Raw genomic sequence first — 143,309 nt, forward strand, 5'->3', positions numbered from 1 at the left:
TCAGGTCAGTACCCTGACTTCTAACAGCAAAGATTGTTTCATTTTTCAGAAACTTGAAAAACAACTTTATTCTGATTCTAAACGAAGAGGAATGGGAATGACAGTAAACGACACAAGGTTTCACCCCTGAATATTGTGATGTGACTGCAGCAGTTTTATATTTGAAACTCAATGAGGAAAGAACTGTATTCCAAAATAGCTAAATATGCAGGTCCAAACAATGAAGGTTTTTTTCTGTTACTGCCACATTCACTCTGAAGCCCATTCATCTCCTTCAGAATCCCAAAAGTCAAGCACACTTCTGCTTCGCTATATAATAAACTGGCCAACCCGCTGCACCACTGACATCATCACAGGACAGTTGCCTGTAACACTAGACTTCTGCCGATGCTGGCCTCCAGCTCGCCTTTCTCCCAGGGCGTCATCCTCATCCGGGAAGCGGTGGTCTGGGCAAGCTCTAGAATCGAGATTGCGCTCCCACTGTGCTGCCAAGGCTGGGCCCTTGGCAACCTCTCTCTGGTGGTGCAAGAGCAGGCTAGGCGACACTCTAAGTTAGGGTCTTCGATTAGTTTTCTAGCAAGCCGGTGGAAGGGCTTTTCAGAGTTGGAGTTACTTTTGGCAGAAATATCATAGTACTGAAGATTATTCTGGTGGAAGGAGATTGATTTTGCCTTCATTGTCCTTAATGTCCACTTCGTTGCCACACAACACGAAGGAGATGCTTTCACGCACTCATACCAGGTCTCTATGGCATTTAGACACGTTTTTCTAAATAACTCTCGAGGTGACATCAAACATTATGATGGCGCTCTGGGCTTGCATGTAATAGCCATCGCTCAGTGGGCGGGACTTCTGGCCAGCTGTATTCCACACATTGAACTTCATAGGCACTCTGTTGGTGTGAAAGGGGAGGGGATGGACTTCAACAACCAAGGTGGCTACAAACTTCCCAAATTCACCACATTATGTTTCACAAATGTAGTTTTTCCAGGTTGATCAAGCTTGGGGTTCTCCCTGGGCAACGGTAGTGCCGTTAACTTCCAGAAGCATCTCAGGCCGGTCTCACTGAGAGCTGGAAAGATCAGAGATTAGTTTTCATTTTACAGACATGGAACCAGTCAGCATTTACTTTTTGGCGTCTGACCTCTTTTCTCAAGATTAAGATGGTAAGATTCATCCTATATATATAATTTAAAGATTTTATATATTTTATTTTTAGACAGAAGGGAAAGAGGGAGAGAAACATCAGTGTGGTGTCTGTCTCACTATATTTTGAAATTATCTTGAAACTTTTAAATAAAATGCTCCTAGATCCCCCACATGGTACAAGCTTTAAATTCTTGGACCTCAGTGGCTCTTCGTGGGTTCCGTGGGCTGCTACGTTGAAGCCACGCCCTCGCCGGCCTTTTCTCCGCCCCCGGGCGGGGGGGGGGGAGGGGGGGGAGCCAACAGCGGCTGCGCACAGACAGCCCGCCCGCAGGGGAAACGCGGTCACGTGACTGAAACCTGCCAGCCAAGATGGCTGCCGCTTATGTGGCAGTGCTGGCGTTGTCCATTTACTGTGCGCTGGTGCTACTGATCGCTTGGAAGCGCTGGCGGCGCGGGCATTCGCCCCGGCACGTGGTCGTCGTGGTGCTGGGCGATGTGGGGCGCAGTCCCCGAATGCAGTACCACGCACTGGCATTGGCTCAGCGTGGCTTCTCCGTGACCCTTCTTGGATTCTGCAGTGAGTGCCGGGGATCTGGGAAGAAGGCAGCTCTCTCAGCTTTGATCACCCCAGAGGAGCCCGGGGTGGGGTGAGGATGCCCCTTTTTTCTCTCCTCTCTCTGGCAGTTATTCGAGACTGGATAACTTGTCAGGTTTCTGCCCAGTGTCTGCAGGTGGGTGTCCAGGAACAGGCTAATGGAGCGTCTGCCTTATGCTAGGATAGTGTTGAGCTAAATGAACTCATTGCTTAGTTTCAGTCCTCCTAGTAAGTGGAAGGAAGGACCGGAACCTACGTGCGTGTGACTCCAGGGCGAGTACCGGTAACTGCACTTCTGAGGCTGCTCTTGTCAGGCCGTGTCTGAGGAGACAGGCAGGTTGTCTCCTCTGCATTACTCTTTATGCAGAGTGCTGCGGGCGGATGTTTTTCATTTGAGAAGCATGTCCAGCTTTTTCACTCCGTGCGCAGGTTCATGCATATCTATTCTTCCATCTTCCAGCTTGCTGACATCTTTAGATAAAGAGTGGCTCATTTTGCTACCAGGGAAAAGCAGTAATAACATTCTTTGCATTTGGTCTCTGTTTAGAGTCTGCTGTCCCAGGGTGAGGGGGGATGGAGTGGGACTGAATAGGGTTCTCCCTGTAGTGGGATAATTCCACCATTCAAGGAATCTAGATCAGTTTGTCAGCCTACTGTGTGCCAGGTATTGGGTTATGTAAAGGTGGTTAAGATTCGGGCCCTCCCTCTGTGGGCAGTTTGGTGGAATCTGGACGACAACTGGCCTCCTTCTCTGTTTTGGCTATCGAGGAACAGTGGGCTGTTTGGAAAAGTCCTATTTTCCAGAATACTCTCCACTATTTTGCCTGAGCTGGTGGATCATCTGACTTGAAATTAGATCACCCAGTCTGGTTCATTAAAGGGGACATTCTTTTCAGACTCCAAACCTCACCATGAGCTCTTGCAAAGTGACAGAATTCGGATTGTGCCTTTGACAGAACTTCAGAGACTTGCAGGTAGGACACAGCCAACTCTACATTCCTCTGAATTGGGGTGTGAGTGTGTTGGGCCGAGGGTCAGGAGGCAGCTGCAAATTGCCAAGAAGTCCTTTGGCAGTGACGTCTGTTTTCTGACTTGCAGTTGGGCCACACATTCTCCAGTACGGAATCAAAGTCGTATTTCAGGTGGTGCACTTGCTGTGGAAGTTGATGTGCAGGGAGCCAGCAACCTACATCTTTCTGCAGGTGTATGTCAGCCCTGCTTCTTTCTGTGAGAATCACTGTTAACAATTTTCCTTACATTTCAGTCTTTAAAAATGTACAAGTTGGTAAATAAATTGCATATATGTGTGTGTGTATAAACTTTTAAGAATAGAGTAGGAGTCTGTGGTGTGAATCCATTCTACTTATGGTGCCAATCTAGTATATTTTTCTATGTCGTTACAGATAAGTCTTACTATACTTATTGCATCTAAGTGTTTTATGTGTATTAACTCATTTAATCACTCACAACAATCCTAAGAAAAGTCTTACTATACTTATTGCATCTAAGTGTTTTATGTGTATTAACTCATTTAATCACTCACAACAATCCTAAGAAGTAGGTTCTTGTATTACTTACATTTTAGAAATTAGGTGACCTACAGCCAGAGAAATTCAGTAAGTAGCTCATTGTTACACAGCTAGGAAGGGCTAGAGGCAGGATTTGAACTAGGTAGTTAGTCTGGTTCTGGAGTTAAGCTCTTAACCTCTTCCCTTCCTTTTTTATCATATAGAAGCACCTTTTAATTGGCTGATGTACCCTAATGTATTTATTTAGTCTCATCTTAATAGACACTTAGGTTCTTCATTTTTATTTATTTATTTTTTACTTTTACAGATAATGTGGCAAAGAACCTCAGTAAACATATGTTTTTTTGTGTGGGTCCAGTCTTTTTTTGGGGATAAATTCATAGGGGTCAAACAAAACTCATGCACTTTATTTATTTATGTAAAATATTTTATTTATTTAGTTTTAGAGAGAGAGGAAGGAAAGGAGAGAAACATCAGTGTGTGGTTACCTCTTGGCGCCTCCTACTGGGGACCTTGGCCTGCAACCCAGGCATGTGCCCTGAGTGGGAATTGAATCAGTGACCCCATGGTTCACAGGCTGGCTGTCAATCCACTGAGCCACACCAGCCAGGGCAGAACTTGTGCACTTTAAAATATGGTGTGCTACTACTGGGTAGTCCTAGAGTAAGGTTGGGACAATTTATCTTCCACCCAAGGGGATGGGATGCCTCTTCCCACACACAGGTACCTGTTGTTAGGTATTTTAATTTCCACCTAACTCAATGTACCTCCTTGTTCCATTTTTTCTCTCCTTGGTTATTGATGATCTTGGACTTTTCAAGTTGTTTCTTTTATGTCAATGATGGTCTGGTTTCCTCCTCTTCATTCATCTCTCTTTTTCTCAGAACCCCCCGGGCCTGCCTGCTATTGCTGTCTGCTGGTTCGTGGGCTGCCTCTGTGGGAGCAAGCTCGTCATTGACTGGCACAACTATGGCTACTCCATTATGGGTCTGGTGCATGGCCCCAATCACTGCCTTGTTCTGCTGGCTAAGTGGTGAGGGTCTGGGAGGATGGTGCAGACACCTTCCCTAAACTGTGGTAGGAGGAAGGGCCTGTGGGAAGAGACTAGGTGAAGCTGGTTCCTTGGATAATCTGTGGGGTGAGGGCTGGGCTGGGGAACTGAGCTGATGCTGGTTAAAACCTATGTTGGAAACATAGGCCCAAGCAAAGGAGGGTATTTTTTTTTTTTAAGATTTTATTTTTTAGGGAGAGAGGAAGAGAGGGAGAGAAACTGATTGGTTGCCTCCTGCACACACCCTAATTTGGGGAGCAGCCCCACAGCCCAGGCATGTGCCCTGACTGGGAATTGAATCATTGACATTTTGGTCTGCAGGCCGACGCCCAACCCACTGAGCCGCATTAGTCAGGGCAGGAGGCTGTCTGTTGGCTCAGGAGACAGAAGGTCCAGAGAAATGTCTGACTTCGAGCTCAAAAAGGGGTGTTATCAGGACCTCTCTTATCTCTCTTCCCACACTCCCTTTCAGAGTTATTTCTTAGGTTCTGGGAGTTCCCCTTGCTTTTAGCTTCACCCTGTTGAGCTTGGTGGAGAGAGTGAGCCTCTGATTGGCGCCTGCTGACCTGCCATCCTATGACCTTCCCACTGACACTGGGAGCTGTATAGTACCCCATCGTCTCAGGCTTCTGACAAGTGCTGTGCTGCAAGAGCTGGGGTCCAGATGCACCCAGACCTGGTCCCCAAGTAAAAACTGGGGCTGCTGCAGGAGGATAGGGACACAGGCCTGCAGTGGATGAGACAGGGAGAGGGAAGGAAGGCCTGTGGTGGCAGGTTTGACCTGGAGCAGGAAGAGTTGGTCTGTTCTGAGCCCCATCCAATGTATAACACCTGCCTCGGTGGGGACTCGCAGCCTCAAGCCATCAGCAGTTACTGAGCACTTGCTGTTGCATGGCAGGCTCAGGCCAGGACCTTTATCTCATTTAGTCTACGTGCCTGCCTTTTACAAGCCAGGAAACTGAGGCTGTGAACCACTATGTCTCTTGCCCCACAGCTAATAAGTGTGAGGATCGAAATTCAGTCCCAGGCCATCTAGTTCTGGAGCTTCCTTTGCATCCTGAGTTAGGAACAAGCCGTGATACACCAGTGGTGTTAATCTGGAGTCACTCCTTCCCCCTTTCCAGTTTTCTTTCAGTTCTGCCCTCCCATCAGGTTGCAAGTCAGTTTGGAGCTAATCTGTTGTTAAAGCCTCTCTAACATTTACTAAACTCCCTTTAAACACATTGGAAGCATCCTCAGCCTTAGTCTTTTCGGGGAATAGCATGCAGTGTGGCTAAAATTTAATAATGGAGACTTCATTATATATCTTTTTTCTATGGCAAGAGATACTGAATTTTCCCTTCTGTAGTGATACATGGTTTCCTTTGAAAGTTTTTTTCTGTTTAAGCTAGAAAGTGATACAATGTAAAGAAAGGTGTGAAAGAAATAATAGCACAGGTCGAGCTCAGATAGCGCAAACCCTGGTAAGTGCCCTGATTTGGGAGAGCCCAGCTCTGCAGCTTCTGTATCCGAAGGTCTCGAGTCACGTGGTGGTTATGGTCATGGGGCCTAGCCCAGGGCTCCGGGCTGACCAATGATATGTCTTTTCAGGTATGAGAAGCTTTGTGGGCGCCTCTCCCACCTGAACCTGTGTGTGACCAATGAGATGCGGGAAGACCTGGCAGAGAATTGGGGCATCAAGTAGGGACCTTGGGCGGGGGGGGAGGGGTCACAGCACGGGTGGTCCCCACTGCCTTGCCTGCTGTGCCAGGTTGGGGAGGCATCTGGGAATACCCAGAGGCCCGGGAGGTGGGAAGCTGAGGAGGAGGAGGCTGGAGTTTCTTTCCCAGCCATCCTGATGACCCAGGCAGTTTTGATGTTAGACCTCTCTGTGCTTCACTAAGTCATTCATAGCTTCTTATTGTCATTGTCTGAAACCTGAATCCCCCAAGCGCCCTTCTTTTTTCTGGATCCTCTTAGGTCTTCTATTCCTCAGGCCATTTCCCACCCTGCCTAGATCCTTCTAATGATCTCTCCAATGATCTCATTGCAGAGCTGTGACCCTCTACGACAAGCCAGCGTCTTTCTTTAAAGAGACGCCCTTGGACCTGCAGCACCGGCTCTTTATGAAGCTGGGCCGCACCTACTCTGCATTCAGGGCCAGGTAGGTCTCCTGTCTTCTGTCTTCTCTTGTGTTTGCTGCTGTCCTGGCTTCTCCCCTGTCTCTTTGCTGCAGATCTGTGAATCCAGTAATCCACAGTTTGGCTGACTGTGGTTGCAGACCCACTGCCTGTTTATAAATAAAGTTTTATTGGGATGCAGCACAGGCATTCATTTATGCATTCTCCATGGCTGTTTTCACACTACAGCAGCAGAGCTGAGTTTTGCAAGAGATCGAATGGCCCCCAAAGCCTGAAGTATTTATTCTCTGGCCATTTAAGGAAATATTTGTCCTGTGCAAGGCTGTAGTCATCTTTACCCTCCTCCCTGTGGGTTCCTGACCCTGTGGTGGGGTCTGGGGACCTGTGTGCTTTGTGGGGCGTCTCACAGATCTAAGGCCCTTGGAGTAGCTCTTCACACGCCAGTTGTTTGCTCCTTTCAGTAACCTGGCAGCCAACTGGGAAGTCACAGCTTCCTCATCCTTAGTTGAGGGAATGATGAGAACAGGAAGCTGGTGAAGGCAGGGGCTGAGTCTGTCTTGTCTACTGTTGTGACCTCAGCATCTAGCAACAAATAGATATTGATAAGAAAACCACCTGGTACCCCTCTCTCCCTCTCTCCTTCCCTTCCCCTCTACAGATAAATAAATAAAATCTTTAAAAAAAATAATAAATAAATAAATAAAAATAATCTAAATATCTATTAAAAAAAAAAAAAAGAAAGCAAGGCTCATGTGTATGCCCAGGCCTAGGGTCGCAGGGGCAGCTCGGTGTTTCCGACAAGGCCATACCCTGACCTCGGGGAGCCCCTGGCTCTGGTGGGAGATAGTCAGCCTGGGGCCTGTGGGCCTGCTCTTTGGCATCTCACAGGCTCTGTCTCTGTTTATTCAGATCAGAACCCTTGGACCCGGCCACGGAGAGGTCAGCCTTTACGGAGCAGGATGCTGGAAGCGGGATGGTGACGCGTCTTCATGGGCGGCCAGCCCTGTTGGTCAGCAGCACTAGCTGGACAGGTCTCAGGACCCTTCTGGGCACTTGGGGCTTGTACGAGCACCAGTCTGAGCCTGCATTCTCATCCCTGCTAGGCCTGTGCTCCCCACATGTCTTTGGGGTGCCCTAAGGTCCTGATCAGAAAGGGGAGGGTGTTGAGCTGGGCAGGGAAGCATCTAGAAACCAGCCATGACACTTAGTTCTTTTTTCTTGTAGAGGATGAAGATTTCTCCATCTTGCTGGCAGCATTAGAAAGTAGGTGTGTGGCTGTGATCAGGAGCTGGTTTGTCAGGGGCTGTTGAGCTGTGAGGTGCTCACTGAGTTCTCTGCAGGGTGTTCCTGCCCCTAGGGCTGTAGGGTGGGCCAGCCTGAGCACTTGGGTGGTGGAGGGGGCGGCTCTGAGTTCCCATTTGGGTCATTGAGTGACCAGGCCTTAGATCTGAAGTGCCACCTCTAGGAGAGTGATCTGTGTCTGGAAGGTGTCCCCTCCCCTCACCCTTCCCCATTCCTTCCCTCACCTGAGATGATCCTGCTTATCACGTGTTTATTTTCCTAAACAGAGTTTGAACAGCTAATCCTGAATGGAGAAAGTTTTCCTTCTCTGGTCTGTGTGATAACAGGTACTGTCTGGGACCCTCCATGTTGCTCTGTGTAGGTGGGGGGCAGTGGAGAAGGGGGAAGGCAGCTGCCTTGGGGTCTTTCCTGCATCAGCCACGTAAAGCCCCTTCTCTCCTTAACCCTCATGGCAGCTCTCTGACATAAGATTTTCTATACCCATTTGACAAAGGGTGAAACCGAGGCTCAGAGGAACCTCATGGCAGAGCGTGGAGTCTAGATTTGAACGTCAGATAGTACACTCAGGGATCCTGAGCTTTTCACTTCTGCAGTGGTTTGCAGGCTTTTTATTTTTATTTTTTTTTAAATAAAGAGGCCACTCTCTGACATAAAACTGCTTCCAGAGTCGCCTACTGGGAAGAGAAGCAGGGAGCTATAGTCAGAGGAGAAGGGTCCTGGGCCCGCCGTCCCAGCTTGCACACTCCCCTTCTCCTGGCCCCTGGGCCACTAGGGTAGCAGGTGCCCGCTGCGTGTGCCTCACACCTTTGAGGGGCTTCTCCGGGTGGGGCCTTGGATGGAGTCGGAGATGGGCCCAGTGCAGTGACTCCCGATTTTCTCCGCAAGGCAAAGGGCCTCTGAAGGAGCACTACAGCCGCCTCATTGAGCAGAAGCATTTCCAGCACATCCAGGTCTGCACCCCGTGGCTGGAGGCTGAGGATTACCCCCTGCTTCTAGGTAAGAACACCTGGCAGGAGGCCTGCAGGGAGAGGGCTGAGATTTCAGAGGGAATACTTTAGGACCAGGGGACTGACTTTTTCCGAAAATGGCCAGATTGTAAATATTGTACTGGCCTCTGTTGCATAGCTTCTTTGTTTTTACAACCCTTTAAAAATTAAAAGCCATTCTCAGCTCAAGGGCCACACACAACAAAGGTTTCAGACTGGGTTGGGCCCTGCTTCAGAAGCCACCTGGGACGGGTAGATGCCACCTGCCAGGAACCTGTTGGAGGAGCTTTTGGCTGAACTCCAGGAAAAGAGGCTGTTTCCTAGTGTGCCAGCTCCCTCTTGCCGGGTGAGCTCGGGAGCTGTTGGCCAAGGGACTCTAAGAGGGTTATGTCCTCTTAGCCACCACGCCCTCCATTCAGTCCTGCTCTTCTGTTCAGGAGGAAGAACTCAGCTGGGCTTGGGTTGGGGCCCACTCTTCTCCAGATGTGGGGGGGGGGTAGTGCAGAGGTGACACGTAGAACTGTGCCGACTGTCCCAGTGGGGATGCCCTCCCCTCCTCCTCGTCCCATTGTCACTGCTCTGGGGAGGGAAGCCTTGGCTTGGTGCTGATACGTCCCTCAGGCCTCATCTTCCAGGAGCCAGGAAGCAGCCCTGGGCAGAGAGCCTTTGGTGGGCAGGCCTTTCCAGCTGGTATTTAGTGACATGAAGTTGTTTATTTGGCTTTATTTTCAGTGACAGCTGGTTTTCTCTTGAGTCTGCTGTGGGTTCTTTTTCTAATTATTGTGATAACAAAGGTTGCTATTTTAACAATTTTTCCATTTTTTTGGTGTAGATTCAACTCAGTGGCATGAACTACATTCACAGTGTTGTACAGTCACCATCACTGTCTGTTTCCCAAACAGTCTCAGCGCCCCAAGCGGAAACTCTGACCCCAGGAAGCATAATTGCTGTGGAGTCTTTTAAAATAAATTGTGGTTAAATAGAAAAAGGGAGTCAGTTTAAATAGAAATAGTAATAGGCAGGTAGTTTTCAGACAGGGCTGAGTGGCCAGGAGCGGACACTGCTGTGACCCCCTGCCCTGCACCAGGCTGCTTGGCCAACTCCAGCCAGTTGTATGTGGGGTGGGGAGTGTTTTCCACTCCCAGTTCCCCACCGGAGGCGCTGATCCACAGTCCTTGCTGCATGTGAGGTCAAAGGGAGCCCGGCCAGTGCTCTGACAGCCCCCACTCTCTGTAGGGTCAGCAGACCTGGGCGTCTGCCTGCACAAGTCCTCCAGTGGCCTGGACCTGCCCATGAAGGTGGTGGACATGTTTGGATGCTGCCTGCCCGTGTGTGCTGTGAACTTCCGGTGGTAGGAGCGGAAATGGAATCTTACTAGAATTAGGAGTTAGGTTCTCAAAGCAGCAGCTGGGGGGAACCAGTGTAGTCAGAGATGCCCCTCAGAAAGGCGCCACCTCCCGATCTGTGCAGCTCGGCCAGGTGGTCCTGGGGCGTAGGAGTCCTCTCAGATGGGCCAAGTCCTGCTGCAGGAGTTGGCTCCCACTTAGAGCTCATGTTGAACAAAAACTACATGACCTAAATAATCAACTTGGGGCTTGTGCTCAAAGGATAAAGTAGGGGCTGGAATTGCCCACACAATTTACATGATTTTATTTCTCTCTCGGTCTCTCTTGTCTGAGCTCATTTTCTTGGATTCAGATCAGTTAAAGGAGTATAATTCTCTGTCTCCACTCTTCCTGGAGATGAGTGTTTGGAGGGCAGTGTTAGAAGAGGCTCTGGAAACAGTCCCTTCCACGGGCTGAGAAGCCAGCCTCTGGACGGCAGTCAGGATGTTAGACTCTCACATGAGCTGAGCTCTGCATGCTGTGCTACCCAGAAAAGTCACCCTTAATGTGCTGAGCCTACTTCCAGTTGCCCTTTACCTTGTTTCTTTGCTGTGCGATTAAGAGAAAAATGCAGAACCCACTGAGCACATTCTCACTGGGAAGAGCATGGAGCAGAAGAGGTCAGATCCCCATTCACTGCCCCTCTGTCCCCACGTTGGTTTGGGGTTTTGATGTGTATCCTCCCAGGACTATTTTCTTTTCAGATGTCAAATCTAAGAACAGATTCATTGGAACCAGACTGACTGTTCCTAGCCCTGAGCTTAGCCTGCGGGTGGGGAGTGGTGGTGTGGGGGTCCAGGTGGGCACCATGGGGTTCTGGTTTCTTCTCCAGGCAGCTCTTAGGCCTCCCTCAATTGTCTCCGCAGCTTACACGAGCTTGTGAAACATGAGGAAAATGGCCTGATCTTCCAGGACTCAGAGGAACTGGCGGCTCAGCTGCAGGTAGCCACATCTGTTGCCACATCTGCCCCTGTGCCTGGGCTTGCAGGGTTTGGAGGCTGGCAGAGCCATGCTCCTGGATTCCTGGCTCCTGCAGCCCAGTGGGCCTGTGCTGGGTCTGGGTGAAAAGCAGTAGGGGGAGCACTGGTCCCCGAGGCTGGGCCTCAGTGGGCTCAGGGGAATTAAGGGCTATCCCACCCGCGGTCTGGTTTGTGGAGCTTCTACCATGCAGGTGCTGGTGCCCAGGTGGACTGTGTATGTCCCCTTAGGGAGTGACTGCATATCAGGAGGGAGAGTGAGGAGTGAAGGGAGCTTCCTAAACCAGTCTTGCAAGATGGGTGGGAATCTACAAAGGATACTTCTTTCTTATTACAAGAATATATCAATAATTTTGACAATTGAGATCACGGGTGGCAAACTTTCTGCAAAGGCCCAGCTAGAAAAATCTGTGGTGCGACTGTGTTTCAATAAAACTTTATTTACAAAGACAGGTGGAAGGCCAACTTTGGCCCACAGGATGTAGTTTCAGACACCTGACTTAGTTTAGCAAAACTGGAAGGAATGCAGACATTGCCTGGTTCCCAGCCCGTGGGCTGGATGGTGCTGGGCAGAGGCCGAGGGGTGGATGCTCTTGGTGGCAGGTACAGCACTGGTAGGCGGGGGCTACTGCAGGTGGGCGTGTGGACGGCTACCACTGCAGCGAGGCTGAGCTGTCGAGCCAGGCTGGGGCGTGAGGGCTCGAGAATGCCTGGTGCAGGAGGGGGCTGGCTGGGTCGAGGGTGTTGGGGTCGGAGATGTCAGGACCAGTTCAGCAGGCTGAGGGTGGAAGCTAGGCCGGCGGCACAGGGCGGCCCCGGGAGGCTCTTGGACCCTGTTGGCAGTAGTGCGGCCACAGAGGGAGGGTTTCAGAATCCCTGGCCTGGCAGCTGGTGTTTGGGGGGTGGCAGGGGTCCAGGCTGCTGGGAAGGAGGGGCAGGGGAAGCAGTGATGAGGGAAGTTTTGTCTTTTTTTCCTTCTAGATGCTTTTCTCAAAGTTTCCTGATCCTTCTGGCAAGCTGAACCAGTTCCGGAAGAACCTCCGCGAGTCTGAGCAGCTTCGTTGGGATGAGAACTGGAAGCAGAGAGTTCTCCCTTTGCTTATGGACACATGACTCTGTGGTCCAAAGACTGAACGCCCCTGAGCATGTCCTGGTGCCAAATGTCACGAAAGGGGAGACCCTGATGCTGCTGCCCACCCCACTCTGCTCTCCTATGTTTCTTACCAGAAACCTGACTCACTCCCCTCCCCAGACTCTCAGCTGCTGCCCAGTCCCTGGGCCGACTGTTCAGAGCAGCGCCTCCCAGTGGATGATAGTTGGAAGGACAGCAGCATGTGCCGCTGTGGAATGAAGTTATTTCCCCACTTTCCTTTAAACTTCCTTTAAGAGGCAAATTCTGAAAGTTTCACGACATTTTTGGTCAATAAAAAGTCCTACGGTCATTTCTAAGTTGCCTAGCACAGTCTCAATTCAGGACAGATCGGTGAGGGCAGCAGGAAAGTTTTCACGGAATTGGTGCTGGTGTAGACGGCTTCCCACCTCGGGAACATTTAGTCGCACGCACACCTGTGGGAGGCTTTTCTTGGGCTGGTGGCTCGCTCTGAGCCTCCAGTTTTGGGAGGTCCAGTCCACACAGCCTGTTGGAAGTCCCAGCACTCGCTGTAGTCAGCTTTCTTTTTTGAGAATGACTTAAACACCCGCAGCCAGCGGGTCTGAGGGCCTGTGTGCACTGTCAGTCAGCATTAACACGTCAGAAAGGGGGCAGTCTCACACCAAAGGGCCAGAAACAACTTGTAGTAAGATGGAGACGGCCGTCTACCAAGTGAGGTGCTCGTTCCCAGTGTAAACTGTCGAGGGAAATCTGCGAAAAACCATCACACCACTCTGCGCATCGTCAACGGTAAGAGTTGGGTGGTTGGGAGGGTGAAGGGGAGTTGGGTCAAGGACTTGGTCCCAGGGCACTGCAGTGTGAGACCCACACCTTCCAGGTCGGGAGAGGAGGTGTCTGCCTCACACCTCAGACCCCGTGAGGGGCGCCCACGGGGCCACACGTGGCAGTAACTCAGCCTCTGTGTGCAGGGGATGTGGTGGTCTGGCACATCAGACGGCTAGACAGGTTTACCAGAAGAGCTGAGGAAGTGTCAGTGTTGGGGTCTGAGTGAAGTTATTTTAATGACCAGGACTTTGCAGCCCAGGAAACTGGTTCAGTCTGGTTTCTTCCTTGGTGGCCCCGAGTCACTCCCCTCTTTCCTCATTTTTTGAGTCTTTTCTTTCCCTCCGTTTATTACTTTTCTGTTACTTGCCTGTGGCCTGTTCAGCATCATACTGTCCCTGTTTTTGTCTTCTGGTGTGTGCCTCTCAGCATCTGCTCTGTTGTGTCCTGAATATTGTCCAGGACGGAGGAAACATACTTGATATATGTGTTTTTACTTGCACAAATGGAAGCTTACCTCTGAGCCAAAACTTTCATTTGTTTATGGTGATTTGCTTATGAACCAGAACTGCTGACAGAAAGGGGCAACCACATGCCTCAACAGTTTATGTTTTATTAGAACGTAGTTTGTGGTTCCTGATTCAGAATTTAACATTCTTCAAACATTGAAGTCCAATGGCAGTTTTATCAGCTTTTCCCAGATAAAAACTTTTCCCTTGGTGATTTAATTTTCACAGCTATTTTCAAAAACGCTTGTTGTAAACCTACAACATTAGTTTCAGAATTGCCATCTCCGAGTGCTCTTCATAGGGAAATAGTTTCTGGCTGTGATGAGGCACCGCTTCCCATGAGATCCCAGCGCGGCCTGGAAACAGAGCATGTGTGTCTCAGGATGGGGTGGGGCTGTAGGACAGGCCTGGTGGGTTACAAACCAGAGTTTCAAGCCCCACCCAGACACCCAGGAGCGGCCACTAGAAGCAGGACCAGGAATCCTGTTCTTAAAGAGCTCGTGACAGCCAGCTTCGATGCCCCTGCCCGTCAGGCCATACCCGCCTGTGAAAGGTCACGGCCTGTCTTGGTTCCCTGTGGCGCTCTGCACCTGTCCTCTACCCTGTCACCAGGTGCAGCTCAAGTGGAGCCAAGATTTGAACCTGCCCGACCTGACTGCTCAGCCTGGAGCCTCCTCAAAATCTGGACACGCACCTGAAGGGGGTCCTGGCCTCTTCATAAGCACAGGTGTCTGAAGAGCTGTCGGCAAGGTTCATTTTATCATCAGTTTTTTTTATGAATGAAAAGTTATATTTAAAAGGAAATGTGAGACGTGAAAGTGTAGAAGCGTCTATAATCCTGCCATCCACGTATAGTAACTGTTAACTACTGTATATTCTTTGAGATTTCCTCCATATGAATTTTAAAATAAAGGTGATTATTTTTTAAAATAAGAATTGGGTTATACTATATTACCTTTTGGCACTTTGTTTTCTTCACTGAAAACATGTTGTAGACTTTGACGTCTGCCAGGTGGGAGGGGGTTGGGGGACATGGGTGAAAAAGGTGTAGAGACTGAGCAGCTGTGTGGTGGTTACAGAGCGGCCCGGGGACGTGAAGTGCACCACAGGGAATGTGGTCGATGATACTGTGATAACTCACGGTGCCAGATGGGTACAGAGTTATCGGGGCGATCACTGTTGTAAGTTATACAGACGTGAAACCATGGGTTGTACACCTGAAACTAACACAATCCTGTATGTCAACTGTAATTTGAAAATAAAAAATGTTTAAAAAAATAAAATATAGATATTTTTACCTATAAGTATCTGAAGGACTTCATTCTTTTTCGAGGCTGCACAGCACTCTGCCAGTGGGACGTTAGCACATGTGGGCAGGCGTTTGGGTGGTCTCTCTGTCTGTCTGTCTGTTTGTTAGCAGAGGCTGCTGCAGGTGGGGCTTTGTTTGTGGGCGGGGGTGGGTGTTGGGCAAACGGGTCCTCCTCTGCTGCCAGGTTTTGAGCCTGGCGGGCCTGGAAGGCCGGGTGGGACCTGGCGTGTGGTTGGGTCGTGGGGTGGGGGCGTCAGGGGCCGAGAGCAGGAGCTGGCTGCCCGGCTGCAGTCCTTGGAGCCGGGGTGGTTACTTAGCCTCCCTGCACCCTGGTGTTTCCAGGGGTGACATGGAAGACGACAGCACACCCCTTCCAGCTGCTAGACGGGCTGGCACACGTCTGGTCTGAGGGGACGGTGCCTGACCCACAGCAATGCCAGTTCAGGGCTGTAAATGGCAGGCTCCTCCCCCTTCTCTGAAGTTACCCGTTGTTCTTCCATTTCCTGGGTGCTGAACCCAGTAATAGCAGTGACTGTTTCCTGAGTGTTCCCCACGAGCCGGGCTCTGTCCCACCTCTCCGTGGATGCTGCTGCTGTACGATGACCCAGAGGCAGTGACAGCCCAGCCCTACCAGGGCGGGTGGTGGGTCCACCTCCAGAGCCTGTGCCCGACTGCTGTGTAGCCCGAACCACATCTACCACGACACCTATTGGCATCCGCCATCCCTTCCACTCTACAGGCAATGAAACAGGCCAAAAGGCCCTGGAAACCTGCTCTAAACACGGTAGGGCTGCTGGTCTCAGCCCTCCAGGATCACGGCGTGAGATGCTTCCATTCCCCCAGAGCCCATCCTCCAGCCCTGCCTGCCCTGCTGACCTTCCGGGCAGGAGTCGGCAGGGCTTCCTAGTTTGTTTTTAGGGCCCATTCTTTCACTGCTCTTATTTCTGCCTCGCTGGAGGCTGGCCCGGATGGCCTCTCCGAGACAGCGGCCTGTCCTGGGGTCCTGGGGCTCACCTAGCTCAGTGGTGAAGAGCCGGCACGTCTCTGGGTTGCGGATGGTGAAGGCGATGTAGGCGTCGAGAGACTGCTCGTCCTTCCGGCAAGCAGACAGCCTCTGCAGGACCCTGACCAGGGACAGGATGACTTCCGGGCAGTACAGCACATCTGCAACGAAAACCCCAGGTTACTGACGCGCACTCCCTCTAGGATTCAGGCCCCCAGAATCGAGGACGCTGGGTTGTGCCAGCCTCGGCAGTGGGGCAAGGGCCGGGAAAACAGCAGTTCTATTAGATGGAAAGAAAATTATTTGGTAGAAAAAGAAAATCCTTAGGAGAGAACAAAAACTGCTGAAAATACAACTGAAAAATATCCAAGACTCACTGTGTTCCTTAAAAAAAAAAAATCAATTGCCCATGGCCTATCCAGAAGATGCTTATAATAAAGCAAACTCTGAGTCGGCTTCTGACTTCTTGATTGCAGTGGCCTATCGCTCTGCCCTCTGCAGTGCGGGGGAACGAGCTTGTTCCTGCCCGACGGCCGGGCTTGCAGGGATGGGTGCCGCCCTGGCGTGTGCTGCTCGGGCTCTGCATTCTGGCCACCGTGTCTCTGTGGGTCTCAGGGCTGTGGCCCAGGACCGAGGCACAGTGTTGTCAGCCAGATGGGGGATGGGTCAGCTTGGCAGAGGATGAGGGGCTCGTTAGTTTTCCAGCCAAATACCTCTTCTCTTAAGGACCCTGTCCTTGACCTGGAAGTGACTAATCCCCTCCGTGGGGTATGCACCTGGGACAGAAACACGCAGGAACTCTTTCTTCTCAGGGACATGCAAACATGTGGTGATGACTCAGAGCAGACGGAAGCCACTGCTGCTGGCAGTGGGGACACTCAGCTCCTTCCCTGACTCAGACGCCAGCACAGTTGGACCCTCGGCCTGTGGGTGGGCACCCATGACACACAGCGGAATCAGACCCCGTCCTGGGAGGACTGTGGTCTTTGTGGACCTGCGAGGACAAGGCTGCCACAGCCGCTGCCCCCGTGCCCCACATGGAGACGCTCTAGCTGTTTGATTTAGGTTCTAGATGGGAACCGAGCGGCCTCCCTCAGGCTGCCAGAGGGGGACATAAAAGTCTGTCTGCTCCGCTGGGGTCTGGCTAATAGGTCAGACTGGCGTGGCACCCTGGGGCCTTTTCTGTCCATCCCAGGCCTTGCTGGGGACAGCCAGGGTCATTTATCTGATGGAACCACTTACAACGGGAGTGCATGTGGCTGTTTTCTTAAACAGGAGGACTGTGGCTTTAGGGCACCCACAGCCATGCCCTGTGCTTTGATGTCACCCTGGAGGTTCACAGTGACCTTTCCGGAAGTCTCATCATTACCCCCTCTGACTCTGCAGAGTCCATGGTCCCCTTCCCTGGACTGAGCTGGGTGCAGCCACAGGGAAGCCACGGGCTGAGCAGTACCTGCTGCGAGGAGGATGTCTGGCTGGAGGGCAGCGAGCTGAGGGGCTGTCACAGCGTCCCAGTCCAGCTGTTCCACTGTCACCACGGGGCTCTCTGAGTTGTGGGCGTTGTGTTCTGCGTGCTGTGCTGGGGCGGTGGCATCTGGCTCCAGCAAGAAGCCATTGAGAAGGATGTTCCCTCGGAGCTGCTCGAGGACATGGCTGTGACAGTCGCTGAAGATATACGCTCTAGGACGGCACGTTTTGCAGATGACCAGGCCGGTGAGGCCGGCTCCACTGCCGAGCTCTAAGACAGTCCTGAGTGGGAGGAGGGGACATGTGTCTGCAATTGTGTCCGGGCAAAACCAGCTTCAGGGCCCTGCCCTGTGCCCAGAGGTCACCTGTGAGTGAAAGCCGCTGTGTTCTCTAGGGCCCATTCTGCAAGGTAAAGCGCAGCACTCCACGTGACCAGGCCGGTGGTGCCGTGGGAAATGATGGCTGTGCTCTCAGAGAGTGTGACCGAGTCCCCGGAAGGCTGGACGGAGACAAGGAGAGAGAGTAATCCGGCTCCCAATCACAACGGGTGGGAGGGAATCAAGTTAAAATAAGGTCATTGGGGTGGGCCCTAACCCATTATCACTGAGTCCTCATAAACCGAGGAAGCCGGGACACTGAAACACTACAGAGGGGCAGTGATGTGGAGACAGAGGAGAAGACGGCTAAGCCGAGGGCAAGGCCTGGAACACGGCCTTCCCTTGTAACCCTGTGGACACCTTGACTTTGGAGTTGTAGCTTCCAAAACTATAAAGAGGATGCATTTCTTTTGTTTAAGCTACCCACTGTTAGGTACTAAAATGACACAAATGCTAAAAATTATAATTCGAGAAAGCATTCCTGAAAAAACCACAAAGATCTGAAGTAACACTGAGGGAGTGCACACACTGTGCCTGAGACCACTGGCCCAGAGCAACCCACCTCAGGACACGTTCCAGCAAAATCCCTGGACTTTGAGGAGAAAACCCTCTGACCATGTAAGAGAGAAGGGCACGCAGCACACGTCCACGGGAGACAAAGTCACATTCTCATTAGGCTTTGCTATAGCAATGCTTTATGCCAAAGAAAATGGACAAACATATTTAAGAGACACAAGAGAGAAAATGTGAGTCAGGATTCAAGTACGAATGGCTCAAACTGTTATCAACATGTAAGAACTCCAGGAAGGCCAATCCCAGTAGCTCTTCTTAAAGAATCTGCTAGAGAATGAACTTCAGAAAGCCAGAATGGCTAGAGAGATGTCAACACGTGGATTGAGGGGGAGCTCTAGAGATAGGTAGACTGGAAAGAGATTATGGAATACGTGCTAGGTCAATAATATCTAACCCCTAACCCTGACCCTGTGCCTGTGTCATGATACACGGCAAAGGGACCCTGAAGATGTGCTTAAGGTTACGCAACTTGAGATGGAGAAATTATCCTGAATTACCTGGGTGGGGTCAGTTTCATCACTGAGCCCTTAAAAGCAGAGCGTTTTTTCCTGGCTAAAGATGGAGAGATGCAGAGGAAAAAGAGGCAGGAGAGATTTAAATTGCAAGAGAAACTCGACCCACTGTTGCTGGCTTTGGCAATGAAGGGGCCATGAGCCAGGGAACAAGGGGTGGCCTTTGGAAGCTGAGAGCAACCCCTGGCCAAGAGCCAGCAAGGAAATGGAACTTGAGTCCTGCAGCCACAGGCAACGAAACTGTGCCAAAGACCTGCGTGAGGCCTGGAAACAGGTTCTGCTCGAGGGCCCAGCCCTGCCGACGCCTTGGTTTTAGGCCTGTGAGACTCGGAGAAGAGAAACCCGCAGAGCCCACCAGACTCGTGCCCTACAGAATTATAAGACAATACAATTTATGTTGCCTTAAACCGCTAAGTTTGTGATAATACCGTGTAATGCCCTTATCGTGACAGTGTACTTATGGCATGGCAACGAACGAACAAAGTGAGGGAGAATGGGGAGAGTACATATAAGAATTTTATACTGTTTTCAGTAACTATAATTGGTGTGCAGGATTAGCACTGTTGTTCTGAGATGCCACGTAAGTACTATGGGATAAAGCAAACAGGGAGTTGAGGGACATCTTAACATTTTCCCCTGTGTTCTTCAGAACCAGAATTCCAGTGTAGGAGGAAGGGGACATAGACACACAGTGAAAAGGTTGAGTGAAACCCTGCAGTTCTGATATTGAATCAGAAACATCAATATGGACTTATGGGGAAGTCTAGTATAAAAAGTAGGGATATAGGTACTTCCAGCCAAGCTGGAGGCGTAGGTGGAAACACTGTGCCTCTTCACACAACCAAGTATAAAGACAACAAAGTTTTAGTAACAAAAACGCAACCATAGCAGACAGAAAATTGAACTGTATGGAAGTCTGACAATGACGAACCCGTTCAGCCAGACCGGTAAGAGGGGCGGAGTCGGCGGCTGGTGGAGCGGGATTGCACATAAAAAAGTGTCCAGACAGACCCAGGTGCACAGGCAGCGTTTGGCAGATCCCAGGCGTGGGGTGGCCAGGGGCAGACCCAGTGAGGGTGCAAGGTGGCTGGCTGACCACGGACACACATTCTCATGCGCAGATAAACCAGGCAAAAAAACGAGCAGTGAGACAGATTGTGCAAACCAGGGCCCCAGTGCCTGGAATTAAAGCCTAAAAGCACCAACTGGAAAAACTTTCAGGGGTCAAGGTGCCGGGAGAGGCTCCCAGGCTCACAGAGAGTTTATTGGAGAGACCCACAGGGTCCTGGAGAATGCACAAGCCCACACATCCGGGAACCAGCACCAGAAGGACCCAATTTGCTTGCGGGAAGCAGCAGAGGGGACCGAAATCCAAGAGAGAGCAAAACGAGCGCCATTTTCCCCTCTCTGACTCTGCCCCCACATACAGTGTCACAACCCAGAGATGTGGGTTGCCATACCCTGGTGAACACCTAAGGCTTTGCCCCTTGTATGTAACAGGCCCGAACAGACTAAAACATTATGGCTCAAGAAGAAGAACAGCTCAAAGCCCCGAGCCAATAATTATAAGTGACAAAGAGATAGCCAACCTATCAGATGCACAGTTCAAAGCACTGGTGATCAGGATGCTCACAGAACTGGTTGACTTTAGTCACAAATTAGATGAACAAATGAAGGCTAAACTAAGTGAAATGAAGGGAAATGCACAGGAAACCAATAGTGATGGGAAGGAAACTGGGACTCAAATCAATGGAGTGGACCAGAAGGAAGAAAAAATGAGCAAACAGAAAAGAATGAAGAAACAAGAATTCAAAAAAAATGAAGAGAGGCTTAAGAACCTCCAGGACATGTTTAAATGTTACAACATCTGAGTTATAGGGGTACCAGAAGGGGGAGAGGAACAGCCAGGAGTGGAAAATTTATTTGAACAAATAATAAAGGAGAACTTCCCCAATCTGGCAAAGGCAATAGACTTCCAGGAAATCCAGGAAACTCAGAGAGTTCCAAAGAAGCTGGACCCAAAAAGGAACACACCAAGGCACATCATCATTATATTAGCCAAGATTAAAATGAAAAACAGAATCCTAGAAGCAGCAAGAGATAAAGAGACAATCACCTACAAAGGAGTTCCCATCAGACTGTCAGCAGATTTCTCAAAAGAGACCTTACAGGCAAGAAGGGGCTGGAAAGAAGTATTCCAAGTCATGAAAGGCAAGGACCTACATCCAAGACTGCTCTATCCAGCAAAGCTTTCATTTAGACTGGAAGGAAAGGTAAAGTGCTTCTCAGATAAGGTCAAGTTCAAGGAGTTCATCCTCACCAAGCCCTTATTATATGAAATGTTAAAAAGACTTATCTAAGAAAAAGAAGATAAAAAAGATGAACAGTGAAAGGACAGCAAACTCACAGTTATTAACAACCATTCCTTTAACAAAATCAAACTAAGAGGACAGCTAGATCACGAGTGAAACCATAGAAATGGCGATTATATGGAGGGTTAGCAACAGGGGAGTGGGAGGAGGAGAAGGGGGGAGAAGGTACAGTGAATAAGTAGCATAGATGGTAGGTAGAAAATAGACAGGGGGGAAGGGCAAGAATAGTATGGGAAATATAGAATCTAAAGAACTTGTGACATATGGACATGAACTAAAGGGGAGGAATGGTGGGGGAGGGGGTGTACAGGGTGGAGGGGAATGAAGGGGGGGAATAGAACAACTGTAATGGAATAATTAATAAAATATATTTTTTTAAAAAGTAGGGATATACATATCACCACTCATATCCCAGTCTGTCTGCTGGGAAGACCTACACTGTAGTGGTGAGCATCCTAATGCCCAGACTGTGCTCTCTAAACATCATTTCTTGTTAAAAGAAACTGGGGCTTGTTGGAGACATGGCTGATTCCAGGTCTGGGTAAGGAAATATACAAGGTGAATCTGGAGAAGCTGGACAAAAAAAATAAAGCAACGAAACTATTAGCGTAATGTCAAAAGGGCTCAGAAACCTACTTGAAGTGGCTCAAAGTAGGACATTTGGAGCTTTAAAAAAGACATAATTTGCACAGATTGAACCCCTTCTGGGGAGCATAGGCAACAAATTCACTGTCTTGAGAAGAAAAGATCAAACTTGGATCCTGCCTTTCCCTACAAGTTGTACCCATGAGTAAACAAATAGTGGACGGAGGGAGGAACCTCCTTACAAAATTTCTCTGGCTAATGAATGAAAACGAAATGATAGAATCAGGAAATCACCCTTTTGTATCCTCTGGTAAATAAACAAGTCTAACATTTGGGCATCCATAACCACTATCATTAAAAGAATGAAAAGCAGATATGATGTGCCTCCCAGAACTCCATGCTGTGTTCTTGGCAAAGCAATCAGACATAAACCTGTGTGTGTCTTTGAGTCCAGACACCAATTTTGGGGAAACTGAGGATGGAGGAACAAGCCGAATAGCACCACGTGTGAGCAACCGAAAGCCAGCCTGTGAAAAGCCGTCTTGCAAAACCACTGGGGCTGTGCAAAAGAGGCACCGCCAGGAAAGAAACAGCTGGGATGCAGGCAGGGCACCTGCGGGTGAAGGGAGGCTTTAGGCCACACCCAGTTAACAGCTAAGACAAAATGCTAGTGTCCAGGGGTGGACAGGGCAGTGATAAAACCTCAGGTTGATCAGTCTGAAAGACGGTGGTTACTTTCGCAGAGATGGGGGCTGGGATGGGGGCTGGTCAGACGGGGGCCTTGTGGGGTGGCTGTCAACGTTCTGTCCCTTGACTGGAGTGGCGGTTACCGTGGCGGCTGCCTTGCAGTGGCACAGTAAGCTGCATACTTCTTTTGTATGCTTTTCTGTATCTATGTTGTATTTTAGAGTAGAAAGTTAAAAACAGACAAACAAAAACATCCAAGATCCCTCTGGCTGTTGTGTGCAGAAAGAACTTTCGTGGGGCAAGAAGCTGAAGGCCAGTCAGAGGCCATGGCACTGGCCTAGGCTGGTGAGGCTGGTGGCAGGGAGAGTGGGAAGTGGCTGCTGCCCTATGACAGCCACCCATCAAGTATTTATTGGACACTGAGCACTAGGTCCCTGCTGTGCAAAGACTGTGCATTAGCTAATTTAATTCCCAGCCACCCCCATAAGATAGGTACTATTATTTGTCAAAGTGCTTGATTTACAGATAAAAAAACTAAGCTGCAGGGAGGTAAACTTGACTCCATCTAAGACCACAGAGCTGATGAGGATATAAACCCATGGGAGGCTGACTGGAGCCTGAATTTTAGCTCTGTGTGCAAAGGCGAGCGTCTGGCCTGTGTAGGGAGAAAGCGCATGGCTCCTACCAACAGATAAGTCCGGTGGCACGGAGTGGGCTCCTCGGCTGTCAGGACCTCCGCCAATGCCTCGTACAGCTCGTCGGAAGGCTCCTGGTGGACAGCTTCGTGCTGCGCGTGGGTGGAGTGAGAGCTTCAGCAAGAGCATTAACATGACCCTCGTGAATCAAACAAAGGCCCTATTTGTTTCTACTCTGACTTCTAAAAATGGCTGGAGGATTTTCACCAAATTTGAAGGGGCAGTTTGGGATGGATGAACATACTACGGGCCACCTGACAGATAAAAAAATTCCCTTGGTGGGGGAACCTGGGGTATCTCAAAGAGGTGTAGAGAGGGTGAGGGTGAGGGTAAGCTGTAGTCCAGGGCAGCGGAAATGGAATTGCAGGAGAGCTGCCGTGCGGCGGGGACAGAGACCTCTGCCCTTCGATCATGATGTCCTGGATGGAAAGCACAAACGGTGCTTTTAAGTGGGCCCAGGCAAAAGCCACAGGACAGGCACTCCACGTTTCAGGGCATGGCTTCATCGGTGGGCAACCCCCTGTCCTGTGCCCCAGGGGGGTGGGGCGGGGCAGCATCAGGTGGCCACACTTCTCCTGGTGGAAGGGGGAGACCTGCTGGTGACTCCAGCTGCACCATGCTGGTGAGAGATGGTGATGGCGGTAATGGAAAAGCCTGGATAATTCCACGTACCGAGCCTGGGCGAGGCGCAGCCCTTCTGTTCAGAGGCCGGACACATTGGGTCTGCTACTGACCACTGAGGAACTTACTGCCTTTCTGAAGTCCAGTCTAAGATGAAACTCAGTGAATTGGGGTTCATCCTTAAAATCCATCTGGTATCAGTCAGGAAAAGAGCCATTCCAGGTAGAGTCATTGGAGAGAAGGAATAAGGGGGGCTAGAGATAAAGGCACTGCAAGACCTAAAACCTCCATAGGGGACAATACAGCAGTCCAGAAACTGGCAGCAGCAGGAAACCAGCAACACCTCTCAGGTGGCAGAGCAGAGGGAGAAAGTGGGGATTCCAGTGCTCAGGGATGCCCAACGGGGATGAGAACTTGCATGGGGACCATAGAGGAGATGCAGCTGCTGCCAGAGATGGAGCAATACCCTGGCTTTTCCTTTCCTTCACCTCCCATGACCTTTCATTGGTGGAACCCAGCTGGCAGACTGTTGCCCAGGGAGCACCTGCCAAAAGGGGGTTTGCAGAGCAGGGGAAGGGCATAGGATGGATCTGAGCTACGACAGGCAAAGAGGGGCAGCGGGCCCACTTCTGAAGAGCCAGCCAAGTCCCAGATGCTGTGTGGCTCCCTGACAGACATGCCCACTGCTCACCTTTCTGATGAGCTCCGAGAGAAAGCACCGGGCATACTTCACCGATGGTGGATGCTTCACGCACAGAGGATGTTTCACAGTCTGTGACAAAGGACACATGTGAGTTGCTGGAGAGACCTGGTCTCATGTCTCCCATGAGCTTTAACTGAATACAGGACAAACCCCAGTTCCCCGATCCCTCTGCAAGGATATGCACAGACACAGGGGCTCTGGCTCCAGGTGATCCTCATGTATCTGAAAGAGTCTCGATAATAAGTCCTTTCCTAAAAAAAATTCTCTCCTACAGCAGCACAGCCTGTGGCAGTGTTTCTCATGCCCATTTGGGGCAGGACCATGGGGCATATGGATCCAAGCTAACACCCTGCTGTTGACTGGATGTCTATGTCTCCTCAAACACCTATGCTAAATCTAACACCCGATGCAATGGTATTATGAGGTGGGGCATTTAGGAGGTGATTAGGTCATGGAGGTGGAGCTCCCATGGATGTGTTTAGTGCTTCTGTAAGACAGACCACATAGAGGTCCTTTGTGCCTTCTACCATATGAAGACACAACGAAAAGATGGCCTTCTAAGAACCAGGTAGCAGACCCTCACTAGACACTGAACCTGCTGGCACCTTGATCTTGGACTTCCCAGTCTCCCAAACTGTGAGAAATAAATTCCTGTTATTTATAAGCCGCCTAGGCTATGGCATTCTGTCACAGCAGCTGGAATGGACTAAGACACAACCCTTCCCAGGGAAGCCAGCATGAATTAGAGTTTGCAGAAAGGATAAGTGTGGGATTGTCTGGCTCCGAGGAAGAGGCAAAAGCCCAAATGGTGGGAACACGGCAGACTTGGCACCCGTCCTCCTGGAGCTCACACCCTGGGCAAAGGAGATGAGCAGGAGCCAGACTGATGAGTGCTACGAAGGCCAAAGCAGAGGAAGATGGGGCTTCTGCCTGGGATGTGGAGGGGGAAGGGGCTCCCAGGCGCGATAATTCAGCAGAAACCTAGAGAATCAAAGAGCAGGGGAGTGAGATCCAGACAGAGGGAGAAGTTTATGCAGGCTCCAAGGTGGCTACAGCCTGGCATTTTGGAAAAGAGGGCAGGGTGACAGGAACAATGAGAGCAGAGGCTAGGTCACGGGGGGCCTCTTGGCTAGAGGGACATGATTTTACCCAAGGGCAATAAAATACCCACACTGCTTAAGGGGCTTTCTAGTTGGCTGGTGTTAGATGGGGTGAGAATCAAGAGTAGGCCACAAGATAATGAACGAGGAACTTGGACATCTCTGAGCTCAGAGTACTGAATACTAGATTGCCCTGGAAGTCCTCCCTAGCTACGGCTCCATCTTCTCCACCTGGTGGTCAGATGGGTACTCCTGGCTCACCCTTCACACAAGAACTCTTAATGTGGGATCCTTGGATGGGTTTAGTGGTAGGGGGAGAGTCTGTGACTTCCCTAAATTTATATGCAAAATGTATGTTCATGCATTTTTTTTCTAGGGGAGAGTCCATAACTATGGGTTTGAGCAGGGTCCATGACCCTTCAGAGGGTAGAGAGCCAGGTGCAGTGTGATCTGCACTTGATGCACATGGTCTGGCAGGCTGGGGCTGTGCCCGGCAGAGTGGTGGTTTCATATGTACCCTGACCTGCACGCTCCTGAGAACCCCAAACTCACCTCTGAAAAGCAGGAGCCCATCTATATCTAGGAGACACAAGTGGGCAAGACTCACATCCTTAGTTTTTTTCTTAAATATAAAGAAGTCACTAAAAAGTTAGCAAATGCTAGATGTTCCCATAGCTATCATCTGTTTTCTCTACAGACAGATAGATGATTTAAAAAATCATTTCCCAGATTCCCTCCTCTCAAGTGGATTTTTGTATATTCTGATATCTTCATCCAAGAAAACAAGAATCAGAGCTCTCTGAGGTGCTACCACCCAAATGCAGTGTCTTTCTTTTCAAAGGATACAAGCATACCCATTTCACTCCTGTCATGGGCAAGTGAGGAGGCTGGCAACATATCCCTTGATTCTGTGATTCTTACCTTCTGCAAAATATCCAGTAGTAGCTCAGAACCCGAGTGCCTCAATTTCTCTTCTAGGCTCTATTTGGAGACAGAGGGGAAGAGAGAGAACCCTCAAGGGTATTTTCACAGGAACATTAAACATGTAGCAGGACATGCTGGCAAAGTGCTAAGTGATCTCTCCCCAGGGACCTGGGGCCAATCTGAAGTGGAAGCCACGGGCACAGAAAGCCTGCCCTTGACAAGTCCCAGGTTACACCTGGATGAGCTGCAGAAAGAATGTCAGGAGACAGATTCTTCGTCTGCATTAGCTCTGACTGCTAAGCCTTGCATGGGTCACAGACAAGCTCCATGGCTGAACTGATCAGCCAGGAATTATAGTTAGACATCAGCACCTGATGGGCTTGCGTTGGACTTGACCCCCAAGTTAAAGTGGACATACAGAATGTGCAGGTGCCAGGGCCAGCTATATATACTGTCCTTTCCTACAGGGGACTCCAGCCCAGTAGTGAGTTCAGGCTCCAGAATCAGGCTGACTGCCTGGCTGGTGTGTGAGACTGGGCAAATAACTTCATTTCTCCAGGGCAACTTATCACACCCTAAAAGACCTGTAAGACCTGGCCCTGGCCCCTCTCTCTCATCTCATCTGCCACGACCTGTACCCCATCTCTGCTCATGCCACTGCAGTCACACTGGGCCTTCTTGTAGCAGCTTGCTCTCACTGGCAGAGAACCTCTGCACTCCCTGCTCCCTAAGACTTCCCACAGCCCGCTGCTTCACTGTTCAGGTTCTGGCTCAAATGTCCCCTCTGGGAGGCCTTCCTTGATTCTCCTACTTTGATGATACATTTCCTTGTTTTATTGACTTTATAGCCACTGCCATCCCCTGGGGTTTTTTTGCTTATTCATTTACATGTTTTCTCCTCTGGCTCTCCCATCTGAGCAGGTCTTCATCATTATGCTGCTGATCCTGGTGCCTGGCTCATGGAAGGCATTCAGTAAACACTTGGTGATGGAATAAAAATACTAGCCAACACTCACATCCACTTACCATGAGCCAGGCACTGCCTCAGGTACTTCATTCTCATGTACTCCTTACAACAACCCTATGCATTAAGTAGTATTACTAATGTTTTACTAATAAGAAAAAACCAACAAAAAACGAAGGCCCAGAGGTATGCAGTCGCTTGCCGAAGGTCACACATATTGTTTGGGATTGGGCCAGGATTCCAAGCAGGCAGGCTGTCTCTCAGGTCTGAGCTCTCCACAGCTGCACTCCACTTCTTTTCCAGTCAAACAGTCTGTGTGGTCGAACACAATGACAGTAACAGTGCCCACCACTTGGGTGCTGTGGTCCAGCCTAAGTATGCATTGAGTATGGTCCTGCTACAGAGTACACTCTCATCTCATGTGAACAATTCTGGTTATTGAATTGGGTCCCACATATGTGGCTAGAAAGGTTCAAATTCCGGGTTAAAAAATGTACATATTCCTGTCTGATCGGAAATGAGTTCTCAGAATGCTAAATGGTTTATATCAATAAAATACAAATGACAAACCCCCACTCTTTAAGATGCACAAGACCGGGAGTCACCCCAGTGAGCTAGCTCAGCGCACGGGATGTGTAAAGGAGGCAGTGTCATAAGCAGTTCCCCCTTGGCAAAGGAAGCTATTGCCTCCACACTGGCTTGTGCAGCAATGGCAGGTCCTCAGGGCGGGGATGGGAGGGTGGTGAGACCTCTTTCATATATCTTCTGGTTACCTTTGTACTTCCTGTCTCTTCCATTAGAGGCTTAAGCGCCTCAAGCTGCCTCTGAAATGATTTTGTCTAATGCTGATGATACAGATGAGAACGCTCAGGTGTGTGTGTGTGTGGGGGCGGGGTTGTCTGTGACCTGATCACTGCGCTCAATGAAACATATCTCCAGCTGTCCTGAGGACGTTGACTGTTTAAGTGGGCAATAAAAGCTGTTACTCTATGGCCAGGATGATAATTGGCTAAAAAAAAAATCATGAACATTTTTGGGAACTGCCCATGATCTTAAAATCCCGAGTGAAAAGGGAGTTGGTGGGAAACTATGCATTTCTTCAATTCGAGGGACCGTCAGCAAAGGCAGCCCAGGACGCGAAGAGCCTAAGGGAGGAGGAAGCTGATGGCTGGGTAGAGGGCGGGATTCCTAGGGACGCGCAGGTGCATCTCCTGCTCTCTGCCGCCAGACGCCAGACACCAGACTGCGCGGCCCTCCGCGGAGCCCGGGGACGAGGACCGGAGGTCCGATCCCAACACCCGAGGAAGCTGAGGACGTCACTTGGCGGGGAGGGCGAGGGTGGGAGCCCAAAGTGCCTCCTTCACCAGTCCTTCACCACCCACCGATCGCCCTCAGCACGCCCAGCTGCCCACCTGCCAGGGGAACGAGCGCAGCGCGCGCGCTGCCAGGAAGCGACGTTCGAAACTCTGCAGCAGGCTAGAGGTCTCCTCTCTTTCCTCCGGCGCCATGGCGGGGCGGAGCCGCAGCGTTGCTCGGGAGACTGGGCGGAAGCGGGGCGGCTCCCAAAGGAGGCGAGCACAGCCAGTAGCAGCTCGCGGGACCCGGGGCGGGGCTTGGGGCGGGACCCGGGGCGGGACCAGGCGCTGCTCGGCCCCTGGAGGGCTTGGGGTATCAAGGCGGGGCCAAGCGGAGCTCTGACCCCAAGGTGTAGTATAGAGGGGGCAGTCTTGGCGTCGCGGGATTGTGGGAGGTGGGATTTGGGGAAGGTTCGAGGCGGTTCCTGGAGGAGGGCTCTGAGCGTGGTTTGAGACCTGGAGGTGGGGCTAAGGTTGGAGGGGGGCGGGGCCAAGATATCGGGGCGTAGTCGGAGTGTGGCGCCAGATTAAAGCTTTTCAGAGAAGCAAGCACTGCTTAGTAGGGACTGATGAGGCTGAGATTCTGGTAATTATTCTTGCTGTTCCTGCACCTTTATTGAGGGTCTTTCTGGCAAGGGCTGCCCCTGCGACTTTATTCTAGCCCTGTGCCCTTCAGCGCCACCTGTCTGTGTGAATGGGCAGAAGGGACCCTAACAGCCCTCTTGCCCCTCGAGGGTGTAGGAGTGCCTACTAGGCTCAGGGCCCATGGGCTAAGGCCATGGTCACCCTGTCTCTCCTTGGAAAGGGGCATTTAGTTCAAGGTGCTGGTTTCCAAACTGGCTGGTACACGGAGTGCAAAGAGAAACGGAAGCGAGGCAGGCCACTCCAGACCGGTAGGTGGTTGGTTTAATAAGGGAGCTTACTTAAGAGTCTTGTCTTCTGTGTCTTCAACAGGAGCAGGTCTCTGCACTGCGCGCCAGAATTTTAAAATTTCTGTAGAGGCTTTCAGTCACATAACCAATCAAGATATCTTCAACACCACGGTTCTCTCAAGATGGTGCCCTAGAATCACCTCCCACTTTGGGAATGGCGGGCCGCGGAGGGAGAGGGTGAGGAGCCTACACCTGCCTGGAGCCACCTGCTGGTTAACCTGTGGTCATGTCCTCTGGATGACAATGTAGCAGGAGATAGCATAGGAAGAATCCTGAGATTTTGCTACTGTTGCTGGTCAGTGGCTAGTGTCCTGGTTGCCAGGCAACACCTTTTAACCCTTAGGTAGCTGCTAGGAATTGGTGGCCAGAAGGGAAATAAAGACAGGGCTTTCACCATTGCAATCTAACAAAGAACTTAATATAGAACTTAATATTTTCTTTTGCTAAAAGCAAAGAAAAGCATGCCTCACCCGTGACTTAGTAATTCTGAGCCTGGTCCGACGAGGCTGCCAGGCTTCCCAAACAACATAAACTATGATGGCGCGGGCGGGCGGGGGGGGGGGGGGGGGGGGAGCCCTTGAAAGTCTGTGTATCATCTCCGCTGGCTGGGAAAAGGAAAATACGCTGGCTGTGTATTCGTCCCAAGGCCTGGAAGGGGGAAGGGGAGAGGGTCTGTAGTGCCCAAAGAAAGGGCCATAAACAGCTTTGGTTAACTGCCTGCCTCCTGTCACCTACAAAATTAATAGAGTCTAGAGCAAGATAAGGATTCCAGCTAACAGACCCCCACATCCTGTTTAGGTAGTCATGTCTTCAGGGAAGGCTGGCACCACCTTTAACCACCAATCAAAATGTAACTTCTTCACCCCCACCCCACCAATTATAGAAGTCCTTAGAACAAGGGACTCTCTTAGCCTCTCCTCTAGCCTCGTGGCTCTCACACTAGGGTGGGGTTGGGGGTAGGAGGGCCCTGGACACTTGGCTTCTGGCAGGGGGGCCTCTGGCCACCAGGTCCCCGGCCACCCCCTTTTGGCCACCCAGCCTCTTACTACCTGGCCACCCAGGCCTTTAGCCACCCTTGCTTTTGCTCTCCTATTCACTAATAAACTTTGCTTACATGATAATAGACTGGCTGACTTGTAATTCTTCACTGCATCGGTGAGAAGAATCCGGGTTTCTCTGGTAACAACACAAGGCAGGAGCTCTTGCTCCCCCAGCTTTTGGGTCTAGCCCTAACTCATGGGGACTTTTGTTCATCAAATACTCATGAAGCACTTATTATATGCTTGGCACTGCCAAGCATCGGGGATGCAACAGTGAGAAAAACCAGGAGTGGCCCCTGCTGCCCAGGGGCTCAGGATCTCTTGCACTAATTATCACACAGATAAACGCGGAAGCATGATGAGCACATGGAGCTGAGTGGCAGTTCTCACTTCGGAGGAAAAAGGAATCTGAAAAAAGAGTAAGAGGGCTCTTGGGTGTTGTGGGGTGGTACAGAGGTGAGGTTGGGGAGGAAAAGAAAAAAAGTAATGATTTCTGTTCGATATTATGTCCTGAGTGAAAGTCGGGGCAGACAGTTCCCGAGTCACCAGTGCTGCCTCTGATCTCTGAACTGTGTTCAAAGCCTACATGGTTACCTTCCCAAATCTCTCACGAAACTCCACTTAGAAGCGTCTTGAGAGCTAATTTGTAAAACATACTTGCAGAAGGTAAATGAGAGGACAGAGTAAATCTCATTACCCCTTTTGGATGGGAAACACCAGAGGCCTGCTCAGCTAGGAGAACAAGGGAGGAGGATTAATTCTAATTGAATGTATTCTCTCATATCTGTTGTGCTTCTTCCACAACCAAGTGAACACAGGATCCGAAACAAAAATCGTTCATCTTTTGTTCCTGAAATACTGTTGATTTAAATGAAGAAGAAGCTGTGCTGTGGTTATTGCTGTGTTTTTACATAGAATTAATAGTTTCTGCCCTGGCTGGTGTAGCTCAGTGGATTGAGTGTGGGCCTGCGAACCACAAGATCGCGGTTCGATTCCCAGTCAGGGCACATGTCTGGGTTGCAGGCCGGTCCCCTGCAGGCCAGTTCCCAGCAGGGGACGAACGAAAGGCAACCAAACATCGATGTTTCTCTCCCTCTCTCCTTCCCTTCCCCTCTAAAGAAATAAAAAATAAAATCTTAAAAAAAAATAGTTTCTTGTTCTGAGATGTTGCATAAATCCTCTTTAGTCACAGTGTCCTGAGAAGGAGTCACCTGTGATCCAACTATGAATCTTAACTTTGAGTCTTGTTCCTAAAAGGATGTCCTTGGGAGCCGGGCCAGGTGTGGTGGTTTATTCTTGTTTCGACCAGCTCTCCGCCTGTAGGAGAAAACCAATGGGAATGGATCAGTTAAACTCATAAATATAGGGCTTATTTTATGAACACACATCATAGCTATTAATTACCTTTCCCCTGTGGAGCAAAAAGACCTGTATAGTCAATGTTACAATAATACTATAGGATGTTATATTAAGATATTAATCAACCTAGGCTGGCCCAACTTTTCCGAATGCCACAGATGGGAGGCAGATTGGGGAAGGACCCTGAGTGGGCAACAGCATTGATCTGCACCCAGAAGAAAACTATCTTTGCATGTGAGTTCTCAGGAGCAACAAAGGTAATACATTCCAGGTCTGAATCTGGAAGGATCAAGGCACCGAAGGTATGTTTAATGTTCTGTGGACCTCAAAGGTGTGGTATATTCAGGTGTAAGTGACAATTAGGACTGCTCTTTAACCCAAGTAAAAATTCTAGGTGGTGGTAATATGGAGAGAAGCATTAGGATACATCCCAGTGGTCCTTCCAGTGGCAAGAGGGAAGCTATGCTAAAGATTCAGCTTCTGGATGTGAGGATTTCAATAATAAAATGTCTGTATGGAATGGCTGCCTTTTATAAATTAAGCTGTGGGCATGGCAATTTAATCAGTACCTTGCAGTTTTTCCTGTACCTCTCCTATGGCTCATGGTTTCAGTGAAAAAAGACCAATTGATTTCTTTCTAAAATATTGCTTCAGGGTGTAGAGACCTTTATAGGTCATGTTTCAAGTTACAGGATTTTATAGTTTAAATATAAGTTATATTATATGTGGGCTTTGAAATGTAGTTAAGTTTAAGTAAAGTTCCAACTTTCCTTAGTTTATAGTGTTCCTCATGCTATGTTGAAGTAGCAGAATGGTCAGGATGGGGTGTAATAACACAGGAGGCTCAGTCTAATGATAAATGATTGAGATACAGAAAGCAGTGCACCCGGATCATATAATGTGCTTTGATGGGTGGCAGGACCAATATTATGGGTTGAATTATGTCCCCCCGAAAGATACCTGGGAACGTGACCTTATTTGTAAATAGGGTCTTTGCAGATATGATTAAGATGAGATCCTATTGGATTACAGGGAGCCCTAAATCCCATGACTGGTGCCCTTAGAAGACAGAGACACAGGGAGGAGGCGGCTGTGTGACAGTGGAGGCAGAGACTGGAGAAAGAACACCAAGGATTGCTGGCAACCACCAAGGCTAGAAGAGGCAAGGAAGGGTCCTTCCCCACAGGTTTCAGAGGGACCATGGCCCTACCAACACTTTGATTTTGGACTTCTAGCCTCCAGATCCGTGTGAAACAATACATTTCTGTGTTTTAAGCCACCTGGTTTTGGTGCTTTGTTATGGCAACCCTAGAATACTACAAACGGTGCATAATTTGGGGCAGGGGGTGGGGGAGGTAGTGCACAAAGAAAATGCAGGGTCCTTGTTGAAAATTAAGAATTTTGAGACTGTGACAGTAGATTATTAAACAGAGCTGGTGGCTCTTCTGAGTCCTGGGCCCAAGCTGGCTCTGGTTGCTGGGTTCTCAAAGTGCTGGGCGCCCTGTGGCAGGAAATGGTCGACACGGATTCTCACTTTGTGCACCAACCACAGGAAACCCAAAGGCTACTCACCTCTTGTTCCGACGAAGGGCTATGCATATCATGCTAGTGATAAACAGAACTTCAAGAACTCCTGTGACCACCCCAAGACCTATTGCCATGTCTCTGAGAGCAGAGGCCTTCTGCATCTCTCCTCCTGTTGAAAAAAAGTCAGATGGTTTTTACGTGTCCGATTATTAAGATGCCATTCCAGCTGCTCCTGGGTCCCTGGGAAGTTTCCCATCCAGGCAGTAGTGAATATTAATTATGGAAATGAAATGTACATTTAACCCAAGAAAGTGCTCACTGTAGAGAAATCTCACAGGGCAAGTTGTTGAAATCCGATTTACTAAATGGCCTATTTGCCAAATGACCCATTTGCCTAATGACTGCTTTGCCAAATGACCAATTTGCTAAAAGCCAATTCACGGAGAATCAGTTGTGGGATGTCCTGCCTATCGGTAACTGATGGTCAGACACACCTTATGCTGGCTGCCAATGTATTATGGGACAGAAGGAGGGTACAGATAGTTGAGCAAAACCCTAACGTTAAAAAAATCCTTAATAATTTTGTGAAGCGGTCATTTATTTAATTAGTTTTCTGCAAAATGGCCTGCTGTCTGTAAGTTCATAAGAAGATCATGAGCAGTGGCTTGGAAGAAGGGAAAAGGGCGCAGGAAGCTGTTCTTTATACTCTGTTCCAGTTGAGGGTGGTTGCTCCAAGCACTTGATAAATCATCAGGCAGTATCTAAGTCTCTCCAGGCAGAAGGAAAGCTGGCCAGTGTTTGCAAACAACTGAATCCCAGAGATGATTCATTTATTCCTTTCTATCACCCAGATTTGCAATTTTGAAGTCTTGAGAATTATCAACCTCATCATTTACAGGAACCCCTGCCCATTTTTTTTTCCAGCAAGGAGTGGAATGGGCAAGCAGCATTTTTCTAGGCACCAGCATGCACGGAATTGTAGAAGGAAGGCTAATTTTTGGTATTTATAAGGGGAATCTGGGGGGCAGACTGAACATAATTTCTGAGGATCGGAAGGATTACTCTCTAACTTCCTCTGTGGGGAGCCTTCCATTTGCCCCGGAGGCACTCTGTAAAATCTCACCAGTAGGTCCTCTGCTGTCTTTTTAGAGCTGCTGATATCTTGTTCTGGGGGTGCAGAAGCTGCTGGGAAACAGGACTATTGTGCTTGATCTCACCCCCTCCCCAGGAGACTCCATTATGAATCTATTCTTTCTCAGGACAGAACAGACTACACTGCCAGTTTTCTTGTGGTTGCTTTTGTATCCCACCTGGCTGCCGGTCATGAGAGTCCACAAGCATTTCCTGGGTAACTGCCAGGGAGCCGTTGTTGGGTTCGGGGGTAACCCCCAGGAGCTTACACATGAGTGGGTAGATATGTATGCTGTCAAAAGGGTCGGCCAGGTGATTCTTCTTGAAATTTGGCCCGAAAGCTCTGAATATGATCTTCATGTCCATGTGGACATTATCAAAGCCATGATCTCCTTTGTTGAAATATATTATAACTCGCTGAAAAATAACAACAAAAAAGCCATTTTAGATCCCTATTCATTGAAAGAAAACTGCCCCTTATGTAGTAGACCTCTCTGCCTAGTTTTAGGAATTGTATCTCTACCTCTTGTGGCTAAGGGCAAGAGATGACCTTTGGAATGCCAGCCGCAGGAGACAAAGCCAGTCTCTGGTAGCAAAGGCTGCCTCAGTTCCTCTCCCTGCCCCCAAAGCTTGGTCGGAAGTCAATGACGGCTAAGACCCCTCACAGCGGGGGGCAACCTAAGCCAGACTCGATCACTTGGGAGGCCATCATGGGAAGGACTCAGGGGACTGCAACAGAGAGCAATGGACTCTCACCCCCCAGCTTTGTCAAAGCCTGAGTCCCCATGTTCTCTGGGAGAAGCGCTTCCTGGCTCTAATCCCCTTAAGCCTGAATACCTGATGGGGAGAGGTGCTGCAGCTCCTTGCCTGGCCAGAGTGTGCCCTGGGAAAAATCTGGAATCACAAAGACTTGCTGATAAACCTGTGAAATCTGCTCTGCTAAGAGTGCTTTCATTCAGATGATAAGGGTCCGAGAGGAAATGGGCATGTCTCCCAAAGTTTCTGCAACTCTCTTCCTGCCAGACACTAAGCCCTCAGATATCTTTGTAATGTTATCTACTGTTTGATCCTTGTCACCCTGTATTCCTGTGTATTACAACCCAATAAAAGGCTATGGAGAAAGGCCCTCGGGGCCTTTTTCTCCCCAGAGAAACTGGCCACAGCCCATTCCTCCATCCCCAAACAGATCTCATCTTGTCTCGGCCATATTTATTCATTCACGCGTGTCCATGGCACTGGGGGGACCTCGCGAAAGTAGTCACCCCCTACACCCTTAGTTAATATGCTTGTCAGATCCACAAAATCTTTGGAAATTTAAATGACAGGGAAGGACACTGCTTTTAGCAGTGGCAGAGAGAAGAGCAAAAAATGACAGACAGATCTTCAAGAAAGCATGCCCATTAGAAACAGCAAGAAGATAATGATAACAATACTGACAATAACAATAAACTCAAGCATAGAGCTCTTACCATGTACAATGAATGGTTCTGAATGCTTTATACATATATGTTAACTTTTTTTACCCTCCCAGTGGCCCAGCAAGGGATGATATTTTCATCATCCCTATTTTGAAGATAATGAAAACCAAGGAGCTTGCTTGGAGTCATGTAGTAGCAAGATTTGGAGCGGATATCTGAATCCAGACTGCCTGGTTCTAGAGTCAAGTACCTGAACTTTGCCGCATAAAATGCACATTTTTTTTTTTGCCCAAAAGTTTTAGGGAAAAAGGAGGATACACATTATGCATGGGTGCAATGATTACATACTATGGGCCTAGTAATCCCATACATAATGCACACCAAAACATGGGTGTGCATTACACACGGCAAGATACGGTAATTTTTTTATGGCACAGAAGTGGGTATATATATTTTTTAGAATGGGGGAAGGTTCAGAAAGGACGGAATAAGGACTGTAGGTAATTGTTTAATGGACGACAGATAGGTTTTTGTCTGTGCCCCTTTTCAAATGACTAAGCGACATCAGTCACAACATTGCTTATATTTTGTTACGACCAACCAATATTCTAGCATGTAAGAAATGTGATGCTCTGTGCTTTGGAAAGTTGGTCTCATATTTGGCCTGCTTAACAGAGAAAGCTCCTGTCACTCAGCTCAGGCTCCCTTGCTCTTGCTGAAGAAACCAGTCCAAAGACCTTTGAGGCCATGGGGCAGCCCATCAAGAGCAAGTGCCTGAGTGATGGCCTCATGTGGTTTGTAGGCTCCTTAGTACCTGCAGAGAGAAGATAGCATCCACTCCACACCTCAAGGCAGGCAGGTTGATGGGATTAGAGAAAGTATACTCAGTGGGATGTACTGAGACCAAAGAACATTCTCTCTTAATGGTCAGTTTGCCAGAAGATTAAACTGATCACAGCATTCTATTCTCTCAAACTATCCAGTTGGTCATACTGGGAATGTGACTGTCCCACTGAAAAACTGTATATCACTTGCAACCTGTTACATCATGAACCAGGTTTACAAAGAGGCCATTGACTCTGGAATCTCTTCTTGGAAAGGCCTTAGCTTTGGACATACATCCTCAGTGTTTTGGGCTACTTGAGGGATTACAAAATACCAATAAGCTGTTGCATTTTATTGTGAGTACTTCTATCACCATTAGACAATAAACCAATGAGTTTTACAATACTTGTTATACTCAGGACTTGTAGCAAGCTGAGAGTATACAGTTTGTAGACATAATCATAATGTTTGGCTTCTGTCCACAGCGTCAAACAGGGATTCTTCAAGCTGTACCTGAGACGGCCTTTTGTTGTGGGTGTTTAAATATCACCTCAACTTTGTTCTGCCATGAATTATTGGTTGGTAGGTAGCAAAAACTGCACCATTTCACTTACATCTCACAGTTAGCATTGATTTTGGTATTTTCTTCTTTAGACCTGCTTATTTTTCTCATGACAGCTTTGTTGAGATACAAGTCATATACCATACAATTTACTCATGTAAAATATCCAATGGTTTTTACTGTGTTTACAGAGCTGTCCAACTAGCACCACAATCACGTTTAGAAGATTTCTATCACCCCCCCAAAAGAAACCCTGTGGCTTTTTTAGTCATTCCCTATTTGTCCCCAAGTCCTCCCTACCCCTGACCCTAGACAACCACCGATCTGTGTTCTGTCTGTAGATTTGTAGATTTGCCTCTTCCAGACATTGTATTTAAATGGAATCATACAATATGTGGTATTTTGTATCTAACTTCTTTTACTGGGCATAATTTCCTTAAGGTTCATTCAATGTTGTAGCACATACCAGGACTTTGTTCCCGTTAATGGCTATATAACATTCCACTGTATGAATGTACCATATTTGCTCATCCATTCATCAGTTGGTAGGCATTTGGGTTATTTTCACTGTTTGGTTATTGTGAGTGATGCTGCTGTGAGCATTTGTCTATAAATTTTTATGTGAACAGATTGCTTTTTAAAAAAATTATCTATTTTCAGAGAGGGAAGGAAGGGAGGAGAAGGAGAGAGGTGAAGGGAGAGGTGTGGTTGCCTCTAGCATGCACCTCACCCATCCCACAACCCAGGCATATGCCCTGACTGGGAATCGAACCAGCTACCCTTTGGTTCACAGGCCAGCACTCAAGCCACTGAACCACACCATCCAGGGCTGCTTTTTTAAAAAATTAAACAGCAAACAGGTGCAAAGGGGAACCAGGAGATTTTTGTGTGTATGTATGTGACTCTCCTGGTGATCTGTGCACAATAATCAAGCATTCAGGCTTGGGTTTAGACCTCAGGCTTAAACATATATTCCCAAATCACTTCTCTCTAGCTCTGGTTTCTTCCTCATGAAACTGAGGGAGATAAGAGCACCTGTCTTTAGGGTTGTTGGAAAGGAAATAGAAAACTCATATTAAGATTTTGGCACAGTGCTAGACACCAGTGACGTTTGTCATTATTACTGCATAATGCTAACATGGGCTGTGGGGTGGGGTGCTGGGGAACACATAGACAACAGTGGGTTACCACTCATTACGCATGCACTTATATTTTGATGTTTTCCAGAACCATCCCTCCCTAGTGGTTGTCTCCCAGATCCAAGACTACTTAATTCATTTTAGAATCAACTCACCCCATTAATGGAATAACCAGAGTCAGCAAACATTACAATTGGCAAGACCCGCTCATGCTTAGCAAAATGGAAGCATTCTGGAAAGTCCTTCTTCTTATAGACATTGAGATGAGGGTGTGCATTCTTCAGTGCTTGGTAAAGGGCAGGATCATCCCAAAGCCTCCATAGTCCACAATATCAAACTTGACCAAGTCCTTGAACCTGATGTAGTTGGTCAAGAGGATCTCAGTGACATTGGGCTGCTTTTTCACTGTGGTCATGCCGTGGTCTGATGTGATGATGACATTGAGGTGATCGGTCAAGCTGTGCCTCTCAATGGCTTCCAGTAGGTACCCGATGGTTCTGTCAATTTGCTGAATAATTACCCTTCGGTTTTCCGTCTCAGGCCCAAACCTGTGCCCCACGATATCTGGCTCTCCATAGTACAGAGTCACAAAGTCGAAGTCTTCCTTAGTGAACCAGTTCATTACAATGTCAATGTTCTCCCTCCACTCTGTCTCGTTGCTGTTCGGGTGAGAGTAAGACTCCACCAGGGACCTCTGGATGGTTTCCCCTTTGTATTTACCACCTCCCCCAGGATAGTGGAATGATGCTGTCTTCCTGCCCTGCAAGCACAAGAAGAAAATTCCATCAAGACCATTTCTCATAATAAGCAAAGCCCAAGTTGTTAACATCCCTGCCCTTGTCCAGAGGTTTTGAAAGCATGTGTGGTTTGGAGTCATGGGGTTTAGACGTGGGGTGAAGCCAAGGATTTAATTCTTGGCTTCACCAGGATTTCACTGAATCTAAACCCCCATTAGTTGAAAGACACACCACAATTTTAGACACTAGTAGGAAGAACAATGCTGCCAATGAAATCATGACACTCCAGTGATTGGAAGATGTATTCTAACTTCAGAGATGGAAAAATGAAAAAAAAAAAAGGTCCTTAGAATGGAGGAAAATGGCTTTCTAAGCTGGTGAGAGTGAGTTCTTTAATTTCTTATGATTCACTGTTTCTACATGTAAAAACGCCCAAAAGTTGATGGAATTTTTGTGAGGTTTGAGCTAGATAATTTGAAGACGAAGTATTGGGCACATAGTAGGCACTGTTTGCCTCTGGATATAACAAGCCACTGAAGACCTGGCTCAGTGTGTGTAGTGGACAGTTAATATGTTTGCCTGCCCAGCACCCACTCCCCTGTCTGCTGGTTAGTCCTGACTTTTCCTGGAGACTCTTCTCTCTGTCCTTGTCCCATGCCAGGCTCAGGATGTGTTGGTTCTACATCTGGCTCCTGATGTGGGATGAGGCTCTAGCTTGGCTACAGAGGACACTGCATCATCTGGCCACTGTAGCTGGTTCAGCCTTGGGACCATATTGCAATAAAGGTAACGAAATACAATCTTGGGACTTCCTCTGGAGCTGTTGGAGAGGAAAGAAGCTGCCCTACTGGTTCCCATATCTAATTCCTTTAAACTTTGTGGGTGTTTGCAAGAAGGGGGAGATTTGTATCTTGTTCTCTGTGCAGATGTTTGCTCAACCACTGGGCCTGATGAGCTGCCTAGAGGCAGAACAATATGGCAGTTAAAAGTGTGTTCTGATGCTGGATTGCCTGGTTATATCCTTTTCCACCACTTGGATGCATGCTACAGTCTCCACCTCAGTTTCCACATCTGTAAAACTGTGATGATTATGCCACTTCATGAACTGGCTATGAGGACTAAATGCATATAGAGCACATTAGTAACTATTTAATGAGCTTAGCTTTTATTTTGCCTGGAGACAAAGAGCATTGGGCAAGGAGGCATGGCCAGGTGAAGATGGGCCAATGATTGTTTTCTTTAGTTTCTATCACCTGTGGGGCACTGAAGGCGAGCCTAGAATATACCTGTGTACCCCAGGGCTCGGGACTACAGACAGGGAAGATGAGGTGGAGGCCTTCGGTAATGGCAGAAATGACTGCAGAATGGGACATCGGGCTCTTTACATAGGAGGAATGGGTGAGTTGGTCATGAAATGTGGCTGAGTTTTGCAAGGCCCCAGAGAAGCCTGGGTTTGCTGCTTGGCACTGAGACTCCTGTCAGTGGGGCCTGGTGACCTTTGTTGAGATCTGGGAAATTGAGAACATAGCCTGACCACAGCAAAACAGGCTGATTGTAATCTGTTTAGTTTTGAATTTTGAAACCCCACCCTGTTCCTGCGGGGTCTCTGTCAGCAAACAGCTAACTGCCACGTCTGCTTCTGTTTAACGCTTGCTTGCTCATCCCTATATAAGGACTTAGCTGTAAGCGCTCGGCGTGACTCTCATCTGCAGCCCTTTTGGGCACCGTGTCTCCGGACAGCCCGAGAGTTCGCCCCTGCGCAGGTTAAGCTTGGCCAATAAAATAAGATCAAAACCCTAAAAGGTCTTTGAAAATTATTCTCCCATCCGGTGGATATAACGCCTTCACCCCTCTATGTCAGGCCACGGGTATCTAGGCAGGGCAACAACTTACAGCCAACAGGAAAAGGCTCCTTACAATCTGTCACAGGAGTTGCTGATATCTCTTTCTTCTCCTGCTCTCTAGAGAGTAAACCAGGGACAGGTGTGTGTGTATCTAAAGGAGTAGAGAACATCGGCCATGCTCCTTCTACCCCAGGCTGCTGGGGCCACCAGGGGGTCTGTGGAGAGGCTAGGAGACATACGGGGAGGGGAACTTTGACTGGGTTTTGAGATGAAGTTTCTACCATGAGCAGAACTGGGTCTTCAGAAATGAGGCTGTTTTAACAACACAGCTGACTGCAAAGTCATGAAGACATTCTTAAGTGATCTACTCCCCAGCAGGAGGGTGAGTTTTGGATAAAGCGTGGTAAAATAGTTTGGAAAAAAAATTCTATTCTGTATGCTCACCAATGTGTTGACAATGAGATGGAGACATTACTAAGTAGGTTCTGTTTTTGCAAAGCAGCTCCTCAACCAGGAATGGGCGCGTAGCAGGTACTCAATAGAGTTTTGGTTTTAGTGAATGAATGGCCTGCTTATCTGGGGAGCATATACTTTCCTTTACCTCAGCTAAGCTATTTCCTTGAGGGTTTTTCTGTGACACACCCTGTATCATCCTAGATTTGGGTATTCTGAAAGAACACTCTACAGGATGGTGTTAGTGTGACTACGGTATGTTGATTTGGTATGGAGATAAATGACTAGGAAGAATAATGGCCCCTGGGTTATGGCTATTTTGTCAATAAATGAACAGGAAAATATAATCAAGAGTAATACCAAAACATCCCATGTATGTTTGGGAAGTAAGAAAGCAATTTGGAAATTGTAGGAGATGCTAAGTGTGCCCCACCCAGATCCCCTTACTGGGCCAATACACTCACACCCATTTCTGTGAGTGTGGCTGCTAATGACTTTCAGCTACCTCATTATTTGGAAAATTACCCCACTCAAGTAGCCAAGACCTGTCTCACCTGGGAAAGTGTCCCATTTGCTCCTTTAGCCACAGCTGCCTGTGGACAGTGATTGACTGAAAGTAGGGCAAAAGATCAACTCTCTGGCCTTAGGGTGAGATAACTTTGAGGTTCAGTTTATGCTCCAGAGCTCCCCATGGGGTCAGGCCAAAACTGGTCTCCAGCCAGGACCACGTGCCACTTAGTTCTTTCCCTTGCCCTGTCAGTTTTCCTTATTCCCATCTTCCGAGACCTCTCTCTCAATGCATTACATGAACTGAATCCCTGCCTCAGGTTCTGCTTTCAGAAAACTTGACCTAAGACACAGTCTTAGTATTAAATACTTTGCAAGGCTCCAGGAGTTGTGCTGTCCTTAGCTATAGGTGAAATATTATCCCCTCCACCCTCCAGCATTCATTTTCTATTATCCCATTTTCCCTATAGTGCTTTCTCCAATATGAAATCATCTTGATTTGTTTACTTATTTACTGTCTATTTCTCTCTTCTAGAGACATCAGGGGACATGTCTATCTTGTTGACCACACTTTTCCTGGGAATTAGAACAGGCTTGACTCAGAGTAAGCACTATTGATTAAATGCATGCTGAATGAGTGAATGAATCATATCTTCTTTTGTTGGTATAAAACCCATCCTGTTCTCACTCCTGATTAACTTATGCAAATAGTTACAGAAACTCTCTTTTGGGTTTGACCATCTTATTTGTAACCTCCACAGGTAACACATTTCTTTTTGGATAATAGAATTTCTATGGTTGGTTTAACTTGCAAATCCTCTAATATTTATTTATCACATTTCTGATTGGCAATCAACATAATTCTCAGTTTTTAGTGACGGTGCTTTGTTTAACTCACATATAAATTGACTTTGCTCTGAATTATGGACTTGACTGGAAGGATGACACTTCTAACATTTCGCAGAATGTAGTTTGACTGGCTATTTTATTACTTAGAATAGCTGACATGGGTATTCTGAAGGACTTAGGTGGCCCTGCATATCCGGTAGAATTCCTGATGTTTGCATGTTAAGTCTCAGATGTTCCTAACTTGGAATTGAATTGTTCTCTTGTGCTGTATCCACAACACACACCTTTAAAGATATTCCAAGCTGTAGTCCTAGGAAACTGATTTTTCTCACTTGGTCCCATTGGAATTTTAGGAGCTGTGCTGCTCTGTGAAATGAGCTCCAGAGAGAAATGTGTGTGAGTGCACACACACACACACACACACTTGACTCTGTTTATTTGGGACTCATGATAATCAAAAGTGCTATTTTCAACAAATACTTCTGAGAAATAATCTGAGCCCTTAATTGGATGCAAAAGAGTTGGTATTTACTATTCTACCCTTTAATTAGCATAATCAGTGTTTCCAGTAGCAATAGCAATTGGAAAATCGCTAATTTTATTAGGTTCATTATTTTCCCTTAGCGTAATGTTGCATCAATGTGGCTATTACTTTTAAGTTGCTTTTTAAAAACAGGAGCTGGTACTTCCTACCAGGAAGTACTGTTGGGTTTTAAACAGACTCACCAAACTCTTCAGAATCATTAATTAGTGGAAAAGTTTCAATTTGGTTTTGCATTTTGTCTGGTCTCTTCCTTTAGGTGACCAAATTAATGTCACAGTGCACACGTTTTGTGAATGCCCTTGTGCTTTGGTGGGGAGTATGTGTGGCCGAGGAAAAGGAGTTTACTACTCATTCCAGGGAATGGTTGAGTGGATAGAGATGGACTCCATGTGTTTGAAATTCAAGTCAAAATAGGTTCTGGGTGTTTTCATTGCTTTTCTGTGCTAAGGAGGAGTTACTGAACAGAAGGCAGCTAGACATTTAAGATTCTGTTTTCTTCCCCTCCTACCCTTTTTGGAGGAGGGCTTGTTATTCTTAGAGCCTTTATAATGCATAATAAAGACAGGGTTTGGGTCAGTATTTGAATGCATTATCTTGTTATTCTAGGCAGATCTTGCCCACAGCTCTTCCAAGTTTGGAAACTCTCATCTAGGAGACCTGGCTTACAATGAGAATCAAGAACTATAGCTGCCCTCCCACCCTCTCCTCAAGTCCCCTCCTGGTAGTCACCTAGACTGTAGTCCTGTTACAGACTCTTGGCACCAATGAAGATCTTACTCAGGTCATCCTCTGCCTTGTCACTGCTTAATACGCTCTACCTTCTCCACAGAGAGGCAAAGCATGCCCCAGGCTTTTATGGTTTTCCTAGGTTTTATAGTCATGGCTGCCTGCCTTTCTCTGAGAATTAGAATTTGTGAATGTGGTGACATACCTTGGCCATTGATCACATTCAGTTTTGGGGGGTGCTCATTGCAAATCTGCACAATGGAGCCTCTCAGTTTATACCCTGACTAGTAGTGAAGTGCTGTGGGAATGTGAGTATACTTATGGGCTGTGAACAATGGACGCAAATGTGGTCAGGAATCCTATCTTTTATGCATCATCCACCAAGGCGTCTCAATTCTTGTGTATCTTGATGGACTCCAGCAGCATTAGTGTCACTGATGGAAAACATTTTAGTCACATTAAAGGTTCATGTATTAATCTCCACAAAGCTCACCAGGAAGGGACTTGGGAGAAGGATGGATTTTCCTAATGATGGATGTGGGGCAGGCCCCCTTCCTCCAGCCCTGCCTGGCAATACAAATGTGCTCCTGAATGGCATTTGGAGCCAGCAGTCCTGCTGTTCCTGGGGCAGTGACCTGGGGCTGCTGGTTTAATCTGATTGAAGTAACTTTTCTGCCAGCCCCTCAGGAGCTTGCTAATGGCCCTGGCCAGTGGCAGGAGCTGCCAGTGGCAGAATGAGATATACGAACTTGACATTCACATGCCAAACGAGTGGTGCGCTGTCAATTGCCTGGACCTGCACCAGATCCTCTTTCTGCACAATGACTTATGAATTAAACAAAGAGGAAAGCAACTCTGATTATGAACTGAGCAGAAAGAAACAAAGTCCTGCAAATAAATGGCAATGAGACAAGAACCATGAGTAAAAAAAGGACAGGAAAAGAGAATGCTATAAGAGGCTGCATGTCAGTGAACAAATACTATAGCAAGAGACTAAAGAGGCCTTGGGTTTAGAATAGTGAATTAAAGAAGTCTGTCCAGACCTCTCTAGCAGCTAGGCAAATGTTGTAAACTGCACTGCCATGGTTTTAGGAATTGTATCTTGATCCCTTGTGGCTAAGGGCAAGAGGGACAACCTCTGGAATGCCAGCTGCAGGAGACAAAGCTTGTCTCTGGTAGCAAACGCTGCCTTAGTTCTCTCCCTGACCCCAAAGCTTGGTCGGAAGTCAGTGCCGAGTAAGATCCCTCACAGTGGGGGGGAACCTAAGCCATACTTGTTCACTTGGGAGGCTTTCATGGAAGGACTTGGGGGGCTGCAAAAAAGAGCAATGGACTCTTGCCCCCCTGCTTTGTCCCCATGTAGGAGAAGCGCTTCCTGGCTCTAATCCCCTTAAGCCTGAATACCTATTGGGGACAGGTGCAGCTCCTTGCCTTCCTAGAGCGTGTCCTGGGGAAAAATCTGGCATCACAAAGACTCAGTGTGCTTTCATTCATGTGATAAGGGTCTGAGAGGAAATGAGTATGTCTCCCAAAGTTTCTGCAACTCTCTTCCTGACAGACACTGATTCAGACTCTGAAGCCCTCAGATATCTTTGAAATGTTATCTACTGTTTGATCCTTGCTGCCCTATATTCCTGTGTATTACAACCTGATAAAAGGCTATGGAGCAGGGGGCTTGGGGCCTTTTTCTCCTTGGAGAAACTGGCCACTGCTAGCCTTTGTCTCCCCTGAGAAACCGGCCACAGCCCACTCCTCCTCACCAAGCAGATCTCAGTATGTCTTGGCTGTATTCATTCACTTATGTCCGTGACACTCGGGGGGACTCGTGGAGAAGTCACTCCCACAGGCAAATAGCAGATTTACTATGAAATTCATGGTTAAGTTGATTTGGCCACAGAAATAGTATTATGTTATGATTAAGTGTTAACAGTGGCTGAGCCCAGGCTGAGTTTATGTATGTATGTATGTATGTATGTGTTTATTATTTTCTTTTTAAATTATATTTTATTGTTTACACTATTACAGTTGTCCCAATTTTCTCCTTAGTCCCCCTCTACTCCGCAACCCCCACTCCCTCAGGCACTCCCCCCACCATTGTTCATGTCCATGGGTCATGAATGTAAGCTCTTTGGCTACTCCATTTCCTGTACTGTTCTTTACATCCTCATGGCTATTCCATAACTACCTATTTGTACTTCTTTTTTAAAAAATATATTTTATTATTATGCCATTACAGTTGTTCCATTTCTTCCCCTTTATTCCCCTCCACCTTGCACACCTCCTCCCCCACAATTCCCCCCTTTAGTTTATGTCCATGAGTCACAAGTTCTTTAGATTCTATATTTCCCATACTATTCTTGCCCTCCCCCCTGTCTCTTTTCTACCTACCGTCTATGCTACTTATTTTCTGTACTTTCTCCCTCCTTCTCCTCCTCCCACTCCCCTGTTGCTAACCCTCCATGAGATCTTCATTTCTATGGTTCCGCTCCTGATCTAGCTGTCCTCTTAGTTTGCTTTTGTTTTAGGTGTGGTTCTTATTAACTGTGAGTTTGCTGTCCTTTCACTGTTCATCTTTTTCATCTTCTTTTTCTTAGGTAAGTCCCTTTAACATTTCATATAATAAGGGCTTGGTGATGATGAACTCCTTGAATTTGACCTTATCTGAAAAGCACTTTATCTGCTCTTCCATTCTAAATTAAAGCTTTGCTGGAAAGAGCATTTTGGATGTAGGTCTTTGGATTTCATGATTTGGAATACTTCTTTCCAACCCCTTCTTGCCTGTAAGGTCTCTTTTGAGAAATCAGCTGACAGTCTGATGGGGACTCCTTTGTAGGTGACTGTCCCCTTAGCTCTTGCTGCTTCTAGGGTTCTCTCCTTCATTTTAATCTTGGCTAATATAATGATGATGTGCCTTGGTGTGTTCCTTCTTGGGTCCAACTTCTTTGGTACTCTCTGAGCTTCCTGGATTTCCTGGAAGTCTATTTCCTTTGCCAGATTGGGAGAGTTCTCCTTTATTATTTGTTCAAATAAGTTTTCCACTTGTTGCTCTTCTACTTTCCCTTCTGTTACCCCTATAATTCGGATGTTGGAATGTTTAAAGATGTCCTGGAGGTTCCTAAGCCTCTCCTCATTTTTTGAATTCTTGTTTCTTCATTCTTTTCTGTTTGCTCATTTTTTCTTCCTTCTGGTCCACTCCATTGATTAGGGTCCCAGTTTCCTTTCCATCACTATTGGTTTCCTGTGTATTTCCCTTCATTTCACTTAGTTTAGCCTTCATTTGTTCATCTAATTTGTGACTAAAATCAACCAGTTCTGTGAGCATCCTGATCACCAGTGTTTTGAACTGTGCATCTGATAGCTTGGCTATCTCTTTGTCGCTTAGAAGTATTGGCTTTGGGGCTTTGAGCTGTTCTTTTTTCTTGAGCCATAATGTTTTGGTTTGTTCAGGCCTGTTACATATGAGGGGCGAAGCCTTAGGTGTTCACCAGGGCATGGCAACCCACATCTCTGGGTTGTGATGCTGTATGTGGGCGCAGGGTCAGAGAGGGGCAATGGTACTTGTTCCACGCTCTCTCTTGGATTTTGGTCCCCTCTGCTGCTTCCCACAAGCAAACTGGGCCCCCCTGTTGCCATCTCCCAGATGTGTGGGCCTGTGCACCCTCCAGGACCCTGTGGGTCTCTCCAACAAACTCTCTGTGAGCCTGGGAGCTTCTCCCAGCATCTTGACCCTGAAAGGTTTTCCAATTGGTGCTTTTAGGCTTTAATTCCTGTTGCTGGGGCCCTAGCCTGTGTGGTCTGTCTCACTGCTAGCTCCTTCACCTGGTTTATCTGCATGTGAATGTGTGACCATGGTCAGCCAGCTGCCTTGCACCCCCACTGGGTCCACCTGTTGCCACCCCACATCTGGGATCTGCCAACAGCTGCCTGCACACATGGGTGGGTTTGGCCACTTTTTCTTGCCTGACTCTGCTCCACCAGCAGCTGACTCTGCCCCTCTTACTGGTGTGGCTGAATGGTTTGTTGTTGTTGGACTTCCGTACAGTTCAATTTTCTGTGTTTTGGTTGTGTTTTTGTTATTAAAACTTTATTGTCTTTAAACTTGGTTGTGTGAGGAGGCACAATGTTTCCAACCTACGCCTCCCTCTTGGCCGGAAGTGTCCTACTTGTACTTCTTAATCCCCTCACCTCTTCACCCATTCTCCCACACCCCTCCCATCTGACAACCATCAAAATGCTCTCTGTATCCATCATTCCATCTCTGTTCTTCTTGTTTGCTTAGTTTGTTTTTTTAGATTCAGTTGTTGATAGATATGTATTTTTTGCCATTTTATTGTTCATAGTTTTGATCTTTTTTTCCCTTAAATAAATCCCTTTAACATTTCGTATCATAATGGTTTGGTGATGATGAACTCCTCAAGTTTTTTCTTGTCTGGGAATCTCTTTATCTGCTCCTTGATTCTAAATGATAACTTTCCTGGGAAGAGCAATCTTGGCTGTAGATCCCTGCTTTTCATGACTTGGAATATTTTTTGCCAATCCCTTCTAGCTGCAAAGTTTCTTTTGAGAAATTAGCTGAGAGTCTAATGGGAACTCCCTTGTATGCAAGTCTCTGCTTTTCTCTTGCTGCTTTTAAGATTCTCTCTTTATCTTGAATGTTTGGCATTTTACTTATGATGTGTCTTGGAGTGGGCCTCTTTGCATCCACCTTGTTTGGGACTCTCTGTGCTTCCTGGACTTGCACATCTATTTCCTTCACCAAATTAGGGAATTTTTCTTTCATTATTTTTTTCAAGTAGATTTTTAATTTTTTGCTCTTTCTCTTCTCTTTCTGGTACCCCTATTATGCAAATGTTGGTTTGCTTGAAGTTGTCCCAGAGACTGCTTATACTGTCCTCATTTTTTGTATTCTTTTTTAATTTTATTGTTCTGATTGGTTGTTTTTTGCTTCCTTATGTTCCAAACCATTGATTTGATTTTTGGCTGCATCCACTCTACTGTTGGGTCCCTGTAAATTGCTCTTTATTTCAATTAGTGTACCCTTTATTTCTGACTGGATCTCTCTTTTATGCTGTTGAGGTCCTTACTAAGTTCCTCGAGCATCCTTACGAACAGTGTTTTGAACTCTGCATATGATACATTGCTGATCTCCTTTTCGTTTAGCTCTTTTTCTGGAGTTTTGATCTGTTCTTTCATTTGGGCCATGTTTGTCTCCTCATTTTGGCAGCCTCCCCATGTTTGTTTCTATGTGTTAGGTAGAGTTGCTTTGACTCTGTGTCTTGATAGTGTGGCCAAATATAGTAGATGTCCTGTAGGGTCCAGTGGCACAGCCTCCCTCATCACCCAAGCTGGGTACTTGAGGTACACCCTTTGCATGTGTACCTCATGCATGTGTACCTCAGGCTGAGTACACCCTCCTCTTGTAGTTGAGGTTTTGTTGCTGTTGGCAGATTAATGGGAGGGATTTACCCAGGCCAGTCAGCTATAAGGATTGGCTGTGACCACTGACCACACACCTCTACCCGCTGTGGAGGATCAGCTGTGCAGGGGCAGGGTGGTTGTGCTCCAATGTGTTCTGTAGCTATCTGCTGCGTGCACTGGCCCTGGGGTTTCCTGGGTGGTACAGACCAAGGTAGCCCCCACCTGGGTTTCTCCCAGGGCTGCCCTGCTTGAGCCATAAAGCAATCTGAGATGGCTGCTGCTTTTGCTGGGCTTAGAGATTCCCAGGCAAAACCAACCTGTGAATCTAGGTTGGCTACTGCTGGTGCTGGGCCTGGGGCTCACTGAGGCCTGCTGTTGCTTTTTTTATAGTATTTAGGAAGTTGTGAACTTGAGCCAAAATCAGCCATTCATGTGGAAAAGCAGCTTAGGTGGGCCTGTAAGTTTGGTGGGACAAGTCTCTGGGGGTCTCACAGGGGCGTCAAACAATTTAAGCCATATTGATGGAGTCTCAGATATGGCACAGCTTGCTGGCTCTGTGAGGGGAGGGTTTAGAAAAGGGAAAATGGTCTCTGCTCTCCTTGATGCCAGACACTTCAGTTCCTCCCTGTATGCTACTGGTTCCTTCAAGATGCTACTCTGGTGCCTGAACTCAGAGGGAGTGAGTCTGAGTAGGTGAGTCTGCGTGTGGGTCCTTTAAGAGGAACTGCTTAGGGCTCCAGAAATTTCTTCCACTGACTCAATCCCCGCTGGTTTTTGCAGCCAGAAGTTGTGGGGACTTATCTTCCTGGCCCTGGAACCCTGGTCTGGGTAGGCTGGTGTGGGGCTGAGACTTCTTACTCCTGAGATATCCTTTCTGAATTTTTATCCACCACATGTGAGTGAGAGACCAGCCCATACTGCATCTGCACCTCTTCTACCAGTCTGGGTGGATGTGGTTTCTTTAATTCTGTAGTTGTCAGACTTCCATTCAACTTGGTATGTGACAGTTCTAAGTGATTATTGTTCTATATTTTAGTTGTAATTTTGATGTGGTTGTGCAAAGAGGTGAGCCATGTCTACCTATGCTGTCATCTTGTCTGGCAGTCTCTGATTCTGGAAGCCAGCTAGGCAGTTTTGGAATCTGTTGGGAAGGTTGCCAGGCAGAGCAGTCTGGAAACCTCTGGAATGGACTGAAACTGCTGTTCCACAAGCAGAATTTCTTCTTCTGGGAAGGCTTAGCTGCCCAGGGTGAGTTTAAATTTCAGCTCTGCCTCTTATTACCTTTATGACTTTGAGAAGTTATGGCACTGCTCTGTGCTTCAATTTACTCATCTGTTAAATGGGTATAATCATACCTGAGTTGAATCATACCATGCCTCAGAGTTGTTGCACATTGATATATGTAAAGCACTTAAATAAATGCCTTGCTCATAGCATTATGAGCATAATTTTCTTGAGAAGACAGAATTTATTTGTGTAGTCTATGCCTCAAAGCTTAAAAGACATTACAGAATAGGAGGGAATTAAGGTGCAACAGTTATAGAAAAATATGAACATGAGGTAGGATAGGCTCTCTGACCACCCACTGTGATTCTTCTTGAGCTGCATTGTCCAATACGGTAGCCCCTAGCTACAATGGTATTTAGATTTAAATTGAAATTAATTAAACTTACATGCGATTAAAATTAAGTTCCTCAGCCTCACTAGTCATATTTCAAGGGCTCAATAACCACATGTGGCTAGTGACTGTCATGTTGGATGTGCACAAATAGAACATGCCCATCATCATGGAATGTTCCATGGAATAGTTGTGGCCTAGAGGTGACCAGCTGAAGAAGTACTGAAATGATTCAGCCTCCATTCAAAGGCATGACTGATAGTTTTTGAGTATTTAAATCTAAGTACTTACAGGCATTATTTTAGTTAATCCTTCCAAAGACTCTGTGAAGCAAGGACTCTGACAATCTTTATTGTACAGATAGGGCAACTCAAGCACAGAGAGGAGGTCATTGCCCAAAGTTGTATTATACCACTTTGCAATGTGACATGCTTAGTGTAGGCTTGGAGCACAGATATGAAACCCCAGAATCCTGGATAGTTTTGGAGCAAAGGTTGATGTCTTACAGAAGAAGAAAGAGGACCTATTCCAAAATGACAACAGGAAGCTCATTGAGAAAATGCAAAGCTGGCAATGGGTTTTGGGCTGGGAGTTGAACGCACAGCTCTGATTTCTGCCTTTTCAAAGCAATAATGAATGGCCACTGGAATCCTTTCAAGTGAATGTTTTCATCAGGGCTTTACATGGCCTGAAGATGAATTAAATGGTCAACTTCATTCTTAATGGCTTTTATGCTTTAGTCAGAGGAAGTGTATAAACAGATATTTATTAAAGAGCTGCTGGGTCCAGGCTCTATGGTGAGCCCTGGAGGTATAATCATACTTAAGCCAGTCTTTTTCCTGATTTGTCCATCCATAACAGCTAACACTTACTGAGCATTTCCTCTGTACCTATTGCTTTTCACACATATTTCATTTAATCCTTACACCAAATCTACTAAATAAACACATCATCATGATTCCTATTACACATTTAGGGGAAAAAAACTTAGAGAAGTGAAGTCACTTGCCCAAGGTCACAAATCTAATCTCCATCCCACATGCCGTAGAATGAGAGGCAAAATCCCTGGAAGCCAGCCTGGGGTTTCTGACTACCTGTCTCTGGGCTGTGATCCAGAGGGGGAGAACGCCATTGTCCCACCACTCATTCTTGTTCTGTGTGGCCTTGAAGGGGAACTTCCAGCCTGTCTCAGTGTTAAACATCATGTTGTGAATGACTCCGTGATCTTCAACCCAGCGTCCTTGGGGATAAAGGAGGGAAGGTATAAGTTCTATGAACAGGTTGCTAGGGGTATTAATGTGGCCATAAGACTACCCCTCCCCGCCTACAACCAACATCCTTTTGGTTGGTCTAGGTCTTCTGCTGGAGTATGACTCCAGATGGCCACCCAGAGATTTCTGACTTGTTTTTCTGGAGGTGCAAACATTGGTAGCCACACAGGAAGTGTAATCACATCTCACATTTGTCAGATTGGATCTGCTCCTGGAACAGACCTCACCACCCAGGGGGAAGCTGATATTGGCTGTGGAAATTGATGAGGGAGGAAGGAAGGCAGGACATATGGAGGCCAAGTTTCTTGGGTTATTCTGCATCCAGAAGCTAAGAGCCTGATATTTGGATACTTTCTGTGATATTATTTTTCTTATCTTTTGCTTGTGATAATCTGATTTAATATTTAACATCCAGTCAGCCTGATTCTCTCAGCTAACCTCCCAGGGTATCTCCTAGGACTCCCAGTGGGCTATGCTGTTTGAGGGTACCAACGGAATCAAGAAGGATTTCTAGACACAGATGAATGTAGACTTACTTCTATTTACTTGAGGGGAGAAGATAGATGCTGGGGAATGTGAGTAAGCTAGACTGTTCTGAAAAACACAAAAATCAAACCAAGTGTGAGAAATCCCCATGATCCTACACTGAGCCAAGGAAAGGGAGAATGCACATGGCAGGCAGTCTAAGGGGAGAACTGGGATCCTCCTGCCCCCACCTCCTGGAAGAGAAAGACTCTGGATGACCCTACTGACTGTAATAAGATAGTGATGACTTCTCATGTCCAAGGTAAACCGAAGCAGGGTATTCATGATCATGGAACAGGGAAGGGAAAAACTCTCTGCTGGGTCAGAGTCACCACCAGGCTGCTGGTGGGTAAAGTCCCCCAAGGGTGACCAAGGTTTTCAACTGGGATGATGCAAAAAGAGTTTTTGTAAAACTTCAAACAGTTGTTTTGCCTTGTAGGTAGGCCAGATAGCCAAGCACACGTGGGATTACCGGAAAGAATTTGTGCTGCTGCCAGGGTTTGGGGCCTTTCAGTGTCAAGATTCTTGGTGAAGGATCAAATCAGATTGTCAGCAGAGGAAGGCCAGTGACCTAGAGTCCACAAGAGCTGGGTGCCAACCCCAACATGACTTCTGAACTTGCCGTGTGAACTTTAGCAAGCACCTAACCTTCCTGGCTTTGGTTTGCCTGTGTAATGGGTAGGTTTATATAATGGAATCATGGCACGCATTTACCATGCCATGCTCCAACACCTCTCTCAAGTCTCCTCTAAGGACATTAATTCATGTAATTCTACCAATAGCCCTGTAGGGGGTATTACTATAGTCCCCTTTAGAGATTTCTCCCTTTATGGGACATTGAGGCATAATGTTTGCTTAAGGTCATGCAGCAGAGCTGGATTTTGAACCTGGGAAGTTTCTTTATAACCCATGCTTTTTTTGTTATTTTAGTCAGGTAAAAATTCACATAACTTAAAAATCAACCATTAACATTTTAAAGTGTATAATTTAGTGATATTTTGTGCACTCACAGTGATATGAAATAATCACCTCTCTAGTTCCAAGATATTTTCTTTTTAAAAAGATTTTATTTATTTATTTCCAGACAGAGGAGAAGGGAAGAAGAAAGAGAGAGAAAGAAACATCGGTGTGTGGTTGCCTCTCGCACACCCCCTACTAGGGGCCTGGACCACAACCCAGGCACGTGCCCTGACTGAGAACCTAACTGGTGACCATTTGGCTTGCAGGCCTGCGCTCAATCGACTGAGCCACACCTGCCAGGGCCCAAGATATCTTCATCACCCTCAAAGGAGACCCTGTATCCATTAGCAGTCACTGGTTCCCCCTCCTCCATTCCTCTATTCCCTCTCCCTGTTGGCCACTAATCTGCTTTCTATCTCTATGGATTTTTCTGTTCTGGACAGTTCATAGAAATTGAATCATACAATATTGACTTTTTGTGTTTGGTTTCTTTTACTGAATACAATGGTTTCCAGGTTCATCCATTCTGTAGAATGTATCTGTACTTCATTCCTTTTTCTGGCTGAGTAATATCCATGTGTGGGTAGGACAGAATTTTTTTATTCATTCATAAGTTGATGGACATTTGTGTTATTTCCATTTTTTGCCTATTGTGAATAATACTGTTATGAACATTCATGTACAGGTATCTGTTTGAGTCTCTGCTTTGCTTTTTTTTAAAGCTCTTATAATCTTTATTTCTCTCAGTATTTGTGGTTATCTGAGGTTTCAAATGTTATAAATCTATATTTCTCCAGGTTCTTTAAATGGTATTAATGCAATTGGATTTCTTCTTGACTGAACTGGATTTACCTGGAAAAGTTTTTTTTAAAATTTTTTTATTGATTGTGCTGTTACAGTTGTTCTATTCCCCCCTTCATTCCCCTCCACCTTACCCCCCTGTCCCCACCATTACCCCCCCTTTAGTTTATGACCATGTGTCTCAAGTTCTTTAGATTCTATATTTCCCATGCTATTCTTGCCCCCCTCATCTATTTTCTATCTACTGTCTATGCTACTTATTTTCTGTACCTTCTCCCCCCTTCTCCTCCTCCCACTCCCCTGTTGCTAACCCTCCTTGAGATCTTCATTTCTATGTTTCCACTCCTGATCTAGCTGTCCTTTTAGTTTGCTTTTGTTTTAGGTGTGGTTGTTAATAACTGTGAGTTTGTTGTCCTTTCACTGTTCATGTTTCTTTAACTTTTTTTCTTCGATAAGTCCCTTTAACATTTCATATAATAAGGGCTTGGTGATGATGAACTCCTTGAATTTGATCTTATCTGAGAAGCACCTTATCTGTCCTTCCATTCTAAATGAAAGTTTTGCTGGATAGAGCAATCTTGGTTGTAGGTCTTTGGATTTCATGACTTGGAATACCTCTTTCCAGCCCCTTCTTGCCTGTAAGGTCTCTTTTGAGAAATCCGCTGACAGTCTGATGGGGACTCCTTTGTAGGTGACTGTCCCCTTAGCTCTTGCTGCTTCTAGGATTCTCTCCTTCATTTTAATTTTGGCTAATGTAATGATGATGTGCCTTGGTGTGTTCCTTCTTGGGTCCAACTTCTTTGGTACTCTCTGAGCTTCCTGGATTTCCTGGAAGTCTATGTCCTTTGCCAAATTGGGGAAATTCTCCTTTATTATTTGTTCAAATAAGTTTTCCACTGGTGGCTGTTCCTTTCCCCCTTCTGGTACCCCTATAATTCGGATGTTGGAGCATTTAAAGATGTCCTGGAGGTTCCTAAGACTCTCCTCATTTCTTTGAATTCTTGCTTCTTGACTCTTTTCTGTTTGGCCATTATTTGCTTTCTTCTGGTCCACTCCATTGATTTGAGTCCCAGTTTCCTTTTCATTGCTATTGGTTTCCTGTGCAATTCCATTCATTTCAATTAGTTTCGCCTTCATATATTTGTCTAATCTGTGGCTATAATCAACCAGTTCTGTGAGGATCCTGATGACCAGTGTTTTAAACTGTGCGTCTGAGAGTTTTGCTATTTCTTCATCGCTTAGATTTATAGGCTCTGGGGCTTTCAGATCTTGTTGAGCCATTTTTGGTCTGTTCTGGCCCTTTAAGTGTGAGGAGCGGAGCCTTGGACTCCCAGGTCGCTGGGTTGTGACGCTGTATGTGGGGGCGTGGTCAGAGCAGGGAAATGGCGGTACCCTCTGCTGTTTTGCACTGCTGGGTAAGGAGCAGAGCCTTAGGTGGTTCACCAGGGCCGGGCCACTCAGAGTCGCTGGGTTATGACGCTGTATGTGGAGGTGGGGGTCAGAGCAGGGAAATGGCGGTGCCCTCCCTGCCGCTCGCCGCGGGGACCTGCTGGGTCCTGGTCCAATCGCCCACTCCTTCGCTTGTCTATCAGCGCACAAATGCGTGACCACAGTCAACCCGCAGCCCTGCTCCCTTGCTGTTTCCCCGGAGTAGCTTGGTCGCTCGCTGGGTTGCTCACTAGGTCCAACCCTGTGCCTGGATTCTGCGCGCCTGAGTCCGTCTGACCGAGTTTTCCTGTGCAACCCTACTCCACCAGCTGCTGGTTTCGCCCCTTACCGGTCAGACTGAAGAATTTGTTGTTAACAGACTTCCAAAAAGTTCAATTTTCTGTGTTCTGGCTGTGTTTTCTGTTGCTAATATTCAGTTGTCTCTAAACTTGGTTGTGTGAGAAGGCACGGATATCCACCTATGCCTCCATCTTGGCGGAAGTTGGAAAAACTGAGTCTCTGCTTTTCTTTTGGGAGCAGAATTGCTGGTTCGTATAGTAACTCTGTTCATGTTTTTGAGGAACTGCCAAACTATTTTCCCTAGTGGCATCACTATTTTACATTCCCACCAGCAATGTGCAAGGGTTCCAATTTCTCCACATTCTCACCAGCACTTGTTATTTTCATTAAAAAATACTTTATTGATTATGCTATTATAATACTCCCGCTTTTCCCCCTTTGTGCCCCTCTGCCCAGTAACCCCCTTCCCCCCAGCAATCCCACCCCTTAGTTCATGTCCATGGATTGTGCATATAAAATCTTTGGTTTCTCCATTTCCTATACTATTCTTAACATCCTTGTGTTTATTTTGTACCCACTAATTATGCTTCTTAATCCCTGTACCATTTTCCCCCCTTCCCCTACCCAGCTGATAACCCTCCAAATGATATGTATCTATGAGTCTGTTCCTGTTCTGGTTGTTTGCTTGGTTTGTTTTTTTTAGATTCAGTTGTTGAGAGCTGTGAAATTTTGCCATTTTACAGTTCATAGTTTTGATCTTCTTTTTCTTAAATAAGTCCCTTTAACATTTCATGTAATAATGGCTTTGTGATGATGAAATTCTTTAGCTTGATAGCTTTGCTGGATAGAGTACTCTAGGTTGTCCTTGCTTTTCATGACTTTGAATACTTCTTGTCAGTCCCTTCTTGCCTGCAAAGTTTCTTTTGAGAGATGAGCTGACAGCCTTATGGAAACTCCTTTGTAGGTGACTCTCTGCTTTTTTTTTGCTGCTTTTTAAGATTGTCTCTTTATCTTTAACTTTTGGCATTTTAATTATGATGTGTCTTGGTGTGGTCCTCTTTGGGTCCAACTTGTTTGTGACTCTCTGTGCTTCTGGGCTTGCACATCTATTTCCTTCACCAAATTAGGGAAGTCTTCTTTCATTATTTTTTCAAATGAGTTTTCAATTTCTTGCTCTTTCTCTTCTCCTCCTGGCATCCCTATGATTTGGATGTTGGTAAAAAGATGTCCCAGAGGTTCCTTACTCTATCCTCATTTTTTTGAATTATTTTTTCTTCTTGTTGTTCTGGTTGAATGCTTATTTCTTCCTTATATTCCAAATCATTGATTTGAATCCCAAACTCATCTCCCTCACTGTTGGTCCCCTGTAGATTTTTCTTTATTTTACTTAGTGTAAACTTCATTTCTTTCTGGTTCTTTTTTTATGTTGTTGCTGTACTCAGGGAGTTCTTGGAGCATCCTGATCATCGGTGTTTTGAACTCTGCATTTGATAGATTGGTTACCTCTGTTTCATTTAGTTCTTTTTCTGGGATTTTGTTCTATTTTTTCAAGTGGGCCCCATCTCTTTGTCTCCTCAATTGGGAGCCCTCCCTCTGTTTGTTTCTGTGTGTTAGATAGAGCTGCTTTGACTCCCTGTCTTAGTAGCATGGCCTACTGTAGAAAAGTCACCTGTAAAGTATGTGGGGCAGAGCCTCAAGTAATTGCCAGGGTGGGGCAACTTGCTTCACTGTTTTGTGGCTCTTTGTGGGGGGAGGGGTTGGAGAAGCGACAGTGTCACTGCCTAGCTTCTGGAGTTTTGTTTGGCAATCACCCTGTGTGACTTGTGCCCTTCCAGCTGTTGCCCTGGTGCTGAGTCCTAGAAGGGGTGGGTCTGCGTACATTTTAAGTCTGTGAGGGCCCTTTAAGTCAAATCTCCTGAAAATCCAGCAGTTTCTTTCACTGCTCCAACTCCCACTGGTTTTTACAGCCAGAAGTTATGCGGATTTACTTTTGTGGTGTGGGAAACCTGGGTTGTGTGGTCTGGCCTGGGGCTGCAATCACTTGCTCCCAAGGTATCCCTCATGATCTTTATCCACCACATGTGAACGTGGTGCTGCCTGTTCTGCAGCTGCTGCCTCACTGTGCCACACTTTGCCTCCACGCCTCTGCACCTGTCTCCACCCCTTCTACCCATCTGGATGAATGTGGCTTCTTTAAATCCTTGGTTGTCAGACTTCCATACAGCTTGAATTTATGACTGTTCAGGATGTTATTTTTTTTGACGTCTAGTTGTAATTCTTTCTGGGGTTGCATGAGGAGGCAAAGTTTGTTTACCTATGCTTCCATCTTGACTGGAAGTCCTTTTTTTTTTTTTTAAGGTTATGACCAAACTAGTGGATATGAAGTGCTATCTCATCGTGATTTTGTCTTGCATTTCTCAATGCCTGATGATGTTGAACATCTACAACTGGTGCTTTTAATCTCTCGCTATTATGTCTCTCAGGAGTGGGGGTTGAATACCTTGAGTGGGATACTTTATTACTGGTAGGTAGAGGCCATAATGGGCAAGAACTTTTCAAGCCTTGCAAATGAATCATGGAAGCCTTCCAAAATCTACAGTGAGCCCTCTTCCTGTTACAGTGCCTGAGCTTTCTTATGGCCAAGCCATGCCACATTCCAGCAGGTGAAATGGAAACACAGAGATAATTCACCCAGGGAGCAGCTCTATTTTGCCTTTTACTTTTTTAAACCTGCAACACCTGAGATTCTGTTCTATCTTCCTATCCAACAGAAAGCAAATTACCCTGGGATTATAAGCACCTGCCATTACACCTGTTGTAGCATTTCTCCATTGTATTTTCTACCACCATCATTAGATTCAATTGAGTTGCTTGCTAAAACACAGATTCCCTATACCCCCATTCTAGCCCTTGCTGAATCTTCACCTCTGGTGTGGGGTCTGGAGCCTGTGTTTTAACAGATTAGTGGTTTTAGTGCCTACTAACTTATCAGAAAACTGGTTCAGAACCTTTAGTCATTTGTACATGCATGTTAGTAATTAACATAGAATTAACACACATGCATTAATTCTAGCAGATTGCTCATAACAGAGGAACCAGAGGTAGGGCAGGCAAACCACCAAAACCTGGCTTACTTCAGTACCTGGGAAATCTTGGGACCCAGATTCACTGGGAGGGCTTGGAAGAAGGGGTGGGAGAAAACAAAGAATGCTATGGCCAGAGAACTTCCCCCTCCTGTACCTTAAGGATGCTGCTTGCATGCCCTGGGACCTAGAGGTCAATTATAATTTCAGTTAAGTAGACTAGCCTGGGAGCCAATCATAGAATCCATTTTTACCTCAAAATGATGTTACCCAAGTTTCAAATGACTAAGCTAAAATGAGCTCAGGGAGCATGACCCTTCCATTCTGCAGCATGGCTAGTCTCAGTAATTGCACAAAGGGAACCATCTCTGTGGTGTTTGGGTTATTTCCACCCTGACACTTAAAGGCATGTTATAAATCTAGCCAGTGACTGGGTACCACTAATGACCCAGTAGAAGTTTCCACTGCCACTTTGATATCTCCTTCCTGCTGCTCAAACCTCTTTATCCTGGTTAGAGGCCAGTGCTGGTATGTGGACAAAACATGACAGAAGAGAATAAAAGCAGAGAAGGGAACAGCTGTAGGGAGCAGCATTCACATTTTACTTAAATTGCATTTTCTACTCTGGAGACAACCAAGAAACTGGCTAGAAAAACTACGTGACGGGTATACTGTTGGTTATGCCTGGAGTTCCAGAAGCTGCAAAGGAGTGGGTTTCACTGGGACCAGGAGATGCTGCCCTCACTGTAATACAGTCCTGCGCAAGGAGGGCTGGACTGGAGGGGAGGGTTGGTCTTGGCTCTTCCATGCCCTTACTCTCTCTTTCTGGGCCTCAGTTTCCCTCTTTGTAAGCCAGGTTAATGATTTCCGAGGGCCTTTCTGGCTGTCATACTGAGTCTGTCATTTATGTCACTTCAATGTCTGGTGATATGGGTAATTATGCAAGTTAAACAGGAAGTAGGATGAGCTCTCCTTATGAATAAGATTTCTGCTGCTTGCTAATTATGCTTTAATCAGGGTACATTGCAGACTCCCACACCATATCAGTTCTGGCAAGGTGCAGATAAATTCACCCAGCCGAGCATTTCAGGTCTGGGAACAAACCCAGATAGATGCAACTCCTTTTCTTGGTTTTCAGAGGCCAACATTTATTTCTCATACTTGCAGAGTGAATTTAGGAAACCATGAAGTCCAGAGTTTGATCCAACTTTTTCTTTCTCCTTCCCTTTCTCAAATATTTTGTACCAAGTGCATCCTAGATTGTCTCATGATATTTACAACTAAGGTGCAGGAGAGAGTTAAAAACAGAAAAAGTATCTTCTGGAGTGCCTGCAGTGATAACAGGTACCTTCTCTTAGAATCTTCCTATTTGTAATCCTGCTTAAAGGTGGGTCTAGGCACCATATTTGTACCACATGACATCTCCTCCAACATATTCACTTGGTTGGCATGAAACCCAATTCTCTCTCTCTCTCAAGACATGAACCAAGAGTCACAGTAGCTAATCAGCCAGTGGTGTGCTCTGCTATCTGCCATGGTTGACTGAGAGTAAAAAGGGAAAGATAGTTGCGAGTGAGAGAAGCAGAGATAAGAAAGTCCCTGGGGCTGATGAGAAAGACCACTGGGCTTCTGAGAGCCAGAAAGAGGAAGTTGCCATTCTCTAATTTGCCTCTAATTTGGTTTTCATATCCATTAATTTGCTCATTAGAGCCTTGCAATGTGGTCCTTTTGAGCTAGTGTGAGTGGATTTCTGTATTTAGAACCATTTTCCCCTGACATTGCAGAGAGTAAGGCAGTGCCTCACTTATTTTGGTGTCTACCTGGCACAAAGCATAGGGCTTTACTCTTAGTAGGTGTTCAACAAATGTTTGTTAAATTTAATTGAATACCCTCCTCCCGCCTTCTGCCCCATTTGTAGAAGGCCAGGTGTGATCCAAACAAATAGAAAGCAGAACTTGATTTAGTCCAAAGTCAATTTGGGAAAAAAATACTTCAGTGGGGTTAAAATAAACCACGATATAATTTAATAACAAGAGCAGCCCCCCAACATTTCCTCAGCTTCTACCTACTAATTTTCAGGTGGAACAGTATATAGTTTCACAAATAGTCTCTTAGGGCATTGACATACTTTCATGCATTCACTTACTTACTTGAGGACCTACTATGTGTCATTTACTAATTCCTTCGACCCAATCTACCATGTAAACTATTAATGTATCTTTATTTGCCTTCTGATTTGTGAGGTTCAGTGCTTTCTTAAGTGCACATTCCCAAAACCAAAGCAGAAAATGTTTTATTAACCACCTAGTATAAAATCAGTGAGGAAGAACAGCTGCCAAATTCCATCAACCAACCACTTTAAATCAACCCAGAGCTCCAGTCTTGAGCAGACAAACTCATTCAGAACCACTGTCAAGACACTGATGGAAAAACAGTCCCACTAGGGCTCAAAACCACATTCACCCCAAGTCTACAACCCCGAGTGCCACCCAATGATAACATAACAAAAGTATTGAAATGAGAACAGGTGCCCCAGTGTACCAATAGATATTTAATACCTTATCAACTTCCACTATAGAAATTAGGCTGGACTCCAACACTAGCACCAGATGATGGCAGCCCTTTTCTGGATGGAGAAAATAAAACCCTAGTGCATCTTGTTTTACTAATTTGGTCTTGCTCATGTGTAAATGCAAGTGAAAAATGTTGGTGCTGCTTCTTTTCGACATTGCTTTTTGATTATGGCCGTCAATAAATAATTTTATCCTTGAACAAGACTTGACAGTGGCCCTAAGGCAGAGGCACAGTTCCTTAGGAACTAGGCCAGCAGAGAACAGGCTTTCTTACCCCCACCCCTTCCTCTAATCTACAGTCAGAACAGAAAGTGCTGTCTCTTCAAGGAGCTGGAAGCAGATGAGCTGTCCTTGAGTTTCCTCTGGGAACCCTACTGACACACAGTTCTACCTTTGGCCTGACTTACTGGTCACTGTCAAAGAGAAAGGGCCTGTCCTTGCATCAGCATTTTTTCTCACTTTACTTTTCCCTCTTTACCACTATAGTGGGATGAATGGTACCCCCTTTCCCTTCAAAGATATGACCATCTTCTTATCCCCAGAACCTGTGAATGTTAACCGTAGTTGGGAACAGTGTCTTTGCAGAAGTAATTAAATTAGGGATCTTGAGATGAGGAGATGAGGGCTCTAAACCCAAAGACAGCTTTATTTATAAGAAGCAGAAGAGCAGAGGACACAGACAAGAGGAAGCAATGTGACTAGGGAGGTGGAAACTGAAGTGATGTTGCCGAAAGCCAAGGAATGCTGGCAGCCACCAGGACAGGCAAGGGATGATTCTCTTCCAGAAACTCTGGAGGGATCACACCCCTGCTGAAGCCTTGATTTTGGATTTATGGCCTCTAGACATTTTGTTTCTTTAAGCCACCAGTTTATGGCATTTTGTTACAGCAGCCACAGGAAAGTAATATACTTGTGCTCTCAGTCTCAAGTGGTTCCTGCTTCTCCTCTCACTCAAGACCTTGGAATCGGGAGCAGTGATGATTTTTTTGCTTGATTGTTGTGGTGTTTTGGGCTGAACCTTCCTCTTGTGTGATCCATGGACTCTTAGTGTCAGCCTCACCTGGGAGCTTGTTAGACTGTGGACTCTCAGGCCCCGGCTCACACCCACTGAACTAGAATCTGCATTTTAACCAGATTCCCAGGTGGTTCGTATACATGTTATAATTTGAGTAGCACCAATAGGAGAGACTCTGAGGTGGCAGGTAGTTAGATTTTTTCTCTGCTTGTAAGAATTCTAGTTTCTTCAAGTTAAGTCTGTGAAATACAGCATGGAGGTTATATAAAAGCCACATCAAACCAAACTCTTAGATTAGAAATACATGCTGATGTATTATGGATGCAATAACATGATGTCTGACATTTGCTTTAAAAGATTCCAGAAAGAAGGAAGGAAGGAAGGAATTATGAAAAGGGCATTGAGTGAGGATGATGGAACTAGGTTTACAAAATGTGGGAAAATTCTTGCAACTTGGTGCTGGGTACATGGCAGTTTATTGTTCAATTTTCTCTGCTTTTTTTCTGCAGAAATTTTCATAATGAAAAGTTAGGAAACACTCTGGTTTCTCAGCCTTGTTTTATTTTCCATTTTTTTTTTTTTACTATTTGTTTTTTTCTCCCTTTGTGGAAATGAAAGTTGTTGAAGAGACATCTTTTTGTCTCAGTTTGTGGTTTCTTTGCCCTGTTTGCCTGTGTTTTGGGCTTTGTTGACTCCCAGGACTTTTTAAGTGGGGAGCTATTGCTGAGGAAGTAGGATGGGAGCTGATTAAGGTAAGGCATCTTCTAACTAGGTTTCCAACAACTTCTGCTGGGCTTGTATTGTTACTGGCTGCAGGAATTTGATTTTCTATCTCTTTCCCTATCTCTTTCACCTCTTGAAGACTTCTTTTTTCTACTGGCTAGATTGTCATATATGTGATCTTTGACTTTCTGATTTACGTGTGATTTGCATATTATATATTTATTCCAGGGGTTCTCAGCTAGGTGATGATTTGGACCCTGAGAACCATTTGGCAATGTCTGGAGCCACTTTTGGTTGTCATAACTGGGGGAGGGCTACTGCTGGTGTCTGGTAGATAGAGGCAGGGATGCTGCTAAATATTCTATGCACAGAACGGCATCCCCACGCCCCCACCCTGTCAAATAATGATCTGGCTGGAAGTGTTAATATCACCGAAGTTGAGAAACTCTGATTTAGTGCTAATGATCATCCAAGTACATTTGGCCACACTTCTTTGCTCATGTCTCATGTAGAAAGAGAGGTAGACTCATGATTGATTGCATATATGAGACATTTTTACCTCTTATAGTTTGATTTGGGGATGAAATGTGACTGATCATTTGTTCAAGTTGCACCCTGCACACCTCCAGGGGGCACCATCCACATATTATTCATGAAAACAACCCCCCCCCCCCGAATTGTGCCATACACAATCTATATGACTATAAGTGGTTGCTTTGGTTTTGTGGTTGTCCGGGGGTAGGGGGTTCTGGAACTGAGAGAGACAATTTCTGGTCAGCAGGGGCCTTGAGGCTATCATCAAATGTCCTTTCAAGGAAGGAAAAATGTCAAACAGAGAGGACCTCATTTTTATTATTCCTGACCAGTGTCTAGTTACAAAGCCTCTCCTTTATACCCTAGGGCCATATCCATTTGACTAGATCTAAAATTGTCAAATTATAATATCATGGTTTATGCTTATGATAGATTTTGTGTGAAACATAGCAGTGATAACTTCTTAATTTCAGTCAGTTCCTTGGGGGAGAAAATATATTTACACTGCTTCCATAAGACTTCCTATCCACCCACCACTTGCTTGGCAGGATTTCCTTAGTTTCAACAGTGTAACTTACTCTTACTGGTCTTCAATCACTTTGCAATAAAAACTGAGATTGTGGAAATGTTCATTGTCATTACTAGTGATGGAGCAGTAAGTACAGGCTTCTCAAGAGAGAGAGAGGAATTGGGTGATTTCAACTAGCACCATGAGCTGCTCAACCCTCAGAGAATGGCTTTTCATTTTAGTGAGATCTTAGGAGATCTCAGACTTCAGGCACACAGAGGGGCAGTGCTGGAAGATGTCCATCTGCATGTGTGATCACCAAATCCATGCCTTGTGGGCAGCCCCACAGATAGAGTTTTGATTTCTTTAGGACTGAGTACTGGGTCGCTGGACTGCAAACCCCTTTTCCTGCACCGTCAGGCCCAGGCTCGTGTGGTGGATTTCTGTCATTTCTGCCAGTCCTTCTTCACTTGCTCCCCCCTCTGATAATAACTCCTAATTTTCTACTGGGGACCCATCAGCCTACAATTCACTGTCCATATGCTTTTTGTGGGGCTTGCCTCCCCCTACCTTGACCTGGGGGTGGGCTTGAGGTCCCAACTTGAGTGTTCAGCATCATTTCACCCTTGTTGCCATAGCACTTGGTTCTGAGAAGCTGACTGGCCAATGAGGGTCATCTTGGGGATTCTGTGGTCACTCTTAGGGAAAAAGAAGAGGGGCAGAAGGAGAGAGAAAGGGAGAGAAAGAGAGATATATAATTTTGATGACATAATTTGAAGACCTGGATATAGCCATACCTGAAGTTATCAGTGAATTATGTGTTATATGACTGTCATTTTAAGTCACCTAGTTTGTGGCATTTTGCTATGGAAGCTTTAGGAAATACACAAAAGTAGTTTCAGATGAATAATCCTCTTTATCTGCCTCCTCCTTTGCCCTTCTTCTTTTCCTTGTTTCTTACTCTTCTTCAAAATTATCATTGCCATCATCATCAACATCCTTCTCCTCCCCATTTTGCCCTAAGCAGCAGGAAGGGTCTAGTAGTAATGTGGTGACACAGTGTGATCTGGGCAGTCCAGCCTCTTTGGTTACTCATTGCCCCTCTTGCATTAGCCCCTGGGGCTCAGAGGTTAGACCGTAATTCTGGGAGTGTTCTGGAGCTCTGATCTAGGGCACCATCCCGTTTTCTGTTGCCTTTAAACAAAGGCTAATGCTCACCCCCTGGTTATCTATTTGAGGTAGGCAGAATTCCAAGATAGCCCTCAAGATTCCTGCCCCTGCCATATACAGGCCTTGTTTAATTCTCTCCCCTTGCACATGGGCATTACCTATGGCTTGTTTCTATTCAGTGAGTAGTACATGGAAAAATTGAAGGCATTTTGCAGATGTAATTGAGGCTGCTAATTAGTTCACTTTGAGTTACTTGAAAGGGAAATTATCCAGCGTGGGCCTGACCTAACCTGATGAGCTCTTAAAAGAGGGTCTAGAGGAGAGAGAGACACTCTCCTGCTGGTTTTAAGGAAGCAAGCTGCCTTGAGTTCTTAGCTGCAAGGAAATGACTTCTTCCAAAGGCCAGGTGAGCTTGGGAGAAGACTCCAGCTCCATCAACACCTTGATTGCAGCCCTGTGAGACCCTGAGCAGAGAACCAAACTCAGCCATACTCAGACTCCTGTTATATGGAAACTGAGACATAATAAATGGGTATTGTTCTAAGCTGCTAAGCTCATGGTAATATGTTACACAGCCATAGAAAATGAATACATCTTTCAGGTACTGTGGTCAAGCCCCTTTGTGAATGTGTGGCATAGAGGCGGGGGAATGGAGCCAGGTAAGAGGAAGAAAACTATATTGGAGGAAGTCATGGCCCATCCAATGAGTGAAGGGAGAAGCTCAATGAATACGCAGTCCTGTTCAGTGCCCAGTCTTGGGGAGCTGGAGGGAGAATGTTACCCCACAGCCAGCTCTGGCTGCACTTGGAAGCTGTGATCCTAGACGGAGATCCCTTCCCCCTCTCGTAGGTACTGGGAGGCAAACGCTTGGCAGAAAACCCACACTCTTTGTGAGGGTGAAAAGATTTTCTTGAATGGAGAGATGGTAAGGTGGGATATTTTGAATTAATAGCTAGTTAAAAAACTTCTCTGTCCTTTAGACTTTCCTTCATTCAAACAGCCAGGACTTCTGCTTTCCATGCTTCAAGGAAAGGATGGCATGGGAGAAAAATGTAGAAAGCAGAGACTCCTCTGACTTCAGAGTTTCACAAGCTTGATTCCTTATGAGAGCCAAAGGGGAGTTGGGGTGCAGAGAAAGGCTTGGAGCACACAGGCAAGTAAGAACAAATCTCTGTCTGATGCTCTGAGCTATCAGAGAAAGGAAGCAGAGGTAGAAGCATCCCCAGGTAAGCTGTCCTTTGTCCTGCATGGTGGAACTACAGAGAAACAGGAGAAATCCCCTGAAAAGTCTGTGGGATCTGGGAGCACATGGGATGTGACCCTGTGTTGTGGGACAAGCCCTGAAAAGATGACAAGACACTGGAGACATATAAGTGTCTAGTTGCCACTGTCCCCACTGCCTAGCCCAGTAGACATGCTCCAATAATAATCATCCAATGAAAGAATGCACACAGCGGAAGCACTCTAAAAATACTCTCCAGGAAGATGTTCTTCACCAGCAGCAGGGAAAGCTGATGAGGGTCTTGAGATTCTGACTCCCATGAAGGCTGAGATATCTGCACACCTGGCAGCCCCAAAGCACGAGGAGGTCCTGCTGCCCACATGTAGACCGTGGTAGCCCAGAGTTCTGATGTGGGCAGCCAAATCAGCTGTGCTTTAGCAGTGGTCGCTCTTGGGCTGCACCTGGGCATGGCTTCTCCAGCCTTGCTCCCTGCCTGGAAGCACTTGGTCCTTGTCCTTTGGACTCTGTCTGGGACGCTCAGAGGGAGGACCCCGTGGCCTCTCAGACCTAAGCCCTTGTTGGAGCTGTGCCATCCTACTTTGTAGTTGGGATGTGAAGCAGGGCAGTGGTTCCCCATCATCACCTCTCTCCTGTGTTAAATTGCCCAGAGGTGTTTGTAAGAGCACCAGTGAATTAGTTGTTGGGCCAGAGAGTCTCTTTTATCATAATTTGTGTCAGGCCGACCCCCTGGAATCTGATGAGGTCTTTGGGTGCTGGCAGCACGAATTTTTATCCATTATTTTTTCTATTACAGATGATTCTTTTCCACATTGGAGTCAGACAGAGGTCGGCTTGAGCCTAGCACATGAAGATTGATACCAGTGGTTTTGCTGGGTCCGGGGTGGCCTCTCTTTCATTAATGCAACATATTCAGCATATATTTTCATTGCCTGGAGGCTTGAGGTTGGGCAATATTCAAAGGGGTTTGGAATGATTGCTTAATTGAACCAAAAATAACAGAGGGCATAGCCATGTTGCAATGGGAAAAACCGATTGTCTGAACTGCTCAAGGCTGAGATCGAATCCTGCTCCTGTCCCAGGGAAGATCGGTAGACTCTGTGAGCCTTGGATATTTCACCTGTAAAGAGGGTAACTGTCCTGACCTCATATCACTGTTATGAAAATTGAAGGACATGATGGTTGTGGTACCTGCTGGGCATTTTTGTAAGCCAAGAGCTGGGCTCAGCCACTCAATGCAGTGGTTTTTCAGTTGGGGACACTGGACAATGAATGGAGACATTTTTGGTTTTCACAGTGGGAGGAAGGAGTGCTTCTGGCATTTTGTGGGTGGGGACTGATTAACACCCCATAGTGTGCAGGACAGCCCATCACAGGGAATGATCTGGTCCCAAATGTCCATGGAGAAACCCGTTTTAAAGTTGACACGGAGTCAATGCTCAGTAAATGAAAGGTCTGGTTATGAACAAGGGGGACACAGGAACATGCTTTCTTTACAATGGGTGAATGTAAAAGATTATTTTGAGTTATAACACTGTTTTTTATAGTCAATATGTTCACATGGTCGAAGATCTAAAAGGTACACAGGGCATACAGTGTAAATTCTTCCTACTACTTGGCCCCTTCCCTGGAGGAACCAGTGTTACCAATTTCTAGTTGATTTATCCAGAGGTCCTCTATGCATCTGGAAAATTGTATGTGCATATATCCACATATATATTACATGCACATATACATGCATACTCCACACATTCTCTGCATCTTGCTTTTGTTACTCAATCCATCTTGGAGATAGCTTCTTATTGGGCACCAAGACCTTCCTTATTGTTTTTTAAAGGTGACAGAGTATGCCATACTGTGGATATATTTTATTGGGACACTTCCCTCTGGATGGATATTTTCTTTTGCGTTACTGACACTAATGCAGTGAATAACTGCAAGTACATGGTTTTCCACTGTATAGTTATATATATCTGTAGGATCAAGTCCTACAAGTGCTATTGCCAAATAAGAAAGTTCCTGCATGAGTGATTGTGTTGGAAGTTGCCAAGTTACCCTCCACTGGAGCTGTTCTGTTTCTAGTCCCCACTGGCAGCGAATGTAGTAGAGAAGGTGAGGTGATTTTGTAATTTTTAAAATTTGCTCTCACTGTTTGTATCTCCTCATCAAAACCCTTCTGGGAATAAATAAGTAGTGGATGAGCCTTATAATATTTTGTGCCCATCATATTTGCAGTGTCTAGGGGCCCCGGCATCTGCTGACAGGAGTTTTTTTAAGCATTATGAAGTTAAAGTCGACGGGAAGTGGCATTTGCTTTCTCCAGAAAAGGGCTATTTAGTTGCTGCGTCCTGGTGCTAATAGTTCCCAAATGACTAGCCTCTCAAAGAGTTTACATGTAGGAAAATCTCTCTCAGAAAAATCTCCCTCTGAGTGTCTGTTCAGCTTTATTTTTAAAGTTTCTGATTTGAGGGCCCCTTTGAGAGTCTGTGGAAGCAATAAAACCCTCTCCTCGGAAAATGGCACGAGCAGTTTGCATGTCCTCCAGGGAGTGGCTCTCAGGATAGGAGAGAGGCTCATGCTGCCAGGCACCCCTGTCTTGGGGCACTGTTCCCCCAAGAGAGGTCTGCAGATTCCCAGCTCAGAACTGGGCAGAACCAGTTCTGAGTGGCCAGAGCCATCCTGGTTCCAGGCCTGGCTCCTCCCTTCCACACTGACTGGCCAGGTGACTGGGCACTTACTCAGCTTTAGTTTTCTCATCTATGGAATGGGGACAACACTGCTTTGCAGTATTATATCAGAGACAATGAAGGCAAAGCGCCTAGCAGAGTACTTGACATCAAGCCCATGTCTGAGAAATGGAGCTATATGTTATTTTTGTTACAGTGAAGTCTTTTGCGATGGGGACTCTGGAACCACCATGTTCCTTCTTGTCACAGAGACCTCACACATGCTCTTCTCTTTGCCTAGAACACTTTTCTTTCCTCTTGTCACTTGAGGTCTCTTTCTCTTGCAGCTCAACTGTTCCATCTCAGAGACCCCTTTCCTGCCTTTCTAATTTCAAATCAACTTACTCTGGGCATCTTCTTCTGGAGAAACTCTCCTTTTCCTTCTTGGTGTCTCTGTGATTTGTACTGAGATGTATTAGTCTGTCTGCTTGCCTGATGTGTATCTGCCCCGGTGGACTACATGCTCCAGGGGAGCTGGGAGGACCTGAATAGGCAAGGGCCCTGAGGCAGGTGGGACTGAGTGGAGGCACAAGTAGGAGGATTTTGTGAGCTGGAGGGGAGCACTCGAGGGGAAGAGAAATGAGAAAGGCCAGGAGAGGCCAGGGGCCAGGACGTGGGGATCACCTGGGCCACAGGAAGACAAAATTTGCATTCTCTTCTAGAGGGTTAATCTGCCAGTATTAAGCAGGGTAGTTGCTTGATCTAACTGAGTTCTTTAAATTTTAAGGTTTGATTATTATTATTTTTTATTTTCACTTGAGAACATGCTAATTAATTTGAGAGAGAGAGAGAGAAAGGCAGGTAGAGAGAGAGAGAGAGAGAGAGAGAGAGAGAGAAACATTGATGTGAGAGAGAAACACCAATCAGCCACCTGCTGCTCATGCCCTGACTGGGAATGAACCCACAGATATATGCTCTGACCAGGAATCAAATCTTTCATTTTATGGGATGATGCTCCAACCAACAGAGCCATACCGGCCAGAACAAGTTTTTACAAAATTTTTTTAATGACTTACTTTAAAGAAAGATCATCAGCCACTGTGTGAAAGGCAGGGTGAGGGTGAGGTGGGCCTGGGGAGCAGGGAGATCCCTTAGGGGACCGCAGTCCTAGTCCTGATTCTGTCTGTAGTCGGGGCTCCATAGTCCATGGGTTTCTAGAAACTGCTCTGAGATCCCAGGGTATTCTAAGTGAGTGCTTCTTCCAGGGAGTGACCCAAGTTACATGAGCTGCCTTGGTCTCTCCAGAGCTGAGCCAGAATGGGCTCTTTCTCAGGGAATGACAGATTCCAGAACCTTCCACCAGCATTAGTGGACTGACTGCAGGGTGGAACTTACCTGAGATTATGGTGAAGTGAGATGGGGAGGTCATAGTCACGAAGGGTGGGGTGATGTACTTGGCCTTCACACCCTCCCGGGCCAGGCGGTCCATGTTGGGGGTGTCCACGTCCTGGTCGTAGTCCCAGCGGAAGCCATCAAAGGAGATCAGAAGCAACTTGTTGAAGCTCTTCTTCCCAGGAATGGGGTGGCTGCTGGCCCAACCCAGTAGAATGGACAGCAGCAGCCCGAGGACCCTGAGCCTCATTGTGCTGTGAGTGCCTCAGACACACACATTGCAGAGTTCATGGGCCTGGTCCCATTTTCTCCCTTTTTTATCTGTGGTTGAACAAAGTTCAAATTGATAATTCTGCCCCAGCTCTGCTGAGGGTCAAAACACATGGAGTGTAACAGGGTGGTATGTTTTCTCTGATGAAAAAGTTCTGGAAATAGTGGTGGTGTTTGTACAACCTTGTGGGTGCACTTAATGCCACTAAATGTTATACTTCAAAATGGTAATAATGGTGAATTTTATGTTACATGTACTTTACCCTGATAAGAAAAGTCAAATCGTGTGAAATATTTTGGACTCTTATATAACTCCACTGCTGTAAAGATTTGGGGAACAAATTAGATGGTGCTTTCCTTTGCTCAGTGCATCCGGTTATATAGGGAGAACAAATGACTGGTTATTATGATTATGAAAACAGTCAGCATGGATTAAGTACCCATAAGGGCTAGGAGCTTTATATATATATGATCTATTCTATTTAATTATTATTTTTTAAATCTCAGGAGCTGCCCTGGCTGGTGTGGCTCAGTGGATTGAGCACCAGCCTGGGAACCAAAGGATTGCTTATTCCATTCCCAGTCACAGGGCTCATGCCTGGGTTCATGGGCCAGGTCCCCAGTAGGAGGTGCTAGAGAGGCAACCACACACTGACGTTTGTCTCTCTCCTTCCCTTTCCCTCTGTCTTTTTAAAAAATATATTTTATTAATTATGCTATTACAGTTGTCCCATTTCCCCCCTCACTCCCCTCCACCCTACACACCCCCTTCAACCCACATCTCCCTCCTTTAGTTCATGTCCATGTGTCATAAGTTCCTTAGCTTCTACATTTCCCATACTATTCTTGCCCTTGCCCTATTTTCTGCCTACCATCTATGCTACTTATTCTCTGTACCTTTTCCTCCTCTCTCCTCCACCCACTCCCCTGTTGCTAACCCTCCATGTGATCTCCATTTCTGTGGTTCTATTCCTGTTCTAGTTGTTTGCTTAGTTTGTTTCTGTTTTTGTTTTAGGTGTGGTTGATAGTAATTGTGAGTTTGATGTCATTTTGCTATACATGTTTTTTAGTTTCTTTTTCTTAGATAAGTGCCTTTAACATTTCATGAAATAAGGGCTTGGTGGTGATGAACGGCTTTAACTTGATCTTATCTGAGAAGCACTTTATCTGCTCTTCCATTCTAAATGAAAGCTTTGCTGGATAGAGCAATCTTGGATATAGGTCTTTGGATTTCATGACTTGGAATACTTCTTTCCAGCTCCTCCTTGCCTGTAAGATCTCTTTTGAGAAATCAGCTGACAGTCTGATAGGGACTCCTTTGTAGGTGACTGTCACTTTATCTCCTGCTGCTTCTAGGATTCTCTCCATTTTAATCTTGGCTAATGTAATGATGATGTGCCTTGGTGTGTTCCTTCTTGGGTCCAACTTCTTTGGGACTCTCTGAACTTCCTGGACTTCCCAGAAGTCTATTTCCTTTTTCAGAATGGGGAAATTCTCCTTTATTGTTTGTTCAAATAAGTTTTTTGCTTGTTGCTTTTCCTCTTTCCCTTCTGTTACCCCTATAATTTGGATGTTGGAACATTTAAAGATGTCCTGGAGGTTCCTAAGCCTCTCCTCATTTTTATGAATTCTTGTTTCTTCATTCTTTTCTGTTTGGTTGTTTCTTTCTTCCTTCTGATCCACTCCATTGATCTGAGTTCCAGTTTTCTTCCCATCACTACTGGTTCCCTGTGCATTTTCCTTTATTTCACTTAGTGTAGCCTTCATTTTTTCATCTAATTTGCAACCCAATTCAGCCAATTCTGTGAGCATCCTGATCACCAGTGGTTTGAACTGTGCATTTGATAGGTTGGCTATCTGTTCATCACTTAGCTGTATTTGCTGTGGAGCAATGATCTGTACTTCTGTTTGGGCCATCTTTTTTTATCTTGTTGTGCCTGTTACATATGAGGGGCAAAACCTTAGGTGTTCACAGGGCACAGCAACCCACATCTCTGGGTTGTGATGCTGCATGTGGGGGCGGGGTCCAAGAGGGAACAGTGTTGCTTGCTCCGCTCTCCGTGGGATCTCAGTCCACCTCTTGATGCTTCCCCCAAGCAAACTGGGCCCTTCTGGTGCTGATTCCCAGGTGGGTGGGCTTGTGTATGTTCTAGGACCCTGTGGGTCTCTCCAACGAAGTCTCCTGTGAGGCTGGGAGTCTTTCCTTGCACCCCCACAGGTGTTTTTAATTGGTGTTTTGAGGCTTTATTTCCTTACAATGGGACACTGGGTTGTGCAGTCTGTCTCACTCCCCAGTTTCCCGTGGTTTCTGCATGAGAATGTGGGACCACCTCGTTCCGCAAGCCACCTTGCATGCCCAGTTGTCCCTCTATAATCTGCTGCCTCACTGGGTCTGCCTGCTGCCACCTTGAGCACCCGGGTCTGCCAGCTGCTGCTTTGTGTGCCCAGGGTTGGCAGTGCTGCTTTTTTTTTTGCCTTGACCCCTCTCTGTCCAGCTGCCTGACTCCACCCCTTCTACTGGTCTGGGTGAATGTGTCTACTTTAACTCTTTGGTTGTCGGGCTTCTGTACAGTTCAATTTTCTGTCAGTACTTGTTATTTTGTTTCTAAATTTTTGTTTTCCTGATTTTGGTTGTATGAGGAGGCAGAGTGTATATACCTATGCCTCCATCTTGGCTGGAAGTCTTCCCCCTTCATCTAAAAAAAAGGTGAAATTGATCATGGATTTGCCTGGGGTTATTTAAAAAAATCTTTGGAAGCTTATTAGTTAAAAGTTCCCCATAAGAATTCTAAAAAACACTGTGGTCAAATACACATAAGATAAAATTTACTATTTTAACTACTTGCAAGTAATATTTTCAAATTCAGTGATATTTAGTACATTCCCAATGTTGTGTAACCATTATCACTGTCTAGATCCAGAATATTCTCATCATCCCCAAAGGAAACCCTATACTCATTAGCAGCCACTCCTCATTCCTCTCTCTTCTGGCCTCCAGCAACCACTAATCTGCTTTCTTTTTTTTTTTTTTAATTTTTTTTATTGATTATGCTGTTACAGTGGTTCTATTCCCCCCTTCATTCCCCACCACCCTACCCCCCCATCCCCACCATTACTCCCCCTTTAGTTTATGACCATGTGTCTCAATTCCTTTAGATTCTATATTTCCCATGCTATTCTTGCCCCCCCATCTATTTTCTATCTACTGTCTATGCTACTTATTTTCTGTACCTTCTCCCCCTTCTCCTCCTCCCACTCCCCTGTTGCTAACTCTCCTTGAGATCTTCATTTCTATGTTTCCACTCTTGATCTAGCTGTCCTCTTAGTTTGCTTTTGTTTTAGGTGTGGTTGTTAATAACTGTGAGTTTGTTGTCCTTTCACTGTTCATGTTTCTTTAATTTTTTTTTCTTAGATAAGTCCCTTTAACATTTCATATAATAAGGGCTTGGTGATGATGAACTCCTTGAATTTGATCTTATCTGTAAAGCACTTTATCTGTCCTTCCATTCTAAATGAAAGTTTTGCTGGATAGAGCAATCTTGGTTGTAGGTCTTTGGATTTCATGACTTAGAATACCTCTTTCCAGCCCCTTCTTGCCTGTAAGGTCTCTTTTGAGAAATCTGCTGACAGTCTGATGGGGACTCCTTTGTAGGTGACTGTCCCCTTAGCTCTTGCTGCTTCTAGGATTCTCTCCTTCATTTTAATTTTGGCTAATGTAATGATGATGTGCCTTGGTGTGTTCCTTCTTGGGTCCAACTTCTTTGGGACTCTCTGAGCTTCCTGGATTTCCTGGAAGTCTATTTCCTTTGCAAGATGGGGGAAGTTCTCCTTTATTATTTGTTCAAATAAGTTTCCCACTTGTGGCTGTGCCTTTCCCCCTTCTGGTACCCCTATAATTCGGATATTGGAGTGTTTAAAGATGTCCTGGAGGTTCCTAAGACTCTCCTCATTTCTTTGAATTCTTGCTTCTTCACTCTTTTCTGTTTGGCCATTATTTGCTTTCTTCTGGTCCACTCCATTGATTTGAGTCCCAGTTTCCTTTTCATTGCTATTGGTGTCCTGTGCAATTCCATTCATTTCAATTAGTTTCGCCTTCATATATTTGTCTAATTTGTGGGTATAATCAACCAGTTCTGTGAGGATCCTGATGACCAGTGTTTTAAACTGTGCATCTGAGAGTTTTCTATTTCTTCATCGCTAAGATTTATGGGCACTGGGGCTTTGAGATCTTGCGACATTTTTGGTCTGTTCTGGCCCTTTAAGTGTGGGAAGCGGTGCCTTGGACTCCCAGGTCGCTGGGTTGTGACGCTGTATGTGGGGGCGTGGTCAGAGCGGGGGGGGGGGGTGGGAATGGCGGTACCCTCTGCTGTTTTGCACAGCTGGGTAGGGAGCAGAGCCTTAGGTGGTTCACCAGGGCCGGGCCACTCAGAGTCGCTGGGTTATGACGCTGTATGTGGAGGTGGGGTCAGAGCAGGGAAATGGCGGCACCCTCCACTGCCGCTTGCTGCGGGGACCTACCGGCCCCGGTCCAACCGCTCACTCCTTCGCCTGTCCGCCCACGCACAAATTCGAGACCACAGTCAACAAGCAGCACCACTCCCCCGCTGTCTCCCCCACGGTCGCTCGCCTGGTGGCTCGCTAGGTCGCTCACTAGGTCCAACCTTGCGCCTGGATTCCGCGCGTCTGGATTCCGCACCTGAGTCCGGCTGACCGGCTGTGCAATCCCGCTTCACCAGCCGCTGGTTTCGCCCCTTACCGGTCAGGCTGAAGAATTTGTTGTTAACGGACTTCCGAAAAGTTCAATTTTCCGTGTTCTGGCTGTGTTTTCTGTTGCTAATATTTAGTTGTCTCTAAACTTGGTTGTGTGAGAAGGCACGGCAGATCCACCTATGCCTCCATCTTGGCGGAAGTCCCACTAATCTGCTTTCTATCTGTTCAGATTTACTTATTCTGGACATTACATATAAGTGGGATTATACAATATGTAGTCTTTTGTGTCTGACTTTTTTTTTTTTTACTTTTTTCATGTGTGTCTGACTTTTTTCAATGAGCATGTTTTCAAGGCTCATTCACATTGTAGCATGAATCAGTGCTTTATTCCTTTTCATGGCTGAATAATATTCTATTGTATGGATATTTTACATTTTATAAATCTATTCACTGGCTAATGGACATTTGGGTTGTTTCTACCTTTGGCTACTGTGAACAGTGCTGCAATGAACATTTTTGTATAGGCTTTGGTTTGAGTAATTTCTGTTTTCCTCTTAATTTTTACAACATATGAGGTAGTTTTGACTTTATACCTGAATAAGTAGCTTATAGAGGCTAAGAGACCAATCCAAGTTCACACAGCCCAAGTGAGGTCAAGACTATAGTTTTAATACTTGGCTAAGTGTTTTCTGGGCACAGGGGTAACAAATTCCACACGGGAATAAGTTGCTTTGAACACACTTAAGCGTCTTCCCATCTATTCCACATTTATTGTGCAGGAGGCAGAAGTACAAATATAGAGGTTGTCTTTATGTGACTCAGAGTCCCAGAAACAAGGGTTATGTGCAGTGGAAAGGCCCTGCTGGTGGTGCATGTGGGAAGTGATGCGGGAGCAGGTCCTAACCTTGAGAAACTGGGTGGGGGGTGACTTCCTGGAGGAGGTGGTGCTAGACCTGAGTTTTGTAGGCATGGATGAGTTAACCTCTTGGATGCACCTTCCCTTAGCCACTCATTCAGATATGACAACAGCCACCTAACAGATCCTCCTGTCACTGGTCTTTTCCTGTGTGTGCATGGATGACATTTACCTTTGCATTTTTAGAAAGTTCTGTGAATTTTATAAAGATGCCACCAGTGGGTTTTCTTGTGACAGTCTTCCTGGGTTTTCAGTTCAAGTTTGTGTCTTGACATGGTGGGCTGAAGGCTGGATGTCAGACTCAGATGAGATGATCCATCTCCCTCTTTCAAAATTGCCTGAGAATTCTGTCCCAGGCATTTGCTTGGGTTGAATCTCTGGGGTGAGGAGGTGGTGTGTCAGGGGGAGCTCCATTCTGTATTTGTATAACTTGGCTTGTTAGCACCATGTTTTGCTATATGAGGAATTTTCATAGAATTTTGTGACAAGTATGTAGCATTGTGGTTGAGAGTGTTTTGAAGCTTGACAGTCTTGGGTTTACATCTTGGCTGTACCACTTACTATCTATGACATGTTGGGGCAAGTCTCACAGCCTCTCTATGTCTCTGTTTTTCCTGTGTAAGAAGGAATGATGATATATTTTCTGAGATCATGAGGCTCTGATAAGATAATACATGTCAGCAAGAATGCTTACTGCTCTTGTGATATCCATGTGCTGCCCATCATTTCCCAGACTCCTTGTAATTTATGGCCAGTGTGCTGGAAGTGATACAGGGTGCAGCCAGGGGGGGCCCCCAAAAGATTTGGAATAGTGTCCAGAATTCAAAGTGTATAGAAATATTGGAGAGACATATAAGATGTCCTCACCGCCCCCCCACTGCCCCCCCCCCCCCCCCGGGGGGAAGGGATGAATGGAGCCAGGCCATTGAGAGCTGTTTTGCATAGCAACAGTTTTGCAGCTAACCTCTGGAATGATTATTTAACATATCTATAACCTTTAACTGGTTTCATAGCTATGTTAAATAGCAGTGGCCAAGTTTGGAGCCAGGGAGAAGGAACTAGCAGGGACTGAGGAAGAAGGTTGTGGCGGGACTCAAGATGTAACTAGGAGCTGCACTCCTGAGGAAGGAGTGAGTGGACTAGGACTCAGGAGGATGTAACTAAAGTCTGGACTCCTGAGTGAGAAGGGCTTAGGGACTCAGGATGGAACTTGGGGGACTGAGGATGGAACTAGGAGGACTCAGGATGGGAACTAAGGTCTGCTCTCCGGAGTGAGAAAGGCTTGGACTCAGAATGTAACAAGGGGCTGCGCTCCTGAGTGAGAGTGCCTAGATGAGAGCTTGGAAAAGACTGGCTCCAGGACACGAAGGGTCCCCGCTTGGCCAGATGAGGGAGAGCCACGCGGTTTCAGCAGAGTGAGGACCCCCTCTAGGTGAGGTGAAAGAGGGAGCCACGTGGTTTTGGCAGGGTGCGGACCCCCTCTTTCCCAGGTGAAAGGGAAAAACCACGCAGCTTTGCCAGAATGGAGATCCCTGCAGCCAGGTGAAGAAGAAAGCTACATGCTTTTTGGTGGAGTGCGGACTCCTGCAGCTTTGGTAGAAGAGGCCCACGCGGCTTTGGGAATGCCCCCTTTGGCTGCGGGGCTGTTACCGAACAAGAGGAGGAGGTCCGAGGGAGGGGCAATACAATATTTGGCCCACCTAGGGATGCCCCAAACTGCTATACAACAGGGGCCCCTCCCGAAAACAAAATACTAATATCTACTGGGCCCTTCTGTCCGCCGCCAATTGGAAAGACATCTCTTAATGCCAGAGATTTGTGAAAAGGAAACAAAATGTTTATTTAATGCTATTCAGGCCTAATGCCTCCACTAAAATATCAAAGTCCTTTAGGTTGTACACCTACACCCACACAGCGTTCCCTTCTCCCACTGTCCCAACTCCGGGTACCGTAAATCAGGAAAAGAGCACACGTCTGTGTTGCAGGCCGCTGGCACCGTCAGCTGTGTCACTGTGCAGGATCTCGAGTTAATCCAAAGTACTGTGGTACCCTCTCATGGTCCACTGGCAAGAGTCCTTTGTACCCAGTTCCAGTCAAAGTCTCTCTTGCTTTTTCAGGCCCCGCAGCCAAAGGGGGGCACCCCAAAGCCGCGTGGGCCTCTTCTACCAAAGCTGCAGGAGTCCGCACTCCACCAAAACCATGTGGCTTTCTCTTTCACCTCACCTAGAGGGGGTCCTCACTCTGCTGAAACCGCGTGGCTCTCCCTCCATCTGGCCAAGTGGGGACCCTTCATGTCTCAGAGCCAGTCTTTTCCAAGCTCCCACACACCAGCCCTTCCACTCAGGGGCGCAGCCCTTAGCTACATCCTGAGTCTCTGCTACTCCCTTCTTCCAACTTGGCCACTGCTATTTAACATATCTATGAAACCAGTTAAAGGTTATACATATGTTAAATAATCATTCCAGAGGTTAGCTGCAAAACTATTGCTATGCAAAACAGCTCTCAATGGCCTGGCTCCATTCATCCCTTCCCCCTGGGGGGGGGCGGTGAGGACATCTTAATATGTCTCTCCAATATTTCTATACACTTTGAATTCTGGACACCTTTCTAAATCTTTTTTTTTGGGGGCCCCCCCTGGCTGCACCCTGTATCAGGGCCTGAAAAAGCAAGAGAGACTTTGACTGGAACTGGGTACAAAGGACTCTTGCCCGTGGACCGTGAGAGGGTACCACAGTACTTTGGATTAACTCGAGATCCTGCACAGTGACACAGCTGACGGTGCCAGCGGCCTGCAACACAGACGTGTACTCTTTTCCTGATTTACGGTACCCGGAGTTGGGACAGTGGGAGAAGGGAACGCTGTGTGGGTGTAGGTGTATACCCTAAAGGACTTTGATATTTTAGTAGTGGCGTTAGGCCTGAGTAGCATTAAATAAACATTTTGTTTCCTTTTCACAAATCTCTGGCATTAAGAGATGTCTTTCCAATTGGCGGCGGACAGAAGGGCCCAGTAGATTTTAGTATTTTGTTTTCGGGAGGGGCCCCTGTTGTATAGCAGTTTTGGGCATCCCTAGGTGGGCCAAATATTGTATTGCCCCTCCCTCGGACCACCACCTCTTGTTCGGTAACAGAAGTAGAAGCCACATGCATCACTTCCAACCCAGAGCTTTCAAAGGCTAGTGCATAACCATCCTGTTTTCTCATCCCATCTGCAGTAACTGTGGAAGGCTTGTGTTGAGATGGAGAATTTCCATCATCCTGGGTCTCTGAGTGACCATATGGAGCGTAGTCCCCAGCTAACCCATGGGGGACATGGAATGTGAAATCAACCTCTGTTGCCAAACCACTGATATTTTGGGGTTCATTTGTTACTGTGACATAACCTAGTCCATCTTGGCTAATGCAGCATGTTAAGCATGGTCCCTAGTTATAGCAAATGCCCAACAGATGTTAGTTACTTTTAGCATGATAATAAATTGCTACTGATAGTTTTATTTTTCGGATCTGATGAGGCCAATGATGGACAAACTCCACTTGGCAGTTTTTCCAGCATGTAGGAAGTATGGATGATTAAGGGCCAATAAATAAGCATCATTATCTTTAGTTTGTGTCCCTGGATGTCCTTGGTGACAATGAATGATGTATGCTTCTCTGGGACAGTCAGGCCCAGAGGAGAGTTGCTGTTGATACCAGGGTTGGGACTATCAAAGGCCAAGCATTCTTTGGTCTGGAGAGAACCTTGAGCTCCTGTTGTATAGATTCTGCAAGGGGATATGAATACTTGTACTAAGTGGTTTGGCTCTTTGGGAATTTTATACCAATCAGTTAGGCCTTTTTAGGGCCAATCCACTCACATCTCTATATTCTGGAAACACAGGAAAAATAGCTAGCAGTCATGCAACAGTCTGCCCAGTCCACTGAAACTTCCCTAAAGTGCAACATTTGGTGTAATCAGCAGAGCTTAATGGAGGTGGGTGGCTAGAGAGAATTCTTATCATAGTCACTATGATGCTTATGGTCACAGCATTGTGGTGTGTCTCAGTCTTTCTTTGGTGAGTTCTGGTTTGGAAGGCATGGCTTTGTTATTTAAAAAAATATGTTATTGATTTTAAAGAGAGAGGGAAAAGAGAAGGAGAGAAACACTGATGTGAGAAAGAACATTGATTGGTTTCCTCCCATTCATGCCCCAGCTGGGTACTGAACCAACAGCCTAGCAATGTGCCCTGATGGGGAATGAAACTGCTAACCTTTTGGTGTACAGGATGATGCTCCAACCAACTGAGGCACGCTGGCCAGGGCATAAACCCATTATCTGTTTAATGGGTTAAACAGATAATGCTCAATTATTTACTGAGCACTTTGGATAACTCAGAGGATAATGAAGAGTTATCCTCATTATGGAGGAGAGTAAATCTTGTTCTGCCACCATGTTTTCAAGCTGTCCTGGTACTCAGCTGTGGAACATGCAGGCTCAAGAGTCCCCCAGTTCCAGAAGCATCTCTCGGCAGTGCCATCCTGAACTAGACTCTTCCTTGCAAGTCCAGTAAAGCCATCCCTGACTGTTAACCTTCTTTTGCATAACTGATTATCTATCAGTCATGGAGAATTGTGAAATTCATGATTGATCAAAGAATACCATTACTTTTTGTTAAAGCTACCTGTTTATAACATAGCTACTGGTATGGAGGTGGGGAAAGTCCACAAACATTTTAGGGATCATCCCAGATGAAAGTATTTGAACTCTTGGTTGCATCTTACTAGTGAGGGTAAGAAAAGGGATCATGCTCTAGTCTGGCTTTCCCCTGAAGCAGACCCTGAAGCAAGCATGGGAGTGCAAGTGGTTTATTTGGGAGATGATTCCAGGGAGGACAATACTGAAGTGGGGAAGTGATTGAAGGATCAGAAGGAGGCCAATACAAGGTGCTTCGGTCTTGTGTGCATGCAACTAGAATGATGAATACCAACAGGCTATGGGAAGGGCATCTGAGGTCATTCTTCAGAAAGGCAGGGATGCAGCTGAGCTCCAGAGGTCAGGGACCTACACACCACCAGATCTCTCTGCATCTCTGTACCTTGCCTCCACTTTTTTTTTTTTTTTGCATATCAGCTTTTCTCTCACTCAGGACTGGTTTTTTCCATATGTTGAGAAATGTGGTCACAAAAGCTCCTGTTTACTCACTCCACAGTTCCTGTCATCACAGAGAAGGATTGTATTTTTTCCAGTTCCAGTTAGTACAAAAGTCCAAGGGAAGAGTTCTGATTGGCCTGTTTTGTGTCAGATGCCTATCTCTGGACCAATCAATTATGATGGGGGGATGGAATCATGTGGGAATGTGGTGGCCACATGACTGGAGTAGGAAGAGGTACAAGTCTCAACAGAGGGGAGAAAGGGTAGGCTGAAAAAATAATAGATGTCTGTGATGAAAGAATTTGGGGATGCATCCTGTTAAACCTGTTAACAGGTTTAAGACTCTGTTAACTGGAGCTTAAAATTTTTTTTTGAATATAAAGTTTCATTATGGTTCTTGCAACATGATTTAGCAGAAAGGAGAAAACTATTATGAGCCAAACATGTCCCATGTACAAGCTGTTTCTGTGGATTCAGATACTTGTTGGTTAATCCAAAGATCAATTATAATGCTTTGCAAGAGACATAAACTTTGATAGGGTCTGCTTATGATGAGGCTGAAGTTATGCAAGAAGAGAATTGGCATGTAGGACAACCTAATTTCTTTCTTCCATTGAGTACTGTCAGGTTTAGGGTCTGGCTGGAAGTGGATGCATCTTGAGGGAGAATCGCATATACCTGTGTGTGTGTGTGTGTGTGAGAGAGAGAGAGAGAGAGAGAGAGAGAGAGAGAGAGATAGTTTCTAAAATGAGTGAAATATCCCATAAATGCTCTTTGCAATGTGATTGTGATTCATTCCATGAAGAGGTGGAGTTAATTTCTTTCCCCAAATCTGGGTTGGCCTATGACTTGCCTTGACCAATGGGTGCACCCAAAGTGATGGTGTCCTACTTTTGGTCCTAGGCCTTGGAAGACTTTTTAGCTTACTGTATTTTGCTCTCTTGGAAGCCAATACCAAGTAATCCTTTGTTGTCCTGCTCAAGGGGCTGTGGGGACATGGGCGCCCGGGAGTACAAGAGACCATGTAGAAGAAAACCAGGTTCCCCAGCCAACAGCCAGAACCACCTGCCAGGCATATGCATAAAGCATCATTGGCTTTTCCAGCCCAGCTGTGTCTCCAGCTGTTACAAGCGTGCTCAGGTGAGACCAGCAGAGGAAATGCCCAACCAGCTCACAAAATCATGAGAAATAATAAATTGTTGTGGCTTAAATCTATTAAGGTTTGGGAACAATAGAAATAGCCTGAGAGAGTGTGAGCATGTGGAGTGCATTATCCCATCTGCTGAAGATCCATGAGTTCCTATGATCCAATACAGAGCTCACATGTTCTCACTGTCCTTATTGTTGTAAACATCAATGAAAAAATGTTTAAAGACTTAATTTTTTAGAGCAGTTTTAGGTTCATAGCAAAAACCAAGAAGAAGGTAGAGATTTCCCATATACAGCCAACCTCTGCACATACATAGCCTACTCCCATCACATACATCTCTCAACGAATTGCATATTTGTTACATTGGATGAATCTACAATAAGATGTTATAGCCACCATAAATCCATAGTTTATAAACAGTTCACTTTTGATGTTGTACCAAAAATTTGGACAACTTGTGTGAAACTTTCATAGATTTGGACCATCTCATGGAAATCTCAAAGTTCAGAAATTATTTTTCCTTCTGGTATGTTCCACATGTGGAAGCTTAGGAATTTCTGAGAAGATCAGAAATGAAAGAAAAATTTAAAGAATGTATTCTTATGGCTTCATGTCAACAAGGTTCATGTTGAGTATTAGACTAAGTAATAGTATTAAGTTAGATTAAGTAACACTGTTAAGCCAGATCATGTTTTCAAAGACTCAAATGGCCTCAGGGTTGACAGGATGGGAATGGCCTTCCAACATCTATACCCAGAAGGGTCAGTTCAACTGGAAGGGACCCAGATCTCTTTGGGCTAATTTGCTGTTTCATTAAGACAAATGCCACCACATCATATCCTCTTCTATAAATCTCCACTTATACAACCTCAGATGTTGTGTACTGCTCTGCCTGGTTTCAGGAATTGTAACTCCACCCCCTGTGGCTAAGGGCCAACAGACGACCTTTGGAATGCGAGCTGCAGAAGACAAAGCTTGTCTCTGGTAGCAAACACTGCCTCAGTTTCCTCTCCCTGCTCCCAAAGCTTGATCAGAAGTCAATGATGGGTAAGACCCCTCACAGCGGGGGACAACCTAAGCCAGACATGATCACTTGGAAGGCCATATCGTGGAAGGACTCGGGGAGCTGCAAAAAAGAGCACTGGACTCTTGCCCCCCTGGCTTTGACAAAGCCCGAGTCCCCACATGTTCTCTGGGAGAAGAACTTCCTGGCTCTAATCCTCTTAAGCCTGAGTACCTGAAGGGGAGGCAGTGCAGCTCCTTGCCTTGCTAGAGTTGTATCCAGGGTAAGTCAGGCATAAGAAAGAAAAAGTAAAAATCCTGTGAAACCTGCTTTGTTTAGAAGGCTCTCATTTAAATGATAAGGGTCCAAGCAAGAAGTTGGTCCCTCAAAGTTTTATGGCTCGTTAGCTATCTGACCCTGACTGAGAATAAGCCCTCATACTTCTTTGAATGCTATTGTTTGAGCCTTACCTGTATTCTTGTACAAATGAACCCAGTAAAAGCCCCTTGAGGAAGGGGCTCTTGGCCCTTCCCCTTTGAGGGGTCGGCCACCTTTCCTCCCCAAGCAGATCACATCATGTCTCAGTCATGTTTACTCTCATCCCTGTGGTCGGGGGGACTTGCAAGGAAAATCACCCCTACATTCAGAAGCTTCAGTAAAATAATTTTTAGGGTTTCATGAGAATGTAGAAAAAGAGATTATGTTGCATAGCACATGGCAAAATCTCCCTCTTTTGTAATTTCAATTTCTCCTTGTTTGACATGTTGGACCATGCTGAACAAGTCAAGTCCCTCTTTCTTGCAATAGATATTTGCATGCAGCCACATTCTCCCACCTTCTCTCTCTCCCCCTCCTTCCTTCCCCTCTTTTTCTGGAGTTGGGTTGGCAAACTTTTTCTATAATGAGCCAGAGTGTAAGTATTTTATTCCTTGCAGGCCATATAGTCTCTGTCAGAACTAGTCAACTCCATCACTGTTGCACGAAAAGCAGCCATAGATTATTGTAAATAAATACAGGGTGGAGCAAAAGTAGGTTTACAGTTGTTCATATGGAAAATAATACAGTAATAAATAAATAATAATACAAGAATAAACTCTGTGTTTCATGTATTCACAACTGCAAATGTGGCCGCGTTCCAATAAAACTTTGTTTACAAAAACATAGGGACAGGTAGTTTTGGCCCATGAGCCATGGTTTTCTACCCCTGCTGCTCTAGAAAATTCTCTGTAGCCTGAACATCTCTAACTCTTTTGACCATTACTTTTTGGTGTGGCTTTGATTTTTGATTTTCTTATCTATGGTAGTAATCATTTTCTGAATGCCTCTTAATTTGTCCATCTTTTAAAATGTGGCCCCCAGAACAAGATGCCTCATTCTGCAAGTGTAGTGAAGTAACACTTTCTCATGCCACATTTTGAGCAGGAGAAAAGAGAGAAAGGGTGACCATCACCCTTAGAAGCTCAGACCTTGTGAAAACGTATTGACTTCTCTGTAAGGTTGTAAACTTGTTAATTCATAGGCTGGAAGAATAGAAACCAGGAACACGATCTGTCAAGCTTGAATTTAACGTTTGATGCACAAAGACCTCTGACTTGTTCGATTAAAGATTAGAAGGAAAGATGTCCACATAAACAATGTTTATCTTTCGTGGTGTTGGGAGAGTGGAAAGGTCAATAGTTATGGCTATGATTGAGCTGGATGAGGAAAAGAAAAAAATTAGCCAAGTATGAATAATGAGGCATTGTTGATGGAATTAGTGGTATGGAACATACTAAAGGCTTCTTTATTCCTCTTGTAGTCAGAAGCTTTTGCTTAGTCTGGCTGGGGGAAAAAAGGCAAGTATGTTGAGAATCCCATTTCACTAAGCACAGAAGGAGGGTTTTGGAAATAGTCTCAGGAGAGTAAGTTACATGTGGGAGGTCATTGAAAGTCACCAGAGGCTGAGCCCTGTCTTGGCATACTGCAGAGACTGATGGTTAGAGGATGGGATTTAATCAGGTCTTTGCTTGTCCAACACAATCATCTTTGACATATTGGTTGTTTGCATAGCCTAGTCTCAATACTCTTCTCTGTTCTCTCTAGACTTGCTCACTAGATGAGCCCACCTGTTTCCATAGGTTTAGCTGCCATTTCTTGGCTGTTGACCTCTGAACATTTGTTTCTAACGCAGACTTCTCTTTTGAGCATAATGTTTGCCCATCCAGTGTTTTTCTTGGTTTTTCCACATATCAACAAAGTTGACATCTCACACTTAATGTGTGCAAAGGCACTAAAGCCAAACTCTTGCTTTTCGTCACCCTCCCTCCCTGTTCCCCATCCATGCCTTCTGCATTCCTTAAGTGGCACCACCACCTACCCAGCTGTTCAGGTCAGTAAGCCAGGCATTTCCTTCTTTCCCCTTTACCCATCAGCAAATCCTATGATTCTGAACTTTGTCTATTCTCTCCATCTTTACTGTCACTGTCTTAGCCTGGAACCTTAGCCAGCTATGGCTGCAGCTTCCCAACTGGTTTTCTGCTTCCACTCCTGACTCATAGAAGTACATTTTCTGGCAGCTAAAGTGATCCTAGGGTCCCTGCTTTGGCTTCCCGTTGCACAAAGAGTTAAATCAAGACCTTGAGTCTTCTGCCTGCTCCTGCCCACATTTCTACCTCCTTTAGTCACACTGGCCTCCTTTAGGTCTCAGGACCTGTTGTTCCCTGGGAATGGCTTTCCTTTGCTTTTCCCCAGACTAACCTCTTAACACCATTTGTCTTACCTTACAGGTCTACACAGAGAGGTATTCCATGACCCTCTTTACTATTTCAGACTCTTGCTACTCCCTTCATGCACTTTCTTTTTAAAAATTCTATATTTCTTTTTTAAATGTATTTTACTGATTATGCTATTACAGTTGTCCCATTTCCCCCCTTCACTCCCCTCCACCCTGCACACCCTCTGCCACCCACATTCTCCCCTTTAGTTCATGTCCATGTGTCATAAGTTCTTTAGATTCTATATTTCCCATACTATTCTTGCCCTCCCCTTGTCTATTTTTTACCTGCTGTCTATGCTACTTATTCTCTGTACCTTTTCCCCCCTCTCCTCCTCCCATTCCCCTGTTGCTAACCCTCCATGTGATCTTCATTCCTATGGTTCTGCTCCTGATCTAGCTATCCTCTTAGTTTGCTTTTGTTTTAGGTGTGGTTGTTACTAGCTGTGAGTTTGCTGTCCTTTCACTGTTCATCTTTTTTATCTTCTTTTCCTTAGGTAAGTCCCCTTAACACTTCATAAAATAAGGGCTTGGTGATGATGAACTCCTTGAATTTGATCTTATCTGAGAAGTACTTTATCTGTCCTTCCATTCTAAATGAAAGCTTTGCTGGATAGAGCAATCTTGGTTGTAGGTCTTTGGATTTCATGACTTGGAATACTTCTTTCCAGCTCCTTCTTGCCTGCACGGTTTCTTTTGAGAAATCAGCTGACAGTCTGATGGGAACTCATTTGTAGGTGACTGTCCCCTTATCTCCTGCTGCTTCTAGGATTCTCTCCTTCACTTTAATCTTAGCTAATACAATTATGATGTGCCTTGGTGTGTTCCTTCTTGGGTCCAACTTCTTTGGGACTCTCTGAACTTCCTGGACTTCCCAGAAGTCTATTTCCTTTTCCAGAATGAAGAAATTCTCCTTTATTGTTTGTTCAAATAAGGTTTCCACTTGTGGCTTTTCCTCTTTCCCTTCTGGTACCCCTATAATTTGGATGTTGGAACATTTAAAGATGTCCTGGAGGTTCCTAAGCCTCTCCTCATTTTTCTGAATTCTTGTTTCTTCATTCTTTTCTGTTTGGTTGTTTCTTTCTTCCTTCTGATCCACTCCATTGATCTGAGTTCCAGTTTTCTTCCCATCACTACTGGTTCCCTGTGCATTTTCCTTTATTTCACTTAGTGTAGCCTTCATTTTTTTCATCTAATTTGTAACCCAATTCAGCCAATTCTGTGAGCATCCTGATCACCAGTGGTTTGAACTGTGCATTTGATAGGTTGGCTATCTGTTCATCACTTAGCTGTATTTGCTGTGGAGCAATGATCTGTACTTCTGTCTGGGTCATCTTTTTTTATCTTGTTGTGCCTGTTACATATGAGGGGCGAAAACTTAGGTATTCACAAGGGCACAGCAACCCACATCTCTGGGTTGTGATGCTGCATGTGGGGGCGGGGTCCAAGAGGGAACAATGTTGCTTGCTCCGCTCTCCGTGGGATCTCAGTCCACCTCTTGATGCTTCCTCCAAGCAAACTGGGCCCTTCTGGTGCTGATTCCCAGGTGGGTGGGCTTGTGTATGTTCTAGGACCCTGTGGGTCTCTCCAACGAAGTCTCCTGTGAGGCTGGGAGTCTTTCCCTGCACTTGAACCCCCACAGGTGTTTTTAACTGGTGTTTTGAGGCTTTATTTCCCGACACTGGGACCCTGGGTTATACAGTCTGTCTCGCTCCCCAATTTCCTCTGGTTTATCTGCACACGAATGTGGGACCACCTGGTCAGCCACCTTGGGTGCGGTGCCTTGCTTCACAATTGTCGCCTTGCTGGGTTTGCCCATTACCACTCCACACCCAGGTTCTGCCAGCCACTGCCTGTGCACCTACGGTCCACTGGTTGCCGTCTTGCACACCCGAGGTGCCTTTTGCACCCAGTGACACTGCTTTTTGTGCTGTGACCCCTTTCTGTCTGGCTGCCTGACTCTGCCCTGCTTACTGGTCTCGATGAACGTGTCTATTTTATCTCCTTGGTTGTCCAACTTCCATACAGTTAAATTTTCTGTCAGTATGAGTTGTTATTTTGTTTCTAAATTGTTGTCGCCTTTATTTTGGTTGTATGAGGAGGCACAATGTGTCTACCTATGCCACCCTCTTGGCCGAAAGTAAAAAATTCTATATTTCTTTGTAAAGATATTTATTTATTTATTTATTTATTTATTTATTTATTTATTTATTTATTAGAGAGGGGAAGGGAGAGAGAAAGAGAGGGAGAGAATCATCAATATGTGGTTGTTTCTCACTGGGGACTTGGCCTGCAACCCAGGCATGTACCCTGACTGGCAATCAAATCTGCGACCCTTTGGTTTGTAGGCCTTTGCTCAATCCACTGAGCTATACCAGCCAGGCTCTATATTTCTTTATAGATTTTTATTCTCATTTCTCCCAATGTCCATAAGCTCTTTGAGGATGGGGTACACCTACTTGTTCTTTGTTGTATCCCAGCACCCAGCACAGTGCCTGACATACAATGGTTGCTTAATAAATAAGTCCAGAATAAAGGGATAAATAAACGGAGAGTTACTTTTTTGAACTACAGTGAACTTAAACACTGTGTACGTCTTAGACATCACGTGCAATTAGACATACAATAAATGATGATGATGACAACATCTGTGTCTCGTCTGATGTTCATCACCAACCACTAGATTTGTCAGTTGTGCCTGTTTTGACAGTCTGTTTTCAACCTAATGATCTGTTTCCCTTAACTTATGGCTGTTGGCTTTGTTTGGGTTTGTGAGACTGACAAAATGGCAGATTATATTGACATTTACTCTTTTATTCATGTCATTAACTTTTAAAATGCTTTTGCTTTTGTTAAGAAGCACTGATTAGGGAAATTTATTAGTCAGGATGGTTCCACTGTTTTTTAAAAAAATATTTTTATTTATTTATTTTTAGAGAGAGGGGATGGAAAGGAGAAAGAGTGGGAGAGAAACATCAATATGTGGTTGCCTCTCATGTGTCCCCTACTGGGGACCTGGCCTGCGACCCAGGCATGTGCCCTGACTGGGAATCGAACCAGCAACTCTTTGCTTCGCAGACCTGTGCTCAATCCACTGAGCTACACCAGCCAGGGCTGGTTATGCTGTTTTAACAATACCTGATTTTAACTCAGCAAGGTTCATGAGGTCTGTCCAAAAAGTATCCAGCCATGTACTATGAAAGATAGAGGCATTTATTGAAAAAGATACAAGATAAAAGAAACATTGTATGTAGGACAGTGATGCCTTAGTCCCCTTCAGAGTAGGCATCTTGGGACCTCAAACAGTTCTCCCAGTCACTACCAGCTGCCCATTGTATTTTCCTGAAACTCATCAATGGTCTGAAATCTCTACTCTTTCAAGGGTGATTTTAGTTTTGGAAAAAAACAGAAGCCACAGGTAAATCAAATCTGGGCTATAGAGAGGCTTAGTCACCTGGGTAATATGATGTTTCACCAAAAAACTCTTCACAATATATGATGCATGAGCAAGCTTGTTGTTGCGATGAAGCTGCCAATCACCAGTTGCTCATAGCTGCAGCTTTCTGAATCATCCAACTAGTTTCTGTGGAAGAATGTTCAAGTTTAATGCAAAATTTGATGCATATTTGTTGCTCTACTTGCTCTGTCATTTTGAATGTAATGGTTACACAGTACACATGTTCACTCAATGGTGCGGACTGCCCCCACTGACTCGTACAGCAAAGTCATCATTGTTCATGGATGTGCATAAAAGTCCATTCTCCTTGGCTGCCAGGTTACATCAATGTCATACAAACTATTCTCATTATATTAACAATAGCTGAACTTTTTCCAGACAGACCTTATATTCTTGGTCATATCCCATGTCCACTGTGTGTCTGGGTTCTTTTAAACCTTTCTGAGTCGAGCCACTGAGATTGGGTATTGTTGTTACAATAGCATAACCCAAATCTTCCTGACTAACAAACTGCCCATTCTAGACACTCAGGAATCCAGGCTTTTGAAATCATCTGTGTATACATCCTTGATCAACATCTCAGTGGGTAGGGGATGTGGTAAATCACAGTGTCTTAACTTTTCCACCAGAAAGTGACACAAGTTACTTTTGCTTGTGTTTCACTGGACAAAATAGATCACATGGTCATGCCCAGCTTCCTTGTGCCTGGAAGGCAAGTTGAATATTTGTGAACAGCCTTGTTGACTATTCCCATCAATTATACAAAAGATCTCATTTAATGTAACTACTTAGTTGTGATTCCCCTGATGTGGATTGTAATCTGTTAACCTGAAGAAGATACATGCATTTCCAAGCTATTATTTGGCACCATTTTATTTCAGAATGTCAGAATTAAAACTTTTGTCAGAGGAAAGTATGGTGTGATGGTTAAAAGCAGGGTTCTACTATTTTTACAGCATTTTGTGTGATCTTTGGCAAGTTTTTTTTTACTTTTGCATGCTTTGCTTTTCTCAGTAATAATAGTAATCATCATCATAATAATATCTATCCATCCCCAGGAGGATGGCCCAGTGCTTAAAACATATGGGTTTAAAAATACTATTTAATATTATTAATTTTGGTAGATACTAACTTTTGTCAAAATCAGGAGTTCAATAACTTTTAACACCTGATTGGGATCTATCATTGAAGGAGCACACTTCTGAAAAGCAAGGCTGAGGGAGTTGGATGGTGGAATTTACTGAGCGTTTTAAAGATTGTGGACTTTAGTTGTACGGATTTGGGGCCAAGTTCTAGCTTATGCACTAGATAGCAAGGCAGCCTTTGCTAAATTCCATCACTTCCTAGGGCCTCAGCCTCATCTGTGACAAATGGAGTTAATAGCATCCACTTTTTTCATGTCTGAGATAAAGATGATTATGTAGAGGGGATAGCATTAACTTCTTTTGATGTTCAAAATTGTTAGTTTACTTCTATACCAATATTCTATTGCTGTGTAACAACTTACACAGATTTAGTGTAACAACCACAAATTTAGTGGCTTAAAACACCATCCATTTATTATTTTATGGTTTCCATGGGTCAAGCATCTGGGCAGGGCTTAACTGGGTCTCAAAAAGCTGAAACCACAATGTTGATTGGAGAGTCTCATCTGAGGCTCAGGGTCCTCAGCCAAGCTTATTCAGGTTGTTGGCAGAATTCAGTTCCTTGTGGTTGTTGGACCGAGGCCCTCAGTCCTTTGAGGCTGCCCTTCTCCACAGGCACCTCACAGCATGGCTGTCTGCTTCTTCTTGGAGGTCAAGGGGTGAATCTCTGAAACTTCCTTTTCTTTAAAGGGCTCACTTGATAAGGATAGGCTCACGTAGGATGATTTCCCTTTTGATTAACTCCAAGTCAACTGATTAGGGACTTTAACTGCATTTGAAAACTCCTTAGCCTTTGTTATGTAACCCAATAAAAAATTCTGCTCACACTCAAGGGAAGGAGATTATATATGCGTGGACATTTGGGGAGTGAGAGGCAAATGGACAAAGTTTTTCGCACTTGCCTCTCAGTCTTTACCAGCCAAGACCGAGGTAAAGCAGATCATCTAGACTCGTCTTCTGTTTTCCTCATTAGGCAGCGCCTTCTGTTTCCCTTCTTTCCCCTCCCACCCAGAGATCTACCAGGTGTGAGCAGGAATCGCCAAGTGCCATGATCAGAGATGCAGGTGAGCAATAGGTGGGACAATATGGGGACAAAGAAATAGTCAAGATAGTTATTTCCAATGACTTCGTAAACCATAGGCACAGGAAAACAAATCTCCAATGGAATAAAACCCAGAGAGAAGATGAATTTTAAATGATTATTTTTTTCCAGAATCTGCCAGATGTCAGAGGCTCTTTAAAGCACAACAAGTACTGTCTGGTTCTGCAGAAGGAGGTCCAGAGAAGCTAGTGTGATGTGCTTAGAAACAAATTACCAACCACCTGTGAAGGAAAACAGGCTCTTCTTGCTCACAGGGCCAGGGGACATACTTGCTAATAAGCAAGATAAAAGTCAGTGTTGGCTAGAAGCAAATAGCTGCTAACCCCGAAGACTCTAGTTTTCTCTCAACAAAGCCTTGTGCATAACAAGGTCATTGCCAGAGAGCGAAGTGAGAGGGTAATTTTGAGAACCCTTTCAGAGGCCTGTGATGGAAGCCCACAGCTCCCTAATGGGACTGCAATGGAGGAAATACCTAAGGAGCTCTTGAGCCAGCCTGAGAGCCCCCTTCCCTCCCTCTGCAGATGCAGCTCCATTCTGCGCTTTGAAATTGCCCTCAGTACTTGTCAACATCTGCCCTACAGAATGGATGGAAATGACTTGCCTGTATATCACTGCCAGGCAGGGTAGAGAAGGACCCTCCTCTGTCAACAAAAAAAAGTGGCATGATAAAGTAAGTGGAGCATCAGCTTGGATTATGAAGGATTCTTAGAATTGATATAATTCCAAAAAGGGAGGGAGAGCTCCAGCCTGCCTGTGTTTGGAATGACATTGATAAAGCCAGTGCTGTTCAATGGGATACAGATTAGAAGCAGCCTCTGTCCTCGCCTGATGCTAAATGGCCTGCTTGAGAGATGAACTAAAATTCCGAGTCGGTAAACAATTGCAGAAGTCCACATATCATTGAGCATTGCTGATAAATGTTAATGAGACAGGAGCCTGCACTGAGGTTGGGCAGTATTGATTAAGAGAGGAAATAAAACGTGGTGGCCAGTTCTTGACAATCTAAGGCAGTCTAAGGCATTTTGTTTAAAGTATCTCTTGCCCAGTATATATCCTTGTAAGTCTGAGGTGTGATATACGCTATTGTTTCCTCCTCTTCTTTCCTACTCCCTCCCTTCCATTCATTTGGTTACTCATTCATTCATTCAACAAATATTTGAGTGCTTGCTACACACCTATGAAGTTCAGGTACTAGAGTTAAAACACTGGACAAATGGACACAGTTTTCCCTCTTAGAATTTACATACAGTGGTAGGAGAGAAGCTTTAAAAGGCAATTTCAAGGAATGGGGTATAACTTGGGAAGAGATGAGGGCCTTGTAATGAGAGACTGGGTCTGGGGAAAGGCTTCTCAAAAGAAATGATGGCTGGGGTGAGACTGAAAGATGCGTAGGAAGGAGATGGGGGCTAGGGGAACAATCCAAGAAAGCATCCCTGTGAAGCCATGGAGGTCTGAGTGGAGCTTCCTAGGGTTGTGTGGACAGCCGGGATGGGTGGGGAGAAGGGTAAGAAATGAGGCTGGAGGTGAGTGTAGGTAGTGGTGTAGTGGGTTAAATTGTGTCCTCGCAAAGGCTAGTCTAAGTCCTAACACCTGTACCTGTGAATATGACCTTATTTGGAAATAGCGTCATCAGAGAGGCAATCAAGTTAAGATGAGGTCATACTGGATTGAGAGTGGGGAGGACTAATCCTATGACTAAAACCACAATGTTGAATAGAGAGTCTCATCTGAGGCTCAGGGTCCTCATCCAAGCTTATTCAGGTTGTTGGCAGAATTCAGTTCCTTATGGTGTCTTCACAAGACAAAGGAGAAGATTTAGATACAGAGACAGAGGAGACATGGGGAACAGGCCATGTGGAATGGAGGCAGAGATGAGAGTGATGTAGTTTCAAGCCAGGAAATGCCAAGCATTGCTGGGAGTCACCAGAAGCTGGAAGAGGAGAGGAGGGATCCTCCCCTAGAGCCTTCAGAGAGCGCCCATCTCTGCTGAGACCTTGATTTTGAACTTCTGCCTTCAGACCTGTGAGACAATAATTTTCTCCTGACTTAAGCCAACTGGCTTGTGGTAGTTTGCTATGGCAGCCACAGGACACTGGTACAGAGGGGTGGAATATGTGGGGGAAACAGGCATGTTTCCTCAGTTGCAGAAAGCTGGGCAAGTGCCAGAAATGTGGTGATAACTGGACTTGCCAACTCAATCGTCTACGAAGGCTGAATGGGGGCAGGAGAAAACAAAGGCTCTGTCTAGAGGGACAGCCACCTGTCAACTTCAGCTGCTGTGTGTGCCCTGTGTTCCGATTTTTTAATGCAAATTAGTAATCAGATTTTTTAAAAAGTAAAATATGGGAAATCTTCATTTTAAATTATTAGCAACTAATGAACAAAAATGTAAAAACACTGTAGGCGAAAACAAATAAGGCTACAGCCCTGAGTTGGACTGTGGTCACACCATCTGAGACCTCATGAGAGAAGTTTAAAAGTAAGTAAAATCATCAGTATAAATTGCCACACACAACTATGTTTGTTTTGGAACAGTAGGAAAATGACAAATTTCCAAAGAAATATATACTGGAGAAATATATACTGGAGACAGTCTTTCTGTCTCCAGGGAGACCTAAAATGACTGTCACAGAGACAGCTAAGTTCTATAGTTCCCCCACCCCCAAAGTTCTAAGGCAGGTGTCCCTGCACATGGAGAGCACATTAGGTTCTATATGGAGGATGCTGGGGACCTTTAATGTGTACAGACAAGTCACCTAGGGATCTTATTGAAATGCAGATTCTGATTCAGTGAGTCTCGTGGGGTTCTGCAGTTCTGATGAGCTCCTGAGTTGGTGCTGCTGCTGATGCTGCTGGCCTGAGAACTTCGCTTTGAGAAGTCTAGCTTTCAAGGATCTGTGCTACCCTAGAGCACATCAGAAGAGAAATTCCCGAGCTCTGACACTCATTGAACCTTGCCTGTCTGCCCACAGTGTGGGGATGGATAGGGAGCTCAGCAGAACAGGTAGGAAACATAGCTATCTTCTTTAGAAGCGGGGAATAGGGAGCTTTGTTCAGTGTGACAGAAAGGTTTGGAGAGGTTCCTCTTGCTGCCTTTGGCTCAGTAGGTGGAGCAGGAAAAGGGCGAGTTTGATAGGAAACAAAGACATTTGGAGAGCCAGCTGCCCTCCCTGGACCAAATTCCAAGTACAGCCTGGAGGAACCCTGTCGACACTCTTCACCCAGGCCTGTGGCATCTGGCCTCTCTTCTCTGGCAAATATTTTTCTTTGTGCTCCTGGAAAAATTGGACCCATAAATTGAATCTGCCTTCAGGCAGTTTAACTTGCATGGCCAGCACTTACTCAGCAGTTAGCCACCAGCCTCATTAACCTTGGCCGTTATCAAGAGGTTTTTTTTTTTTTGGTGGGGGTAGGTGGAGGAGATTGTGATGGTTATAGAGCTTATGAATTATTCTTTGATGATTCCTGGAGTGTGTTGGGAAGCAGAGTCATTAATTTTGTTGAGTAAACATAGCTGGTGTTCCAAGCCCTATTTGTTGGTATTGTTGATGTGTGCATGTACATGCCTTGTGTGACTGTTGGCTTGTTTTAAATGCTGAATAGTGACCTCTCTCTGAAGGTCTGATTTTTTCTGGTCTCTTACCCAGTTGGTGTTGCCAGGAGATCTGAAAAACCAATGTTTTAGGTTCTATTAGCACTGTATTTCTCCAAATGTTGTCCTTTGCCCACCTGCATCAAATAAATCACCTGTAGCTTGCTAAAATGCCGATTCTTGGGCCCTTCCAAGGACCTTCTGTATTAAAATCTCTTGTGCTGGAGTCTGGGAGTCCACATTTTTATCAACTCTCCCCGGTAACCATGTTGCACAGGAGTCTGGAGGATCACTGCTGTTGATGAGACTCAGGTTTCTTTCTCCATGTCAGCTGGGTTATTCCATCTATCTTTGGGAGGTTATCTTGCTTATTCAATATACTTGTGTTTATATTACAAAGCACTTGTTTTTCTCAGGGATCACTAGGTTGACTATTTAAATGATCACTGTGGCCCAGTGTAGTTGACATTTGCTGCCCGCATTCATTTCCTGATGTCAACCTCTGTCAATAGCCTAGGTTATAAACTGGGGGCCCTTGCCTCAAGGCCCTGCAGTTGGTAGGTGGTGGAGTTAGGATTCAACCCCAGACAGACTGACTTCAAAGTTGGCTCCCTTATCCACTGTAGTATGCAGCTGTAGCAGACTCCTGGAGCCCTGCTTCAGGGCTTTGTAGTCATACTCCTTTGTGCACAGAACTCCTTCCTGAACCCATGATCATCTGCTTGCTCAGCGAGTGCATGGGGTAGACCAGATGTACCAGGAAGTTACCACACTGGGAGCAGCCCGCAGCCAACCACAGGGAGGCATTAGTGGATAATTCCTTAGCTTCCTTCCCCTTCAGAAGAGAAGCTTCTAGGACATACTCCATGTAGTCTTTCTGATATTCCCAGTGCAATTAATTGAACTCCAAATGTCCATAGCAGGGACCTGCTCATCAGACCTCCAGTATTGACTTCTTCCTGTCACATCTCATGTCTCCATTCCCCTATCAGTGCATCTTAGGATCACCTCCCAAATCAACTACTTGTGCGCAAATGTCTTTTAAAGGGGGTCTGCTTCTGGGACATCATGTGCTTCAACCACCTTACGCATATCATCTCATTTAATGTTCACATCAGCCTTGTCCAGCCAGGAGGTATATACCATTATCAGGTCCATTCCACAGATGAGGAAACTGAGGCTTGCAGAATGGAAGCCATTTGTCTAAGCTTAGTTTCTGAGCCAGGACTGGAATCCAGGTCTGTTGGCACTGATGCTTAAGCTCTCAGCCTGTATCTTATACTGCAAAGTTTATGGGTAAGTGGTGGATAGTAGGTGATGTGTATTGAGCAAACTTTTATTCTGTTGCTCCTCCCATCCCAGATGAGAGGGGCATTATTGGTGCACCTCTTTAAATTTGAAATATGAGTAGAGAAGTCTAGAATTCTGACCTCAAAAGTGGCTGCTATACCCCATGGTGAGCCAATGTGCCCACCTCAGGCCTAGCTTACACTAAAGCCTTTTAGGCTTGAGGGACAACTTGAGGGAAACTTGTCAGAGTGAACCTCCACCAAGACAGATCCTTTCTGGTGGAGTAACCCCTCTCCACACTGTTCTTGGCCTTAGCAATTTTCCCACTCCCCACTGTGAGCCAACCCCTGGACGTTAGCAAAATGTTTCTTTCAAAATGGACTTTTCCTGGTAGGAAATCCTTCTAAGGTTTTTGTGTGATCGATTTCAAGTCTATGATTTTGTCTGTGGCTGCCCCATTGTTCTCAAGGTCTGCCTTGCACTTGAGATCACAGGCTATTCTGCCAAGAGTAGAATTTCTGTTTTCAAAGAATAAATAATAATAAACTGCTCTAGAATGGTAGTAACTTCCAAAGCCTCCTTAGTTTAGACTCTCACTTGTTCATTTGGTGAATTCAGCAAGTTCTTGAGCTCCACAGGTATGAGGAAGTGAAGTCAGACATCTATCTGTTAAATATCTATTGAATGATTAATATGCACAGGGTGGCAAATATATAGTTACAAACACAAGAAATGCTATTACAGAAAAGAAATGGTTATATGAGAGAGAAGGACACTGGATCAAATTTTATAATGATGGGTTTGTTGTATATATTTTAATATAATTTATAGATTTTACAACTAAATCATTATAAATCATATAGTTGTTATCTATAATAATAATAACAGTAGATTACCCTTCATACTTACATTCATATAAAATACACACACAAATCAATGGGATTATTTTTCAATTAGCTCTTTCTTTTACTTTAGAATATATCATGAACTCCTTTCTAAGAAAGTACATGAAGGCTATCTAATTTTAAGAAACCTGAACACATTTATTGAATTTATTGGGGTGACATTGGTTAATAAAATTATATAGGTTTCAGGTGCACAGTTCTGTAATACATCATCTGTATGTTGTATTGTGTGCTCACCACATAAAGTCAAGTCTTCTTTGATCACCATTTATCTCCCCTTTACTTTCTTCTACCCCCCCATCTGCTCTTTCTCTGTGGTAATCACCATACTATTGTCTGTATCTATGAGGGTTTTTTCTTAATCCCTTCACCTTTTTTACCTAGTCCCCCAACCCTCTCCCCTATAATATCTTTCAGTCTGTTTTCTGTATCTATGAGTTTGCTTCTATTTTGTTCATTAGCTTCCATAAGTAAGTGAAATCATATGTATTTGTTTTTTACCACCTGACTTATTTCACTTAGCATAATACTCTCCAGGTCCATCCATACTGTTGCAAAAGCTAAGATTTCCTCCTCTTTTACAGCTGAGTAGTATTTCACTTTGTAAATGTACCACAACTTTTTAATCCACTCATCTACTGATGGGCATTTAAGATGTTTCCAAATCTTGGCCATTGCAAATAACACTGCAATAAACATAAGGGTGCATATATTCTTCAAATCATGTTTCAGTTTCCTTTTGATATATTCCTAGAAGTAGAATTACTGAGTCATAAGGCAGTTTCATTTTTAATTTTTTGAGGAAACTCCATACTGTTTTTCAAAGTAGCTGCTCCAATTTGCATTCCTACCAACAGTTCATGAGGGCTCCCTTTCTCCACATCCTCACCAGCACTTATTATTTGTTGATTTATTGATGATAGCCATTCTGACAGGTGTGAGTTGATACCTTATTGTGGTTTTAATTTACATTCCTCTGATGATTAGTGACATTGAGCATCTTTTCAAATGTCTATTGGCCATCTGTATATCCTCTTTTTGACAGAAACTTTCAAACATATACAAAAGTAGAGAGAATAGCAAAGTGAGTGTCCCCTCACCCAACTTCAGTAGTTACCATCTCCTGTCCAAATTTATTTATTTATTTAAAAAAAGATTTTACTTGTTAATTCCTAGATAGAGGGAGTGGAGGAAGAAAGAGAGGGAGAGAAACATGGATGTGAGAGAGAAACATCCATTGGTTGCCTCTTCCATACACCCTGACTGGGACCAGGCCCACAACCCAGGCCTGTGCCCTGCTGGGAATCTAACCAGCAACCTTTTGCTTTGTGGGATGACATCCAACCCACTCAGCCACATCAGTCAGGACTTGTCCAAATTTATTTTGTGTAGACACCCCCTCACATCTGCTTTCTCCTTTCCACATTATTTTTAAGAAAATCCCAAACATATCACTGCATTTACAAATATATCAATATACCTCACTTCTTTTTAACTGCTATGTGATACTCCATAATTTATTTATCCCATCTTCTACCATGGGCATTTCAGCTGTGTTTAATGTAGGTAGATACATTTTTCTAGTTGTAAATGTGGAATTAAATGAAAGGTTTTTTTTTTCTCTTCTGAAGGAGCCCTCATACTGAGGACTCTCTAGCCTTGAATAAAACAAAAGCATGCTTTTTTTTTTTCTGCCTTCTGCCACTTCTAGACCAAGTATAGAAAGAAGGTCTTTGAGCCAGGCGGGAAGGGATGAGGTTTACTGGTGGTGGGATGGAAGTGGGGCAGTCACTCCTACAGCTTGAGAGTTCTCCAAAATGGTGTGAGTCAGGCCACTGCATCAGGGATGCACAGCAGTGTAACCAATGGGTCCCAACAAGTGTTGGGGCCACAGAACAGACTTGAGTGAGTATTGTTTCATGTAGCTGCTGCAAAAACTCACAACTACATAACTTAAAACAACATAAATTTATTCCCTCATAGTTCTGGAGGCCAGAAGTCTGAGATCAGAATGTTGGCATGGACATGCTCCTTTGGAAGGCTCCAGGGGAGAATCCTTCCCGACTCTTCCAACTTTTGGTGGCTCCTGGAGTTCCTTGGCTCTTGATCACATTACCCCAATCTCTGCCTCTGCATTTACATGGCCTTCTTCCCTGAATATTTGTATGTTCTTTTCTGTCCACTATAAGGATACTTTCATTTATTGGATTTAGGGCCCACCCTAATGATCTCATCTTAGTTTTTACCTTAGTTATGTCTGCAAAGACCCTATTTTCAAATAAGGTTATATTCTGAAGTTTGGGCTAGACATGATTTTTGGGAAGGCATATTATGTTTCAGCTCACTTTGGGGAGTGTCCTGGTACTTTCAGTTGCCCCAGGCAAAAGGCCAGGACTTTTTGGAGGCTCAATAGGTGTTTCTGTGGCATTCAGGCAGTCACAGGCTATGCCTTGGAGCAGTTAGAGAGCATTGACCTGCAAGCAACTGAATACAAGTTTTGCCAGGTGAGTGGGAAGATACAAGAAACCTGGAGGTTAGTGTTTCTGGGGGTTTTTCAGCTGTTCCATGATATCAGGGTTCTGGGTTGGGGATTCTGCATTTTTTTCCTGTTTTTCCTTCATGGTTGCAAGATGGCTGCTGAGGCCCAAGCAAGAATCTTCACACAGTTCCATGCAAAGATGTGAAATGTGAGTATGAGGGGTTGAGATGACCAGAGGGATTGGTCTTTTTATGAAGGAGGAGATATCTTTTCTAGGAAACCTTCCTTTATGTCTCATTGGTCAAGACTGAATCACATGGCCACCCCTAACTGAAAGGGAGGCTGGGAAAGCAAACATCTCTTATTCAGTCTCCATAGACAGAGGCAAGAAAGAAAGAACTGAGGAGAGGCCTCTACCCATAGACAAACAACCCTCCAACTTCTCCAAATAAATTACTAACTAATCCATTATGCTCTTCTATTTTACTACATTCAAGACCTTCATGCATCAACTCATGTGAGGGACTGTGTCAGGCAGATTTTGTTTGGAAGATTCGTGCCCCAAGATGGGGAGTTTCTGGAGAAACACTAATAATTCAGTAGCTTTAGTTCTTTTCTCTCCATAATTAGAACAGTACTGAATTGACATCTTGTCCATAAATATTTGTACATCTGTGACTATATTTTAGTAGGATAGATTTCTGGATGTGTGTTTGCTGTGTTTGAATACCCCATACGTTCTTGTTGGAAGCTTTTTCTAGGGCTGGGTAAAGATCCCACTTGCTCACCTTCAAACCAACCATAGTCCACAATTTTAAGGGAAAACTGGGCAGTAATATGCATTTCTCTCACTTCCCACTTGAATCCATTATCTTGGCCTGCTGCGCCTTCTCTGCTTTGGCAGTTACGTTCACTGATGACTCTAGTGCTGTTGTATACATTATTCATACATCTTCTTATATCACCTACTGTGGCTCCAGCTGGGGACAGCAAATACTACAAACATGGCACCAATAAAAAAGAATGTGTAATCAGTCTTTAAAAATTCCTTCTTGACTGCCAAGGGCAGCACATGAGGGTGGAAAGTGAGCAGCTGGCTGGTCCTGCTAATTTCAAGGCAGCTTCACAGTGAAAATGATGGCTGCTTCACCATCAGTCTCTCCCCGACTTCTGGAAAAGGCAGATCCCAGGAGCCCTGAAAGATTTTATGGAAAGGGAGTGCATGTCCAATGCTAATTTTTTTGCTTCCATTTTGTTTTCTGGAGATATAGTACTTACACGATAAAGTGCACTCATCTTAAATGTGTAGTTTGATGATATTTTACACAAACACACACCTATTGTTGTGGGTTGAATTGTGCCCCCCCCAAAGTTATGTTGAAATACTAACCCACAGAACCTCAGAATGTGGCTTGATTTAAACACAAGTTTGTTGCATATGTAATGTTTTAAGATAAGATTGTACTGGATTGGAGTGGTGTCCCTGTAAGAAGATGGAAACGTGGACACAGGCACACATAGGGGAAGAAGGCCATGTGAAGAAGAAGGTGCAGATTGAAATAGTGCCTCTACAAGCTAAGGAAGTCAAAGATTGCTGGCAACCACTGGAAGATGGCAAGCACTGGCAACTGGAGGAGGCATGGAGAGTTTTTCCCCTAGAGCCATCAGAGAGAGAGAGAAAGAGAGAGAGAGAGAGAGAGAGAGGCCCTGCTGATGCCTTTATCTCAGACTTCTGGACTTAAGCCATCTACTTTATGATACTTTATTATGGCAGCATAGCAAACTGATATACTGCATAAATACCACTGAGGTGCATATATAGAAACTTTTCAACACCCAGAATTTTCCCTTGGGCCCCTTCCTGATTATAACCTTTTTCTCTACCCAAGGTAATCATCTATTTGGATTTCTACCATTATTGACATATTTTGCCTATTTTTGAACTTTGTATAACTGAAATGATCTGGTAGGAATTATTTTGCCTGGCTTTCATACAACATCACATCTGTGAGATTCCTTCATTGTGCTATATGTGCAGATCAGTACTGTTTTTTTTTTTCCATAAACACTTACCCATCCCTTGTGATGTGCTTGTGTGCTGTGCTAGGCCCTGAGAACATAAGGTCTATAGGGGTTTCCTTTCCAGTTTGGAAGGGAGAATTGTAAACCACTTATGATGAGATGATGTGGCCATGCATGGATAAAAGTACATATGGGCTTTGGGAGCCTACAGAGCATGGGGAAGCCAGGTGAGTCTCCACAAAAGAAGTGGGATGTTTGGATTGGACATTCTGGGATGATGGACTGGCTTCAGTAGAAGCACTGAGTAAGGTTGCAGGGTTGTATTCAGGGAGCTGTAAGGAATCTGGTGTGGCTTAGGAATAAAAGATTGTGGGTGAATAAGAGATATTTATCAGCTAGCACAGGGATTGGCAAACAGGCCTATCTTCTCCTTTTGTAAATAAAGTTTTATTGGAACATACTGATACACATTAGTTTACATATGGTGTATGGTTGCCTTTTCACTACAACTACAGTCTTGAGTAATTGTGATAGAGACTGTATGATGATCCTTAGGTTCAAATTTAAAGTGATTTTCAAGGTCACACTGACAGCACAAAGAGGTACCATATCAGTTTGAGTTCAAAGGAGCTTACCCAGAGTAACTGGAATCTTTCCAACAATTAGTGATCATTCAAGGAGATAGGTTGAGGCCAGATTGTGGAGAGTCATGCATGCATTTTCATATTTGCGTAGTGCGGAGACACTGAAGGTTCTTAAGAAAGGGAGTGGTATGATCAGCCCAGTGTGTGACTATCATATCCAAGCCCTTAGCTGGGTGTGGGGTCCAAGTCTCATCAAGCAGGATTTACACTCACCCACAAAATTCTTCTCAGGAGGGAAAGTGCTGACTACTCTTGTGAATTTCTTACTTATGCCTTGGAGCTGGAGGTCTCCACAGAAACTTGTACATGAATATTCATAGCAGCATTATTCATAATAGCTGAAAAGTGGAGACTTCTGCCAAGATGGAGGCGTAGGTGGAAACACCTTGCATCCTTGCACAACCAAACCTAAAAACAACAAAGTTTTAACAATAATAAACATAACCAAACCACACAGAAAATCAACAATATGGAATCCAAAAACAACGAACCGCTCAGCTAAACCGGTGAGGGGCGAAGCCAGCAGTGGAGCAGGTCAGGCAGGGAAGATCCCCTGACCTGGGCGGTGCACAGGCAGCAGAGGGCGCAGATCCCAGGTGCAGGCTAGATATGGGCGGACACAGGGAAGAGGCATGGCTGGCTGTCTGCGGTCAGTCGAGCATTTGTGCGCAGACAAACCAGTGAAGAGGCGAGCATTGAGACTGCGCAGCGCAGGGTGGTGGGCTCACACATCTGCGCTCAGATAAATAGGCAGGGGGCGAGCGGTGAGGTGGACTGTGCCAACAGAGAGGATCGCCATTGCTCCCTCTCTGACCCCACCCCCACATACAGCGTCACAAACCAGCCACCTGGGTGGCCCCGCCCTGGTGAACACCTAAGGTGCCTCTCCTCATATGTAACAGGCACAAACAGATAAAAACATGGCTCAGGAAGAACTCAGAGCCCCAGAGCCAATAAATCTAAGTGATGAAGAAATAGCCAAAATATCAGATGCACAGTTCAAAACACTGGTGATCAGGATGCTCACAGAACTGGTTGATTTTAGTCACAAATTAGAGGAACATATGAAGGCTAAACTAATTGGAATGAATGGTAATGCACAGGAAACCAGTAGCAATGGAAAGAAAACTGGGGCTGAAATCAAGGGAGTAGACCAGAAGGAAGGAAAAAAAATGAGCAAACAGAAAAGAATGAAGAAACAAGAATTCAAAAAAATGAGGAGAGACTTAGGAACCTCCAGGACATCTTTAAACGCTCCAACATCCGAATTATAGGGGTACCAGAAGGGGAAGAGGAACAGTCATGAGTGGAAACCTTATTTGAACAAATAATAAAAGAGAACTTCCCCATTCTGGCAAAGGAAATAGACTTCCAGGAAATCCAGGAAGCTCAGAGGGTCCCAAAGAAGTTGGACCCAAGAAGGAACACACCAAGGCACATCATAATTACATTAGCCAAGATTAAAATGAAGGAGGGAATCTTAGAAGCAGCAAGAGATAAGGGGACAATCACCTACAAGGGAGTTCCCATCAGACTGTCAGCAGATTTCTCAAAAGAGACCTTACAGGCAAGAAGGGGCTGGAAAGAGGTATTCCAAGTCATGAAATCCAAAGACCTACAACCAAGATTGCTCTATCCAGCAAAGCTTTCATTTAGAATGGAAGGGCAGATAAAGTGCTTCTCAGATAAGATCAAATTCAAGGAGTTCATCATCACCAAGCCCTTATTATATGAAATGTTAAAGGGACTTATCTAAGAAAAAGAAGATAAAAAAGATGAACAGTGAAAGGACAGCAAGCTCACAGTTATCAACAACCACACCTAAAAAAAAGCAAACTAAGAGGACAGCTAGATCAGGAGTGAACCATAGGAATGAAGATCACATGGAGGGTTAGCAGCAGGGGAGTGGGAGAAGGAGAAGGGGGGAGAAGGTACAGAAAATAAGTAGCATAGATGGTAGGTAGAAAATAAGTAGGGGGGAGGGTAAGAATAGTAGGGGAAATATAGAATCTAAAGAACTTGAGACACGTGTTCATGAACTAAAGGGGGAAATGGTGAGGGAGGGGTATGCAGGGTTGAGGGGAACGGAGGGGGGAAACAGAACAAATGTAATGGCATAATCAATAAAATAAAAATATATTAAAAAAAGTGGAAACACCCAAAAATTTCCATCAACTGATGAATAATAGTTACTGCACGACATTGTGAATATGTTTAAAAAAATCACTAAACTGTGCACTTTAAGATGGTGAATATTATGGTATGTGAATCATATATTAATAATAATAAAACAGTAATAAAATACTCTTATTTGCAGTGACACAAGGAACATTGTCAGGGCCAAGGTTGACTGTCTACTTCCAGAGCCCAAGCCTGATACCATTCTGTTCAGTCTTTGTCTATCTGAATAGGATACATTCATGTCATACTTAGAAATCCCAAATTACTAGTTTTGTGTGCTTTCAAAGAGAAACATACATTGATCCAGGAGATGGTTGCATAGTGGTGAGTCACTGGATGGAATCTTTGCTCTGCTGCTCCTCAACTGTGTCTCAGTTTTCCCACTTGACAAATCTGGTTGGTAATAATTGTACTGATCTCACAGGGTTGCTGACAGGGGAAAATGAATTAATACAAGTGAGGTATTTTGCAGTATGCTTGCTGGCAGCAGTGGTCAGTAAAAATTTTGCAGTCTCTTTCTGAGTTGTTAGAAACCTCCTTCTGGACCCTGGTTCATGGTCTTTGAGCTTGGGTGTGTCTGCAGCTGTCCATCCTTGTTGTCCAAGAGATAAGTGGTAATATCTGGCCGATGCTGTTTTCCGAGTACAAAGGTGAGAGAAAACCCCCCCCAGGATCTGATGACACCAGGATCAACCTATGTTCATTGAGTCATCACTATTTTCAATTCCCCACAGCTTGGATTTTCCCCATAGCACAATCTAAGTAAAGCTTAAAAAGATCTGATTGTACAAGGGCCACATAGTAATCATAGTGAATTTTAATATTCAAATTAGAATTTGAATGAACTTGGATAATCAAAAACTTTTCAATTCTGCTCCCCATTCTCTGCTAGGTCTCCTCAAGGCTGAATAGCTTTGAATTGGCCATAAATTTGCATAATAGCTTCTATAAAGCTAATCACTTTAGGTCTGGAGGTTATTTTTGCCTGGGGCTATTACAGTCTTTCACTGTGTCCCTAGCTGATTTTATATATATATATATGTATATGTATATATATGTATGTATATGTATGTATATATATGTATATGTGTGTGTGTATATATATATATATATACACACACACACACACACAATCAGAAGCATTGGGGATTTTTTTTATTTTGTTAGAGTGAGGGGTTTTGAAGAGTCTAGCTAGGGCCTCCTGGGGCACTGAAGGATGGACCAGGCTTCTGGACATGCTCCAGGTGGCATCAGAGTGTGTTCCACTTGCCACTTTGGGGTGCATTGGGGAGGGGACAGATTCTAGAGGAGACTAGAGGAAGTCTGTAATATGGTCTTATATGTTATTTGGGAAAAATTTCCTGAGTCTGTCTTGAAAGGAGTCACTGGCTGATTCCCTTTGAGTTGGTGAGTGCCAGGTAGCCAATGAAACCTGGTGAGATTTTCCTCCCATTTTTGCCTCTCCTTTCCAGAAACTTCAGGTCTTTTATGAGCCCCCACCACTGGATAGTGATCACCCTGTCCCTATGCTTCTTGAGTTTATACAATTTAAATAATCTGAATCTTGAAAATCTCTATGTTTCAGTAATGGAGGAAGGTTTATTTTAATTGGAATTATGTTTTCACTAGCCAATACATTCAAATGGTACAACATCTAAAAGGTACAGAGGGGTTGCTATATACTAAATGTACCCCTCACTCCCCAATTATATGTTGAAATTGGAATTCCTAATGTGATGGTATCAGGGGGCAGGGCATTTGGGAGATGAATAGGTCATGAGAGCGGAGACCGCATTAATGCTATTATAAAAGAGACCCTAGACAGCTTCCTGGCCCCTTCTATCCTGTGAGGACATAGAAAACACCAGCTATAAACCAGGAAGCAGGTCCTCACCAGGTACTGAATCTGCCAGCACCTTAATCTGGACTCCCCAGCCTCTAGAAGGATGAAGAATGAATTTCTGTTGTGATAAGCCACACAACCTGTGGTATTTTGTTACAGCAGCCTGAATGGGCTAAGCCAGGGGTACACATCGAAAAGTCACCCTTCCATCTCTTTTTCTTTGCTGCCAGTTCTTGCCACAGGCAAACTCTACTATCAGTTTTCAGGCTTCTTCCAGAAAGTATATGTGTATTTATACAGATATATTTCTATCTATATCTACCCATCTGCTATAAATGATAGCTCACTATAAACACTATTTTATACCCTGCTTTTTCTGTTTCAATTGTATACTGGGGCCCTATTGCTGCTATAACAAATTACCACAAATTTAGTGTTTAAAACAATGCTAATCTATTTTTGTACAGTCTGGAGGCCTGAATCCCCTAATGGGTCTCACTGGGCTAAAAATCTACTTGTTTTCTTGCCTTTTCTACCTCCTAGAGGCTGCCCTAATCTGGCTGCTTTCCTAATCTCTTGGCCCCTTTCTCCATCTTTGAAGCCAGCAGCATAACATCTTGAAATACCTCTCTGACTCTGTTATTGTAAGAACTCTTGTGATTTCATTGGACTCAACTGGGCAATCCAGGCTAACTTGATTAAAAACTTTTTTGACTTAATCACACCTGCAAAAGTCCCTTTTGTCATGTAAGATAACATATTCTTAGGTTCTAGGGATAAGAACATGGACGTCTTTTGTGTGGGGGTGCACTATTCTGCCCATTATAATTTATCTTGGAGATTGTCTTGTGTTAGGGCACAGAGTGTTCCTTTCCTTTTATCAGCTGCATATATACTATTCCATTTTTTGGATGTGCCATAATTTACTTAGCCAATTGCCTCTTGATGAACACTTAGCTTGTTTCCAGCCTCTGGCTCTTATAACTATTGCTGCAAGGAGTTAACACTTTGTTTAACACCTTTGCTAGTATATCTGAGGAATTTTAAGAGATGGAATTGCTGAGTCAAAGAGTGTGTATACCTTTAATTGTATTAAATATTGTCAAATTGCTCTAAGTGTGCTTAAAATTTATTATAGAAAATTTTAAATATGTAAAAATAGAATAGTTCTATGTATGCTCTATACCCATCATGCAATTCAACAATAGCAATTGTTGGCCACGAACTCGTGGCCAATCTTGTTTTGTCTACATTCACCCACCCCATATGTTACTTTCCCTACCTTGCACCTCAATTATTTAGAAGCAAAACCAGACTCATATATTGCAAAGGAGCAATTTAACAGTTTTAAGTATGGCTGCATCTGTTAAGGAGGTTCTTGAGCCTGGACTCAGAGGAGAATCATTCACAGATGTTACATTTTAACACCTGTGTCCCTCGGAAAGTGACCCGTCATCCGGGAGAGGCTGGGTGTCTGCCATCTACCATCTGCCTGCCCCACCCTACCCACTGGAGACAGTTGCTTTTCACCCAGAGGATGATCTCAGAAATGAGCATTACACTGTGGAAAGCTGACTGGTTGGGAATGAGCTGACTTAGCCAGCTGCTTTGGAACTCTGACACTGAGGGAGAGCCCAAAACAATAAAAAAGTACTTTTGATCTGCTGTATCTGAACATTATCAACAAATGAGAGCCTTCTCTGTAGCAACACCAGAACTTTGATATTGTGCCTTATCAAAATTTCACACCACTTTTCTGAGAGTAATAGAAAAGGGTCCAAGTAGGGATGGGCTTTGAAGGGAGACCAGGTCTGTAGGGAGGAGGGGGTTTTTATCCATCACTCATATCCCAACAGAGTATGGACTTTCTCTTAGAGAACTGGAGGGTGTAGCATTTATCACAGTGTAATTGGTTTGATAATTACATTCTCCCTTCAAAGTCATGAGTGTTGTCTCCTTGGAGTCTCAGGGCCTTTTTGACCACCGAATCTAACGAAACATCTCAGGGAAGCAGGCCAGGTGATGTTGTGCCCAATTTCAAGACAGGGAAAAAGAAGGCACCAAAATGTGAAAGCACACAGAAAAAAATCATTCCTGAGATCCACTTCCCCCTCCCATTCTAGCGGTGATTGTTACCAGTGATTCCCAAGGGCTTCTCCCTGCCTTCACCTCCACAGCTACCAATCTGCTCCAGGCCCTCATCTCTCCTCTGAGTTATTACAGAGCCTTCTGGCTGGTCCTTTTGCTTCTATAACAACCCCCAACCTCCAGGCAGCCATCAGAATATGTCACTCCTGTGCTCACAACTGCCCAGTGGCTCCATCTCACTGGGGCAAAGCAAAGTCTCCCACCATCTGCTACTGTGCTCTCTCTCACCTGCTCCTGATGATCCTGCAACAAAACCAAGCCTTAGGGTACTTACTCTTGCTGTTCCCTCCACATGAAATGCTCGTCTCCTAAGAATGCTGCTGGGCTTGACCTTGGCCTTCAGGGAGTATTTTAAGGAAGCCTTTCTTGGCCACCCAGCTAAGAGTGCAACCTACCTTTGGCACTCCTTATTCCTTTTCTTGCTTTACCTTCACTTATAGCACTTACCAACCAACCAACCAACCAACCAACCAACTCTGTAACTATAATATATGTTCATATGTAATGTCTAATAATATAGTTATATACTTCACATAATATATTATTATATTACTGTATCCTAATTAGATGTAACTATATATTAAGACATTCCATACATGATATATTAATAACACACAATAATATAGTAACTTGTTTATTGGCTGTCTTCCTCAACTAGATTGTAGGTGCCATAAGGCCCACAATTTTTGTTTGTCTTGCTCACTACTGTATCCTCAGTGCCTGAGGTGGTACTGGCACATAGTAGGTCCTCAATTATTAAAAAAATATTTTTATTTGTTTATTTTTAGAGAGGGGAATGGAGGGAGAAAGAGACAGAGAGAAACATTAATGTGTAGTTGCTTCTCATGTGGCCCCTACTGGGGACCTGGCCCACAACCCAGTCATGTGCCCTGACTGGGAATCAAACCTGCGACACTTTGGTTCACAGCCCGCACTCAATTCACTGAGCTATGCCGGCCAGGTCAATATTTTTTTAAAAAGATTTTACTTATTTAATTTTAGATAGAGGGGAAGGGAGGGAGAAAGAGAGGGAGAGAAACATCAATGTGTGGTTGGTTGTCTCTCATGTGCCCCCTACTGGGGACCTGGCGTGCAATCCAGGCATGGGCCCTGACTGGGAATTGAACCAGCAACCCTTTGGTTCACAGGCCAGCACTTGATTCACTAAGCCACACCAGCAGGGCCCCTCAATCATTTTTTTGAGAGCTGAGTAAGTCCAGGGTTGATCAAGGAACTATAATCACATCCCAGAGTGGACAGGCCATTGTTCTGAGAGCAGTGGTTTAGGCACCTTACTTTTGTTCATTTGACTTTTTAAGAGTGTAGTATCAAAAAAGGAAGATTGTATAGTATCTCAGAGTTTAGATGGATTTTTGTTTTATTGATTCACGTGATTTTCCCTGTTGTTGCATGTGGGGCATAGCAGTGTCCTCAGCCCTAAACTTCTTTGTTTGTATCCTTTTTCCCACACTTTGGCAGCATGGTGAGGGTTTTTCACTAGTCCCTGCCCTGCTGGGCCCTGAACCAGGCACCACCACTGTAAAGAAACTCCATCAGAAATTCAAGTGGTTCCTAGAAGACCAAAAAAAAAAAAAGTGTGAATGGGAATCACTGCACACGATTCCCTGAGCTCACCCTTGCCACACAGCACTAACTTGCACGGTGGCTCTTAGAAAGGGCCTTGTATGTCTGGTGCCCTACCCCAGGAAGAAGTCTGTACTTTTTTCCTTGGTATACGATCAGAAAAATGGCCTGGAAAGCTAAAGAGAGATAAATACACAGTTCAGTCCCATCATTTTCTTTTACACATGTGTGTACATTACCTCACATTCTCATCACTTTATTTTCTTTTTCTCAATTGCAACCTGCTGCCAAAAGTTAAAATAACATTATTGAGATGGCTTAGTGATTAATTTTTACTTTCTGTCTGGATGCTCAACATAAGGAAAGAGATGCTCAAATGATTGTTTATCTCTGTCTTTGGACAAGTTTACAAGTGTGTACACACTCACCACTCTGCCACCTCCACCCCTGTAACACATAGTTGCATCTTCCATGGTTGTGTTGCCGAATAATCCAGCTGTGTTTAGCCCTCCAAGAAGAAAGAGACATGTTCTTATCAATTACAGGTTGCAATAAAAGGAGGGATGCATTAAACAACCACTGCCTCTTAGAATAACATGATGCTGGGAAATGTTGTCTTCCTGCATGTCCAGGAAGAGAAATGGTGGGTGAATGTGATGTTGTGCCTCACACAGTGAGACCATTTCTTACTCTTATCGGGTATTTGTCTGTATTTCCACATAAACTCAGTTTTTGCTTACACAGTTACAGGCTACGTTGCTTGGTATATTCAGCTTGATGATTATTTTATCTTCTTGGTAAAGTAGCCATGATTTTTATTAGTATGAATGAAAAGTATTTGATAGAAAGATGAGGTCGTGGAATGGTAGTACTTTCAGGGGCCTTGAAGACCCTCCTATTTCTCCATTTTACAGACAAGAACAACTGAGTCCTAGAAAGGGGAGGTTGTTGTTCCTACTAATTGTTGGCAGAATTGAGACCAGCACTGCAATAGCTTTGCCTTTCTGCCATCACATTCTTCCTCTATCTTTACTCTACTTATTTGTTCTTTTTCCTCACAATACCCTAGTGCTAGGTACATAAAGATAGTGATTAATCTGAGTGTCTCAAGAAAGTCCTTTCTAGGTTGGCATTGGGAACAAGAAATATCAGTGGATAAAAAAACATTAAGTAGTAGCACTTTGTGAATGGCTTCCAAATTAGTCCCATATCCCCTCCCCCGCTTTTTTCCTGAAGCACAGTTGCAGGAAACACATTAACTTGAGATGAAACACATATTAGAGAAAGGCTTTCTCCACAGCATTATCTATTACTCTAATGAGCATGAAAAAGGGGAGAGGGGATGCTCTCTCTCTAGCTATTATTGCTTCCACTATAGAGTTGACATACACAAGCTCATTATTGCATTATGTTTTATTCAACAAAATAACTTTAATGTTGTAGCTTAAATTGAATTTGCTAAAACATCTTCATCTCCAGCATAATGTGCCTCAAGTGTCTTCTTGGTGCCTGCCTTTCCTCCAGAATTATAGTGCTGAAGCTATGGAAATGGTGAAATTATATGCAATCTGCAAAACAATGTGGCTATAACATGGTAATTGGCCTTGCACATAATTAAAGGAACATTTTCTCATCAGAGCTGTTCCATCGAAGACCCAAAGGCTATCATTGTACAAATCATCCACTTAGGGAAACCTTTATTCCTAGTAGACTCTAAAAATCTGTTTATGCAAACAGATTTGCTTATTCAGTAACATTAATGGCTCCTCATAGTTAAAAAATAATCAAGGTGATTGACCTATAATCTGCCTCCTCTGTGACCGAGTGTCATTTTTATTTTGATGGTTGGGAAATTTTTGACTCTGTGAAAATTATTCACAGCTGGCATCAGAACCCAGGGAAGAAAATCTCAAAAACCAACAACCTGTGTATTTCCAGCCTGTTAATCAAAAGAAAATCACTTCAACTGGATTAGGGTCTTGTACCTGGTAGAAAGGCTCTTATAGACAATGGAATTGGATTCTTAGATGTAACACCCTCCTGAATCAGTTTGGATTGTTGATTGATAGACACTTGCTGGAAAATTGCTTCAGTGTCTGTACAATAGCTGAACTTCTGTTTTTTATTTTTATTTTTAAAAAAGCAGCATTACATGTTTTGAGAACTTTCAGAAGTTATTTTTATACATGATCTTTAGAAATGGTCCTGAATAACTCTTACTAAGAAAACTTCCAATCAGACAACTTCCAATCAGACAACTTCCAGTGTTATTTGGGAAGATGTCTGATGGTTGGTCGGTTTTAATTATGAATCTCTCCCCTTCATTTGTCCCCTAGGTTCTATTCTTACTTCTCCATACCTTTTTTATGGGGTAGTGGGATCACCTATTCCCAAGGTCCTTACATCTTGTTATTGACATTCCAGACCTCTCTGTATGACTCTTCTTTGGCACATCCAACTGCCCACTGGTTGGGCAGTTGGATGTGCCAAAGGATCAAGTTCACCTCTTGAACTCGATCTCATCCTTCCTCTCCTGATTTCCTCTTCTGCCTGGGTTCATGAAGTCCAGCTCACCTCATGATCTACCAAGCTACCAGAAAACTTAGATGTTATCCTGTATTCCTCCTGCTACCTTAGTCAAATTAGTCTGCCTCTCCTCTCCATCCATATCACCACGGCCTCCGTCCAGCCTACCATCTTGTCTCACTTGGATTATTTCAGCTTTCCACCTGGTCTCCTTGCTACTTATCCATCCTCTGAAATCAGACTTTTCTTTTTATAGTACAAAGATGATCGTTACTCCTCTACTTAATGACACCTCCTCACTCCCTTTGTCTACAGGATAAACATGGATGTCAAGAACCATTATAATTTGGATCCAACTTATTTCTATGTTCCTCAGCTCTTACTCTTACAATTATATAAATTTCTTTCTTCTCCTCAAATGCTCTTTCAGCTCTCAGTCTTTGCATATGCTCTTTCCTCTGCTTAGAGCAATCTTCCACCCTCTTCCTTAGTCACATGGATAACTCCTATCACCTTCTAGTCTTCAACTTGAAGGTTATTTGATGGGGGAAGTCTTTCTGATCACACAATAATAGATTAGATGCCCATTTCATGTGCTCCTCTTGGCCTATGTGAACACACATCCTAGCACTGAGAGGCATAAATGATTTTGTAATGGTTTATTTCCCTCATGAAAGGCAAGACTCATCGAAGAAAGGGCCCATGGGGATTCATTGTTGTACTTCCAGTTCCTGACATTTGACAAAGCTGTGTTGTTTCCCACATACCGTGTGGTCTGCTTTAGGGCTGTGCACTCAAGTTCTGATGCTGGAGAATGACCTTCCTAGTCTTCATTCTGAGTTGGCTTGGAGAAAATCCAGTAGGAACTTCCCAAAATATGAAACAAAAGGTTAACACACACTTGAAATTCTTCAATTTCAGGATGAATTAGGATCCCCTGGAAAGCTTGGATCCTAATTCATCCTACAAATGTTGACTCCTGTGAGCCATTTTAGAAGAGTCAATGAGTTAGTTGCACTCTCCTCAAAATATATCCAGAATCCAGGCCCTCTTTAGCACCAGTCTGGACTGAAGCTCTGTCAGTTCCCACCTGAATCACTGTACTATCTCCTTGCTGGTATCCTCCTGCTTCTACCCTTGTCCTCCCAGAGTCTATTCTCCTAGAGCAGCTGGAGTGATCCTTTTAAACAGAATTCAGGTCACATCAGTTCTCTGTTCAGGACCTCCAGTGTCCCCTATCTCACAAGGTCTCCTATGACCTGACCCCTAATTGCCTCCTCTCTGTTCTCATCTACTACCACTCTCCTCATCACTCCCTCTGCTCCAGCTGCAATGGTCTCTTCTTTGTTCCATGATCATACCCAGTGTGCTCCTGCCTCATGGCCTTGGTACTTGCTGTTCCCTCTACCTGGAACACTCTTCCCTCAGACATCCATATCGCTTGCTCTGTCTCTCCCTTCAGCTCTCTCACCACTTGGGGAGCCTTTCCTAGACTCCTTGTCTAAAATGGTGATACCCACACTTCTTCCCAGACTTCCTATCCTCCCCCTTGCTTTGTTTTCTCCTTCATTTTCATCTGTAATGCATATGCATTTAAACTATTTATCTTATTTATTTTTAGTTCCTCCCACTAGACTGTCAGTTCTATGAAAGCAGAATTTTTGTCTGTTTTGTTCACTGCTGTATCTCCAGTACCCAGAACAGTGCTTGGCACATAGTGAGCATCCAATAAGTGTCTGTTAAGTGAATGGTTAAACTGGAATCTGCATTTTTTATTGTGGTAAATACACATAACATAACATTTATTTTTTTTTAAGAATGTATTTATTTATCTTTAGAGGGGAAGGGAAGGAGAGAGGGAAAGAAATATCAATACATGGTTGCCTCTCATGTGTCCCCTGCTGGGAACTGGCATGCAACCCAGGCATGTGCCCTGACTGGGAATCGAACCGCAATCATTTCATTCACAGGCCCATGCTCAATCTACTGAGCTATACCAGCCAGGGCACATAACATAAAATTTATCATTTTAACCATTTCAAAGCATACAGTTTAATAAATTTACTCTGTTGGGCAACCATCACTGCAGCTTTTAATTATTTTTTCCAGAGCTTTTCCATCACTTCAAAAAGAAACTCTACACCCATTCACAATCACTCTTCACTTCCTCCCCAGCCCCTGGCAACACCAGTCTACTTTCTGTCCCTAAAGCTTTGCCTGTTTTGGATATTTTATATAAATAGAATCACATAATATATGGTCTTTTGGGCCTGATTTCTTTCACTTAGCAAAATGCTTTTTAAGGTTCACCAACATACAGGAACCTGCATTTCTAAGAAGCCTAGAGATTCTGAAGCAAATGGTCTGAGCACCTCATACCTCCTCCCAAATCTCTCTCTCTGCTCGACCCTACCTCATCCCTCTGTCTGGTAGCTACCTCAGGCATCCCTGTGGTTCCCCTCTGCTTTCAAACTGGTACTCCCTCAAGTTGCATCTTGCTCTGAATCCTTGGGTTTCTGCCCATGCTGTCTGTCTTGGGAGGAAGAGCCATGTGCTTCTCACGGACACATGCTTTTCAGGACACCTCTTCTCTCCCACACCTGCTTTATTTCCCCTATAAAGCCACCAACCCAGATCCCCCTCCCACACCCGAAATGTGTGACTTCTTTTGCCATCCTATTAACAGAATGATTTCAAGCACAGGTTTGGGGGGAAGAAATAATGATTTTTAAGTCCCAGCTCCAGAGGGACTCAAGGTAGTGAGTACACTAGCTATGTGACTTGGATTAGTTACTTAACCTCTGAGATCTGTTTTACTTCTGTAAAGTGGGAATTGCAATGGAGCCCAACTCATAGGCCTCCCAGGAGGATGAAATGAGCTAACTCTCAGTGCTGCCTTCCACCCTTGTTAATGTTATATTAACAGATTGCCAGACCCAAATCCACTGCAGTGCTTTTGCAGACTCCCCTGGAAATCAGTTTCCAAGTTCCCAGTGACTGAACCAGATTACAAACAAGGGGTTATCCCACAGCTTTGGAAAAAAGATTTCAACCCTACACAGGGAGTCTAAGATGCTGAACTGAAATCCACCCTGAAACCTCCGGCTTTCTCATCTAAGTTCAATGTCACCTGGAGGCTTGCAGGGCAGGGCTAGTGACCACTTAGGGAGCAGTGATGCTTTGAAAAGGCAGCTGAGAATTGTTTTGTTGATGGATGGCACTCCGAGTGCAAATGAACTCTGACGGAGAAACTCACCCACTGGGGAACATGTGCCCGAGGCTGGCAGCCGTGCCAGAATGGAGGGTTTCCCTGTGGGCTCTCCTAAGTGCAAACAGCCGGAAGGTTTTGCTTTCCGAGCTAAGCGGAACCCTGTTCCTCACCGCACATGGCAGCAAATGTTTATTCCTGTTGCATTGATTAAAAGTGCTTACAAAAGAGGTTTGGAGGGAGTGGTGACAGTGTGAGTTATGGCTCTGCTGGCTGCCAGTGGAGCTGGCTGCTCTGCATGGCTATGCAAGGGTGTTTTGAAAAGTGGCTGGGCCCATCAGGACTGACTGAGTGTAAATGATGCTGCCACAACATCTTGTAGTCTGATTGAGGCTGTATTTGCAGAGCCCAAACCAAGAATCTTGTTCAGATGGGTAAATAAGCTTACTTCCCTACCTCCTCTGCTGAACCCCATCTGCGCTTTATACATGTCTCTATCCAGCAGGGCTTTTAGCAGCAGTGTGACCCAGTGCCCTCTCTCCTGGCAACTGCCTCTCAGCAGGGGCTAGGAGGAAATCCATGATGAAATCAATTATAGGACTGTTTAGAGGACTCTGGCTAGTCCCCAAGGTGTTTGGATTTTAAAATTGGTTACTAGTTATCTCAAGTGAGTTTCTAATTAGCAGAGCTCCAGGCATTGTAAAGAAATGAAGTTTAATGTTGTGAGGAAAGACTCTCTCTCTGCCTGCCCCACCTGCCCCATGAATCCTGCCCCATGAATGGCTTTTACTTTTCTTGGCTTCCTTTCTTTGAGTCTAGCCATTTTTCTAAACTTTCAGTGAGGGTCCCTGGGGGTGACTTGCTGGAGGTGATTATTTATTTAGTTTTTTAAAAGATTTAAAAATTTATTTATCTTTAGAGGGGAAGGGAAGGAGAGAGGGAGAGTAACATAAATGTGTGGTTGCCTCTTGTGTGTCCCCTGCTGGGAACTGGCCTGCAACCCAGGCATGTGCCCTGACTGGGAATCGAACTGCAATCCTTTGGTTCTCAGGCCCAAACTCAAACCACTGAGCTACACCAGCCAGGGCTGGAGGTGATTATTTTTAAGTCAGGTTTGTAAATTAGGACAGCTTGGTGAAGTCATGCAATATACTTTTTGCTGTGGCAGACTGTGTTCTCTGAAAAGATGGCTGCTCTGCATGGCTATGCAAGGGTGTTTTGAAGAGTGGCTGTAATATTTCCCACCCTATGGATTCTTCTAGAAGCTTGTCACAGCCCCATGGAGAGGTGGAGTACAGTTCCCCTCCCTTTCAATCTGTTTCCACAAATAAAATGTGGTGGCAGTGGCTCTCTGTGACATTGGAGGCTGTTAGAAAAGCCCGTGCAGCTCCCTCCTGGTTCTCTTTACAATTTCACACTTTGAATGCAGCCACTGCACTGTGCAGAAGCCCACGCAGTCCATGGCAAGGCCCACCTGGCGAGGACCCGCCGCCCACAGCCCTGGCAGCTCTCAGCTGACACTGGCACCAACTATCCGGCCGTGGAATGAGCCATCTGGAGGGGGTCCCTTCAGTGCCCCCTCAAGATGTGACGGGATAGTAAGAAGCTTGGAAAATTCCTGGGCAAGTGGAATGGGGAGACTAAGATAAGAAAATTAAACAAGGCCAAACAGTTTGTGCAACTTACAGCCAGCTGGTGAATCGCAAGACTTCATCTTCCCTAACTGAGGACACTTGAGGGTGAATGGTTCATACCTCTTCTCCCTAACCAGAGAATACATGGCTTAAGTCTCCCTGCTCTAGGAAAATAGAGAACAGAAACCCAATTAATGTCATTTGTGCCCACTAACCTAAGGACAGATGAAGTCAGGGGAACAACAAACAAACAAACAAACAAACAAACAAACAAAACCATTAATACCCAGACAGACTCAAGATAAAAGTGAAACAGTATAATATTGTTATTCTCAAAGAATATTCTCAAAGAAAATCCCCCCTATACACTCATTTTTACCCATCAGCATATTAAAAATGCAACTGGAAGCCTAGTGAATATCCTTTTTTAATTTTTAAATTGTTGTTCTATTACAGTTGTCCCAATTTTCCTCCAATGCTTTCCTCTGCCCTGCCACCCCCCACTTCCACAGTCAGTCTCCACCCCGTTTTCCCTGTCCATGGGTCACTTATACCTCTTCCTTGCATTACCCCCCTTCCCTGCATTATCCCTCTTCCCCCCACCTCTGGTCACTGCCAGTCTGTTCCTTGTTTCCATGCCTCTGGTCCTATTTTTCTCATTTGTTTGTTTAGTTTGTTATATTCCCCTTATAGATGAGATCATGTGATATTGTCTTTCACCAAGTGGCTTATTTCACTTAGCATAATGCTCTCCAGTTCCATCCATGCTGTTGCAAAGGGTAGTAGCTCCTTCTTTCTCTTTGCTGCATAGTATTCCATTGTGTAAATGTACCATGATTTTTGATCCACTCATTTACTGATGGGCACTTAGACTGTTTCCAGCATTTGGCTATTGTAAATTGTGCTGCTGTGAACATAGGTGTGCATAAGTTCTTTTGCATTGGTGTTTTGGGATTCGTAGGGTAAAATACCAACAGTGGGATCAGTGGATTAAAAGGCAGTTTCATTTTTAGTTTTTTGAGGAAATTCCATACTGTTTTCCACAGTGGCTATACCAGTCTACATTCCCACTAACAGGGCATTAGGGTTCCTTTTTCTCCACATCCTTGCCAGCACTTGTTTGTTGATTTATTAATGATGGCCATTCTGACTGGTGTGAGGTGGTATCTCATTGTGGTTTTAATTTTCATCTCTCTGATGACTAGGGATGTTGAGCCTCCTTTCATATGTCTGTGGGCCCTCTGTATGTCCTCCTTGGAGAAGTGTCTGGCATGTCCTATTAAAATAGCAATAATATATTTCACAGATTTAGAACAAATATTTCAAAAATTTTATATGAAACCAAAAATGACCCTGAATAGCCTCAGCAATCTTGAGAAAGAAGAACAAAGTAGGAGGGATCCCAATACCTGGCATCAAACTGTATTCCAAGGCCACTGTAAACAAAAAGTTTGGTACTGGCATAAGAACAGACACATAGATCAATGGAACAGAAGAGAGAGCCCAGAAATAAATCCATGTCTCTATGGTCAATTAATATTTGACAAAGGGGGCAGGAGCATAAAATGGAGTAAAACTAGCCTCTTCAACAAATGGTATTGGAAGAACTGGACAGGTACATGAAAAAAAGTGAAACTAAGCCATCAGCTTACACCACACACCAGAATATACTCAAAATGGATAAAAAAATTAAACATAAGCTGTGACACTGTGAAAGTCCTAGAGGAAAACATACATAGGCAGTAAAATTTCAGATATCCCACGCAGGCATATTTCTCCTGATATATCCTCTAGGACAAGGGAAATAAAGGAGAGAATAAACAAATGGGACTACATTAAATTAAAAAGCTTCTGCATGGCTAAAGAAAACATCAAAATGAAACGGAACCAACCATATGAGAAAACAGTTGCCAATGATACCTCAGACAAGGGTTTAATCTCCAAAATATGTAAAGAACTCATGCAACTGAACACCGGGAAGACAAACAATCCAATTAAAATATGGGCAAATGACCTGAACGCTAGTGAGTATTCTGTTGAAAACCTCCCCAAAGATTCTCACCCAAAGAAAAAAGATAAAAAGTCCTCAGGACAAAGCCTCAATGTGGGCTTGCTCTAGAACATGCCCATGCCCCTTTCCAGGCATGAACCTTTTATTTCCTCCTAAACTGCAAGGGCCCCAAGAAGACTAGCAGCCAGGGGAGCAACTGGGCAGCTTCACCTGGGCTTATCCCCTGATCCTGTCTCAGGGGCCTCCTTTTCTCTGATTCTGGTGAGCTGAAAGCAGCCCTGCCTTAGCTCACTTCTGTCTCTGTGATCTTCACTTCTTTTCTATAACTTTTCTAGGGAGTCAAAGCAGAGCACTGCTTATGCTTTCTCCTATTACATCTTCTTCTTCTTCTTCTTCTCTTTTAAGATTTTATTTATTTACTTCTGGCCAATATGGAGGTGTAGGCAGACACACTATGCCTCCTCAAACAACCAAAATAAGGACAACAATCTAGAAACAAAATAACAACCAAAACTGAGAGAAAATTGAACTGTATGGAAGTCCGACAACCAAGGAGTTAAACTAGACACATTTATCTGGACCGGTAGGCAAGGTTGGATGGTTGAGTGGAGAGTGGTCTCAGCACAGGAAGTGGTGACACCAGGGCACCCTGGGCATGCAAGACAGCACTGGGCAGACCCTGAGCACCCAGGCAGTGGCTGGCAGACCCCAGGCGTGGCATGGTAATGGGCAGACCCAGTGAGGCAGTCCGACATAAGTTCTCATAAGACTGTCAGCTGATTTCTCAAAAGAGACCTTACAGGCAAGAAGGGGCTGGAAAGAAGTATTCCAAGTCATGAAATCCAAAGACCTACAACCAAGATTACTCTATCCAGCAAAGCTTTAATTTAGAATGGAAGGGCAGATAAAGTGCTTCTCAGATAAGGTCAAGTTAAAGCAGTTCATCATTACTAAGCCCTTATTTTATGAAATGTTAAAGGGACTTATCTAAGAAAAAGAAAATAAAAAACATGTACAGTAAAATGATAGCAAACTCACAATTACTAATAACCACACTTAAAAGAAAAACAAAAACAAACCAAGTAAGCAACTAGAACAGGAACAGAACCACAGAAATGGAACTCACATGGAGGGGTAGCAAAGGAGTGGGAGGAGGAGAGGGAGGAAGCTACAGAGAATAAGTAGCATAGATGGTAGGCAGAAAAGAGACAAGGGGAGGGCAAGAGTAGTGTGGGAAATGTAGAAGCTAAAGAACTTATGACACATGGACATGAACTAAAGGGGAGGAATGGGGGTGGGAGAGGTGTGCAGGATGAAGGGAAATGAAAGGAGGGAATTGGATAACTGTAGTAGCATAATCAATAAAATATATTTAAAAATAAATAAATTGAAATAAATGTTTGCAAAAAATATTTTATTTATTTATTTTTAGAGAGAGATGAAAGGAGGGAGAAAGAGAGGGAGACAAACACTGATGGGCTAAAGAAACATCTATAAGCCACCTCTTGCATGTCCCCACCTGGGGACATAGCCTGAAACCCAGGCATGTGCCCTGACTGGGAACCTTTTGGTTTGTGAGATGACACCCAACACACAGAGCTACACCAGTCAGGGTTCCTGTTACTTCTTTTACCTTAAGTTCTTCCTTTGTTTCACTGTCCCCAGGCTTAAAAAATATACTCTAAAAATACACCTGGAGTTGTGGAATCTTTTCTACATGAAGTCAAAAATCCATACTACAGGCTGGCCCATGGCAGACCCACTCCGTGTCGGTTCCTGTTTGGCAACAAAGACACTATAGCTGATACTGCGAAGAGCAGAAATGGAACCCTTTTCTATGGAGCAGAAATGGAGCCCTGACCAGGAGGTGAGTGCCAGCTTCACTGCAAGGCAGCAGTGCTACATGAAGATGTTCTCACATGTTATCACCACTTTAGACTGATTCTTAATTCACTTGTGGCTTTTATAGCCTAGGCTTTCTGACACAAGTGCACAGCAGTTGTCATTTATGGGACGTGATGCAGCCTCAGACTTGTCTTCCTCATTTCTCCTCTGCTCTGTACTTTCATTTTATTGGAAATAAGCCAAAGCATCCTTTCATTTGTGCCCAGTGAAGACCTTGGCTCTGAACTTGAGATGGAAGATTGACCCTTTGTCAATATGTGAGTGGATTTGACCATGAAGCATTCTGGGCTTCCCGGGGGTGGGCTGATGAGGACGGGCAGGGCAGAATGAGTTTGAGGGAACTGACTCAGCTTTAATGAGGAGATGGTGAATCCCAGCATTCTCAATTACCATGTACAGAGGAGAATGGAAAATATAGGTAGGCTTTGGGCTGCTGGTGATATGCAAGGTGGTCTAGCCATGGGGGTGGGACTACCAGTTGCAATTTTGAACCAGTGCTGGTCCTTAATCCAGTTTTGGTGGTCTGAGAATTGGGAAAATGGTGCTATCCCATGCTTAAAGATATGGGCAATAGAGTCTAGTCTCTTGGGGGGAGCTGGGAGGGTCTCAGCATAGTGGCTTCAGGGTCAGAAAGAACTCATCTAAAATTCTGGCTGTTACACTAACTTAGTGAAGATGTCTTTCTGTGAATCTTAATATCCTCATCTGTAATATGAAGATAAAATGGAATTCATACCTCAAAGGGTTGTTCCAAGAATGAATTCATAATTCCAAGAATGAATGAGCCTGGTAAACTTTCATTGTACTTCCTGGTACCTAGAAAGTGCTCAGAATTTGTTAGGTATTATTAACAAAGACTCAGAGTTTGTGGCTTGCTGGGCATGCTGGTGGATTTCTCAAGCTTGGTGCAGGAACCCTACAAATAATTCTACAGCAGCAAGGTGGCTTCCAGGGACCTTTGCTGGTACACCTGAACTTGCTTGCTCAAACTGGGTTGACATCTTCAATGCCTCTGCCTGAGGCTGCAGGATCCCTATCAAATGTCTGCAGACACTACCACATCTCCATAGGCAGTGCCCTCAGAGTCTCCCCATTCTTCTTTGAAATTCCTCTCTTCCTGAAATCCTTGGGTCCTTTCTCTCTACCTAGACTATTTGGATACCCAGTTTGCTTTCCTGCCTCCCAGGTTGCTCTTTAGGTAGACTAGTGGCTAATGGCAGGCACCAAGTACCAAGCCCATGTTCCCAGACACCCAGTCCTAGGTAATTCAAGAGGAGTGGTCTGGTACTCCTGATAGCCTGTTTTTTTTTTTTTTTTTTTTGCGGGGGGGTAGAGGTTAGTTTAAGGAGTGGAGTCTTCCCCAGCTCCTGCACTTGAGGAGGATGGAAGGTCAGGAACCAATGGCCTTTGCTCTTGACTAATGAGATTCTTGGTCTTTTGGTTTCGGTAAGCTAAGTTGGGTGTTGAGGATCAGTTAAAATATGTGAACATTGACTTCAGTGAAGGCCAGAGTGATGGGTGTCTTGTCTTCATCTCTTCATGCGGTATTCTTCCAGAGTTCTGCATCTAACTCACTGAAACAGAAAAGGGAATGTATTAGTTGATATAACAAGACCAAAGAGCAGCTCTCTTGCCCATGTTATCCCTCCCTCTTATATGTATATCTTTTTTTTTTTGGCTCCTGCTTTAGATGAAAATTTTACATATGGGAGGGATCTTGGCAGGAGTGTCTTGGGCATTCCTTGTGACTTTGTTGTCAGGAAGAAAATTGACTTCCCTCTCTTGGCTCCAACATGAAAGTTCCCAGGAAAGAGTTATTATGGCCCCCCCACCCCGCCACCTTTTCACATGTAGACTAGGGATTTGGGGTACTCTGATTGGCACACTTGAATCCAGGGTTGAGGTGGGTGCAGCTGTTACTAGAAGAACCTGGGTTGGGGGAGTGGTGGCATGGACAGGGTCACCAGGAGAAATCCTGGTGAAGTGGGTCTATTGCAATGGGTGATTCTGACAAAGCTATTTGCAATGGACTATTTCTTAGCCACTTCAACTCCTCTTTGGAATAAAGCAGGCAACCAATGCATTTATGAATAAGATATATGGTTTTGTTATGGCAGAAATGAGTGTGAAGTTAAAACAAAGAAACCCACACAGAGTTGATAGTAACCAGGAAATGACAAATAAATCAGTTATGCCTTATTGTCCTTGATTATTTGTAGTTTTGAAGCATGGGTGAATATGAGATCAGAGTAAGGGTGAGTTCTTAGGCTCTTGACCTAGAGACAATTTGAAAATGGAAACCTGGTACTTCTGGTTACCATGGAATTATGTTCACAAATCTTGGCTATGCCAAGAATATGGGCTGTGACCATAGGAAGAAATGATTCCAAGAGTTGGGAACCTCTACTGACAAAACAAGGTAGCTTATTAGAGATGCCTTGAGTTCTAAATGCAGCCAAAATATTACATTTGAGGTTTCCGTGTAGGTGTATTTTAGAAATACATTTATTTTCTTGTTTGTATAATTCTACATTGTCCTAGAGGGTGGCCTACATGGCTGTTAGCTTAATAATATAGAAGGTGGGTAGTGTTTGCCGAGGGATGAGGTCACTTAACTACATAGGCAATGCCACATTTTTAATTAACTATTGATTTGTAGGATTGTGTATTGAGGTTAATCAGGTACAACAAGAGCAGATAACTTTACTTGGCTTCCTTTAAACTTAGGCATATAAATCTGATGCGGAGTGACTATATAGTAGAAATAAACCTTTTTTTTTTTTGGTCTAGAAGTAATCAATGCAGTCTCAAAGCTGAGAATAACAAGCACAATTCAACCTTCTCCTATTTGTGAGAATCCATGTTTTATTTTCTTCTTGGGTTATGGAGTAAAGGGGACATATTTCTTTCTTGTTTTGGAAAAACCTCACTACTTATGGTGAGCAACAGCCTTTATTATGGAAGGAACAAATGTAGTATTTTTCCAAAAAGGAGTCACTGTGCATTCTCAGACATAGCTGGGGCTAAAGTGCAGGGGTTCATCAGGGCAGAAATGTTGTTGAGCTTCGTACTGACTCAAGGATATATTTAGGCTAAATTTTAATTTCTAGTGACATGGATGAGAAAAATGCATCAAGTGAGATTTCAGACTTGCTGAAAGATTACTGTTTCTTGATGCCAGATGTATAAAGCATGGTTGCATTTGTTGTGAGTGTGGGGTCCAAGACTGATTTTTAACCACATGATTCTTTATCTGGCAGCCTCCCAAGACATCCTGAAGCTCACATTTTTCTTTACTGAATCAAAACCAACAAACAAGTAGCTCACCTAGCCATCATTTTAGAATTTGGTAATGGCTATAGTACTTCAAGTCTGGGTGGAGAAAAGCTAAGGAGAGGGTGCCCAAGGTATCAAAGTGTTCTTTTTTTACAAGGTTTGGGGTTCTAGAGCATCACTCTTAGCAACCTACTTAGAAACCTTTGTGATTTTCCATGTTTTTTTTAAAATTGCAGTTTACATTTAATATTATTCTGTATTAGTCACAGATGTGTAGTATAGTTGGTTAAACAAGCAGGTACTTTACAGGGTGGTCCCCCTGGTATTTCAAGTACACACCCAGCCTTATATATTCCTATGTTTTTCAGATGTACTTGTTGACTATTGTGTACAAAGGGAAGGTCAGCACCTTTTTCTTTGGTGAGAAGCTCTCTCCCACTTTCAGAACAATCTTGTTCAGTTCTTGTGGCTCAGGATAGTCACGTGAGTCATGCTTGTCCAATCAGAGAGCTTGATCCCACTGGCCAGACTGATTGGTTTGGGAATGGACATATCTAAGAATATCTCTGTTGCAACCACTCTCTACCATTGTAGAGAGAAAGTAGCCATGGACACTATATGAATGAATGGACATAGTGTTCCAATAAAACTTTATTTACAAAATCAGCTGGTGGGCCAGATTTGACCTGCAGACTAGTTTGCTGACCCTGGAGTTAGGCTGATTGGTACATACCATTACCTTGGTAACTGTTATCTATCTAGTCAACATGTCCTAAAGTTGACCTAGTTATGCTGAAGGGAACTTACATTTCATGTGTGGAGGACAGGGTTTCTCAGCATCTTCCTGGGAATGAAAGTGGAGCATGAAGCCCTAAATAACATCACAGCCATGCTGGGATCAGGCAGGGAACCAGCCTCAGGATGGAGTGCACATTGAAGTTGGCAGAGGAGAGAAACTGAAAGAATATGGGATCTTGATGGAATTATTCAGATGCATAAAGCACCTAGACCTTTCTCTACCACTGGCTTGCCATTTGTGTGAGCAGATCACACAAATTTCCTTATTGGGTGAACCAGCCAGAGCCTGGATTTTCTGTTACTTGACTTCAAGAGCATTCTAACCTGTGCAAGTTTCAAATACATTGGAATGAATCTGTGGATCTGGTTACTAAGTGAACCTGAGTGGTTTGGGGGCATACCTTAAATTTTTGAGGGTGATTTCAAGAGGGGAAGCTGTACATTCTTTGTTACCTCAGACCAGGATTGTATGCTGAGTGGAAACTCCCATTATGTGGAAAATGTGCTCAGAGCAGGAGGGTATGAATTTGGGACCCAAGAGTGTTGTCATGAGGACATTGTCTCTTGATTAAATTTGGAAGTCATTCATGATTGTTTTGGATGTGCTGATTTAGGATAAAATGTTTTCAAAGAAAATAAAGACAAAAGAGCTTCAGCTAACTGCTTCAGATTGGAGGCACGGGGTAGGCTGGGAACTCCTGGGGTGAGGGGTGGATGGGTGGTAATCACAGCTGAACAGTTTTTGCCTTTAACTCTAATCCCACTCATTTCCCTCAGGTTTTATCCATGCGGTTTATAAAATTTTTGTTTGTTGATAAAATATACAGAACAGAAAATTTACCATTGTAACCATTTTAAGTGTAGTATTTAGTGGCATAAAGTAGTTCATAGTTTTGTGCAACCATTACCACCATCCATCTCCAGAAGTCTTCATCTTGCCACACTGAAACTCGGCACCTGTTAAACACTAAGTCCCATTCTCCTCTCCCCCAACTACCATTCTACTTTCTGCCTGTGACTTTGCTGACTGTGGGTACCTCACCTAAGTGGATTCATACAAGATTTGTCTTTTTTATGTCTGGCTTATTTCACTGAGCATATCTTCATGTTTATCCATGTTGTAGCATGTTATCTATCCATTCATTTAAAAATTTCTGTCTTTTATTTATTTATTTTGAGAATTGGACATTTTTAGAAATTGTTATCCCAAATGGTGAGTTCAGAAAGAGGGAGATACAAGGAGACATTGGGACTAACCTAGAATAAAAGAATCGATTTGTACTCCAAGTCTCTGCTCAATGTCAGCACGATGGCTGTTTTAGTTTCTCTTTATCTGTTTCCAGAAAAGGTCCTTGAGACTCTGCTCACTCTGATCTCCCATGTGTCTCTCTGTGCTGAGACCCTGTCACAAGACAGAATGGAAAGAGCATAGTTTATTTCCTGACCCCAAGACCTTGGGGTTCTGAGCCTCAATTTCTTTATCTGTAGAATGTAGATGACTCTGGTGTGTGTGTGTGTGTACATATGTCCATGTCCATGGGTCATTCATACATGTTCTTTGACTAGTCCCTTTCCCTTCTTTCCATCATTATCCCCCTCTCCCCTCCCTTCTGGTCTCTGTCAGTTTGTTCCTTATTTCCATGCCTCTGATTCTATTTTGCTTGTTTGTTTGTTTTGTTCATCAGGTTCCTCTTATAGGTGAAATTATATGGTATTTGTCTTTCACCAAGTGGCTTTATTCATTTAACATAATAGTCTCCAGTTCCATCCATGCTGTCATAAAAGGTAGGAGATCATTTTTTTCTTTTCGCTGCGTAGTATCCCATTATGTAAATGTACCATGATTTTTGATCCACTCATTTACTGATGGGCACTTAGGCTGTTTCCAGCACTTGGCTATTGTAAATTGTGCTGCTGTGAACATAGGTGTGCATAAGTTCTTTTGCATTGGTGTTTCTGGATTCTTAGGGTATATTCCAAGCAGTGGAATTGCTGGGTCAAAAGGCAGTTCCATTTTTAGTTTTCTGAGAAAATTCCATACTGTTTTCCACAGTGGCTGCACCAGTCTGCATTCCCACCAACAGTGCAGTAGGGTACTCTTTTCTCCACATCCCTGCCAGCACTCGTTGTTTGTTGATTTATTAATGATGGCCATTCTGACTGGTGTGGAGCAATATTTCATTATGCTTTGTCTTTTCAAAGCCTGCATGAAGTGAACACAATACAACAAATAATAAGTACCACATTTTTTCTTCAAAACTTTTTTCTTATTTTCCTCCTCTAAAACCTGGGTGCATTTTATGGTGTGGACCCCAGATGCACCTCAGTTTTAGAAGAGGAAAATAGGGGGAAACATTTTTGAAGCAAAAAATGTGGTAAAAATGTGCATCTTATATTCCAAAAAATATGGTAAGTTTTTAGTTCTCAAGTGTGCCATGCACTGAACTAGGTTCTGGGGCTGTCTTGGAGAACCCAGTTTGTGGGGAGACAGACATGAATGAAGCTGGCACACTACAAATAACAGCAAATGTTTATGGAGTGCCTACTACACGCCAGGCATATTTCTAAGCACCTTACTGATGTAAGCTCTGTTAATCTTTACAGAAGCTTGAAGAAGAAGGTGTTTTTATAACACCCATTTTTTAGATCAGCAAACTGAGGCACAGAATGATTAAGTAACATGCTCAAAGTCAACATTCAATAAGGAGAGAAGAGGCTTCATCCACAAGTCCCTGACTCCTAAACCTGCATCTCTAAATAGGACACCATCTTGCTTCTCTGTTATAAAATGATATGGAGAAATGCAACTGTATGGTCCATGAGAGAATAATAGTTGAGGATCTAATTTATATTGGGGTGTTTGCAGGAGACCCCTGGGAGGAGGTGGCATTGAATAAGAGGTGTTAAGGAAGAGAAGGAGCCAGGCTTGCAGAGCTGGGTGTGTGGGGGGGAATTAAAGAGAGGCAGAGCTATTATGGTGTGGCTCAGTTAGTTGGGCATTGTCCCGTGGGGAGAAATGTCACTGGTTTGATTTCTGGTTAGGGCACATGCCTGGGTAGGGAGTTTTGTCCCCTCGTGGGGTGCCCTCAAGAGGCAACCAATCAGTGTTTCTCTCTTGCATTGATGTTTCTCTCTCTCTTTCTCCCTCCCTTCCCCTGTCTACAAATAAATAATAAAAAATAAGAGAGGCAGAAGGAATGGTGCATGCAAAAGTCCTGAGGTAGGCAAGGCTTTGGGAACATTGGCAGTATAGAAAGAAAGCTCCTGCAGCTGGATTGTTGGTTGGAGGTGCCTTCGAGACTTGGTACAGTGCCTGGCACATTGGCAGAGTTCAGTGGAGGTTAGCCCTTGCTCTGTCTTTTCAGAGAGATAAGAAATCAGAACAGCTGGGGAAACAAGACTTCAGGGAAAGCTTGCTTCCTCAAGCTTTGGGTGAGCACAGCAGGTATCATCTCAGAACATTAGCATTAGGAACAGATGAATTCCACCAGATCACCCCTGGCCTCATCTTCCAGGTGTGGGTCCTGCAGGGGACCTTTTTGCTGGAGAATCCTGGTGGGCTTTTTTGGGTCCCCACCTTTAGAAAAATCCTCTTTTGTTGAGTTCATTGTGCCCATTTCCTTTTTGCCCCCATCAGCCCTGGAATGGGAGGAAGGTAACTTCAACTTGCTTTGAAAGCGGAGCAAATAAAGCTCTTTTACAATTGGTTCCATTGTAGAGAGAGTATTAGACTGATTTATTCAAATCGATTCTGGATAAAAACCATAAAAGAGAGTTTAAGAATGAGTTGTTTCCCCAGGAAACTTAGCTGATGGATTAGCACCTGAAGGGGATAGATGTGTGACTAGCTTTAGAGCAGATTGGGGATCAATTGGCACTTCAGGCAGACTCAGTGAGCATATTCCTGGAGCACTGAAGTCAGAGGTGGCCCCCACTGGTTGCTGGGGATTCTCCGCTCCTTAAGCTCCTGGTTGGGGACATAGGGTCCTATGCTTCTCTTTTTTGATGGCTCTTGCAGGGAAGGAAGCCTTGTTATGAAGCACCTTTGGGGACTACAAGCTGCTATAGCTGGAGGAATTATCAGATAATCTGGTTGGAGCCCCTCCTTTTTGGCAGCAGAGGGCAGGTGGAGTGGAGGGAAGTTAAGACTTAGAGAACTGAAGCCAAGTTAGTGGGAGAGCCAGAATCCAAATTCGAGTCTCCCAGCAACCTTGTCCAGTGCTATTTGCATCACAGCATCAATGTCCTAGCTTAGAAAATACATCCTGACAGTAAGGTTTATCATTAATCCAGTTAAAAACACCTATGATTTGATTTAAGTCAATTTACTTTTTCATTGCTACTACACACAGAGAGAAGAACTCATTATCATTGCCTTTATAAATATTATTTTTGTTGAGACTGGAAAATAGGGGGAAATAATTTCTAAGCTAGCAAAACTCTAATTCATTGAACTTCTATTCACAGGACTAGTTTCTGGCCTTACTTTTTAAATGCTTATGCTTGTGTCTGTTGCTTACTAGCTGTGTGACTGATCAGGGTACTTAATCTCTCTGAGCTTCAGTGTTTTATTCTGTCTAATGGAAATAGTGCCTGATTCATAGAGCTGTTGGCATAATTGGATGGCATGATGCATATGAAGCAACAAGCAGTGCCTGGCTGTATCAACTGTTTAAAAATATTAGATTCTTTGGAATTACTTGCACAAGGTAATGAACCTGTTCCCAGGTGGATAATACCTGTTTTTTCCTGCTCATAGACTGATTTGGCCTGCTTCTCATCCTATTGCTGGATTTGTTCATGGACACCTTCCTCTCTCCCCAACCCTCCCTATCCCCTTGCCACAGCATGTATGTACACACTGAGCCAGTTACATGCACACTTGGGTATAACATGGACTCTCCTTTCTTCATGGCAAGTAAGAGAAGGTAGCAAGTGTGGGTGGGTGGTAAGAAAGAATCTGTGTCCTACCTCTTAGCCCATTTGTTCTCCAAGATTTTCACTGCTCTGGACTGGGATGGAAAATGTTTGGAGTTAGTGCATCCTGGGACCAGCAAGTGCAGTGTAGACCCCAGTACTTAATGCCTTTTATCCCTTGTCCCTTCTACAAGGGCTTAGTGCCTAAGTCAGTCAGGTGTCAGAGCCTAGACAAGATATCTGCAGGCAGTGCTTGTGCCTGGTATCTGCACAAGCTGTGTCTCTGTATCTGTCATAGAAACTTCCCTTCTTGGGCCCAATTTTGACACCACCACAGATATGCTCAAATAGTATTAGGTAGAGGGGAAGAGAAGGAGAAAGGATGAGGAAGGATAAGAGAGGGAGAGAAGGAGGGGAAGAGAGAAGGGTGTGAGAGGGATGAATGCACAGAGGAGGTGAGTAAGAAATTTAGTCATCTACTTCCCTGAAGGAAAGAGCCAGATTTGCTTTGGCCTTGGTGCTGGAGTACAAGTCTAGATGTGAGGGATTGTAAAGAAATGACACAGGCAGCAAGAAAAGGTGTATGTTCTAGGTTTATCAATGATTATGTATTGATAAAATAGGATAAAGCCTAGGAAGAATAGATAAAATAGGCAGAGAGAGGGAGAGAGAGGTGGAGGAAAAAGATGTTTGTATACACATAGCAGTGGAATGACTTCTGCTTAGAAAAAGGGTCAAATGCTACAGGCTCACAACAGGGAGACAACTCTTTTTTTTTCTCAAGCATTTCCACTTAGGAGTGTGTGCTTGTGTGCATGTGTATAAGAACAGAGGTTATTATTACTCTATGAATTCTACTTGGCATCGAAGCCATTGCTTGAAAAATGATTTTACCCAAGCTCGTAAAGCAGTATAGAGTATAGCTGAGACACAAACACAGGTGCCCTTGCCCACTGGGACTTGCTGAGGGTTGGCAGCTTTGTGGGAAGAAAGATGAAAGACAGTTCCATTCTGTCTTAGGAGCCTTTGACTCCTTGCTTGGCTCAAGTGATGGGGAATTTCCTACTCTATTTGGACTATCAAGGGCATCTCCCAACCCACATGGTTGATTTTTGGTTGTCCCTGGTGCAATCTTCTGGAGGTGACCAGGGCTTGCCATCTGCCCTCTGTGCCTCACACAGACCTTCCAGGGACTTGCTGCTCTCCTCTAAGCCCAGGGCTTTCCAGGCAGGAAGATAAAATTTGGGCAGGTGGCTGCATCATAGCTTAGCACTCAGGCTCAGGAGACAGATGTACATGGTCAGATAATCTAATTTCCGTGACTTACTTTGGTCTTGTATGAGCTTTCTTCACCTCTTGTTTTGTTACTAGTGTGGATGTGGAGGCTCATGGTGGGTGAGTGGGGTTTAAATATAAGAGGGAAGTAAGGATAAGGCTTCTGGAATGATTACAGAACACATCCTAATCTTTGCTGGTCCTAAACAGTCATGTCAGTCCGATGTTAAAGTGATTGCCAGAAGGTTCTGGGAGGTGGTGTCACTGAGAGGGTGAGTCTGGTTTGAGACAAACAGTTGAGTTGGGTGACCTTGGGTCACTTGCTTAACTTCTTAGAGCTTCGGCTTCCTCGTCTGTAAAATGATGATATTGATGACAACATTTATAATAATAATATTCACCTCAGTGAGTTGTACTGAAGATTTAACCAGTTAACATGTGTGAAGCATTTGGAACAATGTCTGGCATGTAGTAAGCTCTCAAAACATCAGCTGTTATTATTTTGCTAATATTGTGACCATGGTTCTTATCGACTGGACGGCTTGTGGAAGTAACTTGTATTCTGTCTTCAGTCTTTTTATCTGAAAACTGAGGCTGTGGATAATAATTACTTCACAGAGTTAGGATGAGAAGGAAATGAGATAGTTCACAGTGAGTGCCTCACACAGTGGAGGCATCCACAGGCATTTCCCTTCCCTTTGTTCCTTGGTCCTGTTCAAAATCAAGGTATATTAAATATTGGAGCAAATGCACAGTTTGGTGTTTCTTCCTTTGTGGGGGTCATGGAACTCTTTGTAAATTTAAACGTAGAATCATATCTCCTGAGAAAAAAGGAAATATGTACATACCATATTTTGCTGTATATAACACATCCGTGTTTTTGCCCAAAACTTTCACAAAAAAATTTTGTGTTTTAATTCAATTATTTATTTATTTATATTTAGATAATTTTTTTGTATTATAATTGAAATTTTAGCATTTATTTTCAAACATATTATAGTACAAGAAATTTTATGTAACAAATAATTACAAAACATAAAAACTGATACAAGGTATTTCAGGTACTACCCATGTATAATGCGCATTCTTATTTTCCCTCAAAAATTTGGGCAAAAAAGTGCTCATTATACACAGAAAAATATGGCATAATTTCAGTGGCTCAATAGTTCATGAGTTATTATAGGTTTTTATCCTGTTGCTCTCCTCAAATAATGTTCACCTCCCCTTCACACAATGAATTAGATAGAGATGTCTGGAAACCAATGAGATGCACAAAACACCAAACTGGTGAAAGTGAGATGTTGGGAATCTGAGGGTTCCAGATGGCTTGGCTGTGTCTTTCTGGAGGCTTCTGAGCTTAGGACCTTTATCTGCTCCAGGACTCACGGTGCTCACCCCCATTTCTGCCCCATGGCCCTCTGCCTGGGGCCATTTCATGGCTCAAGATGATGGTGTTGGGGATGGGAGGTGATATCCTCCTTCTCTCCCAGTGCTGCCTCTTATGCACACAGACTGTGTGGGCACTGCCTTTAATGTTCTCTTCTATAAACTCTTGCAATTTATGCTGCAGTTGTGCCAGGGTGGAGGCAGAGATTTATCTTTGCGGTAAGTGTTTTACACGTACTAAACAGTTCTTACAGCAATCAGGATCCCATGGCAGAAAACAGTGGGACACAGCACACACCCATTTAGCAAGAACAAGAGGAGGGGAAACTTGGATGGTCAAGACAAATATCCACACACCCAAGATGCCTCTAGGAAGCGCTGGCAGGAATGGTTTAGATAAATGCTGACATGTGATGTTTGTGCTCTTGTCCTGGAAGATGCCTGCTCACCAATTTGGTTCAGAGCTGACGAGGGAAAAATTTGGGTTCTGGACTGAGTGGGACAGCCTCCCAGAAACACTGTGCATGAATCGTTTAAGTAGATGAAGAGCTAGCTAGACTGAAATGATACTTGGGAGGAGAAGAAGAAAAATACAAGATTCTAGTCAGATCCCAGAATTAAAGGCAAGATGGATAAAAATATGATGCTTGGAACCTGGAATCTGGTGACTTGTAGCAATGTTATTTGCATCTTGATAGTATAACAAGAAAATTTTAAATTAAAAAAACGAACCACCTGCAAGATTATATCCTTATAGTAGGGCTGATAGAAAGCTTGTTGACGGCCATGTAATTTAATTTACAGGTGCAAGACATACTAATACACATGCATTCCAAATGAAGTAGAAGCAGGGAGACTATAAGTAAAGATCCATGGCACATGGGGGGGATAGTTTGGAAGGAGATAGACTACTGATGGCTAATATGATAGCACTGATGTGATTCTTGGCAGTGGTGCAGAGCGGCACACATCCTGATTTTTTAGTTCAGTGTATTGGGGGTCATGATTGTCATTAGAAGACATGGCTGGCATTGAAGGTTATGGCTGATGGCTAATGAACATGCTGTATGTGGTGTGTAGGTGGCACCAGATGCTACATGGCTTGTGGAACAGTTGCTGGAGGAAGTTACAGGTTAGGAAGGGTCTGAACCCTGTGTTGTGATTTCTCTTTGGAGAGGAAGCATCAATGCCTTGGGACCAGGGGTCTCTCCTTACGGGAGTCAGTGCTCAGATAGCTGAGATTGTTCACCTTGATGGAGCCCTGACCCTCAGCTAACAACCCAATGTGGGAATTAGTGGGAAGAGGGTAGGTAGGCCTAACAGTTGCATTTCTTCCTGTACCTCCCAAATGGCTAGGGAGGAAAGCAGGGAAACTATGGGTTTTATGCTTCTCAGGTCCTAATTCACAACCAGTTTCAGATGTCATGCTCAAAGCTTCTTGTGGCAGACCTGGCTCCAGCTCAGTGTGCAGCTGCCCTTCCCCAGCAGCCCTTGCCTCTGACTTTCTGCTTTTGGCGGTCTCATCCATATTCAGTCTTCCTCCTTCTCCCCTCACATTTGGAAGCCTCAGGACCCTCTAACTTCAGGGTCAGACTTGCCTTCCCTATAAAAACAAAACAAAACAAAACAAAAAACAAAACAAAACAAAACAAAACAAAACAACACATGAGCCCTGGCTGTGTGGCTCAGTTGACTGGAGTGTTACCTTATACACCAAATGGTTGCAGGTTGGATTCCTGCTTAGGGTGTATAACTAAGTTTAGAGTTCAATCTCTGGCCGGGGTATGTGCAGGAGGAAACCAACCTATATCTCTCTCACATTCAACATTGCTGTCTGTCTGTCTGTCTGTCTCCCTCCCTCCCTCTCCCTATCCTCTCTTTGTAAAGTTAATAGACATATCCTCAGGTGAGGATAAAAAGAAAAAGAAAACACATACGCTAATGATATTGCAAAGTAGATACACTTTCTTTTTGAGCCCTTATGCTATGGCAGGCTAAGAGCTTTCTATGGGTAATTGTTCAATTCTCACAATAATTCCATGAGGTATGGTGATGCCTATTTTCCAAAGAAAACTGAAGCTCCCAAAGTTCAATTTTCCTATTTGAAGTTATGTGGCTAAGAGTGAAGCCAGAACTCCAGCTGAGCTCTGCCCCTAGAGCTCCAGCTGAGCCAACCTGCCTTCTAAGCCCCTCCATGGAAGGGTGACCTGCCAAAGGAGCTTCTCCATCACCACACCAGAGTTCTCCCAATTCTGCCCTGCTTACCTCTTTCTGGCTGGATCCTGCCTGGTCACTGCAGGGTTAGGCTCTGAAGCAGATGTGTTTGGGACCCTTGCCCACAATCCCTTGACCTCACGACTTCTACAAATGCTGACTTGTCTTTGCCTGAGGCTCTCTATGGCTACCAATTCTCACTTTGCCAGAAATACTTGGAAATTAAGACTCTCAGGGAGTAGTATTAGTCTAGAGGCTGATATGTGGTGGGTAAATCCCCCAGTCCCTTTACCCTGAGTTGGGAGAATTCTGAGGTGCACCGTTTACATTTTCTTCCAGTTGGATTAGCTGTAGGTGTCCACAGGGGTAACTTGGTTGACAGCAAACCCTTTATAAGGTATTCTCGCTTTTTCATCCCATGTCCCCAGTCCTTCACCAGAGCTTCCTAAAATCACCTCCAAAATAAACTATTTGCATTTGTGTTGGATTCTGCCTGGGGGACCCCAAGGCTGTCTTTGGACTCAAGTGCACCTTTTCATTTTTTGAAGATTTTATTTATTTATTTTTAGAGAGAGGAGATGGAGGGAGAAAGAGAGGGAGATAAACATCAATCAGTTGCCCCCCTGCATGTCCCCACCTGGGGGCCTGGTCTGCAACCCAAGCATGTGCCCCAAACAGGAACTGAACCAGTGACATTTTGGTTTGTAGGCCAATGCTCAGTCCACTAAGCCCATCAGCCTGGGCTCAAGGGTTCCTTTTCTGTGGGTGTGTGGGTTAGGATGGTAATCCAAAGACCCCACCAATGCAAAGGATGTATCTTTCTTCAACTAGCCCATAACCTCTTTCACAGTTTCCATTACTTTAGCTTATTGTTTTATTACTTTTTTTTTCCTATACCTGAGGTAGCATCCCAGAGAATTTACAGAAATGTTTCCAGGTGAAGGTAAAAGGGTTCACCTTTGACCTTCCCCTCACCTTCCCAGTCATGCTGCTGGGAAGTTGAGGATAGTCCCTGCAGGATCTAGCCCCACTGGTGCGAAAAACTTGTGCCCTTCCTTTTAATGGCAGGCCCTCTGATCTTTTGATTATCTCAAATTTTCCTGCCTAGTTTTAAATGCTGCAGAAATGGGGTTGGCGCTTTGACTTTGGGCCAGGCTAGGGGTGTGGGGACTGAAACCCTGAATTATGCTTTCTTCCTAGAGATGTCAGGCTTGCTTTTTTTGTGTAGTTAGGAAGGGCACAGCCTCTAAGTTGGACACCCTGGGTTTAAGCCCAGCTCTGCCACTGTACAAGAACCACAGGATGGGGGTGGGGGTCCACTGGATGCACCGGGAGATGGGCCTGAGCTAAAAATCCTTTGATCACCTGACCTTCATAAGCTCTACTGTGACTGGTGGACCCCAGTGACCGTCTGGGTGTACTGAATTAGTGTCAGTATGGAGGCGGTAGCCTGTGTCCATTGATCTTGGAAAGGTCTGAGTTTCTTTTCTCCAGTGCAGGCTCTCTCTAAAAGCCTGTAGATTCCTTTGGGGAACACTGAGAGGAAGACTAATGTTATTAATTTTGGCAGTGTACCAGGGTCCTTCTTCAAGGGGACTCAGCCTCCTCATTCAAGGGATTCTGGGTCTGTATACTGGCTCAAGTCTGGGAATTGATTGAGCGGTCATGACTCTATTTCTGTGACTCCATTTAGACTTTTGTTCACTTGACCCAGAACTCTTCTGCGTATACAGATCAAGTTAAAATTCAGTAGGCTTCCCATCCATTTCACTTCTAGGGACCTCATGACCAGGTAGCCCATGTCATGGATCAGTGAGAGTCAGGAGCTTCTGATTGCTGCTTCGACTCTGCTGTTCATTACAATGACCACAGCCGCTTTTGCCTTTGGTGGCAGAGTGCCTCCGCTTGGCCTTTGTCACCCAGGGTTCCAATGCCTCTCATTGCATGTAAGTTTCCCAATTTAATGGCAGCAGTTCCCACTATAGAGTGCCTTGGGCCTGTCACTTACCTTTTTTATGCCTCAGTCTCTTCCTCTGTATAGTGGAAGTAATAGCAGGGTTACTGTGGCATTTAGATGAATTAACATGTAGAAAGTGATAGAAGAGAGTCTCAAAGCCCATCTATGGTTATTAGAATTATTTGTTGGGGGAAAGGAAGAGATGGAGGAGAGAGAAAGGTGCTTGAGCAGGAAGGGGGAGCTGTAGGATGCAGAGAACCCTTGGTGGGAGTGGATTCATTTATACACCCAACATTTTTTGAGCACCTACTATATGCTACCCATTGTGATAGCTTTTAAAATTAAAATCATGAACCAGGCAGAGGTGGTTGGCGAGGTGGGAGCAAAAATTAAATAAGCAATTACAATATGGTCTGAACACTTGGTTGGGGAAGCTCAGGGAACAGAGGATCCTGGCGCTCACCCAGCCTGCACTGGGCACTGAACAAAATACCTACTTATAGGTAAAAAAAAATAGCTCCTAGTTCAAGTCTGTCCATCTGCACTGCTGCTGTGCTGAGCCTTGCAGTGGTCCTCTAGCTGGTCTGATCTCAGGCAACTGCTCCACCTGCCACACTGCTTTCCCCTCCACCACCTTGCTGCAGCCCTTCAGGCTTCTTGTGGTCTTCCTCCCAGCCTCTGAGCGGGTGCACATGCTTTCTTCTCTGCCTGAACACCCTTCACATAGTTGAGAACTACTCATCTTATAGTCTCAGTTCAATGGACACTCCTCTGCCCCTCTCCCAGGCTGACCTGTAAAGAGGCCCTTCTCTTATAGGTTCCCAGTTTCCATCACTTCTTTGCAATCCTTTGCCTGGTTGACAATGTCCATCAATCACTACCTCCCCCACCAGCCACTGGGCTCCACAGTAGCAGAGCAAATGCCTGCATGATCATCCCTTGTAACTGCCTCCTGCATGGCTATGCCTGGCCCATAGACACTTGATAAACAACCCTGATAGGTAAGCACAGCTTTGAAAGATGATGCCTGTGCATTAAGAATGTCACCTTTCAGGCCAAATTCTCAATGCGTTTTGAGCAGCCTCCTTTTTCTGGTCACCTCCAAATCATTCGCAGTGCAGAATAGCATCGGAAACAAGGGTGTTTGTCCTTGCAGGGCGTTGGAGAGGCGAGTGTTTATCTGTGCTTTCTCTTCTCACTTCCTTGGGCAGGGAGACCAGTGGGTGCAACCTGGGGGCAGGGATTTGCTAGAGTGGGCCTGGATCTGGGCAGGGGAGAGCCAGTGGTCTGAGCGGTCTGTCCTGGCAGGTGAGACCCACACAGGCCTCTTCCACGCGTGCCCGCGATGCGCACGAGTAGCCAGCAGGGGGCGGCAGAGAGACAGAAGTGGTCCACGAAGGAGTCCAGCTCCGATCCGCGCGAACCCACCGAGGCCGTGCTCAGAAGCCCCATCTCCCACCAACAGGCCGCTGGGTTCGGTAGACTGCAGGGTCCTTCCTCTTCCTCAAGTGCAGGCAGAACCCCTGGGAACCATGGCCAGCCCCTCCGGCAGCCCCGAAGACACGGGCAAGCTCAGAGGCAGGGATGGCCGGCAGAGGCGGGAGCAGGAGGATGCCCCTCCGGAGGAGAAGAGGTTGAGGCTGGGGCTGGAAGGAGGAAGCGCAGCGCAGGAGGAGGGAGAAGACACTTCACGTCTGGGCAGGGAAGAGACGGGCACCCAGACAGCTGTGGAAGGCAGAGGTGTAAGTGAGCAGGGGCGCAGGAGGGATGAGGCTGGGGGGTGGCAGGGATGCTTCCCGTCTGTCTGCCGTCAGGTCCAAGTTGGAAATTGGGCAGCAACTCCTGCAGGCGGGCGCGGTGTGGCAGCTTGGGGGGACCTCCTGAGAAACTACATGTTCCGTTATTGATGGCAACTCCCTTCTTGTTTATTTAGCATGGACTCGTTGATTCTTCCTGACGTCGTTGCTGGCTGGGAGACCCCGGGGCTCTATGGTTGGTCGGAAAGGAGAGGGGGAAACTCTGTGTCCTGGGGTCCCCCAGGAGGGGAAGGAGGTGGGGTTGTTCTGAGCACTGCACCCCTATCCTGGACAGCACTGTTTTAGGCATCTCTCTGGGACTTTGCTGGTTGTGTGTGCCTCTCACCTGGAAGGGGCTTGAGTGAGAAGTGCACGGGCTCTGCCAAACCCTGCCACGTCAGCGTGCGGGCTGGCAGCAGCTCACCAAGCCCCTGTCCTGGCCCCCATCTTCCTGTCTTGGCTGCCATTCTGGTTGGGCAGCGAGAGTTCAGGGAGAAGGGAGGTGGCTTTCACACCGCCCCCACCCAAGTCACCCTCCCCTTCCCATCCTTTCAGAGAGGGACAGAGGTAAACTTCTGTGCAAACCCTGGGGTGCTGCCTGCCTCTGGTCTCTGCCAGGTGAGGGTGATTTGTTGTGTATGTTTGCGGGTATGTGAGTCGTTAGGCGTGAGTGGGATGGATCTCCGTGGCTAGCTTGACCCACCCCAACCCCACGTTCTGCTTTTTCTCCCAAATCTTCCCGTTGTGACCTGGCTGACCTTACACTGGGGAACACTAGTGTCTGGAGGACAGACAAGTGTTGGCTGAACAGCTGTCCCCACTGTGAAGGCTACCACCCTGAGAGTTTTTAGTGGGTAACGGGGTTGACCTTCTTTGCTTCTTCCAAATGTTTTTATTTTCAACCATTTGCTTGGCTGCTCAACTTGCCTTAAAAATTTGATCAGTGACTGGTGGGCCCTGTGAGGGAGAGTTCTCCTTCTTTCTCCCAAATCCGCACAAGCAGCAGCTGCCTCCTTCTGAGAGTTAGGCTGCATCACAGCCCAGCTGACTTGGCATGCCTCCCTGGGACTGTCACTGCGTTTAGGTCCTGGGCCACCTGGACACCAAAATCAGGTGAATTTCTCTCTGAGATCCCAGGAGAGGGCTAATACTTTGGGAAGGCTTCCTGGGACCCAGCATGGAAAGGATGAGAAGGGAGTCGTGGCACAGTGTGGTGCGAGCAAGGTCCTGAGTCTGAGACACAATCGTGGGGTGGCGCAATGCTGTGAAACTTTCACTGTTAGTAGCCCCTTGCTCCTCCTGTCACCTCCCTCTTTTACATGGAACTTTGCCAAAGACCAAGATGCCAGGGTGGGGGTGAAGTGACCAATTGCAGTGGCATACTGAGGAATGTGGGTTTGGAGCCAGACCACTGGGGTTTGAATCCTAGCTCTGGCCCTCCCTAGCTGGGTGAACTGGCCCAAGTTGTTTAGCAACTCTGAGCCTTAGTGTCCTCAGTGGCAAAATGGATATGTCAACGGGCCTCGTTTCATGGGGTTATTAATCCTGAGATTAAGTAAAGATTATCCATAGAAGGCACTTAGCATTGCGCCTGGCACATAGCATGTACTTAATAAATGTGATTTAGTACTGAAATTCGCTCCGTGTGGCTTGCTGCTGTCGTGTTTGATTCTGGGGTGCATGATAAGAGACAGGGGTTTTAGGCCAGAGTCTCCATGTTAAACGCTTTCTGGAAGTTAAAGGAATTGTGTGTGGCTGATGCAATTTTTAAAAGGCCAGAACCCAATTGAAAATTTTGGTTGACAAAGGAAAATGGGGATCCCACAGTTTGAAGGATTACGTTGTAACAAACAGCAACTGTTTTTGCTTCCTGAGTCTTAATAAGATTCACTCATTTGGGGGCACCTGGGTCTCCTGGGGCCAGTGGTGCCTCATGGACATGGCACCTTGGTTTTCAAGTTCAAATGTTGGCTCCAGCCTTGGCTGCCTTCAATGCCCACCAGATAGATTTCTCCCCCTTTTTAGTTTTTACAGGAATATTTCTTTTAAAGAACCAGGAAGCAGTTTCAGGCTGGTGCCAGGAGCCGCAGTTTCTCTGGGCAGAGCCGGTTTCTTCACTCGTAGACCACATCCACATGGATCAAGCACGGCGTGCTTTGTCACGAGGTTTTGTCTGTGCAGACTATTGCTTGGCTGAAATGTCAAAAACCTCCCTGCTCTTTAATAGCAGCTTATTTTTAGATGCAGATCATTTGGGGCTTTTCTCTGCAGAAGCTACATGGGCATCACCTCCCTGTCCCTATTGTATCCAAATGTTTTTAAGGGTAAAATACCTCTTTCCATCACCAGGTCCAACACTCTGGATGGCAGAGTTTTACATGTGACGGGTTGTCCCTCAGAATGGCTCCTGGGCTCATCTCTTTTCTTTAGGAAGGGGTTGCCTCCTCGGGTGATTTTGAGGGGCTACTTTAGGAAGTCACCTGG

At 45.0% G+C, this 143,309-nt stretch overlaps 3 protein-coding genes across 14 annotated transcripts; 1 reads left to right on the forward strand and 2 right to left on the reverse strand.

Annotated features, from left to right (window-relative positions):
* The first annotated feature begins 1,500 nt into the window (after positions 1-1,500).
* Positions 1,501-12,536, forward strand: ALG1 (ALG1 chitobiosyldiphosphodolichol beta-mannosyltransferase). Of its 4 annotated transcripts, XM_037143479.2 has the most exons (13): positions 1,501-1,726; positions 2,641-2,718; positions 2,843-2,946; positions 4,158-4,306; positions 5,915-6,004; positions 6,357-6,467; positions 7,354-7,475; positions 7,669-7,707; positions 8,013-8,072; positions 8,632-8,742; positions 9,969-10,083; positions 10,984-11,059; positions 12,076-12,536. In XM_037143479.2, exons 1-13 carry the CDS (start codon positions 1,519-1,521, stop codon positions 12,205-12,207), a joined length of 1,395 nt encoding a protein of 464 aa, XP_036999374.2. In that variant the 5' UTR covers positions 1,501-1,518; the 3' UTR covers positions 12,208-12,536. The 4 variants fall into 4 exon arrangements, with proteins under 4 accessions (XP_036999374.2, XP_053527459.1, XP_053527458.1 ...); XM_053671483.1 differs by lacking the exons at positions 1,501-1,726; positions 2,641-2,718 and having other exon boundaries at positions 2,868-2,948; XM_037143480.2 differs by lacking the exons at positions 1,501-1,726; positions 2,641-2,718 and having other exon boundaries at positions 2,880-2,971.
* Positions 12,537-12,625: 89 nt separating this feature from the next.
* On the reverse strand, positions 12,626-30,256 carry EEF2KMT (eukaryotic elongation factor 2 lysine methyltransferase). Of its 9 annotated transcripts, none has more exons than XM_053671490.1 (11): positions 28,841-28,930; positions 27,596-27,740; positions 26,462-26,521; positions 24,429-24,509; positions 23,866-23,884; positions 23,107-23,208; positions 17,681-17,814; positions 17,302-17,597; positions 15,860-16,009; positions 15,331-15,437; positions 12,626-13,892 (listed from the first exon to the last, which is right to left on the reverse strand). In XM_053671490.1, exons 4-11 carry the CDS (start codon positions 24,461-24,463, stop codon positions 13,806-13,808), a joined length of 930 nt encoding a protein of 309 aa, XP_053527465.1. In that variant the 5' UTR covers positions 24,464-24,509; positions 26,462-26,521; positions 27,596-27,740; positions 28,841-28,930; the 3' UTR covers positions 12,626-13,805. The 9 variants fall into 9 exon arrangements, with proteins under 9 accessions (XP_053527465.1, XP_053527464.1, XP_053527460.1 ...); XM_053671489.1 differs by having other exon boundaries at positions 23,866-23,928; XM_053671485.1 differs by lacking the exon at positions 27,596-27,740 and having other exon boundaries at positions 23,866-23,928; positions 28,841-30,256.
* A 1,635-nt stretch (positions 30,257-31,891) lies between these two features.
* On the reverse strand, positions 31,892-71,923 carry LOC119047987 (ectonucleotide pyrophosphatase/phosphodiesterase family member 7-like). The gene is given in 7 exon segments (XM_037143478.2): positions 31,892-32,072; positions 33,687-33,810; positions 34,952-35,189; positions 38,872-39,011; positions 39,014-39,476; positions 52,507-52,652; positions 71,605-71,923. Coding segments are annotated over 7 exon segments (1,425 nt in total). The 5' UTR covers positions 71,852-71,923; the 3' UTR covers positions 31,892-32,005.
* Between the last annotated feature and the right edge of the window lie 71,386 nt (positions 71,924-143,309).

Source organism: Artibeus jamaicensis, unplaced genomic scaffold (assembly GCF_021234435.1).
Source record: "Artibeus jamaicensis isolate MK-2021 breed Jamaican fruit bat unplaced genomic scaffold, CSHL_Jam_final contig_700, whole genome shotgun sequence".
NCBI lineage: Eukaryota > Metazoa > Chordata > Mammalia > Chiroptera > Phyllostomidae > Artibeus > Artibeus jamaicensis.

Coding starts and splice junctions, on each gene's coding strand:
- EEF2KMT (XM_053671485.1), bottom strand. CDS start 28,936: ATGGCGCCGGAGGAAAGAGAGGAGACCTCTAGCCTGCTGCAGAGTTTC. Junction 23,929..24,428: donor TCTCGGAGCTCATCAGAAAG/GTGAGCAGTGGG, acceptor GACTGATACCAG/ATGGATTTTAAGGATGAACC. Junction 13,893..15,330: donor AGGAAATGGAAGAACAACGG/GTAACTTCAGAG, acceptor CTCTGTTTCCAG/GCCGCGCTGGGATCTCATGG.
- ALG1 (XM_037143479.2), top strand. CDS start 1,519: ATGGCTGCCGCTTATGTGGCAGTGCTGGCGTTGTCCATTTACTGTGCG. Junction 2,947..4,157: donor CAACCTACATCTTTCTGCAG/GTGTATGTCAGC, acceptor TCTTTTTCTCAG/AACCCCCCGGGCCTGCCTGC. Junction 7,708..8,012: donor CTTGCTGGCAGCATTAGAAA/GTAGGTGTGTGG, acceptor TTTCCTAAACAG/AGTTTGAACAGCTAATCCTG.